The sequence below is a fragment of the Neoarius graeffei genome, chromosome 13, assembly GCF_027579695.1.
Source record: "Neoarius graeffei isolate fNeoGra1 chromosome 13, fNeoGra1.pri, whole genome shotgun sequence".
Taxonomy (NCBI): Eukaryota; Metazoa; Chordata; class Actinopteri; order Siluriformes; family Ariidae; genus Neoarius; species Neoarius graeffei.
The window spans coordinates 66,786,497-66,908,392 of record NC_083581.1 but is presented as its reverse complement, the minus strand read 5'-3'; the positions used below and the strand labels follow the sequence as shown (position 1 = coordinate 66,908,392).

The window sequence follows — 121,896 nt, the reverse complement described above, 5'->3', positions numbered from 1 at the left end:
ATTTGGAGGACACCATTCTGTCTTACGCGTTGTCTTAATCAAAGTCCTTCCCGTGCCAGGACCTGGTCTTCCCAGGCAGTCTCCCGACCTGGTACTAATGATCTCCACTTCTAAAGCCCTCAGCCTCTTGCCTATACATCAGAGGTTACAGTTGGGGGCTAGTCCTCTGGTAACCGCAAGGGTTCGACTCCCCACTCGCATCTGCATTGCAGCGTGCCTTGCCAGACAGCAGTAGGTACGATTTTTATGATGGTCTTTGGTACACTTTGTCTTAATTGGCATTAATAACAGGAAGCCATGACCTAATGGTTAAAGAAGCAGCTTTGGGGCCAAAAGGTTGCCAGTTTGATTACCTGGACCAGCAGGAATGGCTGAAGTGCCCTTGAGCAAGGCACCTAACCCCAAAATGCTCCCCAGGCTGCTCTGGGTATGTTGTATGTCGCTCTGGATAAGAGTGTCTGCTAAATCTATGCCTAATGCACCAAAATTTGGTTTAATGAACAATTTTAAAGAATTACTGTGCTTTAATCGGCCAAGTAAAATATTTCTCTCAATAACAAATCACAGTGCAAAGGATCCATCACAGGACCACTTCTGGCTAGATGTTTATTGATGGACCAGTCTCAGTGTAAATGTGATACCTGTAGGTGTTTGGATAAAGATCATAACTCACATTTCTCATGTCAACTATATATTAACATTGTGGAGCTACAGAGAATAAAAGTGTTTACACAAATTTTATCCACTTGCACTGGAGTCAATTATAAATCTGGCCTGGTTCTGCAACAAAATTCCCTTTTTTTCCCCTTTTCTTTTTCCTCAGGTGTTTCCAGTATTTCACGAGAACTCTGTTTTTAATATCTGAAATGATGTTATCTATGGCGGCACGGCACGGTGGTGTAGTGGTTAGCGCTGTCGCCTCACAGCAAGAAGGTCCGGGTTTGAGCCCCGTGGCCGGCGAGGGCCTTTCTGTGCGGAGTTTGCATGTTCTCCCCGTGTCCGCGTGGGTTTCCTCCGGGTGCTCCGGTTTCCCCCACAGTCCAAAGACATGCAGGTTAGGTTAACTGGTGACTCTAAATTGACCGTAGGTGTGAGTGTGAATGGTTGTCTGTGTCTATGTGTCAGCCCTGTGATGACCTGGCGACTTGTCCAGGGTGTACCCCGCCTTTCGCCCGTAGTCAGCTGGGATAGGCTCCAGCTTTCCTGCGACCCTGTAGAACAGGATAAACCGGCTACAGATAATGAGATGAGATGTTATCTATAATTCAGAGTTGCACAACTGGGGACGGAGTTTGAAAGAAGTTGTGCTGGAAGAAAGTGACCTGAGGAAGTCTTCAAACAGAACTGGACTTCCTTTTAAGCTCGCTTGAGCCAACTGAGGAGCTTTGGAAAAGTCATGTCCTCTGTATGAACTGCATGCCCTGTCCGCCTGAGCTGAGCCTGGATAATGTAACATACTATGCCCTGAATTTTAGTGTTCAAGTGCTTCTGTGTCAGGGACTTGGACGAGGACTGAGAGTTGAAGTAAAGGCTTGGCCTCAAAGTATTTGATGGTTTTTGGTCTTGATCGTTATTCATTCTCCCCATTATTCATTTGGATTAGATCTTGATTTGACCTTGATTAGTCTTGGTCTTGGACTTAAACAGTGGTGGTCTTGACTACAGTCCCACTATGAAGTGACCGAATATCGTTGGTGTTTCTCACAAAATGAACACTGAATGTAGCTACAGTAGAAGTCTAGCGAATAAATTAGTAACTCAGAGAAGATTTTTAGACACTTGGGGGAATCCATGGCCTTAAAGGGCATATTCTGGACCAATTTCGTTTTTTTTTTTTAATTTAAATATATGAAAGCATGTCCCTTTACACACTCATCCAGAAGGGTAATTTTGCACAAGGCCATCTGTCTCCAGCAAAAAAATAAAATAAAATAACAAAACGCGTCTGGAAAAATCCCAAGGGAGTCTGGAGCCAGATTCGTGACGTCACGTGCGGAAGCGCCAGCAGGCTGCGCGAGCTTTGCACGGTTTCAGTGCACAGCCTGTGTAGACCAAGCGCTCCCATTTCTCTCTCATTGTCCGGTCTTTTGGAAAACGATGAGTACTAATCCCATCAAGATTGGTGTTGCTACACCCTCCTACGATACATCTGTTAACCATTTTAATAATTACGTGATAACGTTGAAGAAATTTGCAGAAAACCACCAGGTTGTTTTCTCATAAATAAACCAGCACTGACGTAGGATTCAGAGGGAGGCGTCCCGCACGCGACGTCACGAAAATCAACGTTTGCCGGGAAATCCAAATGCCAAGTTTTTTCAGAGGCGGACCAATTCGCCTCAAATGGCTTGAGTTCAACTGAATTTTTCTGGTATTGCGCAAGGTAAAAAAAAAAATTGCACAAAATGCAAAATGTGACAGATATTTGACCAAAGTTTAATATAAAATAGGAGAATTACATTGATCTTGCTCCTGAATTTACCCGTGATATGCACTTTAAGGTCAGAGATGCAGCTTTGGGACCAAAAGATCACTGGTTTGATTCCCTGGACCAGCAGGAATGGCTGAAGTGCCCTTGAACAAGGAACCTAACCCCCAAGTGCTCCCTGGGTGCTGCAGCACAGTTGCTTGTTGCTGTGTGTGTGTGATGGGTTAAAGACAAAGAAAGATTTTCACTGTGCTCTAATGTACATGTGACAAATAAAGGCTTAAAATTTCCGAGTTAAAAAAAAATTCTACTTGCTCAGTTTTGCTGAGCACTTGGTTTATCGCCAGGGTATGTGTTGAAACATGATCATGACTAGAGTACGCATAAGATTAGCTCATGTTGAAAGCCTTTAATCTTCTGTAAAGCTGCTTTCCAACAATGTCTGTTATTAAAAGCACTGTAAAAATAAACTTGACTTTTCTGATTGTTTATAAGTATTTGAGACTACCGCATATTGCTCATCTTATCAATTGCTCTGGTGATTATTATTATTCATCTCATCTCATTATCTCTAGCCGCTTTATCCTGTTCTACAGGGTCGCAGGCAAGCTGGAGCCTATCCCAGCTGACTACGGGCGAAATGCGGTGTACACCCTGGACAAGTCACCAGGTTATTCATCCATCCGTCTATCCATTATCTGTAGCCGCTTATCCTGTTCTACAGGGTCGCAGGCAAGCTGGAGCCTATCCCAGCTGACTACGTGCGAGAGGCAGGGTACACCCTGGACAAGTCGCCAGATCATCGCAGGGCTGACACATAGACACAACCATTCACACACCTTCACATTCACACCTACGGTCAATTTGGAGCCACTAATTAACCTAACCTGCGGGTCTTTGGACTGTGGGGGAAACCGGAGCACCCGGAGGAAACCCACGCAGACACGGGAAGAACATACAAACTCCACACAGAAAGGCCCTCGTCGGCTGCTGGGCTTGAAACCGGACCTTCTTGCCAAGCCTGGGTTAGTAAACCATAATTTAAAGTAATACTTTAAATTGCTTAGTAAAATTATACCTAATGCTGATTGATTAAAAAAACTCCTTCAAATATCAAGAAATATAAGGGGTGAAGTAAGAATGTAATCCCAGGAACATGTGGATATCTCAAATAGCTCATATTTTGATAATATGACAGCATCGTTCATTAACACACTGAACTCAGGGACCGCACATCTCACTTTACCTCGCTCATTTGCACTATTCCGCACTACCTCATCTTAACAGCTGCTAGTTTGCTTATACTGCTTATTTCATGTTTCATGTTCACCTGCTATACCTCAAGTGCCCTTGACTGTTTGGTTATTTGAACCAGTTTGTGTGTGTGTATGTATATAATATATATAATGTGTGGGGTGGCACGGTGGTGTAGTGGTTAGCGCTGTCGCCTCACAGCAAGAAGGTCCTGGGTTCGAGCCCCGGGGCCGGCGAAGGCCTTTCTGTGGGGAGTTTGCATGCTCTCCCCGTGTCTGCGTGGGTTTCCTCCGGGTGCTCCGGTTTCCCCCACAGTCCAAAGACATGCAGGTTAGGTTAACCGGTGACTCTAAATTGACCGTAGGTGTGAATGTGAGTGTGAATGGTTGTCTGTGTCTATGTGTCAGCCCTGCGATGACCTGGCAACTTGTCCAGGGTGTACCCCGCCTTTCGCCCGTAGTCAGCTGGGATAGGCTCCAGCTTGCCTGCGACCCTGTAGAACAGGATAAAGCGGCTAGAGATAATGAGATGTGTGTGTGTGTGTGTGTGTGTGTATATATATATATATATATATATATATATATAATGTGTGTATATATGAGTGTTTAGTCTACGTCTAGTTCATATCTAGAGTGTTTATACTGTTTATATTGTCTGCTTGAGTGTGTGTAGTCTGTGTGTAGTTCTTATCTAGTGTTTATTTATACTGTTTCTATTGTTTGTCTGAGTGTTTAGTCTATGTCTCGTTCCTATCTAGAGTGTTTATACTGTTTATATTGTTGTTTGGGTTTTTTTTCAATTATTCTGTTTTTATTTATTGCATTGCCTGTTTGCACCGTGGGTCAGAGAGGACTGAAATTTCATCTGTGCTGTATGTCGAGCATGTATAGCAGGGGTCACCAAACTTTTTTCTCTGGGGGCCACATTGTCGTTCCTGACTGTGATGGGGGCCGGGGTCGGGTCAGCTATATCACATAGAATTGTATAACCCAGACAAATATGACCACCAGCAGGCCTCGTAGTAGAGGTTACTAGCCTGGCACGGCCATCCCCACTACTATATCCATACTACTATATCAACACTTGATTCCTGGCACATATTTGTTTATCTTTACTAGTGGTTTGCAAAAGTAGTAATCGAGTCTTCACACTTTGTTTTAATTTGAAATACCACAGATATTCCATTTATTTATTTTCTAATAAAAATAATATCAAAGCTGTCAAGGTAAGAAACATCTGCCTAGTTGAGGTGATTGACACTGGCAAAGGTGAGTGGAAAATTATAAATTGTAGGTAAGCCTGTTGATATCATTAATAATATTAATAATAATTGTATGCAGCACTTAATAAAGGTCAAATAAATAGGCCTATAAAATAAATACATTTTAAAAAACAGTGACATTATAATAATATGAGCAATAGATCAATAGATCACAGCAGTTGTGCTGTGTCCTGCACGTCATTGCTCTCATCCATGGCCAAAGCAAAAAACTCGAATTCTGACGCTCTCTCATTCAGCTGATCATACACGTTGTCCCCCAAATCTTCGGTTCGCCTGGTCATAGCAGGTGCGGAGAGACTCACCGCGTTGAGCGCATCCTTCTTGTCGGGACACACCTCCTCGGCCACAGCAAGCATGCATACTTTAACAAAGTCCCCATCAGTAAACGGCTTTCCATGGGTAGCTAGTAGGTGAGCTACCTTATAGCTAGCTCGGACAGCAGCCTGGTTGATCTGGGTTTGGCGAAGGAATACATTCTGTTGTGCAGCCAGTCCGCATTTCATCCTCCGAATCCTGTCTTCTCTTGTTTGCCCTCGCAAACTAGCATACTCTTTGTGGCATAGTTCGAATTACGTGGGAGCCAATGGGAGCTGAGCTCCCATTCCCTCAGGCTCCCATGAAAGAAGCAAACTTAATTTTCTGTGGAAGTCTCTCAAATACGTCATATAATCACCATAATAAGCTTGAATAGCCTATATCACCATATAAATAAAACTCATTTCATTTCCGATCACCATGCAGCCATAACTTTGTATTGAACGTGTTATTAAACCGCAACATGTACGGCTGTACTTCACCACCACACCACTATGCGCGCAAACTGAAATTTGCAGCCTGCGAAATCGAATGTGAAGGTAAGTCCGAAGAAGACTTGTCCTCTATCTCACAACGATCTTCCTTTGTTTAACAATATATCTATATCTATATATATATCTATATATATCTATCTATATATATATATATGCAACACCGTGTGCGTGTGTGCGTGCATGCGCGCGCCTGTGTGTGAAAGCTGTGCACTGCAGTGCGCAAAAGTGCGCTGGTCCAGGAGAGCGAGTATGCATTGCTTTTTTTTTTTTTTTAAATAGAGACCCCCATAGGGTCAACTTTATAATTCGAACCCTGCTTTGTGGCGGGTTTCATAGTGACGACGCAGATTATATTCTTTGAAAACCGGCACACTTTCTTTACATACAAGACAAACTGCACGGTCCTTACACTGAACGAAAAAATAATCGGTGGTCCACTGTTCTTTAAAAACTCTGCACTCTCTGTCAGCTTTTCGCTTACCGCTCGCCATTTTGCTGTCCTGAACACTGACAGTTCTCTGCGCGTGCGCTGCCTGTCACTGCTTGATCGCGAGCATATGACGAAAATTCGGAAAATATGAATAGTTCATTTTATAACTAAATATCAATTTTAATTGATAAAATCAACAAAATACAAGATGCAGACATGTTATTATTTGCCAAAAAGCAATTTAAAAAAATAGGCCATGACCACTTTTGGGGATTGCCTCATAGGGCCGGTTCAAGTGATGGGGGGCAGAGGGGCTGGGGGGCCGGTCAAAGGGGGGTGGCGGGCCGGATCTGGCCCGCGGGCCGTAGTTTGGTGACCCCTGATGTATAGCATATTTGACAATAAACTTGACTTGACTTGACAAATACATTGAGGATTTTTTGAGTATGGCAACCCAGCCCCGCCCCCTGCTTGGGTTTTAAGTGCAATCCATGCTCACATCCTCTCATTCAACACAGCCCTCTGAGCTGTACGGCTCCTTCACCTCCTCACAGAACCTCACCCTCAGCTCACAAGTAAGAGAATCATTTATCATTTACAAGCTTAAGACTTGATTTTATATTGTAAACTTTTGTTAGTTGCTCCTGTACATAGTCAGGTTTCTGTTATTTATTACATTTCTGCTGAATGGGACAGTTGAACATTTGTACTTTTTTTATTATTATTATTGCATATGTTTTACTATTTATGATTTATGCAAATCTTTTTTTTTTTTAAAGTATTCAGACCATCTTTTGGTCAGTTTTCTCAATCATGCTTTTGTTAACCTCGGATTCCATTCTGTAAAACCAAAACCAGTGTAAACATCTGTTGAGTTTGAGGTCCTTATTTTGTGACTCAACATAATGTTTTTTTTAAAGCTGCAGTGCTTTTCTTGAAAACAGACATGGATGTGCTCCAGCTGTTCCTGTGTTCTGTCCTATTCATCACCACAACATTACACACCACTGACGGAATAACAGAAGGATGTGAGGACTGGAAACTTTCTGGTCGAGATGAAGTCTGCTGTCTTAAATGCAACCCAGGTACTGTAGGTCTAATACTAATTACTGATACTAATTAACTATGAACCCTGTGGCTATTCATTATTTCTTTTTTGTTTGTTTGCTTTATTTCTATTATGAGCTAACGTACTGTATATAAAGATCCTAATAAAGTAATGAAGCCTGATTTTGGTATAAATTTCCAAAATGTAATAGCTCAAAATGCTGGCAGTATTTCTGTTAACCAGCACTGAATTAGAAATGTGACATAAAGGATCAGTTCTTTTTTTTTTTTTTTTCCTTCTTCAGTATGTGTCAGACTGTACTACAGATCAGATGTGCACTATATGACTGAGCATCTTGTGCGTGTGTGGTTTCAGGAAACCGCTTAGTGGAGCCATGTGGGCAAAATATCTTTAAACTCTGTACACCATGTGAACCTAATACTTACACAGATGTTCCATTACCGTGGTCCTGCAAGCCTTGCACTCGGTGTATAGGTATGGTGTTTTGCACATACAGTGTTCTGAGCAAAGGTCAAGATTCTTCAAAGAGCTTAGATATGACTATAGAGAGATTATTACCAAATTCTGTTTTACATCATAATAACACGGAACAGAAACAAAACGTATTTGTGTTTAACGTGAGCTTGTTGATGCCCCTTCTTACAGAGCCACAGGTTCAGCTGAAACCCTGCAGCGCCGACGCAGATACTGTGTGTGGATGCAAATCTGGGCTTCGCTGTGGAAATCAGCGCTGTGAATACTGCGTTCAGGAATGCCGAAAGGGTCAAGAGCCCACCGATAACAGTATGACTTTATTTAGTAATACTTTTGGACTCATCCTATTTGCATTATAGACACCACCCCCCTACACACACACACGATGGAATTTCCACAGTTTATATTACTGTTCTCTCTCTAAACCCACATATTTCAAACCTGGTCAAAAGACATTTCATTTTAATACGTGACAATATGTTGTGTATTCTTTTTTTTTTTTTTTTTTTTTTTTAAACAGGGACTTGTAGAGACTGCCCAGAGGGAACCTTTAATGATGAAATCCACAGCACTTGTAAACCATGGACCGAAAGGTAGATCTTCATTACAATATATTCACTCAGTTCTTTCCCCAAAATAAAATGGGATAAACATAACTTCTGTCCTCTGTTCCATCTAGTTGTCCTAAAGGAGAGTATATTATTGCCAGTGGGAATAAATTCCATGACATTCGGTGCAGCAGTATACCAGTGATCACGCCTTCAGCCTCACCTGGTAGGAGAAACAGTTCTGAATACTGAATCAGTGTATATTCATGTCTAAGTTATCCCACAGCGCTGTTGAATACTCAAATCTGATTGGTCGGAATTAAATGTTGATTAAATTTCTATCATGGCAGCTCGAACGATATTTTCAACTGCAAGGCAAAACTTGTTTTAACACGTTATCATTTCTATCGTAACAACTTTCACAGAGACTTGTATGCTAGACGCTTCACATAAGCAGATTCAAATCGTGCGATTGTTGATACGGTAAAGTTTTCAATCAGGAGACGTACGTTTTGTAAGGCGTCTCTAGTCAGAGCTAAAGCTGTAAATTTCCAGACATGAGAGAATGTTTCGGACAGATGGTATTAATAAAAAAAAAATAAAAAGAGACTTATAGCTGCTATAACACAAGCGACAACAGGGATTAACCTGTTTTGCAAACACGCTGCGACATTTTACGTAACTATAAAATGTATAGTGGGTAGTGAGTGTTGACAGATTGCTGTGGTATAAGAGTAATAAAACATTTTAAATGCTGTTTAAAACACCATCCTTTGTTGATTATGTTCCTATTACGGCATGTTTTGTTTTTTACCTGTTATATGGTCGCATTATATAATGTACACTACCGTTCAAAAGTTTGGGGTCACCCAGACAATTTTGTGTTTTCCATGAAAAGTCACACTTTTATTTCCCACCATAAGTTGTAAAATGAATAGAAAATATAGTCAAGACATTTTTCTGGCCATTTTGAGCATTTAATCGACCCCACAAATGGGATGCTCCAGAAACTCAATCTGCTCAAAGGAAGGTCAGTTTTATAGCTTCTCTAAAGAGCTCAACTGTTTTCAGCTGTGCTAACATGATTGTACAAGGGTTTTCTAATCATCCATTAGCCTTCTGAGGCAATGAGCAAACACATTGTACCATTAGAACACTGGAGTGAGAGTTGCTGGAAATGGGCCTCTATACACCTATGGAGATATTGCACCAAAAACCAGACATTTGCAGCTAGAATAGTCATTTACCACATTAGCAATGTATAGAGTGGATTTCTGATTAGTTTAAAGTGATCTTCATTGAAAAGAACAGTGCTTTTCTTTCAAAAATGAGGACATTTCAAAGTGACCCCAAACTTTTGAACGGTAGTGTATATTAGATAATAATAATGGTATTGAAATACTGGAAGTGCTGAATAATATATTATATTAGCTGTAGAAGGTTCAACTAATGCATGTGTGCCTATTGAGTGAATCCTACAATGTTTTTTATATATTGCAGAAATCGATATAGTGAAACCCCGAGATAGAACAGACAGTAAGAGCGAATTCTAAATAGAATTTTATATATATACCGTGTATATATATATATATATATATATATATATATATATATATATATACACACACACACACACACACACCATGGAGCCAAAAGTATGTGAACACATGACCATCATGGCCATATGTGGTTCTTCCCTAAACTGTTGCCACAACATTGCCCAGAATTGTCTTGAATGCCTTGGTGTGCTATAGCATTATAATTTCCCTTAACTGGAACTAAGAGGCCAAAACCAGTTAGAACCCAACAATGCGCCTGTGCACAAACCGAGGTCTATGAAGACAGTCTGCCAAGTTTGGGTGTTCTGCACGGAGCTCTGACCTCAACCCTTCTGAACAGGCTGAAAAACTGCAAAGATGACTGACTGCAACCCAGGCCTCCTCACTGAACGTCAATGCCTGACCTCAGTAAAGCTCTTGTGGCTGGATGAGCCAGAATCAAATGGAAAGCCTTCCCAGAAGGGTGGAGAAGGAGGTTATTGTTACATCCAAGGGGAACTAAATCTGGAATGGGATGTTCAATAGGCACATTCAGCATGTGTCCATATACTTTTGGCCATATGGTGTCTACACTAATACCTAGGAATTATTACTCTATTAAAAGTATGAAGCCTGATAATAGGAATACTAATGCTTTCTCTCCCCCCCCCCTTCCCAGATAAAGCTCTATATCTAGTAATTGGATGTCTTGGTGGAAGTTCTGCACTTGTGATAATTTTCATTTTATGGCTGTGGGTCATTCATAAAAGAACAAAAAACATCAGCAAGGACCCAGAACCAGATACGCCAACCCATGGTAAGATTCAGGTTCCTACAAGCAGCTTTTTGCAAAAACTATTGATCTACAGTGCTGTGCAAAAATCTTGAAACATTTTTTTGTGGTGAAAGTAACGCTTGGAAATATAAACCGTCTATGACAAAATTTGTACTAAAACCACAGGGTGCCGAAGACTTTTGCACTGTAATCTGTTGTGTTCAGTTTAAATGAAAAGACAAAGTAAGCAATAGTTTAAAATCTTTGACATACGTACAGTATCTGGCTACTTTGACACCTAGCTTTGATTTTGTAATGTATCTTGAATTGTCTTCTCATATTCTACTTTTAATTTTAAACTCCATAGAATTCTTTGTATTTGGCAGCCAACCAATAATTGTTTTTCCATTTGAAGCACGAGCGATACAGTTTTGTACTCCGCCATACTTCACACTGCTTACCCCTCAGCAAATAACCATGACATCACTTCCTTCTGTGTTTGAGCTGGCAGCGTTTGTTCATGTTTCGCCCCTCTGCTCTGGTTTCAGGCGAGCTCACGTTTATGATCGTGGAACATGAAGAAGCTTGCAGCTTCCATCAGCCTGAACAGGAACAAGGAGGCAGCTCAGAGTCTATCAACACGCAAGACTCAGAACAAAAACTCATACCGTAGTATGACTTCTGTGTATTACTTTGTGGAGTCTTTGCTCATGCTGAACTCGTGGGATATTAAACTTGGTGCTGCGCATGTTTTAGAACACTGAGATTCTCTCCTTGGTGCAGTATTGAGGTGGAGCTTTGGACAGAGAGAGAGACGCATGAATTTCTTGCTAGTTTACATACGGAAGGACAGGTCCAAACTCCAACCTACTTGTTGGCAGGAGTTAAAATGAGAGAGAGGGACTTGCTCACGTAGGAGTCTCGAGGTGAATGACACTTCTTATAGATGTGGGCGTCTCCTACAAGTGTGACGCGATAATCTGTAAGTCACCGCTTTCTTGAAATACCCCAGTGGGCTTCCCCCGGCTTCCTGCTTTAAATGGCAATATTTTAAATGTCTTCTTATGGATATTTGGACACGATTCAGGGGAAGATTACTGATTTTTTTTTTTTTTTTTAAACAGCAAAACTTCCTGGTACTCGCAAAAACCTTTTTATTTTTGGAGATTGATTTTGAAAGCACCTCTTATGAAATCCACAGCCCTAGAACACAGCCACGTGTAAAAACAATGCTGGTCTGAAAGCTGCAAATATCTTAAAATTGCACAATATACAAAGGGTATTTTGAAACTTTCTGGAACAAGGCCCAGGGAAACTCAAGTAAATGTGTTGTTGCATGCAGGGCTTCCCCTGGGAGGACTTATGTAGTGTAGATCAGCGAGAAACATGGGCGCAAAAGAGGATTTGTGAGAAATGTTGATATATCTCCTCCACATTCACTGGATATGAGCAATCGGACGCTCTGATTGGCTACTCAACAACTAGGCTATCAGCTCATATACCATGAGTAGAGGAAAAAACAAAATGGCAGAGCGGGTCACAGAACCAACCGAGGATGAAATAAAAACTATTTGAAAAACAACCCCCCCCCCCAAAAAAAAGCAAACAAAATAAGTAGTTGATAGTAAGAACATTTTTTTTTTTAAAATTATTTTTCAAGAATTATGACGACAGTATTGCTACGGTCATTTCGCTGGTTTACATTCTCAGCAGAAATGATTTTGGCAGACGTTTTGTACAAAGTTTAATCAATTTGCAAAACGTAAAAATGCTCCGTTTCTCAAAATCCAGTGAATATGGCTATAATAAAACCGTTACTCCACTCGTTCTTGTTCATTTCCTGGAATAACATGTCTGAAATCGTATTAGCTCCATCCCAACTCAAGAAAGAGAAACTGAACCAGATACCAAACCGTGATCGTAGTATTCAGTGGTTTTGTAATATTTAACTCTCTTCCTCCTGGTGACTCACAGGGCTATAAGACAAGTGACTCATATGCCATGATCGCGATCAATATTCAAACAGTCCATCTCTCACGCACTCGGATTCTACTACCCTTTTGCAAGTACGTGATTCACCAGAGTGTAAATCATTTCATGGACTTCCCTTTTTTTTTTGGCACCCTAGAATGATCTCAGTTCTCTTCAAGGTAGTTTCTTTTGGGAAAAGCCACCAACACCTGGCATTAGCAGAGCCGTGTTGTGTGCAAAAATAATATCAGATAACGACCAGCTAGGGTTTTAACTTCACCTGAGCTTATTTGTAGCACCAGTTAGGAATCTCCCAGTGAATGCTATGCTTAGAATGCTAACCTGAAAATGTTCTCTCAGCAAAGACACAACCTTGGAGAAGGGGTCATACTCTAACAAAAGTCATAAACTCATGTAACATGATCTTTGAACCAAACCCACACTTTTTTTTTTTTACTTATTGGACTTTTTAAACTGCTGATGATACTATTTATACAGTGTGCATTTAAGTGTTTCATACAGTTTGTTACTCTATTTGTGCAATATTATTTCTCTGTCAAATATACGTTTTGTAAAAATACAGTTTTCTTCGTAATGTTTAACTGCATTTGAATGCAAGGAGTGTATCCTGTTGACAGGAAAATATTCTCTGTTAATATTTTTTACATCCATTTATAGAACATTTACTGAACAAAACACTTTCCATACATTACTACACAAAATGGGAAAAAAAACATTAAGAAAATAAGTCTTTACTTTGTTCTGATGTAAATTAGGTTCATGAGGAGTAAATGGGAAATTCCAGCCATTGCTATTTAAAAGTAAAATGGACTTTACTTTACTGTACAGCTAAACTTGAACAATTTAAATAAAAAAAATGAAAAGCAGAACCAGTTCTTTACTTTTTTTTTTTTTTAAATACATCAGACTCAATAACTTCGAGGTCCAGGATTCACCAAACAGCTCCAGACAGTAACATGATTGGAAAAACAGGCGTGCGTACGCCATTTCTAAACTGAGAACTATTTTTGAAGAGTGTGTTTCCGACTGTATTTTGTTACCAGTGCACAATGAAAAGGCAACCTTGTCAAACAGTGTATAAACGGCACATAGCAGTTCTGTAAACGCAAGAAGAAAAATGTACAGTAAGCCATATTTTACAAATGGGGGGAAAACCCACAAGCTGCATTTACAGTGTAGATAAAGAGAGACAGGAAGCGATGCTACGGAGCCAGGATTGGATAAAAAGTGCTTTTAATCACTAGTGTATTTTAGTTAGTTAAACTGAGAACGTGTGTAATGGGAATTCAGAAAGTGTCTAGTTGACTGAAAAACAGACGACATGTTGGAGTCTGCTAATAACGGACATCCCCTTACAGATACCCCCTTACCCCTAGGGCCCATTTCAGTCCCCTGACCAGCTGCACAGTATGCCAAAACTGAAAAGATGCCCAACACAAAAGCACCACCAACCGCTCTGGAGACAAACCATAAATAGCTTTAGGTCTTTGTATAGTGTCCCATATGAATCACTGGGGCCTGTGTGCCATCCTGACAGCAGCATTATTTCAAGAGTAGACCAACCCCAAACCTTTCAAGAAAAGCAAAAGTAAAAGTAGGGAATTAAATTAATCACTGTATTATAACCCCTGCTTTTATCTGTTACTGGTATCGAAGTGTTCTGTAATAACACAAACAGCCCCAGGTTACTGGCACCCTCACTGCTGTTTACAGTTCTCTTTTGATTTCGCATTCTCCTTTTTCTCTTTGGACTTGGTGCGTCCTGGCTTGTCATTTTGCCGCTTAGTTGGTGCCACGAATGCAGGCTCCTTACATGATCCTGCCTGTGGTGGAGTTTGGATCTGGCAGGTGCCTGGAAATACATTGACTTGTTTACTACAAATCTTTCCATGAAATACAGTAATGAAAGATGAGAACAAAAGCGTTACCAGAAACACTCGGTCCTGCTTGCAAATTCTCTTTCTTTTGAAAGGTTGGATCCAGTTCCTCAGCGATATTCCTGAAAGGATGCTGCTGCCTATACAGACCCAACAAAAAAACCCTTTGTTTAGAATCATTAATGAATAATGCAGTTCAGAATGACAGGAAAACTGTGACTTACACTGCCAAAGTGTCTGGACTTGGGGGTTGGTGTTCAGGAGAGCACTCCCCACCGGGAGACACAAGGCCCTCAGAGTTTAGTCTCTCCCTGGGCATCTGGCAAGAAGAGTATATTACATCTCTTCAGTTCTCAATTAATCCTTAATATATGATCATTTTGTGGACCTTTTGCTTTCCATCGTCTCGCTTTCATAATTCAGAAACTATGACAGAAATGACTTTCCCATCCATTCAGTGGAGGAGATAAAACCTATGCCCTTGAACAACGTACTACTAAAATTTTCGTGACAGTAAACCAACAGATGTCTTATCACAATGCCCGCAAAACTCTGATTGGTTGATTTTTGGCATGTTTAGCAAAAAATCCTCCTCTTCCTTCAAAAACCAAACCATTTACTAACGAGAGTGTGTGTCAATGACTGTAGCTCACTCTGGCCCCGTCTAGTCCAGAAGAAACGATCTAAAGTTTTACAAGCTATATAAACTATATATAGAAGCAGTATCCACCCTAGGAATACCAACCTATTTGCCAGAAAGAATCCAAAACGCCGAGGAATTGACCAAGAAGAGATTTTTGTTGAACTGCTCACTCATTAAGGCTTGATTAGGCCATAACTTCATTAATAATTGTAATTGAGCAAATCTGGGTAGAAGTTATATGTACCCTAGGTACCCCTACCTTCATGCCAGAAAGAATCAAAATAGGTGAAGAATTGAGGGAGAAGCAGCAAAGTGTGGAAACTGCTCATTAGGGCTTAATTACTCCATATCTTCATTATTAATTGCAATTATGAAAATTTGTGTAGAAGCCATATGCACCCCAGGCAGACCTACCTTCCTGCCAAAAAGAATAAAAATTGGTGAAGAATTGAGAAAGAAGTAGTGATTTTCATGAAATGTGGACGACGAGACAACACGATGGCATAAACTCATTGCCTGCTGGACGGATGAGTGAATGATAAAGGTCTCCTGATTCTATACATGACTGCACTACATAGGGCGTTTGTAATAGTTTCTTCAACCTATATAGAGAACTGTATGTACAATATGTACTTCTCCGTGCTCTCGCAGAAGGCGGTTGCATTTTCTCTGCCTCTCCCTTCCCTCATCTTTCCTGCTTCTGCTGTCTCGTCTGTCTAGCGTCTATACTTTTGAGAGACTCTCTCCACACTGCTCTCCAAACTAAGAAACCATGGAATTGATAAACCGATCTCTTCACGTAATTGACACAATCTTCTCGACGAGAAGCCTGGGTTCGGGGGAACTAGCCTGTCCTGCCGGAACATTCGCAGCTGGCTACATGATGGATGTGTGGGAGCGGTGGCGGGTCGTGTGCCTGGCGGTTCTTTCTGTGGAGGACATTGAAGGCATCTACCTATTCGGAACCATGATTACAGGACTTTTGCTGATTGGATTAGGCATTGCCCTGGTTTATCGAGGAAATCAGGAAACTGTGACAGCTGTCCAAAGCCCCATAGAGCTGCCCAACATGATTGAAGCGGTGGGCAGAGCTGTCGGCACTCAGACTGTGGCTATTCAGAACTTGAACCGCAACATGGAGAACATCAGGGAGAAGCTTTCGGCTTTGCAGAGGAAAACGGATTCGGAGACCAGAATGGACAGAGTAGTCGTGTAAAGGAAGGCGTCTACTCGCCCCAAGACCAAACAATCCTAATCTTACCTGCTTTCGGCTCCCTCAGACAGCAGTGGCCTTGGCCAAGGCCATTGCAACAATTCCCCCCGGAGGTCGCTGCCGTTAGACTCTCTCGTATTCCTCCCCCCTCTTCCCGTGGTCGCCGCTACCCCCAGTGTGACAAGCGGGTGCGTGACCAGCGCCATCATGGCTGCAGGAACGGACGGCTGCTTGCGCTGGGTTACCTCTATCTCCCCCCCAGTCCTGAGTTTTCATGTTGTAAAGCATACTTGTGTTATTTTGTGCTTATGTGCTGAGGTGGTTTTTTTTTTTTTTTAAATGTTCCCACACTGTACTCCTCATAATAATAAGTTAAATTTATATAGCGCCTTTCAAGAAACCCAGGGACGCTTTACAATCATAGACAAAAAATAAATAAATAAATGAATAAAAAAAAAAAAAAAAAAAAAGTCAAAAGTCCACCAAGTAGGGGTCAAGATGTAGTTCCAGTGGGGTAGCAGCCACAGTCCCACCAAAAGGCGCATGAAAACGAGTCCCACATCTCCAGCACAGCCGCCGTCAGCCACATCGCTTGAACGCCACGCCGTGGAGCCACAAAGCGAGCAGAGAAGCTCTGCCACACAGAGTGCTGGTGTGTCCCAAACCGCCTGCACAGCCGCCGCGACGCCACCGAGCAACATCGCTCGGAACATCACGCCAAGCGTTAAAGCGCAGAGTGCTGGACAACCACGATGTAAAATGAGCAGCGAGCTCACTGCAGTCCACAGCTAGGAGCACAGGCATCGCCCACAGCGAACCAAGGCCTGGAGGGAACCAACACCCAAAACTGGGTCCGGAGCTACACCACCACTGGCGGACAACACACTCAAACAAACATCAAACTACACAAAAAAATAAAATGAAAATTGAAAAAGAAAGAAAAGAAAAATAAAATTAAAAAAAGCTCTGGTGAGAAGCGGCAGCCAGAATGCGCACGACGTACTCTCAACCGGAAACGAAAAAAAAAAAAAAAAAAGGAGCATAGTGTGGGGGTTGCTTTTGTTTCTCCTCCCCTCTCCTCATGTTACTCTATTTTTTTAAAATTTCTTTTCATCCCTGTCTTCCCGTCCTGTCTACTCCCCCTCTGTCAATTGTATGTGCGTATGTAAAGACAGGTGGATGGTCAATTCCGCTGGTACTTGTGACTAGTGATAAAGGGTTCATCATATGGCGTTATTCTGGGTTCAGCCCGTTCCTGAGGTCATCTCACCAACCAAATACAGAATATTCATATTAGCCCTGACTAACAGCCAACATAAGGAACGTTGTTTTCACACTCACTGCTAGACAACGTAAATATAAAATTTAACACCCTCTCTATCTTAGATCACGTAGTTATTAAAAACACTAAACCACATCAAATATTCTCCATTCTCAGTATTATTTATGGAGAGGTGTGAATTAGGTCATAGGAAAATGGAAAGCAACACGTAAATGAGAAATTCGTGCACAAGACAGACCAAAAGGCATTCAGACATCTGGGCACGTAGTCACAGTGCTGCACTGACATTTAGGCTAAACAAACAGCATTGCCTCCAGGATTAAAGCAGCCTGCTTTGACGCATTTTGTACTTCCCATCCGAGTTTTCAAGTTTTTTGGGTTTCTCCAACTTCCTAAAAATAGGTTTGTTTTGGACTGGCTAATCAAAAGTTGTGAAGGAGTATAAAAACATGTGTTCAAAGCACATGTGGGCCTGTAACAGACTGGAGCCCAAACCAGTATGTATGATTATCTGGTCCAGTAATTATGCATGGTCCAGCCTGAATAACTTGCAGCCCTGTTTCCAAAAAAAGTTGGGACACTAAAATGTAAATAAAAACAAACAATGCTATGATTTACAAAATCATGGAAACTCCATATTTAATTGGAAGAAGGGGGGGGGGGGGGGGGGGGCAAACAAAAAAAAGCTGGGGGGGAGGAAAAAAAAAAAAAAAAACAACCCACCACACACATGCACAATTTATTTTTTAAATTTAGTGCCAGCAACTAAATTCAAGTTTCAAAAAAAAAAAAGTCAGGAAGGGGCAAGGGAAGACTGGAAAAGTTGTGCAAATGTTTATTTAAAAAAAAAATAAAAATAAAACCCCAACCCTCATTAAGTTCAAAAGCAACAGGTCAGTAACCAGGCATCCCAGAGAGGCGGAGTCTCTCCGAAGTAAAGATGGGGACGGGTTCACCGCTCTGTGAAAGACTGCATGGGCAAACAGCGCAACAGTTTAAGAACAACGTTCCTCGATGTAAAATTGCAAATAATGTGGGCATCGCATCATCTACAGTGGCGGCACGGTGGTTAGCGCTGTCGCCTCACAGCAAGAAGGTCCGGGTTCGAGCCCCGTGGCCGGCGAGGGCCTTTCTGTGTGGAGTTTGCATGTTCTCCCCGTGTCCGCGTGGGTTTCCTCCGGGTGCTCCGGTTTCCCCCACAGTCCAAAAGACATGCAGGTTAGGTTAACTGGTGACTCTAATGGCCCTTTTCCACTACCCTTTTTCAGCTCACTTCAGCCCGACACGGCTTGTGTTTCGACTACCTCAGAACAGCACGACTCAGCTCGCTTCAGCCCTGCTCAGCCCCCAAAACTCGCACGGTTCTGGAGTGGGGCTGAAGCGAGCCAAACCGAGCTGAGTGGGGCTAGGGGCGTGAGGAGACACTCCCCTGTGCACTGATTGGTGAGGAGGAGTGTCCTCACATGCCCACACGCCCCGCGAGCACGCTGGGATCTGTAAACACCGTAAACCCGGAAGAAGAAGAATTACGAATTACGAGAATTTCTGAAGCCTTATGCGCCTTCGCCTCATCTATACGCTCTTGCCAGTATCTGTTGGCGTTGTCGGTGACAACAAGCCACAGCACCAAGACCAGCAACACTAACGACTCCATGTCCTCCATGTTTATTGTTTACTATCCGGGTCGTGAGACTACCGCTTAAAAGGTCACTGATGTCACTGTTTGCGCCGCCTAACGACATCACGTGACGTCCACCCACTTGCGCTACCTCCACCCAATTGTGTCCACCCACTTCCAGCCAGCACGGTACAGCGCGGTTGTAGTCGAAATGCAACTCCAACAGCCCCACTCAGCTCGACTCAGCCCAACTCAGCACGGCACGGCTCAGCCCAACTCAGCCGCGTTGGTAGTGGAAAAGCGGCATAAATTGACCGTAGGTGTGAATGTGAGTGTGAATGGTTGTCTGTGTCTATGTGTCAGCCCTGTGATGACCTGGCGACTTGTCCAGGGTGTACCCCGCCTTTCGCCCGTAGTCAGCTGGGATAGGCTCCAGCTTGCCTGCGACCCTGTAGAACAGGATAAAGCGGCTAGAGATAATGAGATGGAGATCATCTACGGTACATATCGTTAAAAGATTCAGAGAATCTGGAAAAATCTGTGTACGCAAGAGACAAAACTGACACCCAATACTGGATGCCTGTGATCTTCAGGCCCTCAGGAGACACTGCATTAAAAGCAGACACATGTCTGTAGTGGAAAACAGTGAATGGTTTCTGAACACAGTTCATCACTGTATCCACAAATGCAAGTTAAAACCACATAGAAAAACAAAAGACCCAGAAACGCTGTGGCCTTCTTTGGGTTAAAGAGGAGAGGGAACATCTGGCTCATCAGCGCACAGTTCAAAAGCCAGCATCTGTGATGTTTCGGGTGTACATTAGTGCACATGCTGAATTCCTGCTGAAATGATGCATGTAGGTTTTGGTGCATCATGCTGCCATCCAGATTACCTCTTTTTCAAGGAAAGGCTAGCTTATTTCAACAAGATGCTGCATTGTGCACGTATTCCGTAGTAAGAGAATCTGGGTGCTAAACTGGTCTGCCTGCATTCCAGACATCTCTAACCGAAAAAAAAATTTGGGGCATTACAAAGCACAAACAAAGGAAACCCCGAACTGTTGAGCAACTGAAAATGGATATCAGGAAAGAACGGGACAAGATTTCTCTTTCGAAACTAGAGCAACTGCTCTCCTTAATTCCCAAACATTTAGAGAGTGCTATTAAAAGTAGAGGTGATACAACAGTAGTAAACCTGTGCCTGTCCCAACATTTTTGAAACATGTTGCTGGCAACAAATTAAAAATGAGCATGCAGGTATATTTAAAATAAACATCCCATTTTCAACATTTGACATGCTGTCTTTGTACAGTTGTCAATAAAATATAGCATTTCCATGATTTGTAAGTCATGACATACTGGTTTTAGTTTACATTTTACACAGCATCTCAACTTCTTTGGAATTAAGGTTGTATTTGCTGGATTCAGGGCGGCACGGTGGTGTAGTGGTTAGCGCTGTCGTCTCACAGCAAGAAGGTCCGGGTTCGAGCCCCGTGGCCGGCGAGGGCCTTTCTGTGCGGAGTTTGCATGTTCTCCCCGTGTCAGCGTGGGTTTCCTCCGGGTGCTCCGGTTTCCCCCACAGTCCAAAGACATGCAGGTTAGGTTAACTGGTGACTCTAAATTGACCGTAGGTGTGAATGAGAGTGTGAATGGTTGTCTGTGTCTGTGGTGGGGTTTACATTAGACCGTATCAGCGGATCATCAGATTAACGTTTTTAAAACGATTAGCGTGCACACAGCAACACCAATACACGGATACGCTCGGCTCCGCAGGCATCCTGCGCTCCAAATCACTCCGCCCTGAACAGCGAGTGCCCTCTGGAGGGTGCGCACTCCAGCCCTGCGCAGCTCACAGAGCGCGCGAGTATAGCGCACGAGCAGTGATTCGGGACTGAGCCGCTGTGTGTGTGATCCCAGCGCACATCACTTACCACTTGCAAGTGGAAGGATGGCAAGCCTAAAGACAATCATAACTACACAATGGGCAGTATTTGCATCAGTATTTGCAGTATCTTCATACTTTTATACTCTTTAATGAAAGGTGATACAAGGCGGAAGTCCGCGCCGTTTTTCAGCAGTCACGTCACATGACCAACGCCAGCGAATCAGGAAGGTGGATGTCACAGTGACGTTGTCCAATGACGACGCCAGCTAGAGCTCAGCACAGCGTATCCTCAATGTTTACACAGCACCGGACCAGACACGATCTAGATTGAATACGTGGACCCTGGCGGATTCCCGTTTCCCGGCGTTTTAATGTAAACGGACAGTGCATCCGCGAAGAAAACGAGACAGATACGGTCTAATGTAAACTTGGCCTATGTGTCAGCCCTGTGATGACCTGGCGACTTGTCCAGGGTGTACCCCGCCTTTCGCCCGCAGTCAGCTGGGATAAGCTCCAGCTCGCCTGCGACCCTGTAGAACAGGATAAAGCGGCTAGAGATAATGAGATGAGATTTGCTAGATTTATTTTCTAATGAAATTCTGGATAGCTTTTTTTAGTGTCTTTAATTGACATCTTGGATTATTTTCACTGCAGTGAATGGTTCCCTACATTACCCACAATGGTGCTTGGCTACCTGTAGACAGTGGCAGCAGTTGGATTCATCCCTCTATATAAGATTCGCCTATTTGTTTTGCTGTCACATGGTATTTAGTACCCTCGGACAGACCCCCCCCCCCAAAAAAAAAAAAAAATTTTCATTCATTACAGCTAAGCACGCAACACAGACTAGATGTTGTATACAAGTGTCATCCATAGACTAAGTAAATCAGTTTGCAAGTTTTTAAAATCACATAAGCCATCTTTATTCATAAGGATCGTTTGTAAATTGTCAGCATTTGACAAAATTATGACCCATGAATGTGGACAAAAATCTGGAATAAGGGGGCGTCGTGGCTCAGGTGGATAAGGTGCCATACCATAAATCCGGGGACCCGGGTTCGATTCCGGCCCAAGGTCATTTCCCGATCCCTCCCCGTCTCTCTCTTCCGCTCATTTCCCATCTCTACACTGTCCTATCCAATAAAGGTTAAAAAAGCCCCCCCCCCAAAAAAATCTTTAAAAAAAAAAAAAAAAATCTGGAATAAAAGTGAAGAAAGTTAACAGTTATAAGGGTTAAAGGCAAATTCCTGACTGCCCTTATGGTGGGGGAAGCTGATAAGGTAGCCTTCTCACAATGTAAGCTTATAATGTAAAAGAAATTTGCCTGTTTCACCGTATGCCCAGGTCAGATGGCAGAAAGACGCATGCTGCGACCTGTGATCGGTCAGGTGGCCGCAGGCGTTTTGCGTCAAATCCTTCGTTGCAGTCAGACGTAGTCCAAGACGCAGAGTTTTTAAGCTGAATCTTGTCACGAGCCAGCCGGGAACATCTAGATCCTGATCTGATCTTCTACCCTTTTCCCGGTTTTTCCCCACGCTGCAGCCAGCACACCTGTCTCTCATCAGCTCATCCATGACTCTATATTATACCGCTCGGATATTCATTCGCCACGGGATTGTCTTCGACTCAGGATATGGTCCCCCCCCCGTTTTGTATTCTATAATTTTGTTACTTTGCTTTGCACTTTGGAGTATTTCACGCTTCTGTGGATTTCTTTTATTGGGACTGTGAGCGTGTCGTTTTCCCGACGCGGAAGCACTTTGACCTTTTGAACTTCATTCTTTGAACTGGGAGCTGTTTCCCGTTGCAGAGCTGCGTGTCTGGACTATGCTTTTTTTTTTTTTTCCCCCTTTTGCGCTCATTTGGCAGCTGATCTCTAATCTCCATTTTTTCCCTAATTATCCGTTCCTGCATTTCTCCTGTCAGCTCCTCCCCTCCCCTCCACCATCTGGATTAAGACCTGCCTTCTACATACGTCAACCTGCTATTTGCACTGATTGGAAGTGAATCACAGCTGAAATGCGAACAGATTGCGATCCACTTGTGTCAACTTGCCTCAACTATAGACCCTCTGCAACACACTGCCATTATCTGGGATAGATCAGGGATAAAATTAGCTCATGTTTTAAGTCGTTCAAATTCTGTAAAGCTGCTTTGTGACGACGTTTATTATTAAAAGTGCTATACAAAAACTTGACTTGATCTGCGTCATGCGCCCACCTGCGATTGTGTTATTGCAGGTAGACGCATGTAGTTGAAAACTAGTTGCAGCCTGTCGTCATACCTGGGCATTATATACACAACCAGTTCCATAAGTATTCAGACAGTGACATTTTTCATACTTTTGCCTCTGTACACTACCACAATGAAGATGCGATTGAAGCGTAGAACTTCAGCTTTACTTCAAGATGTTGATTATTTTTTAATCACATTAACCATTTAAGAATTAAAGCCATGAAGGAAGAAAAGGAAAAAAAGTCCCCCCCATCTTCACAAGCTCAAAACTAATTGGACAGATGAATGCAAGATCCACTTGCACCAGAATGATGGAAAAAGACAAGTACGGAGAAGGAAAGGAAGGGCGCATGCTCCAGAGCATCTCTCATTATCTGTCGAGCATGGTGGACATAGGCATGTGTATAGCTGCTGGGTCAAATGGTGTTTATTGAGGATGTGACTTCTGATAGAAGTAGCATGATGAATTTTGACATGCATACATACACTACCGTTCAAAAGTTTGGGGTCACCCAGACAATTTTGTGTTTTCCATGAAAAGTCACACTTTTATTTACCACCATAAGTTGTAAAATGAATAGAAAATATAGTCGAGACCTTTTTCTGGCCATTTTGAGCATTTAATCGACCCCACAAATGGGATGCTCCAGAAACTCAATCTGCTCAAAGGAAGGTCAGTTTTATAGCTTCTCTAAAGAGCTCAACTGTTTTCAGCTGTGCTAACATGATTGTACAAGGGTTTTCTAATCATCCATTAGCCTTCTGAGGCAATGAGCAAACACATTGTACCATTAGAACACTGGAGTGAGAGTTGCTGGAAATGGGCCTCTATACACCTATTGCACCAAAAACCAGACATTTGCAGCTAGAATAGTCATTTACCACATTAGCAATGTATGGAGTGGATTTCTGATTAGTTTAAAGTGATCTTCATTGAAAAGAACAGTGCTTTTCTTTCAAAAATAAGGACATTTCAAAGTGACCCCAAACTTTGGAACGGTAGCGTATATAGGACGTATACTTTCTGCTCAGATTCAGTCAAATGCTGCAAAACTGATAGAACAGCACTTCACAGTACAGGAGGTCAATGACCCTAAACATAGTGCAAAAGCAACCCAAAAGATTCTGAAGGCACAGAAATGAGCGGAATGTCAGTCAACCCAACTGAGTGTTTCACTTCCTGAAGATGCAACTGAAGGCAGAAAGACCCACAAATAAGCAGCAACTGAAGGTGGCTGCAGTAAAGGCCTAGCAAAGCATCTCAAAGGAAGAAACTCAGCATTTGGTTACGTCCATGTGTTCCAGACTTCAGGCAGTCACTGACTGCAAGTATGAAAGGGGAACTGAAGTCATTTTTAAAACTTGCTTCATTTCTTAATTAATATGTGTTATTCAATTCCGTTTTCGGTTTCAGTAACCTTATATCGTGACTCGCATTGGCAACTAACTGCAATTAAATATTATACTTATCAGCCTGTTCGGTTTTTAGCCATGCTGCATTTAGTTTGTTTGCTCCACGGCAGGCATCGCTTATCTGCATGATCTTCACAAGACTTGCGTGAGACTTCGAAACATGATGTGTCAGCCAGGTGTCAGTGCCGCCATTTTGAAAACTGTTTTCCAAACGAAACATTGCGCAAAAGGGCAGCACGGTGGTGTAGTGGATAGGCTCCAGCTTGCCTGCGACCCTGTAGAACAGGATAAAGCAGCTAGAGATAATGAGATATTGCACAAAAACGAGTTTTAATGACGATTACCGCCTACTTTCTTCAAACTTTCCTGATTGCTGTCAAAACAAAAAGCCTCCGGCTTGATTACATCAGCATTCGAAAGAGGGTGTGCGCGTCTTTTGACAACGTTGGCAGATGTGGTCACTTTGATTTCCGCTGTATGTTTTACTTCCGTCCTACGACGTCTCGCACAGGTCTCAGCGAATCTCGTTTACGGCCGTTGCTTTGACATATGGACTGAAATATGCCATGTAATATCTCAAAACTCATAACTTGCTATAGCAGTGACAAAATAGCTATCAAAAATGCATGCTGATATTTAATAAAATGAGAAATAGAATTGATTTATATTTTTAAAAAAAAATTGCTTTCAGTTCCCCTTTAAAAACAATGCTTATATTTATAACTCTGTTAGATTGTGCAATTACTTCCGAGCCTGCAAAACAATGTAAAAATGGCTGTAACTGCTAAAAGGTTACTGCAATACTTTTGTTAAATACCTCAAAGAGAAGCTAGAAGTCTACATTTCGATCACACCTTGTTGGCTTCGTTTCAAATCCATTGTGGTGGTGTACAGAGGCAAAATTATAAAAATTGCATCACCGTACAAATACTTATAAAGCTGGCTGCGTGTTTAAAAAAAAAAAAGTCTTTCATTCATTTTCATGTTTCCACCATAAGGGCAGTCCGAGACTTGCTTTTAACCCTTATAAAGGCTAAATATTCTTCACTATGGATAAGATTCTCTCAAGGCTAAGCCAAGGACTTCCGGAGGTTAACGTGTTCGAGCAAAGAAAACGCATTTTGCAGGAAACGCTGGATTACTTTAAATAAAAACGGAGAGATGACCAATCTTCCTGCACTGAGTAAAACCAAGTCTTCACTTCCCATTCTCACTTTTAATTCCACTAAACGTAAAGCATTGCTATAGTTACAGGTCATAAACAGAATAGCATGGCTTTCAGTAACCTTCTGGATAGACATGGGGAGGGACTATTCTTTTCAATGTCTAAAAATTGATTAATAAAACCCAAATACCATGTTAACACACGACTATGAAATTATGTAACTTCATTCACTCGAGTTTGTACTGAACTCCGTGACCTCCAGCTGCAGTAAAACGTTACACACACACACAGTAGGACGACAGCATTACCTGTCCATCATAGACCTCTCGGTTGTCATACACACGACTTCTTTCTCTGTATCCTTGCCCAGAGCTACAATCCTCCGACTCATGAGACCGCAGCTGAGCCTTTATCTCTTGCTTTTGCATGAAGTGCGCAATCTCCTGTAATATAAAAAAAGTCATAAATTAGTAACGATGATCAAATCCTCTAGAAAAGATACACGCGTCTTGAACTTGCCTACCTCATCCTGAGCAACCTGTGCTACTGTGAAGTCTCCTTTTGGGCAAGATCTCTCGAAAGGAGAGGCAGGGCCAAGATCCTTAACAAAAACAAAAACCTAAATCAGGGACAGCATCTTGTATCTTGGAGAATGTGGGTTAAATATAAACCAGACTGTGCTAGACAGGCCTAATACTTTCCAGTGAAGTCAAGTTCAGAGGAAGAGGGGGGAAGGGAAAAAAAAAAAAAAAGCAGTAAATGAATACATGATTAAAAGTTTCATTTCTAACCAAATAGCACTTAAATAAACAAATTCAATACTAAGCTAAACAATTGTTTGCTCAGTAATTGAATTATTGGGCTATGTGAATTTTGAATGAAACTTCGTGTTAATAGCACATAAAATACTGTACATATTTGCTGACAGATGTTACACTGTTCAACTATTCATCATTTTATACCATTTAAAAAAAGGCTAAAAGTCTTTAATAAGGGAGCTTCAGCTCGAAGGTCTTGCATGATCTTACTGTGTGCGTTTTCTCCAACCTCCCAAACACATGCTGCTAGGTACGGTAGCTGCTACTCGAAGATTAAGCTTTCATCGATATTTTCATTTTGGTGAATGGTTCCCTGCGTCGTCCACAATGCCACTCGACTACATCTCGATCGAGGCACCAGTGGGATTTAGGCCCTGCTTCATATCTAGCTAAAGTGAGCGATGCAGCAGCGCTTTAGTCCTTTGGTCTGTCCAGCTCTCAAACAGATCAGCATCGAAAGCTTAAATTTTCATGCAAATACCACCGTCCTCCATCAATGCCATCATGATTGTAGTCATCTTTAACTACTTAAGCCAAGGCTCGATCATAACCGCTATATGTAGCATTCCCTTACCATTTCAGTGCAGAAAATAAATACACCAAAAAAAAAAAAAAAAAAGCAAAGCAAAGCAAGCACCAACCATTAAGTATGTGTATTTCAATATAAAAATATTCCATGCGTTTCCTGGTGGAGGTTTCTGACCTTATCGAATGTAAAGGAGAACTGAAGTCAATTTTAAACTTGCTTTATTTCTTAACATGTTATTCAATTACGTTTGCGGTTTTAGTAACCTTATATCATGACTCGTACTGACAACTAATTGCAATCAAAATATTATACTTATCGGCCTATTAGTTTTTTAGCAGTGTTGAATTTAGTTCGTTTGGTCCACGGCAGGCGTCGCTTATCTGCGCGATCTTCACGAGACTTGTGCGAGACTTCGAAACGTGAAGGGTCAGCGCTGCCATTTTGAAAACTGTTTTCCCAAACGAAAATGTTGCACAAAAACGAGTTTAAATGACGATTACTGCCTACTTTTTTCCAAACTTTCCCGATTGCTATCAGAACAAACAAAACTTCTGGCTGGATTACGTTAGCATTAGAAAGGGGGCGCGTGTGTCTTTTGACAACGTTGGCAGATGGTCACTTTGATTTCCGCTGTACGTTTTACTTCCGTCCTACGATGTCTCGCACAGGTCTTGACAAATCTTGTTTACGGCCATTGCTTTGACATATGGACTGAAATATGCCATGTACTATATATCAAACACTCAACTTGCTATAGCAGTGACAAAATGGCCATCAAAAATGCATTCCTATATTTAATAAAATGAGAAATAGAATGGGCAGCATGGTGGTGTAGTGGTTAGCGCTGTCGCCTCACAGCAAGAAGGTCCGGGTTCGAGCCCCGTGGCCGGTGAGGGCCTTTCTGTGTGGAGTTTGCATGTTCTCCCCGTGTCCGCGTGGGTTTCCTCCGGGTGCTCCGGTTTCCCCCACAGTCCAAAGACATGCAGGTTAGGTTAACTGGTGACTCTAAATTGACCGTAGGTGTGAATGTGAATGGTTGTCTGTGTCTATGTGTCAGCCCTGTGATGACCTGGCGACTTGTCCAGGGTGTACCCCACCTTTCGCCCGTAGTCAGCTGGGATAGGCTCCAGCTTGCCTGCGACCCTGTAGAACAGGATAAAGCGGCTACAGATAATGAGAGAGAGAAATAGAATTTATGATTTGAAAAAAATTAAATTGCCTTCAGTTTTCCTTTAACCAACAGTCAAAGGGACACAATATACACTGACAGTCAATGAAAATGTCCAGGTGACATTTATGAAAATAATTTTATTCATAAGCTATGAAATCATGTACTAGAAGCTTACAGATCAATATACTGACATTTAACTCGAGATGAATAAACAAAAAACAAACAAAAAAAAAAATCACAATTGTTGTGAGCTTTGATAATGTACAGTCCGAACAAAATGGATATCCTGTAATTGGAAAGTTGCAGCTTCGGTACCGAGTATTGTCCCCACCAACAGCAATACAAGCCGTCAGTCTGCGACGCATACTGCGTATCAAACGGCAAATCCTGTCTTGTGGAATGGCCTGCCACTCCTCTTGAAGTCAGAAACGTCATGGGACGAGGAACACGGTTCTGGATCTGAACACCAAGGTGATCCCATAAATGCTCAATGGGATTGAGATCAGGTGAATACGCAGGCCATGGCAGGGTTTAGACATTCAATCGACGCCCAACTTCTGAAAAACTTAGGCCGGCTTGCACCATGCCGAGGGCCCGCCATCTGTCATCTGGATTTAACCGTGGCATCTTGGACATAAGGAATACAAAAGTCGGCTTTTTCATGGCCTTAATAAAGGCCATCCAACCCATCCTTTCAACCGTGTACAAATTTTTGTTTTTCTCCAAAACAGCACTTTGAGCTGATTCCTAAAGACCACTCCCTGAAGACTATTGAAAAATGTTTGGATTAAGGAGAACTCATTAATGACTTCTGTGCACGCTATTCAATAGAAACATCTCAAAACAAACATTTCCCCAACTCCGTATTGCATAATATGTTGAATTATTGACCTGGACTTTTTCATTGACTGCCAGTATATTTTATATATATATATATATATATATATATATATATATATATATATATATATATATATATATATATATATATATATATATATGGTGAGGTTCGGGTTTTCCTTTTTTTACCCCTCTGAGCAACTCTTCTTCCTCTGCCTGTAGCCTGCGGGCGAGTTCTTCATCCTGCAGGACCTGCCTGAGTTCACCCAAATCCAGAGAGGGTCTGTTTACTCTCTGCCCTGTGGGAGTAGAGTCATAGGCAGAAAGAATGGGTGAAAGGTGCAAAACTGAAACCTAGAAGCTTTTCCAGCCCACCACCTGCAGCATGTCAGATTAGGATGCACACAAAAGGCTGGGGGGGGGATTCTGCATGATGTCATACCAGTTCTAAGAATGAAGTAGGAGGCATTTCTTTTTTTTTTTTTTTCTCTCCCACAGGTCCAAATCATGACCTTAAATCAAAGATCACACAAAGTCCCCTCTTACAAGTAAACACAGGAGGATATGGCCTACCCAGACTGCAACAAAACCAACAAGTCTAAAGTAGGGAACTCCGAGATGCAAGCTGGAATGTGTAACGAAAAGAAAGGATCAAGCAAAAAAACAAACAAAACAGTCACCTATTAAATTAGAATGCAAATTAGTACAAGATCAAAGTCGAGGAATCCCCAAACCATGTAGGGGCCCAAGGGACGGGGTTGATCTTTGAGATGATCAAGAGAAATGAACAGGTAGAGAGAGAGAGAGAGAGAGAGAGAGCACGACGCAGACCTCAGGCGGGCAGAACTTGGTTACCTGCTCCAGAAGAGCGCCCTCTGCAAGATACACTGAGGCTGCGCTGGGGGTGCCTTGGTGTTCGAGTCTCCTCCCTTTCCCTGTCCACCTCTTCTTCAGTACTCGACCTGTCCTCCTGATAACCCGACCTGTCCTCCTGATAACCCTGCCATCGCTCACTCCTTATGCCTCTCCTGCTAGGTTCTCCATGGTACCATCTGCTGTCTCTTCCCTCCCACTCCTCCCTGATGGTACGTGCTCTTGGCCTGTGCTCTGCTCGTACCCTGCAGCTGCCTCCCTCCCACCTTCCTCTCTCTCTAAGCCTGCCAAGATCTTCCTCATTTACCTCCTGCGACAAGGAGTTCCTCACGCCATTAGCCTCATGTCTGCAAGTCCGGTTTACATCACCCAGTGATCTATCCACCTGAACATGACTTTGATAGGGTCTCGCAGTATAACCCCTTAGTTCCCTGTTTCTGCCATGATTTTCCTCGAATGCTCTTGGACAATCAATATAAACGTTATGGCGATTCTGGTCATCCTGAAAGTGTACACGTCTTTGTCCTTCTCCAGATCTACAGTCGCTACTGCTATAACGTCTCGCTAGCCTGCTCTCCGATCTCACACTTCTGTTGCCCTTGTAATCAGAGTGCCTATGTCTTTCCTTTCGGCCCCCTCGGTCTCCCTGCCACATCCGGCTGTTTCCTTCTCTCATACTGCTGTGGCGAGATGGTCTTGTCCCCTGCTCGCCGCACCGCTCCGATGCCGGCTGGCGCCGGCTCAGGATTCTCTCCAGTTTATAGACGGGTTCAAAGAGTTCGTCTTCAGAACTGTAACTGAGATAGCCCTGCTCACTCAGGTCGTTCTTTATGAGCTGGACAACATCGCCCCATCCTCCCAGAAGATGCCCAGTCGTGCTGCTCTGGCTGGCAAAGCTACTGCGGCTTTGTCCTGATCGTCTCCTGCGAGGCTGCTCACGCACAGGCTGATGTCTCTGCTCAACACTGTCTGCGTACTCCCTATTAAAAGACTTCCTGCGTTCACAGTGGTCCGCCTCATAGTCCGAGGAGGAAGGAGAGGGAGAGTGCGCCTGGCTATGCCAGGACAACTCTTCCTCTTCGCTGAAGAGAGGCCGAATAGGTTGAAGTGTATTTGGCGAGCCGATGGCGCTGCCATTCTCTTTGGTTGAGCCAAACATGCAAACACAAGTTAGGAGAGTGAGGGTGGAAGTGGTTAGTGATTAAGCAATTCAGGTCAAGAGTGCAAGCAAAAACATTTAAGTGCATCAAAATGGACATTTAACAAAACGCTAGCAAAATTCCCACACCCACACACCATCCATTACTTCACAGACAAACGGGCAGGTTTCCCCAAAAGCATCGTAGCACAAAGATCATCATTAAATGCTAGAGCGAGCATCACAATGAACACTCTCTCTCCTAGTTAAGATGCTCTGAATGCTAAGAGGCTTTTGGGAAACCCAACCCAGAGCTTTACTTTGGGCAGGACGATAAAAGGACAACTTGTCTTATGAAAGTCAGGAAATTTGGGCTGTGTTAAGGAAGAAAGCAGAAGAAAAATGTTCCAAAAGTGTTGGAATATTGGCACAGCATAAAATATTTTTCAAAACATGATTAAAAATATAAAGCGCTGAGAATTATTGTACCGGCGAGTGGCCTAGTGGTTAGCGTATCCGCCTCTAGATTGGGAGATAGCGAGTTCTACTCGAGGTCAGGTCATACCAAAAGACCATCATTTAAAAAAAAAAAAAAAAAGGGGGGGGGGGGGGGGTACCTTCTGCCATCTGGCAAGGCATGCTGCAATACAGATGTGAGTAGGGAGTCAAACTCTAGCAGTTACCAGAGGACTAGCCCCCCCACTGTAATCCTAGCTATGTAATATAGGCGAGAGGGGCCTGAGGGATATGAAACCGAGATCAGCGCCGCCAAATGAATCACTGAATGGTGCACGAAGGACTGACTTTTTTTAACCTTGAGACAACTGTGGGTGGTAGAAAAGGGCAACTGGACTTGCTTGAAGATTCTTGAAAACGTTTCACCTCTCGTCCGAAAGGCTTCCTCAGTTCTGTCTGACTAATAGGGAGTATCAGATATTTATCCTCTCCTGGATCAGAATCAGAATTCTGATGACCAGCTCATCTATGGCGTCATTGACCAGATGGCTGGGTGTACGCCAGGACCCAGCTGTTTTCGGTGACTCACAGGAGGACAGAGAGAGAGAGAGAGAGAGAGAGACAGCTTTCCACTGATCACCCTAACGAACAACCCCTTGATCACCCTAATGACTCGCCGTTCACACCCAGCCTCCAATGACCCACACCAACATGATGCCTCAATGACCCCTTAGATGAGCTGGTCATCAGAATTCTGATCCAGGAGAGGATAAATATCCGATACTCCCTATTAGTCGGACAGAACTGAGGAAGCCTTTCAGACGAGAGGTGAAACGTTTTCAAGAATCTTCAAGCAAGTCCAGTTGCCCTTTTCTACCACCCACTGACCTGGATGATTGAGAATCTTCACAGAAACCTTGAGACAATTATTACATCAAGACCTTGGAATTATAATACTGTCAATTCTGTTATTTTTAAAGTAGGCATATTAGGTGACGATTCAAATTCAATCCAATCCAAATTGCTTGAAACCACTCTAGCATTCAATTCGGAATCACAACATACTTTTTATAGAATTAAAATAAAGTTTCAGTTCTTGATATATTACAAATCAAAGATTGGGGGGGGGGGGGAGGCCCTTAATTTTTAGAAAACTGACGTAATATTCTGTATGAGGATCACATGGTCTAAAATGAGCCTCATTAACCAAATGAGATCAAATTTTTTTTTTTTTTAATAACTTCATTTTTCATGCTATTTACATGGAAGTTGTCAGGCATATAGATGGCTGTATACTGAATACAAAGTTTGAAAAATTAGTAGAAACCAATTATGCAAATTATCCTTTAATTAGTATTATGCTAATTAAGTAAAAACATAAAACCGGTACACAGTCTTCTTCAAAGTTTCACCAAATGGCTTTATTTGTGCAATATAAAGCTGATCTTAACTCATTTATACATCACAAAGCAGGAGAAATCAACGTTAATTATAAAATACGCATAAATAAGCATTGAATCTCATTCACATCTACTGTTCTCCAAAATAAAAAGGAATAAAAGATTTTTCTAATACCCTCTTTGTGCTCTGGAGAGCTTTGTATTTCTCAAAAGTCGGGCCTACAAGTGTTTATATGAAAGAATATAAATGATAACATTCACAGCTTTCAAGATGAACCTCAAGAAAACCGTGTGAGCCACATCCAATAAACAATTCCAGTTAAATGAATTCAAATCGACACGTTTCTGACTTCAGTTTAAAATATCATTCCGACCACCAAGATATCAATATTTTTCCATCAGAACTACAGTTCTATTCTAAAATACTTATTTACTTACATGAATCAGTTCAATTTGGGGGGGGGGGGGGGGGGGGGGGAGGTAAGTAAAGCTATGAAAATTCACTTCAAAGTCTCTCATGAAGCAAATCAAAACTAGCTGACGGAAAATTTTGCTGAATACTTTATCATCAGAAACAGCGAGAGCTGTTTTAGAAAACATGCCTATTGATATTCACGAGCAATCCAGTTGGAAACCGATCAGAAGAGAACGAGCCTGACTGCTTTCCTGTGACTCGGAAAGAAAAACACTGGCAGTTTCCCGACGTCCCGCGAGCAGAGACTGAACTCCGTTGAACCAACTTCAATCTGCCATTACTCCCAAAGTACTGAAAAAGATATTAACCACATACATTTCTTTGGAACGCAGAGATAAGCTTTTTAAAATGATCCTATTCATGATAGAAAATATTTAAGAAGTTTAGGAATGACAGGTCTGGAAATTCAGATGATCATCTGCATGCACAATTTTCACAGCACGACCAGCGATAGATAGAACCATATTGATCAATAAAATCAGAACATACAGTGGTGCTTGAAAGTCTGTGAACCCTTTAGAATTTTCTATATTTCTGCATATGACCTAAAACATCAGATTTTCACACGTCCTAAAAGTAGATAAAAGGAGAACCCAGTTAAACAAACGAGACAAAATTATTATACTTTGTCATTTATTTATTGAGGAAAATGATCCAATATTACACATCTGTGAGTGGCAAAAGTATGTGAACCTCTCGGATTAGCAGTTAATTTGAAGGTGAAAATAGAGTCAGGTGTTTCCAATCAATGGGATGACAATCAGGTGTGAGTGGGCACCCTGTTTTATTTAAAGAACAGGGATCTATCAAAGTCTGATCTTCACAACATGTTTGTGGAAGCGTATCATGGCACGGACAAAGGAGATTTCTGAGGACCTCAGAAAAAGTGTTGGTGATGCAGGACTGATCAACGGTTCCCGGTAACATTTAGTTGCAGTTATTTGCACCAGATACTGAAAGCAAGGGTTCACATACTTTTGCCCCTCACAGATATGTAATATTGGATCATTTTCCTCAATACATAAGTGACCAAGTATAATATTTGTGTCGCATTTGTTCAACTGGGTTCTCTTTATCTACTTTTAGGACTTGCGTGAAAATCCGATGTTTTAGGTCATATTTATGCAGAAATATAGACAATTCTAAAGGGTTCACAAACTTTCAAGCACCACTGTACATTTTTTTCCCCATTTACAATTTGTATTACTGAGGCCATTCATTCTATGAACACCATCTGTTCAAATAAGCGTGCTAGTACGTTTCATACATATGATTCTTTTAAGAATGATGAACTTTTTAAAATCTACATTTAAGCAGCATTTTGGTTTAATTCTCATTATATTAAAAATATATACATTTTGAGTGGTATTTCAATTAGGAGTATTATATATGTCCAAGGTCTTGAGATATGGAAGCGTTCCAAGTAATACGAGTGAACCGAAAGTAAGTGAGTGAGTGAGGAGGTGTCAACAAGTCACGTTTCATTAAGCAATGCTCATTGTTCACCAGGCATGAATGACGAAAAACCTGAATCACTACGTAGTTACAGTAAATGAAAGTTTAATAGCGAATACTGGGGTTCTTGAATTACCCATTAACAGGTTTTGGTCTGGTAGAGAACTACTGATTGGAAGTGAGGCAGAAAGGGAGTGGAGGAGGAGGAGGGGGTCATATGTAGGAGACCTAAGGAAACTCAGGCATTGTGTGGGTTCAGTTCATTCAGTATGATGCATACACACACACACAATCATAATTAAGGCTGTAAAAAAGCCACATCAAAAGTAATTGTTGCCCGCGTATGTAATTACAGGGCAGGCTGCCATGTCCCACAGACCTTTCTGAAATGGTGTCAAATGAATAATGGAGGTTTATCGAAGGCAGTACAGCCAACACAAAAGGAAATACAAAACTAGCAGTTACAGCATATACCTCCGCCATCTGTCCTTCGGCAGCTGTTCCTCTGTCTGACATACAGCTCTTCCTCTTCCTGTATTCGCTTTGCTATTTCCTGTAATAATAATAAAAAAGGGCTGGGGTGCATACATTATGAACATAGTGCATATCAGTGTATACTACTATCAACCAGCTTGATAAGATGTATGAACTACGTAAGAATCATAAGATGAGCATGTGTGATTTTGTTCTCTGACAGTGTCTAGCTTTATAGTAATTACCCAGCATCTCTTATCTAAAAAAAGAGACATTTACCACAGTACGTGACCTTAAAAAAAGCATCTGCTGCCTCTCAGAATAATCAGCTTAGTTAAATCAGCAGCCTTGTGGCTTTCTACTGTAAAAAAAAAAAAAAAAAAGATATATAGAAACACACGGCTCACCCACACACTACGTAACAGCCTACAGACGAGTTTGTAACGTGGCAACATCAGCAGTGGAATTTCCACGCTTAATCATGAAAGGGTCTAAAGCCTTTGCTAACCTTGCACTTCAAGCCCACCATGAAGCCTCCAGAAGCACAACACTATGCTGAACATCAGGTCATGTACCACCACAACGAACAGGGTGGTATATATGGGGGAGTTGATGTGAGACACAAAGTTAACAGTTAGGACTTCCCCATAAATTTCCATCAGACTTATTTTTACTGTTAAATTTTTTGCAAAAAAACAAAACACAAAAAGTGTTATTTCCCTGAAATGCAAATTAAATCAGTTTTGTAATGAAGGTGCTGTTGTGCACACACACACACACAATCAGATCTCTAGAGACCGTGTAGGCCAAAAACCTACAGAGAAATTTTCCACGAAGGTTTCTCGTCAATAATACTTCTACATAAATTGACGTTCTGTATTTGTAATGAACACCAGTCAAACCAATTATCATGTGAGTTTCAGTATGTACATATCCAGGACATCCGTACATAGTACATATGGCAAAACATTTTAAAAACTTCCATCTAAAGAGCACAAGGGTTTCAAATTCTGCTTTTCTAATACTTTGAGACTTTGTTTTTAATGATGATTTTTGCCACATGCTACAAATACCATGTAGAAAATCTCCGCTACAACAATATTCAATATACCCACAAGAGGTCAGTGTAGTATTTGGGGGAGACAGTTTAGCAAAGACTTTATATAACCCTTTTATGACTTAAGATTATGAAATGATAAAAGCCTTCGCCTCGAAATTGATCACCTGTAAATTCCCACCCTTCAGCCAGCTCTCCGATAACATACACCGATACCAACCTGGGAGGATGAATGCTAAAATTTGCTTCCCCAAACAAGTGTGAGGCAAAGCCAACCTGCATACTGAACACACTGTTAAGGAGTTTAAAAAAAATAAAAAATAAAATTTCATCTCAAAGGACAATTTATACCACAGTGCTGTTGAATTCTTGAATCTGATTGGTCTAAAGGGCCAATACAACTTTTGTATAACAGCTCGGACATTTTTATTTTTTTTAATAAAAAGTACACAATTTTTACATAATGCACAATTTAAAAATACAACCCCAATTCCAAAAAAGTTGGGACAAAGTACAAACTGTAAATAAAAACGGAATGCAATTATGTGGAAGTTTCAAAATTCCATATTTTATTCAGAATAGAACATAGATGACATATCAAATGTTTAAACTGAGAAAATGTATCATTTAAAGAGAAAAATTAGGTGATTTTAAATTTCATGACACCACATTTCAAAAAAGTTGAGACAAGGCCATGTTTACCACTGTGAGACATCCCCTTTTCTCTTTACAACAGTCTGTAAACGTCTGGGGACTGAGGAGACAAGTTGCTCAAGTTTAGGGATAGGAATGTTAACCCATTCTTGTCTAATGTAGGATTCTAGTTGCTCAACTGTCTTAGGTCTTTTTTGTCGTATCTTCCGTTTTATGATGCGCCAAATGTTTTCTATGGGTGAAAGATCTGGACTGCAGGCTGGCCAGTTCAGTACCCGGACCCTTCTTCTACACAGCCATGATGCTGTAATTGATGCAGTATGTGGTTTGGCATTGTCATGTTGGAAAATGCAAGGTCTTCCCTGAAAGACGTCATCTGGATGGGAGCATATGTTGCTCTAGAACGTGGATATACCTTTCAGCATTGATTGTGTCTTTCCAGATGTGTAAGCTGCCCATGCCACACATACTAATGGAACCCCATACCATCAGAGATGCAGGCTTCTGAACTGAGCGCTGAGAACAACTTGGGTCGTCCTTCTCCTCTTTAGTCCGAAATGACACGGCGTCCCTGATTTCCATAAAGAACTTCAAATTTTGATTCGTCTGACCACAAAAGAGTTTTCCACTTTGCCACAGTCCATTTTAAATGAGCCTTGGCCCAGAGAAGACATCTGCGCTTCTGGATCGTGTTTAGATACGGCTTCTTTGAACTATAGATTTTTAGCTGGCAACGGCGGATGGCACGGTGAATTGTGTTCACAGATAATGTTCTCTGGAAATATTCCTGAGCCCATTTTGTGATTTCCAATACAGAAGCATGCCTGTATGTGATGCAGTGCCGTCTAAGGGCCCGAAGATCACGGGCACCCAGTATGGTTTTCCGGCCTTGACCCTTACGCACAGAGATTCTTCCAGATTCTCTGAATCTTTTGATGATATTATGCACTGTAGATGATGATATGTTCAAACTCTTTGCAATTTTACACTGTCGAACTCCTTTCTGATATTGCTCCACTATTTGTCGGTGCAGAATTAGGGGGATTGGTGATCCTCTTCCCATCTTTACTTCTGAGAGCCGCTGCCACTCCAAGATGCTCTTTTTATACCCAGTCATGTTAATGACCTATTGCCAATTGACCTAATGAGTTGCAATTTGGTCCTCCAGCTGTTCCTTTTTTGTACCTTTAACTTTTCCAGCCTCTTATTGCCCCTGTCCCAACTTTGAGATGTGTTGCTGTCATGAAATTTCAAATGAGCCAATATTTGGCATGAAATTTCAAAATGTCTCACTTTCGACATTTGATATGTTGTCTATGTTCTATTGTGAAGACAATATCAGTTTGAGATTTGTAAATTATTGCATTCCGTTTTTATTTACAATTTGTACTTTGTCCCAACTTTTTTGGAATCTGGGTTGTATTACATGGTTTAAAACACTAACAAAGAAAAATGTGAAATCATTGATATGGTAGAGGTTTCTGTAAGGGAGAAAAAAAAAAAAAAAAAAACTTAACATACTGTACATATAGATCCACGGTGACTGACGAAGAGAACACATTTAGTGAAGATGATCATTTCAAGGGTGTCAGTGTTTTCTAACAGACATTAAGCAGTTTCTTTAAATATTCTGCTTTGGAAAAATTGATATTGCAAATGTTCCACAACATAAGTAGTATGATCTTCAGTACCAGTCAAATGTTTGGACACATCATCCAATTTAATGGTTTTTCTTTACTTTTATTAATTTAGAGACACTTGTACCTTATTATTCTATCCACATTCACTAGATATGAGCAATCTGCACTCTGATTGGCTACTCCACTACTAGGCTAAATCAGCTTGTATATCATGAGAAAAGAAAAAACAAAATGGCAGACCGTGTTGCTGAACCAACAGAGGATGAAAAACTCTACTTGAAAACAACCCCCCCCCCCAAAAAAAAAAAAAGTATTTGATTGTAAGGACCATCTCAAGACTTTTTATTTACATTCAAAGCAGAAAATGACTTTGTTGGATGTTTTGTACAAAAAAAAAAAAAATTTATTGAATTTGCAAAAAAATAAAAATGCTCCGTTTCTCAAAATCCAGTGAATGTCGACAGAATAACAGTTATTCCACTCAATCTTGTCGTACATGGCTCACAGCCAACACGGCGCTACGCGCCTCATCAGCTAATGTATGACTCGATTTCATGGAATAACGATCATTTGATCTCAGACAGATTAAGGCGGCGAGAAATTGCACTAATTAACTTTTGATGAGGCACACCTGTTAATTGAACAGCATTCCAGGTGACTACCTCATGAAGCTGGTTAAGATGCTAATAGTGTGTAAAGCGTCAAGGTAAATGCTGGCTACTTTGAAGAATCTAAAATATGAAACATCTTTTGTTTACCACAATGTTCCAGATGTTATTTCATAGTTTTGATGTCTTCAGTATTGTTTTACAATGTAGAAAAGAGCCAAAATACAGAAAAATCTATGAATGAGTCAGGGTGCACAAACTTGACTGGCACTGTTGGAATTTTTGTAGTAAATTAAAAAGTTCCAACAATAAAAATAGCTAGAATTGGCAAATTTGAGACATTATTTTACCGTAAAATAAACCGCTTTAGTGTAGTAACCATTACACGCTACACAAATCGGGGTTGTGTTTTTGCAGCCCTTTGCTAATAATTTTTTTTTTTAATCTTGTTTTTCACCTGGGCCTGGATGGAACCATCAAGAAAGATGAAGAGCAGCCCAATGCAAAAACATAGTTACACTGCAAAAGAGATTTTATTTTCCTTTTTTTAACCCCCAAACCAGGGACAGTTGTTGAACAAGCAAGACATGGTTCATAAGGTGGTCATAATAAGCCGGAAGACCTACCGTACACTGAGCCCTACTGGGGAAAAAAATGAAATAAAACAGCAACTGGATGGGTGTGCCATTTGCTCGTGGTTTAAGGGTCCGGACCCCGTAGACTAAGGTTCAAGGTCACAATGTCCCAGCCAGGTATGAACTACAATCAATACCATGACCACCAGACGAAACAAATGTGAACCCCCCCCCCAAAAAAAATATACACGTGTTTTAAAACCCCTGATCCATAAGGTATGTATATACTTTTGTTTAACAGCACACCTTGTTGCATTTTACTCCTTACTTAGATCTTGGTTTACAAAGTGACTTGAGTATCCTCATGAAAGCTTACACATTCCAAAATAGACGTTTCAGGTACTCTCCAAAATTTGCCATTAGTATTCCGTATGTATTTTGGAAAGGTTGGAATTCTTCTGCATGGTAAAAATCACACACGCTACAGACATAGTAGATAGATTTAGAGATTCAAAAACACTGGTGTACTCCTTTAAGACATGCAGGAGGTCTCTCGGTAAAAACCGAGCAGCAGGGAAGTGGGAAGAAATGGCTGTGCTGTTATGCCACCGTGTTGTTTGGAGCACAGTCTGGGCCGACGCTATGGAAAACTGGAGGAGGAGAACGAGCTGCGAGCTGGCCAAGCCCTCTCGTTATAATGAGCTCTACTGGAGGAGCGGTTTTCCTTTCAGGATGTGCTGCTATGTGGCCATCCATATAGTAAAAGAAAGTGCTGCACAGTAAACAGAAACAGACTCAAAGTCTTCAATATCCACTGGCGCGCTTTCCAACAGTGGTGGACAGGCAGAGTCGAGACTCAAAGGATCTGACTCACAGCAGAATACCAAGCCGATCTCCACAGAGAAACATTTAAAAAAAAAAAAAAAAAAAAAAAAACGCACACGCCGCCAGGTGTGGTGTGCGCGTTATGCGCTGAAACAGCAAAATTCCCCTGTACTCATGACTCAGCCTGTTAAAGGCAGCAGGCACATGAGCAGCATGGTGTTTAGATGACACATCCAGTTGGAATGGGAGCTCTAATTAACACAAACACAGCAGGGTATAAATAGCTATCATTGACGCATCAGAATGACACTACCTACCATATGCTGACTCATCAAGAACAATAATCTTCAATAAATCATCCTGAATAAGCAGCCGTATAAAATAAACCTCAGCGAAGAGACGCAAGCAGCATAAAATTCTTTCAGCTAGTGTGGACATGCCAGAGTTAAATACAGACTTATTACAAACAGTGGAATTTCAGATCATACGAGTCAGTACAGGACAGAAACCAACCAGGAGAAGGAAAAAAAAAAAAAAAAAACCCACACAACCCTACCAAATCTTATTTCAAAAATAAACTACAAAATCTCAGTACCAAAGCAGTCAAAGCATTTGTTTACTAACCATAATTATTCCATACAGGTTTGTTACCCAGGGTTAAAGTGGCCTACACCCAAATCGCCACAACTACAACCACAGACGGTCTCTGGCTTCGGAAGCTGTTTTTCCACAGACACTTAAGGCATCATGATTTAAAGAAGAAATGCATTTTTCTTGGCAGTCCCTGGACTGGACGGGGGGGGGAAAAAAAAAAAAAAAAAAATCATGGAATATCCATGCAACACAAGCATAAAATGTGGCAAAAGTATTATGGAGGAAATGCAAGCAAACACTCGTTCATGGGAAAAATTAATTGGATCCCACTTGAAGTAGATGAAAGTGACAATAACCCATTACATCCAAACAGAAACTGAAGAAGGCATCAGGAGACAGAAAATGCACTATTTTAGTGAATTTAAAAAAAAAAAATTCCAGACAAAAAAAAAAAGTTGTACTTATTGCAAGTAATTTTTCCTTTAAATGATCCCACGTCAGGGCGGCACGGTGGTGTAGTGGTTAGCGCTGTCGCCTCACAGCAAGAAGGTCCGGGTCCGAGCCCCGTGGCCGGCGAGGACCTTTCTGTGCGGAGTTTGCATGTTCTCCCCGTGTCCGCATGGGTTTCCTCCGGGTGCTCCGGTTTCCCCCACAGTCCAAAGACATGCAGGTTAGGTTAACTGGTGACTCCAAATCGACCGTAGGTGTGAGTGTGAATGGTTGTCTATGTGTCAGCCCTGCCTGCGACCCTGTAGAACAGGATAAAGCGGCTAGAGATAATGAGATCCCACGTCAGTGAAATCTTGCCACTTCTGGGTGTCATGGTGGCGTAGTGGTTAGCACGGTCACCTCGCAGCAAGAAGGTTCTTGGTTCAAGCCCAGCAGCTGACAGGGGCCTTTCTGTGTGGAGTGTGCATGCTGCATGAAACCCCTGTATCTGTGTGGGTTTTCTTTGGGTGCTCTGGTTTCCCCCACAGTTCAAAGACATGCAGATTAGGTTAACATGGGGCAGCCTTGGTCTGAAGGAGACCCTGAGCAAGGCACCTAACCCACAACTGCTCCCTGGGCACTGTGCGTGCTTAAGTGTGCGTGTGACAAATAAAAGGTTGTTTCTTCTTCTAACTTGGGCATAATGTCACTTCATTTCAGCAGTCTAACCAATAAACCCTGGTTCAGAAATCTTGTACATACAAAGGTTTTAGACATCTTTAGGTGGACAATGTTTTTAGTCACCACATTCCTTAAACTGGTTCCTTATACAACAGGATCTTTGAAGGAAGATAGCCTAGATAAGATTATAGCGACAAGAAGTCCCACCACGAGCATTTTATGAAGACCTCTCAACACTTACGCCCTTATAAGCCCATTGTTTTAATATTGACTTATGTCGTAAGTGCTATGACCTCTTCATAAAACGCTAGCCAGCTTTTTGCAGCAAAGTTTCATTGATGTAGCTTATATAGCTTCTGAGAAAACTTGTCCAGATTGAGCCGGCTTGTACAAAAGTTCAAGGACAAAAATCAATGGCCATATCTCTGAAAACAAGACGAGAGTCACCTATATCCCCCGCCCTATATACCAAGTTTCAAGATATTTGTAGTCACATTTTTCAAGTTCCGCTGCAGGAAACCAACCCTACCTCTTCACACTGACCTCAGCAGCCCATGGCATAAACCCACCGAACCTTTGGTCCAGGTGAGCTAAAAATTACAACTTCTCATACCGTATTTCTTAATATCAAAAGGCACATATGCATTACTTAAAGTCAAAACATGTATACCAACTTCTAAGACCATACCACTCAGTTTTCAAGTTCTGCTCCAGAAACAAAGCCTACCCCTAAGACTAACCTGAGAGACCAAATCTGAAATTTTTTCCCATGGAAACATGAAAAATTTAAATTTCTCAAATTTCTTAGTATGAAAAGGCACATCTGTGTTACCTTGTTAACATGTATACCAAGTTTCAAATCCATATCATGCGTTTTGGATATGCGCTCCGGAAACGAACACCGCTTTTAGAAACCAAGTCAAAATATGTAAAATCAGTGTTTCCCACAGACCAGGTAACAATTTGTGGTGCTCCACTGTGCCGATGAGGGAACCGTGCGCGGTGGTGTCGGGTCACTGGGGTGTATGCAAAGTGTTTACAGCAGGCGGTGTTCAAACACAGTATTTTTCTTCAGAGTCACCTGCTGGGACTATTTTAAAGCTACAAGAAGCATTTGAGATTATTCAGTTCAATCTAAATTCTTTTAAGTTCTTTAAGAGAAGACAGCTAAAACAATTTTTACCAGAACCCTGCCTGGTTTCATTCCTCAACCCAACTTTACATTACAGGGCAGGCCATTAGTTTGCTGGGCTTGATGTTGGTGGAAAACCTGTCTTTTAAATTTATGAAAAATTACTCACCAAAATTGAAGTTTAGTTTTTTGCCTTTTTGGTGGCAATCTTTCAATCATTCTTTAGTTGACATTCAAGGAATAAATTGCAAAAAACAAGCTGGAGGTTTTTATTTTAAATATTGAACTCAACACTTACCTCAACCAATACTAAAATGAAATAAATAGTATAATGTAACAAAATAATAATAAAGTAAAATATAATTAGATGTAAGAAACCACTTAAGGCAACACCAAGGCAACTAACAATAATGAAAAAGCATTACCCTAATTGGTGCAAAGCCTGCATGCCCTATCAGAACATTTAATTCTGCATGGCTTCCTGAAAAGGGGGAAAAAAAAAAAAAAAAAAAAAGTGCCCTATTGTAAGGGAAGTCATTGGGTTCGGGACCATTTATGGAGATTCGTAAGCAGGCTGCCAGGTGTTCCCCTTGGAGCCTATTCCTGAGGTCTGTTTTAATCTATGGACAAAGTACATTTTCTTCATCAAGCACTAAATTTCCATTACATCAAAAAAAAAAAATAAAAGGAATACTGAATTTCTATGTGCTTACCCTATTCATCACTGAGAAATCCAGTGCAGTGATGGTTTAGCTACTTCGCCAATAAAGCTAATAAAGAGGTTTGTTAAAATATTCAGATTTTATGCTTCAGATAGCATTAACTAGGCATCCCTGCGAGTATAACATTTTATTTAGGCTAGTGGGAAATCCTTATTTATTGTGAATGTCAAGCCATTATTAATAAACTTGCATGAATGCTGAAGCGGGATAAACGGGATAATGCAATAAGGCCGGTTCCTCGCGTCAAGCTGCTACTGTATGCATCAAAATTGGTTTATAGCCTGACTCAGGGATGTCCGTTTCCTGTAAGCCAAGAAGGCTATGATAAAGCTCATCACGAGCACGACGTAGGCTACCTTTTAAAATAAGGGGTCGGAAGGCGAATTGGGAAGGCTGCGTTATTCAGGGATGAGAATGAATATTAAAAGTCTGAAAAAAGCCAGGGGTTTGGGGGCTGCAGGCACCCAGTGGGGCCCAGGGGCAGGGAGCTAATGATTTTTGGCTTTTTTTTTTTTTTAACCCCAAAACCATTAATTTTATCAGCAAAAAGTTGCAATGTATTTGGAAATAAATTCCCCTTCTTGGTGGACTACCAGGTGAAAATGATTAACATGGTACAAGAGACTTGTTTTTAATCAATTCACATTTGATGATTTCAAAAAAAAAAAAAATCAATGCACCTTTTAATATAAACGAGCTCTATAGTATTATTTCTGCATTTTTGCTATTCGTGTCTTTGAATACTCTAATCCTTTTAAATGAAGTGCAAACCAGAAAAAAGTTCTATCATATAATTCTCTTAAGCTTTCTTCTGATGTTATCATGGTAGCAGGAGGTCTTGCATATTAAGCAGGCAACATTCAACATCACTTCCCTTTCAACTGTTGTGTGAACTAACGAGGTTTTATCTGGACAGGATGTTGTGTAATGTAATACAGATACCATATGGTCAATTTGAAGATCAAGATGGTGATTTTGAATTAAAGAACAGGCATGTACAATGGGCATTACATAGTGGAATTTTTTTTTTTTTTTTTTAAATCAAAAACTAGAAGTTCATCTCAGCCTAAAGTTTGGGCAGACACTCCCGCGCGGCACATGCCAGCAATTCCGTCCCCCTATGAAACGAGCAATAAGTAGGAGAGTTATACACTGTCATACCTAAAATTTTATCAGAAATATAGATACAATACTATGATTCTCCCCAACATCAACATGCTACATTAGATAAGCTAACCCCATTTATAAAAAAGATACACACTTTATATGACGTGTATTTGATTTTTTATATATATATATATATATATATATATATATATATATATATATATATATATATATATATATATATATATATATAAAAATAACTTTACGGAAACCTTCAGTAAGTTTGGTCTTTTCATGACAGCCTGTTGTTGACCTAAATATAATGCACATGAAATGACACTCCTCACCTCAACATGTCCTTTACGATCATTTAAGCCACCATGGGCAATGCTGAAACCACTGCTGCAAACAGTACATTGTGCGAAACTGTCATTATTGTTGACCCTTATTAGACAGGGAGATTCTTTTGTGTAATCTGAGGTCAAGTGCATTTTGTATTTTGTTTTTTTGGGGCACGCTCTCTCTCTCTCTCTGCCATGCCGATCCTGTAGGCTGCAATGACTCAACTGAAAGCTTCGGTCCTCGAGAAAAGAGAAGCCCGCCCACACTGAAAGCTGATTGGCTTATTTTGCTGAGTAACCCAATCAGGATGCTCTTTGTCTAGCATGTGCTCTCTCTCGCACACTCAGTCATATGCGCGATGCAGACATTAATGTTTCATGTGCACGCGCTTGCTCACTTGCTCTAGATTCCGGGAGATATTCTCCAATTTGCAGGCATCAGGGAGCCGCTATCAATATGCAGGAGACTCCTGGAACTTCCGGGACACTTGGAATGTCTGCGTTATAAGGTGACCACAGATCGTTAACCATACCCCCCCCCCCGAGAACTTCTCAATGGGTTTATATCAATCTCAAAAACGATCATTTTGGCCTGAAAAAGTCGGAAATCCACCGATTGGCAGAAAATTCTCATCCCTGGTTATTTTTAATTAGCACGCCTCTCCGTCTGTGCGTGCGCGCACGAACGAGAAGAAAGAGCACTATGAATGAACAGAACGATACGCAACGGAATTTATTTATTTTTTTCCAAAATCGATTTTTCAAAATCGATTTTTCAAAGTCTGAATGTGTGGCGCTAGGAATCCATTGTGTGGCACTGCACCACACAATGGTCTATGTATGGGAAACCCTGAAAAAAAAAAAAAAATTTTCCAAAATAGCAGAAAGGCACCAGTTCACATGTTGCTTGATATGTATACAAAGTTTCATGGAGAGATCTTCAGTAGTTTTAAAAAGATTTGGCCCGGAAATGAAAACGTGACAGGACAGACGGACAGAACCCATTTCTATATCACAGATAATAATAATTTCTCATAAATAATTTTCAAACTCAACTTAGATCATCATGAATAGTAATGAGTACGCAGCGTTTCAATGATGTAGCTTATGAAGTTTCTAAGAAAACTGTCCAGATTGAAATGGACAGACACTGTTCCTATATCCCCCTGCACGCTTCGTGGCGGGGGATAAAAATAAAACCGGGGAAGCCATAGCTTAAAGTGCATATTCCGGACCAATTTCTTTTTTTTTTAATATGAAAGCATGTCCCTTTACACACTCATCCAGAAGGGTAATTTTGCAGAAGGCCATCTGTTTCCAGCAGAAAAAAAAAAAAAAAAACGCATCTAGAAAAATCCCAAGGGAGTCTGGAGCCAGATTCGTGACATCACGTGCGGAAGCGCCAGCACGAGCTTTGCACGGTTTCAGTGCACAGCCTGTGTAGACCAAGCGCTCCCATTTCTCTCTCATTGTCCGGTCTTTTGGGAAACGAGGAGTACTAATCCCATCAAGATTGGTGTTGCTACACCCTCCTACGATACATCTGTTAACCATTTTAATAATTACGCGATAACGTTGAAGAAATTTGCAGAAAACCACCAGGACGTTTTCTCATAAACAAACCAGCGCTGACGTAGGATTCAGAAGGAGGCGTCCCGCACGCGACGTCACGAAAATCAATGTTTGCCGGGAAATCCAAATGGCAAGTTTTTTCAGAGGCGGACCAATTCGCCTCAAATGGCTTGATTTCAACCGAATTTCTGGTATTGCGCAAGGTAAAAAAAAAATTGTGCAAAATGTGACAGATATTTGACCAAAGTTTAATATAAAATAGGAGAATTACACTGATCTTGCTCCTGAATTTACCCATGATATGCACTTCAAAAGGTTAGAGTAGCAGTTTTGGGACTGAAAGTTCACTGGTTCAAGTCCCTGGACCAGCAGGAATGACTGAAGTGCCTTTGAGCAAGGCACCCCAAACTGTTCTGGGTATACTGTACATCGCTCTGGATAAGAGCGTCTGCTAAATGCCATTAATGTATCTAGGCAGAAAAACCCCCATTTTAGCCAAAACCCTGGTGTTACCCTCTCCTTTCCTCTGCCTTTATTGTAAATCAAGATTTAAATTTCATGAGTAACTTATTTAGAGGCAGTGCTTGTTGTCCCAGATGACCTTTAATTCTATGGTACTGCTGTTTCAGTGAAACAGCGTACAAATTAATTATGGACCTTGTTTGGTTATGTTCATTCAGTTTTGTGCACATTACACCACTTTCAAAATCTCAGACCTGCTCACACGATAAGACTTATCAGATCTTTGGTGGACATCGGGGTGTGCGCATTAGATAAACGCTTGCAGATGATGCCCACACACTCACCACACTGCCATTTCAGCTTGAGAGCTAGCTCCCCACAGAAGATCCCCAAATCCTGTTTTGTCATGAAACTAAACATGAGAGCGATCCATCATGTGAGACTGTGGCTCTAACCATTTTGCCTCAAAACATGACCCAAAAAAAAAAAAGGAGAAACAAGATAAAAATGCTGAGGAAATATCAGTTGAGGAGAAGCGGGCAGAGAGGATTCTGTTCTGTAAAGAGGAATAGAGGTCGAAAGAGCAGAGATACCTGAGGGTGGGGAGAGTCCCTGGACGAGTCAATGATTGGGAAATTGGGGATAAAATCATGTAAAATGTGCCCGAGGTTGAAACGAAATGGCATGTGAAATCAGCCCGATAAATAAGAAAAGCAATCAACCACAGAAACAGAAATGTAGGTTTTCCATACCTCATCTTTTTCTTCCCTCTTCCTCTCTTCTTCAGCGGCACACCGGAGCTCCTCTTGAATCCTGCGGGCGTACTCAGAGTCCTGCTCTTCCCTGAACAGTCGAAGCAAAGATTTTAACACAATTCATTAAGAGCTTTTCCCTTAAGAGACCATTTGTTTACGAACGGTGCTTAGCAATCCTTGACTACATTACACTACTACACATCTTCAGCCAGTGACTTTCAGATTTTTAGAAGTCCGAGAACGATCTAGTAAGCAGGATTCAATCCGGTAGCGATGTCTGATTCACACCCGCCAGGTTTTTCCTGGCACTGCACTACACATCTAAACGCACTGCTGAAGCATTCTGGGTTAAACATTTCGTGTTGTCTATAGAGGATTACAAGAGCAATGAACTAACAAAAACACCTAGCATTCAATATCCTTATGATTGATTCTTTTCTTTAATATCCATATTCTCACATCAAGAACTCTAACTTGGTCCAGACGCATTTCTTAAGTGTTAAAAGGTCAAGGAACTTAACCCCCCACAGCCGAACCCTAAAAACAAGAGATCCGTATTCATGCAAGGGTTGTTTTACAATCAGGGTACGCAAGCTAAAAATCACATTTAACACTTATCTTCAATATCAAAAGGCTTGACTAAATAAACTTGGTGTTTATTGTAGCCCTGTGATAGCTCTATTTACCATGCAAAAAAATAAAATAAAATTGGCGATGACGTTATTTTTGGTGAATGTATGGCAATGTGTGTCATATTTAGCAAAATTACTCGCGTCATTTAGAAAAAGTGCTTTTTTGACCACAGGTAGCTCCAAAAGGGATGCACTTACATCATTCTTTATACCATAAAACACATATTTGGTTCCATATCATTGGAAACATAGTTAAGTTTTAATGTTGAATGCCAGTAAGTTTTCAGACTATTTTGATCAAATTAGTATGCAATTGTGTCAAAAAAAAAAAAAAAAAAAAAAAAAGTCCTCTCCAAGACAGCTAATTTTTCAATATAAAATAACATATCTAAAATGATCATTTTCATCCTAAAATGTGGTCAAGATATTGGGACATAAATATTAGAGACAACTAACACAAAGCTTGCAGCCTTATATTTAAAAGCACTATGGAAGTCGTGGATTCTGAATTGTCCAAAAAAAAAAAAAAAAGTCCTCTCTGAGAATCACTTCATTTGTTTCTCCCAGCCCTGCTTAAAGCTACACGTAATCATCTTTATCTTATAGCAGATTACACAAAACTACCATACACATGCATGTCAAAAAATTACCTGAAATCTGTTCTTTAACTTGTCCTTCACTTAAAAACTGGTACAAGAACCAGTTTGAATCAATTTGAATTTTGGACCCCTGTGACACAAACTTTGTACCCTGATTGTAAAACAACCTGTAATCCAACAGCAAAGAATATGAATAAATTCCCCATATCCATTCATTACCAGTCAAAAGTCTGGCCATGCTTTCTAATTAATTGTTTTTCATTAAAAAAAAAAAAAAAAAAAAAAAAAAAAAAAAAAGGGTTACTTCGTGTCTTAAAAGTAACGATGGATGTTGTTTCTCTTTACTTAGTTGAGCGGTTCTTGACAACACACGGATTACTACAGTTGTGGAATAGGGTTATTTACTGCGTTTTTATTATTTACTACTTAATCTCAAACACATTAAAAAAAAAGGCAAGAAATTGCACTCCTTAACTTTGACGAGGCACCCGTTATTGAAAAGCGTTCCAGGTGACTCTCTCATGAAACCGGTTAAGGTAGTCACAATATAGTGTGCAAAGCGTCAAGGTAAACGCTGGCTGAATATAAAATACGAAACATCTTTGTTTACCACATAATTCCTTATGTTATTTCATAGTTTTGATGCCTTCAGTATTTCAGTAATGGAGAGAAAGTCAAAGTACAGAAAAGCCTGTGAATGAGTAGGTGTGCACAAACTTTTGATATAGGTACTGTAGATAAAACGCATATAAAGAGATAGAGGATTATGTAAAGCCTAACACTTAGGAAGTTCATTTGTTCCCAGTTCAACAACCTTCAAGAACTTGCACTTTGCCCTCACTATATTTACTGCTTGTAGTTTTTTTTTTTTTAAATATTCCTCTAACCTTCAAGCACTAGATATAGCAGTCCAAATTAAGTCATAGCAGTGAGGGACAGATCAAAACAAAGTGCCTGATTATGACTATTACAAAAGGACATTACATCCAGTACTTGCGTGCACACACAGACATTAAAACACATTAAAATCTTCCGTCTTCTTCCGGAACATCTCCATATTACATGAGATGAAGTAGCATGAAATAACTTGACTTTAGTTTATTGTGGAGATGGGGTGCGTGTGTGCGCGCTCACAGTTGACGAGTGGCTTGCTCATGATTCACTTGAGCTCTTTGTTGCTCCTCATCTTGCAGCCTCTTGGCTACACGGATGTCTTTCTGAACCAGTTGGTTCCTCTGTACGTTGGAACTGTAGTACTGTTCAACTGAAACACACACACACACACACACACACACACACACACGTCACTTTTACCACATACTGTACTACCAATCAAAACTACACAATTTAGCAACAGCACACTTTAGTTCCCGCATAACCAATTCTTTATTTTTATATACGAGTGATTCCACGCTTATGGGTACTGAAATGGGGACATGAACTTATTCACCTAAAACCATTTCTTTTTTTACCATCAGGTCACAAAACATGTAATCTTTAATGAATGATATGTTAAAAGATAACTTTAATTTTCTGAGATGTAATAAAAACATTTATATGCCAAAGTCAAGCCTATGAGTTCCAAAATGATGTCCGTTACATTACTTCTGTTACGATTGTCCATCTCGCGTCTGTTACAAATTAATTACAATCTAGCTATATACCATGTTAATCTTATTGAAAGAATGTGTATGTTTATTCTACTACACATGTTTATTAATTATATTTGCTAAAACATCACCTTCCTATGTTTCAAAAAGTAATTCTACATTGCTAAAATTGAGAATATATATGTCCACAACACTTCTGTTACGTTCTGACTTTGGCATATAAAATGTTTTTATTACATCTCAGAAAATTAAAGTTATCTTTTAACATATCATTCATTAAAGATTACATGTTTTGTGACCTGATGGTTAAAAAAAAAAAAAAAAAAAAAAAAAAAAAAAAATGGTTTTAGGTGAATTTTTAGAAATAAGTTCATCTCCCCATTTCAGTACCCATAAGCACAGGCGGGCATGCATACATATTTTTTATATATAAAAATTTCTTAACAAGACCGCCGGCCTCATCTAGTCCAGAAGGAACGATCGAAACTGGGTCACCTTGCGCAATAAATGTTGCAAGCTAGATACATTACATACAGAAGCTATTTACACCCTAGGAATACTGACCCATTTGCCAGAAAGAATCCAAAACGGCAAGGAATTGACCAAGTAGTGGTGATTTTTGTTGAACTTAAATTATTAAATTAAGGCTTTGTCAGTCCATAACTTCATTAACAACTAATTAAGCAAATCTGGGTAGAAGTAGTTATATGCACCCTAGGTACCCCTACCTTCATGCCAGAAAGAATCAAAATAGGTGAAGAATTGAGGGAGAAGAAGCGATGTGTGTGGAAACTGCTCGTTAGGGCTTAATTACTTCATTATTAATTGCAATTATGCAAACTTGGGTAGAAGCTACAGTATATGCACTCCAGGCAGACCTACTTTCCTGCCAAAAAGAATAAAAATCGGTGAAGAATTGAGGGAGAAGCAGCGATTTTCGCGAAACGTAGATGACGCCGGACAACATGATGGCATAAGCTCATCCTGTCGGCCGGACGAGCTAACAACGGTTTATTTTTATTGCTATTTGTGGCAGCGCGGGTGTGGTCGAGCAACTGCTGTGAATGGTGAGGAGGCAGGTTGAACCAGGAGGTAACGTGATGAGTTGCACCCGTGTCTAATTAACGTGTCTTTCAGATGGCCAGTAACACCCCCCCCCAAAAAAAAAAGCTAAAATAAAACGAACCTTGATCTGTCACGCCTGTCTCAGAGTTCCTCATTGCCCCAACAAAAGAAATTGTTACACTAATATAAAAAGCCATCGTTAATTTGTTTTAACAAATTTTCATGAAGGAGCATAATTACTTAACTACAATACAGCTCAACCAATATAAAACCAAAACATTCAGATCACGTTTTCACAGCTCCCAAAAACACCCAACCCAGCAATCAAGAACTTTAAGTTCACCGTGTGCGCACGCTGCCATCCCAAACTCATCTCTAGCCGCTTTATCCTGTTCTACAGGGTCGCAGGCAAGCTGGAGCCTATCCCAGCTGACTACGGGCGAAAGGCGGGGTACACCCTGGACAAGTCGCCAGGTCATCACAGGGCTGACACAGACACAGACAACCATTCACACTCACATTCACACCTACGGTCAATTTAGAGTCACCAGTTAACCTAACCTGCATGTCTTTGGACTGTGGGGGAAACCGGAGCACCCGGAGGAAACCCACGCGGACACGGGGAGAACATGCAAACTCCACACAGAAAGGCCCTCGCCGGCCACGGGGCTCGAACCCGTACCTTCTTGCTGTGAGGCGACAGCGCTAACCACTACACCACCGTGCCGCCTGCCATCCCAAACTGTACATTATAATACTAAATTATACCAGACATACAAAAATACACTAAAAACCATTACAGGAGGAGTTTTAAGAAACGATGGCTAAGATCTACCGAGCAGCACAAAGTCGTTATGTAGTCCGAGCAGAATCATGGAAACTGCCTGGACAGTGAGCTTTAACAGACTGCGAACCCTGAAATGGCACAGGAAATGAAAGGGCTGGAATCCTAACAAAAACACTGCTATTGTAAATGGTGTGAAAATAAAAGCAATTTATGTACTCCATTTATCTGCACAGATCAACGTGTTTGTGGAACTCTCCTAATGTTCCATTTCTACAACTTTCCATCTGTTTTCCATCTGCGATACTCTTAAGCTTCAAGAACCTTCACAGGGTGTGAGAAGCAGTTTGGAAATAAGTACATGCCTTACGCAGCAACCTCTAATTTCTTCCTCCATAAGGATAAAAATGGTGAAAAATATTCGAGAGCCGGTGCAAACATTACGCAATTCTATAAGAATAACTAAATAAGGCATGATGTCAGACGCTGACTTTTGCATTGTGACCGTGCTATTCTGAAGTGAGCGAGTTGTTATTGGACTGTCAAAAGCTAAAGCTGCAGAATGTGAAGTAAACAAAGTGTGTGTGAGCACTCGGTGAACGTGTGAGGAGAAGCTGAGTCACAGGTCTTACTTTCCTGCTCCTGTAAGTTATACGCCAACGCTCCGTCCTCCAGCACTGAGAAATACTGGGACACTGTAGGAACACAAACACACACATCAGAAGAAGAAAAAAACAACAACAACACGTGTGAAGTTAAAGTAAAAACAGCTGAGCTTAAACAGATCGCTCCCATTTGTTCCTCACACTTAAGTGTGTTATTTGGACTGTCCCTCAACCAAATAGCCCCTTTTACGGTACACAGCCTGTTCAAGGAGAGAGTCTTACACCTTTATTCCACCTCACGCTCTGTATAAAATGTCCGAATGCGGACCAGGGGGTCTGTGTCGCTCCGCCTCGGAGCCAGAATGAGCCGTAGACCCAGAGTCGACGTCTGGGTAAAAGGGACAGCCGGCACAGCGGGACAGGGCTGTGAAGTTTTTGACCTTGACATTCTTCTTTCTGAGAAGAAAGCAAATTCAAAACATCTTCATCTACAGCGTCTAAGGTCCTTGCACCTTTCTGCCTCAAATCCCTTTGGACTTCTCTTCAATTTCAACATATATCCGATCGCACAAACATTTTTCTTGCACGAGTCTCTCCATTCCGCGTTAACTTTCAACCTGATTCCTCTCGCTCGCTGCCGCTCACTTTTTTTCCCCCCCTGGAAAAAGGACACATTATACATCTTGAGGCTGTTACTTCCCTTAAACATGAATTATTTTGGGGCGTCATGGCTCCGGTAGCTAAGGCGCCATACCATAAATCCGGGGACCCGGGTTCGATTCCGGCCTGAGGTCATTTCCCGATCCCTCCCCGTCTCTCTCTCCCGCTCATTTCCTGTCCTGTCTCTACACTGTCCTATCCAATAAAGGTGAAAAAAGCCCAAAAAAAATCTTTAAAAAAAAACAAAAAAAAAAACAAACATGAATTATTTAACAGAAGCGATTACATGTTGCATACAATGCTCAGTAACTTTGCTTGTGTTTGAAGAGTTGTATAAATGTGCATGCTAACAAAGCACCTCACTCAGTTCACGTGCCGATTTTAAAACCATGCCGGTATGCTCAGGGTAGTCATGTTTCTGACGCATAGATACAAATCACCCTAGACCAGACCTGGGCATTTTACGGCCCGCGGGCCGCATCCGGCCCTTTGGTTCATTTTGACCGGCCCGCGTAAGGTTAATTAGAAATTACAAAATAAACGTATTTTCTAATTTTACCTCATGCATGGACTGAATGTGCATTGCTTTTATTTTGAAAGTTGTGTTCAACAAAAACGCAATGCACGCGACATGAAATTCCACGAAACCTAATCCCGCGATAACTACTTCTGTAATTTGTCCAGATCAACCACAAACTTGTACGTCATCCTTCAAACGATCCAGCCAATCACATAGCGTGACGTCACCAGCAGGCGCCCGAGCCGATCTGTAGATCTGATACCTACACCCGAATGGACGTTTTCAGTGATGAAGTTTAACAAATCCAGGTATAGATCCTCTCTCACCGATAATCATCTGTCAGCTGTGCTTCGCATCTCCACCTCAGACATTCAACCTGACTTTGACGCACTCGTTAAAGACCAACAGAGACTAGATTTCTCTCACTGATCAAATAAAAAACTGAAAAACACCAAATGAGGTGATTAGACTACAAATGTGGGCATCGTTATTATAATATGATGTATCTTGCTTAATATTTGGAGTAGAAAGACAATACTGTGATGTCTTTATTGTGTTTTGGGGTGAATGTGACCAAAAAAAAAAAAAAAAAAAAAAAAAAAAAAAAAAGTACAAACGTTCACGCTTTGTTAACCATTGTTTTGGGAAATTTGATTGAATAAATGACATTTTTTGTAAGGCAACCTCTTTTTCCATACTCTTACCAGTTTGTAAAAACAATACATGTTATTTACTGCTTTATATAAAGAAATACAATTAATATTATGCAGAATTTAGTTCAGCCTTTTGGTCCGGCCCTCCACAAAATCCTGTTTCTCATGCGGCCCCATGGAAAAAAATAATTGCCCACCCCTGCCCTAGACAGACACTGTTGCGACGTCACTCCTCCGGCTCGCAACAAAAGCACACACTGGCGTGGCTTCATGCCAGCTTTATTTGGTTCAGTATAAATCCCTAAAGCTGGAATATTCAAGTTAAAGTCAAGCTCATTTGTATAGCGCTTTTAACAATATACATTGTCGCAAAGCAGCTTTACAGAATTTGAACGACTTAAAATGTAAGCTAAATTTTATCCCTAATCTATCCCCAATGAGCAAGCCTGTGGCAATGATGGCAAGGAAAAACTCCAAGACGGCATGAGGAAGAAACCTCAAGAGGAACCAGACTCAAAAGGGAACACATCCTCATTTGGGCAACAACAGACATGACTAACATTAATAGTCCTAACAAAGCTGGAATGTTGAGGCGCTTCATTACGCCAACACAAACTGCATAAAAGCACATCAAAATGTAGCCGTAAGCAGCAATGAGGGGGCCAAGGATGAAAGAGTCACTTAAAAAAAAAAAAAAACCTTGAGCTGATCATGTTAAAAAGTATGGCTATAAGCACTGACGTGATGCGTCAATGGACCAGAGTGAAAAATGGAGAGGGGAGAAATTTGTCACATGCACACGTCAAGCACAGAGATTCATCCTCTGCATTTAACCCATTTGAAGCAGTGAAAGCACACACACCGCCAGGGGGAAGGTTAGAACAATTCTAGGGGCCCAGCACTGCCATGGGGCCCTTTAAGGGGCTGATAATATGCTTTTAATGATTTTAATAAGAGGGCGGCACAGTGGTGTAGTGGTTAGCGCTGTCGCCTCACAATAAGAAGGTCCGGGTTCGAGCCCCGTGGCCGGCGAGGGCCTCTCTGTGTGGAGTTTTCATGTTCTCCCCGTGTCCGCGTGGGTTTCCTCCGGGTGCTCCGGTTTCCCCCACAGTCCAAAGACATGCAGGTTAGGTTAACTGGTGACTCTAAATTGACCGTAGGTGTGAATGTGAGTGTGAATGGTTGTCTGTGTCTATGTGTCAGCCCTGTGATGACCTGGCGACTTGTCCAGGGTGTACCCCGCCTTTCGCCCGTAGTCAGCTGGGATAGGCTCCAGCTTGCCTGCGACCCTGTAGAAGGATAAAGTGGCTAGAGATAATGAGATGAGATTTTAATAAGACTTTTGAAATAACAATGCAATATTACATCTGGTAAAATGAGCTAATTGAACAAGGTTGTCTATTTCTTGAGTTCTTGAACATATAGTCATTTAACCCTCCCCCTTTTGCGAAATGGTACGGTCCAGTTCTGGTAGAAGCGCGATGCGTTAAATCTGTGTGCTGATCAGTGCAACGCTACTTGCTGCTGTGTCGCGGTGCAGCAGCCAGCCAGCCAGCAGTGGAGTGCGTACAGTCTATGATCACTAAATATGAAGAGTGACTGTCAAAAACGTAAAGAAAGGCAGCTGAAAGCTGAGAGGGACCGGAGAGGCAGGCAACTGGTCACTCAGTTTTTCCCAAAGAAAGGTAGCTATCGCTCACGTGTTCAAAATATTAGCGAATGGTAAATGAACAGTATGAACGTGGTTGGATTAGCCTATCAAGAGAACACTTTTACAGTTTGTACAGTGAGATTTTTTCCATTTTAATAACTGAACTGACGTGTGATAAACAAGATGAAATATTACATTATGCTGTGCTAATAACCAGTTTCATAACTAATGGGGTGCCCTAAATATGCACAGATTCAGCCTCGGGGGACCTCCGCCCTACCAAACCACTGAACCCCCCTTTGGAGAAGGAGGTAAGCAGCAATACAACCCATAAATGCTTTAGGATTGAAGTTTTTAATGAGCAAGCGCCATATACAGTTTGCTAGATTAAAGTGTTGCTAATAACGGACACCAGTCAAGTGTTTGACATGGTTACGTGTGTGGAATCTTCACGCGTTCTAAACCATTGGTTTCAAACTGAGGAGCTGGAGAAAGCGCAGCACACATAAGAGGGATAGAGGTTACAACATATGAAGAAATACATACGTAATTGATCAAATTGAAATGTCACTCCGTGTCACTTTGAAATAAATTTATAATAAGATGTTCCCGGTCTTTTATGGGTAACATTTGTAAGGCTACCGAGTATGGAGTTCATTTAAATGCGTCAAACTTTTTCATGCATTAACTAACTTGCAAGCATTGCTGATAACAGAGCCCACACAGCTTTCTACCCAACACATAATCCATGGGATTCCCATAGGTATTTTGATGCTGGGTAGAAAACTTATGATTTATTAGCAGTCACATCACACATTTCACTACCAATTGTCCTAGCACAAGAAGGCATGTGGCAACATCTTGAATTTTCATTTGTGATTGTAAATGCACCAGAATTAGTCACTGACCAGTTTTCATCTAGTCCCTGGTAGGTTAATACATAAAATATGTAAAGTCACAAACTCAAGGTCCATGGGCTATCAAAAGTCAAATAAATGACAATAGTGCAATTGTGACGAGGGTGGGCAAAGTTGGGGGGCCCAAAATTCTAATCTTTCATGGGGCCCAAAATTTCTGGCGGCACCCCTGCACACACAGCAGTGGGCAGCCACACTACAGCACCCAGGGAGCAGTTAGGGGTCAAGTACCTTGCTCATGGGCACTTCAGCCCAAGGTCACCCCACATTAACCTAAATGCATGTCTTTGGACTGTGTCTGTGTGTGTGTGTGGGGGGGGGGGGGGGGGGGGGGGGGACGACACCTGGAGGAAACCCACACAGACACGAGGAGGAGAACATGCAAACTCCACACAGAAAGGCCCCCGCCAGCCGCTGGGCTTGAACACAGAACCTTCTTGCTGTAAGGCGACAGTGCTCACCACTACGCCATGCCGCCCATATTATTACACACAAAAATTTGTGAATCTTGGTCCAAAGATCATCTCTGCCAAATTTAATGAATATTGGACAAACTGTATGGCCTGTGAAAATTCCCTTAATTTTTCCACTTAAAATAAAAACAACAAAATTCATTCAATTGTCAAGACAATGTCAGGTTTCATCTTTGGAACCTCCCCATATATATATATATATATATATATATATATATATATATATATATATATATATATATATATATATATATATATATATATATACACACATATATTGGAACCTCCCCATATATATATATATATATATATATATATATATATATATATATATATATATATATATATATATATATATATATATATATAAAAAATGTGTGTGTGTGTGTGTGTGTGTGTGTGTGTGTGTGTGTATATATATATATATATAAAAAATGTGTGTGTGTATATATATATATATATATACACACACTTTATATATATATATATATATATATATATATATACACACACACGAACTCAATTATTAGCCCCCCTTGTGGAATTGAACATAATTCTTGATTTCGCCATGAAAATGACCATTGACAACAAATGTTTTTATTCTTGAAATAAATGCACTATGAAGACATTGTCCAACAAGTTTCATTACGATATCTTATCACACTGAGTTTCAACCAAAAACAGCAAAAGTGAGATGTTCAAAATTATTAGCCCCCTGACCATTAGTAGTCAATTGTGTACCCTTTTTGACCCACAACTGACAACCTCTTGGAATAGTTTTTCACTAGGTTGGCACAGGTCTCCTGAGGAATTTTGGCCCATTCCTCCATTGCAAACTGTTCCAACTGGCCCAAATTGGATGGTTTTCGTGCATGGACGTTCTTTTTCAGCACTTGCCACAGGTTTTCTATTGGATTGAGATCTGGGCTCTGTGCAGGCCACTGTATGACGTTGGTCTTGGTATACTTGAAGTATTGCTGGACTATTTTAGATGTATGCTTTGGGTCGTTATCTTGCTGGAAGACCCAACGACGACCTAAGCGCAAAGTGAGAGCAGACTTCTGCATGTTTTCCTTCAGTATTTTTAGGTAATCTTCCTTTTTCATGGTGCCATGCACCCGAACCAGACTGCCTGTACCTGAGGCTGCAAAACAGCCCCACAGCATGATGCTGCCACCACCATGTTTAACTGTGGGAACTGTGTTCACAGGGTTGAAGGCCTCTCCCTTTCTTCGCCATACATAGGCAATGTCCATATGCCCAAACAGCTCCAATTTCGTCTCATCTGACCAAAGCACAGACTTCCAAAACTCATCTTTCTTCTTCAAGTACTCATGGGCAAACTTTAGTCGGGCTTTGATGTGACGATGTTTTAGTAAGGGGGTTCTTCTGGGACGATAGCCCCGAAGCCCATTCCGATGAAGAGCCCTCACAACAGTGTGCCTTGACACACAAACTCCAGAAGAGGCCAGGTCAGCAACAATTTCCTTTGCAGATGTATGGGGCTCTTTACAGACATCTCTGACAATTTTTCTTTCCAGAGTTCTTGAGATCTTACACTCGCGTCCACGACCAGGTTTGTTCTTGACCGAATTTGTCTCCTTGTACTTGGCAATGATGCACCGAACTGCAGTTCTGGAGACTGTAAACCTCTTCGAAATGGCAGTGTAGCCTTGGCCCTTGTCATGAGCCTCCACAATCTTTTGTCGGAGTTCAAGACTTATTTCTTTAGTCTTCGGCATTGTGACAAATAGTAATCCTCCTCATTCATTCAAATGCCCTGTTCCTTGGAGTCCTTTTAAACTGTTGAATGGAGCCAATTGACTACAGGTGTTGCTAGGAAGCCAATTGATTGCACAGGTGTTGTTTAAAAGCTGATTGGTTAATTAACTGTGTTTTAAAAGCAAGAATCCACATGGGGGCTAATATTTTTGACCAACTCATTTTTACCATATTTCATATAAAGACAGCCTAAAACTAATTTCATATTCCAAAATGCACCACAAACATCTGAATAGTACTGGTGATTGTTTGTGTATATCAATTTTTATCAATGCTTTAAACATTTGGAGGATATTTGGGAAAATGTTTGGGCTAATAATTTTGAGTTCAACTTTATATATATATATATATATATATATATATATATATATATATATATATATATATATATATATATATATATATATATATAAAAAGAGGGAAATACCAAACACTTACAAGGCAAAATGATGTTTTTGTTTATTGCAGCGCCCCCCTAGTGGTCAAATGACCAAAATAATTTTGCACGTGATCAGAAAGATGCCTCTAGTCCACATACTAATTTGTGTCAACAGGTCAAAGTGTTAAAAATATGCCCTTACATCCTGTTTGGTGGGCGGCACGGTGGTGTAGTGCTTAGCGCGGTCGCCTCACAACAAGAAGGTCCGGGTTTGAGCCCCGTGGCCAGCAAGGGCCTTTCTGTGCAGAGTTTGCATGTTCTCCCAGTGTCCGCGTGGGTTTCCTCCGGGTGCTCCGGTTTCCCCCACAGTCCAAAGACATGCAGGTTAGGTTAACTGGTGACTCTAAATTGACCGTAGGTGTGAATGTGAGTGTGAATGGTTGTCTGTGTCTATGTGTCAGCCCTGTGATGACCTGGCGACTTGTCCAGGGTGTACCCCGCCTTTCACCCATAGTCAGCTGGGATAGGCTCCAGCTTGCCTGCGACCCTGTAGAACAGGATAAAGCGGCTACAGATAATGAGATGAGATCCTGTTTGGTGGCACTAGCACCGAATTCGATTGGCTGTCATGGACAAACCATTTCAAAGACGGGGGGGGGGGGGGGGGGGGGATTTCATACACTAACTTGATAGTCTGAAGATCACCTGTAACAATTTTTGTGAAAATGGACAGCTTTTTTTAAATAATAAACAAACCCAGCCTTTCATAAAATCCAATATGGCAGCCACATCAAATACATTAACTTTCCCTAATCAGGGTGTCAAATTTCAAAACTTTTTACCATACGGTCCTATGGGTTGCCACAGACACCATAGCCAGAAGAAGAAACACAATGGGTGCCTACGCAGCTTGGTTGCTTGCCCCCCCCAAGTAAAATAAGTGCCAAGTTTAAACAGTTGAGGTTTTGGTCCAACTGCTGAGGTATTTGTCTCCTTCATGGTCTTAACCACAACTACACAGACAAACACCAACAGAAAGACACTTTAGGACAACATGGAAAAATTCTTAAAATCAGTGATCACGAGGTCCAAAAAAAAAAAAAAGCCCCAGAAATGCTGCAAAGGCAGACAAAGAGTGCTTTGTCAACATCCAGGTGTCTCTTTCCCAAAATAAAACTCCCAATTTCATTAGAACACATTTGTGGGGGGCATCGTGACTCAGGTGGATAAGGCACCATGCCATAAATCCAGGGACCTGGGTTCGATTCCAAACCCGAGGTCATTTCCCAATCCCTCCTTGTCTCACTCTCTCCCGCTCATTTCCTGTCTCTACACTGTCCTATCCAATAAAGGTGAAAAAAGCCCCCCCCCCCCCAAAAAAAAACAAAAACCCACACACATTTGTGAAGCATTAGTTACCTAAACAAAAGTACAATCGAGCAGTCAGGAGAGCATCATCACTGCTAAAGACAGACCAACTACCTTTATATAAAAAACACACCAACTTATTTTACACATCTTGAGGGTTTCTATTTTAGAGACATTTCTGGTTTCCTTTAGTTAAGAGACTGAGGAACCGGCACTCTCATTTTTGGTTCATGGTGCATTTTTATTATTCCTGTGAGAAGTGGGCCTTTGTCTGCCGAACCGATGTTGCAATACTCGGGCAGTAACAATGGTCTTTAATTGGAATAAAGAAAAGGAGTACAGGTCAGGTTTCAATGTTGGCTCTGAAAAACTTCAGAGCTTTAATTATTTAGTGTTCTCATACTCCTACCTTTTACCTGCTTCTCATTAATAAGTATTGCTAATGGAAATTGGGAAGCCATGGCCTAAAGGTTAGAGAAGCTGCTTTACGACCAAAAGGTTGTCGGTTCAAGTCCCTGGACCAGCAGGAATGGCTGAAGTGCCCTTGAGCAAGGCTCCTAACCCCCAACTGCTCCCCAGGCTGCTCTGGGTACGTTGTACGTCGCTTTGATAAAAGCGTCTGCTAAATGCCTGTAATGTAAACACAAAGCGTTTCTTTTCTCACTCACCAATTTCCATCATCTTAAAAAGAAATCAGCTGCACCGAGTTACAACAGAGACTCAGCTTAGCTAGTTGGTGATGTAAGAGATGAATGCAATAGCTTTGGAGGTGGTATTAGCATGAAATTAAGTTTTGGAAGCTTATCAATTTAAGCAGAATGTTCAGATGAAGAGCAAAGAGACTTGGAAAAGCACGCAAGTGCTCCTGCACCCACTATCAGCAGGCGATCAGATGGCATTGTGAGTAATGTAGAAAACCATTAAAAGGAAGAAAAGAAAACAACCCCAACATGTTTTGGGGGGGGGGGGGGGATAAATAAATTACGCTACACATCTGGCCAAGTTAACTAGCGTTTAAATCGGTTTGTGATGGAATGCGTGTCCTTGCTGTCTGACAAAATAAACTGATTTCAGGACAACACGACAGGTCATCAAGCTAATCGTAACTCGTTATGTCTGAGTTAAGCAGCGGTCTATTCCTGATAACAGGCCACACAACACACTCCTTTCACAAGCGTCTCGGCCTGTCCCTCTGAGTTACATGTCGATCCTGGGACCGAGATGCTGAGCTCTTCTGCTCCTCGGACCTGCCTGATCCATCCTGATGCCCTACGTCTGGCTGGAGTCTCATCACGTCGCTCCTGTAGAGGACGGCCCCATACGGACAGTCGAAAGTCACGCTTGGAGGACGCTCTGGACACTTACAGTAATACGCTTATGGCTGAGGACTACAGCTGACTTGCTAACTTTAAGACTGCAGTTGTCGAACAATTTTGCACTCAAGTTTCCATCAATGAACAGTTTATAACATCAACGAAACTATCTTCATGTTAAAACTATATGTTTCCTGGTTTCGCAGTTGTACTTTGACTGTATAGGACACAGTTACAGAAGAGAGTCATTTATAAAAATCACACTTATCACCCAAATGAGGATGGGTTCCCCTTTGAGTCTGGTTCCTCTTGAGGGTTCTTCATGTCAGCTGAGGGAATTTTCCCCTCGCCACAGACTTGCTCATCAGGGATAAAATTAGCGCAAGTGTTTAAATTTCTGTAAGGTGGCTTTGCAACAAATGTCTGTTGTTAAAAGCGCCATTTTAAAAAAAAAAAAAAAAAAAAAAGTGTACTTGATCTATTACATGGAAATTTCTCAAAATCCATATGTAGGGATTCTGCATCCAGTATAGAAACTCGTCACTCAGTTGGAATAATCAAATCAATCATCGCAACCAAGTAAAGAATCTCAAACAAAAATATTCATAACCAAAGCTTACACATCACTTGCGCTGTTGTGAAACGAACTGCTGAACTGTTTGCAATCCTGATGCAACACAGGCATGTTGTGTTGGAGGAGGAAGAGGAGGAGAAGAATTGAACCATACGATGATAACCTTACACAGATCTATTCTCAGATGCAGACTTGTAAACAGCTTCTCCGCCGTCCCACAAGCCAGCCGCAAATTAAACTCCCCAACTTCCTACTCTGGCCTTCTAAAAGCAGCTCGTTAGAAGAAACTCTGATTTAGCACATGGCCCATGCACGCGTGCACGCACACCCTGTAATTGAGAGAACAGCTAAAGCCTCAGTCTTAAATAAACTTGGGTGCTCCAGCGCTGGCAGTCTGTAATTGGACAGTGGCAATTTTTGGCATTTTGAATCTGCACTCTGGCACGCTGGATTTACAAAAAGGTTGTCACTTGTTTAGCAGGTTATAGTACAGTAAGTAGAACAAGAGTGCTCTGACAGCACAATATCCCCTGCTGGCAACTATGCCATAACTCTGGTAAAATGCGACTGAACTGAACGAAATTGCAATATGCGTATTACTGACATGTAACAAAGAATCCTGCCAAGTTTCATGAAATTCCTCCAAAATTTGTGACAGGAATTGATTTCAGAACGTGAGCACCCTTCCCGGGACGGACAGACATCACCACAACATAATCGCCTTTCGGGCAGCGGGGGGATATTTATTTAAAAAAAAAAAAACCCACCACCCTTGATCTTTAAATTTACACACACAAGAACCAAAACCACACCTCTAAAATAAAACAAATTGTGAGGGAAGTTGATTTCAGAAAGCAAGCACACCTTGCTGAAATTGCCAAAGTACAAGTTTGTTAATAATCAAGGGCATAACTCTGGGAAAATATGCCCAAATTAAATGAAATTTCAATATAATCCCAGTGTGTTTAAAAAATGTGAGTAAAGCTCAAAATCCTTATGATGATCTCATCTCATTATCTCTAGCCGCTTTATCCTTCTACAGGGTCGCAGGCAAGCTGGAGCCTATCCCAGCTGACTACGGGCGAAAGGCGGGGTACACCCTGGACAAGTCGCCAGGTCATCACAGGGCTGACACAGACAACCATTCACACTCACACCTACGCTCAATTTAGAGTCACCAGTTAACCTAACCTGCATGTCTTTGGACTGTGGGGGAAACCGGAGCACCCAGAGGAAACCCACGCGGACACGGGGAGAACATGCAAACTCCGCACAGAAAGGCCCTTATGATGATAATAAATATATTATTTCCATGTATTGGGAACACTGCACATTATATTCTACATCAAAACATGAAAAGTGAATATTGGGCTGTTCCCAAAAAAAAAAAAAAAAAGTCTGCATTTTTCATTACAAACTCAAATATTTACTGCATAAACTGAAAAAAAAAAATCTTTAGGATTTAGCATTCCTGTGAATCACTAAACTAATATTTAGCTGTATAACTACGGTTTCTGAGAACTGCTTCACATCTGTGTTGCATGGAGTCAACCAACTTCTGGCACCTGTGAACAGGTATAGAGGGCTGCTGCGTGACGTCACCGTACCACGTGACTTTGTTAGGGTGCCATATTGGAAGACCAAGTACATACATACTCACAATACAAAAACTACGAGCGAGAGTGAAGTGATATTACAGCTGTTGTGAAGTGACACGATGGCTGATAATTCTGGTTATGCGAGTACATTACCAGCTGCAGAAAGGGCACGGTATGTGGAGAAACTGGCTGTGATTGACAGGTTTGACCCATATAAGACTGGAGGCAAGGGAGAATGGAAACATAAGGAGGACCTGACACCAATTCTGCCATCTGTTTGCTACCCAGACATTGTAAACTATTGCAATCTGTATTCATGCCGTTATGGATTTTTTTATTTCATAATTTACTACTTCTGTTTTTATTTATATATCTTTGAATTATTTGGACATGGGGAAAAACTATATTTAAAATCCAAAGAGGGATGGAGGGAGGAAAATTAAAACAAAAGAAAAATGAAATGTAACAAATGATAAAATTAAGGATGTTTTTATTCAGTAAACATTAAAAAAAAAAAATGTTCTACAACACTCTAGCCTAGTGACTTACCAGTAACAAAATGGTCTGAACATATTCTGTACTGTTGTAGACTTGAAGTATTCAGATCCGCTCTGCATAAAGCAGCTAAATACTCTCTCTGTCTCCTGGCAGAAAGCTCCTTGGTTTGCTCCCCTTGTGTCTCAAATCACAGCTGGTATTCTGAAGAAAGACTTCTTTTCACCTTTCTTAGAACACCCTAACACAGCACAAAAGTCTACCATTGTAGGTTTTTGATGAACCAAGTGCCTTGTGGGTTCACATACCGTGCGCTGCCGTTATTTCCCCCTAATCACGAGTTTGTTGGTCTTCCTATATGGCGCAGGGTTTGTTTACTTCCGGTTTCGGGTGACGTCAGTGCAAAGGGTCTATTCCAGCCCAGGATGATTTGACAACATTCCACAATTCCTCTGCATTTCTTTTGTTTTTGCCTTAGAAACATCATTTTTGAGGTCACCCCACAAGTTTATCGGATTAAGGTCCGAGGATTGGGCTGGCCACTCCATAACTTTAATTTTGTTGGTCTGGAACCAAGATGCTGCTCACTTACTGGTGTGTTTGGGGTTGTTATCTTGTTGAAACACCCATTTCAAGGGTATTTCCTCTTCAGCATAAGGCAACATGACCACTTCAAGTATTTTGATATATGCAAACTGATCCATGATCCCTGGTATGCGATAAATAGACCCGACGCCATAGTAAGAGAAACGTCCCCATATGATGCTTACACCACCATGCTTCACTGTCTTCGCTTGAATTCAGTGTTTGGGGGTCGTCTGACAAACTGTCTGGACCCAAAAAGAACAATCTTACTTTCATCAGTCCACAAAACGTTTCTCCATTTCTGTTTAGGCCAATCAATGTGTTCTTTGGCAAACTGTATCCTCTTCAGCACAGGTCTTTTAACAGTGGGACTTTGCGGGGGCTTCTTGCCAATAGATTAGCTTCACACAGGCATCTAATTGTCACAGTACTCACAGGTAACTTCAGACCGTCTTGGATCACCCTGGAGCTGATCATTGGCTGAGTCTTTGCCATTCTGGCTATTCTTCGATCCATTTCAATGGTAGTCTTCCATTTTCTTCCACACGTCTCTGGTTTTGCTGTCCATTTTAAAGCATTGGAGAACACTTTAGCCGAGCAGCCCATCATTTTCTGCACTTCTTTATACGTTTTCCCCTGTCCAATCAACGTTTTAATCAAAGCACGCTGTTCTTCTGAACAATGTCTGGAACAACCCATTTTTCTCAGGTTTTCAGAGAGAAATGCATGTACAACATGTGCTGGCTTCATCCTTAAGTTAGGGCCACCTGATTGACCTCACTAATTGAACTCCACACTGCTATTACTTTGAGCACACCCCTTTCAATTAATTATTCAATTACACAGACTCAGGAGCATGCACATGAATGTTGGGTCTGTTGGTTTTCTAGGACTACTACACCTACTGGTAAATCATTTGCCATGTAGTAATAATTTCTAGCAAAAACAGTGATTGATCTGATTAGTCATGCTGGACTGCCATTATTTTGAACAACTGCAAGTACAACTGTCCTAACAAAGCCTTCTGCCAAGTTTGGTGAAATTCCTCTGCAAATCATGAGTTGATTTCAGAAGGAAAAAAAAAACCCACAAAAAACACAACATGACATTGTCAAAGTATAATTTTGTTAAATCAAGGGTTGTAACTCTGGTAAAATGTGACCAAATTTAATGAAGTTACAATATGTGCATTACCGACTTACAACAAAGAATCCTGCCAAGTTTCATGAAATTCCTCCAAAAATTGAGAGAGGAGTTGATTTCAGAAGGTGAGCACCCTTCCCAGGATGGACATCGCCATGACATAATCCCCCTTCAAGCCTTTCAGTCAGTGGGGGATAAAAACCAAATGTTAAATGGATTACTTGTAGTCCATCATCTAATGAAACACCTACAAAAAAGAGGTTGACGTTTGGAGACGAAAAGTTTAGTGAAGTTGGATTCCATCACAAGACTGTGTAGGAAAATGTTATAAAGTTGCAAGAAGAACTGGGCGCTTCAGAGGAGTCATTTCTTCAGAAATGTAGATGGAGAAAATTCAAGTTGGTGTGACCAAGTTGGTGCCTTAAGTACCGTAAGGCATGATACGTTATTGTGAAAAATGGCAAGCGGTGGTAATTACATTTTTCACAGAGCGCCGCCACTACATCTCATACATGTATTCGCCTACACTCAGATACTCTTTCATGCGCCAACAAACGCGCGCACACACATACGCATGTGGCAAGCACATACGCAAGCACTCATTCAGCATTCGGGGTAAGTTACTTTTTATCGCGGCCAGCGCGAAATGACAACCACACACAATATCATGTATATTCGGTTGGAACATTCGTTTATTTACCATCTTAGCGAGCAGCGTGGTACCCGTTGTCTCAGCTCCATAATCTATATGCACTCCAACTTCACGCGACAAACAAGCATTTCACTCGTCTCACTTTCTGTGCGTCAGCCATCGGGTCCGGGGGGAAACCAGAGCCTCTTGGAACCCAAGTTCTTATACACTGATCTGGGGCAGTGGAGAGAACGTTTCCACACGGAAGTGTAGGGTTTTGGGGAAATTATATTGTGTAGCTTTATTTCCAACATGTAAGTCTGTCAGTGTTCTGTGTCATTTCTTTTTTTCATGTGGGTTGGGGAGTATGGTGGTATTTTGTATTGGACTTTAAATGTGTGTTTTAATACTTTTTGTAACAATTTTTCCTATTGGTTGATTACAGGACCAATCAGCAGTGATGTGGAGTCTGTGAACCCTTTAAAAAGGGCCGGTCTTTTTCATTTTGGGAAGAGAGGGGTGGGTGAGCACACGCTTGCTGTGAGGCGGTGTTGCGATAAGTGCTAAGAAGTGTGTATTTAGAAAATATTGTGTTGTAGTTTGTGATTTTATTTGCCTGATTGAGGCTGGTTTTGTTTTGCGTTTATTCAGTTTTTGGTTTCCTATGTTATATACTCACTTCTGCACTGTAAATAAATCCGCACCCGTATTCACTATATATTTTTAGTTGCCTAGTTTCGTCTTTCTTCATTTTGTTATTGGTGAGGGCCAGTCCTGACGTGAGTTGGGGGTGGAGAAGCCCCTATCTCACAGTTATAAAATATGCATGTATACATGCTGGAGACAAATCTGTTCTTCTGTAGCCTCTGACCTGTGCAGTTGGTGGAAACCCCATCTTTAGCACAAAGGCCCAGAAGTCCAGATGTCTAATCCAGTGTCCCAGTGAGCCCCAATAATTTAATCCGTCTGTACAGTGCCCCCAGCACTAACGGATATCTTCATTTCTACAAACCTGTCCAATAAGATAAATGTGCTTTGGACCTTATCGCACCTGTTACTATACAAGGGAACACTTCATATACACTTACACAATCTCTGCCCCATACACACACAGTAAATGAGTAAAAGGTTTACAGATGTTCCCACTTCTGTCAAAGACTGAATTTAGGCAGCGGAGGAAAGTGAAGGATTTTCTCTTCAGCTGATTATAACCTCAGGACTGCAAGAGCCAAGAACAATTTACACTCAAATCTTCATCACTGAACAGTTAATAACCTCAGTTTAATCGAATAGCCTTCAGTTTAAAACTATATCAAATTCAGAAATGACCCTGATGTTCATAATCAAGTTGCTGTGAACACAATTAGCACCATTTGACTATACAAGAAATTAAAAAAAAAAAACAAAAAAAAACCCCACACCCCGTGTCCGAGATCACCATGTAGTGGAGTCGCCATTTTGTAGCGCTGTCCAAATGTATAGCAAGGATTATTTACACCCAATAGTGCACTTGTAGTGTCCCACAATGCATCATCAAAAGTAGTGTACAACCAATGTCACTAACCAAGCAATACACTACCGTTCAAAAGTTTGGGGTCACTTTGAAATGTCCTTATTTTTGAAAGAAAAGCACTGTTCTTTTCAATGAAGATCACTTTAAACTAATCAGAAATCCACTCTATACATTGCTAATGTGGTAAATGACTATTCTAGCTGCAAATGTCTGGTTTTTGGTGCAATAGGTGTATAGAGGCCCATTTCCAGCAACTCTCACTCCAGTGTTCTAATGGTACAATGTGTTTGCTCATTGCCTCAGAAGGCTAATGGATGATTAGAAAACCCTCGTACAATCATGTTAGCACAGCTGAAAACAGTTGAGCTCTTTAGAGAAGCTATAAAACTGACCTTCCTTTGAGCAGATTGAGTTTCTGGAGCATCACGTTTGTGGGGTCGATTAAATGCTCAAAATGGCCAGAAAAACGTCTTGACTATATTTTCTATTCATTTTACAACTTATGGTGGGAAATAAAAGTGTGACTTTTCATGGAAAAAACAAAATTGTCTGGGTGACCCCAAACTTTTGAACGGTAGTGTATATCCCATAATGCATTGCGGTTGCGTTGAAAGAAATCAAAAGCCTCAAATCTGCGTTAATAAAAAGGCAGAGGCAAAGAAGGAAGTATTCAGCCTTGATTTAAAAAGAACTGAAAGATGCAGCAGAAAGTACTTTGTAGCGATTAATGTGGGAAATGCCTTCAGTTTATTTTTTTGTGGCCCGGTTTCCATCAAATCCTGCGCTCCGATTGGCTGGCGAGTGGGTCCGCATCCTACGATACGGACCCCGGTTACGGACCTCTGGCGACTCGCTCGTTCACAACAAACGTAGTAGCAATTTGTCAACATTTATTTTCGCATCTCAGCATAATAGCATTAATTTTACAGCATGGATAGTGATAACGACAGTGTTCACAGCGAAAGCAAGTTTTACTACCCTGAGGAAGAAGAAATAAAAGAAAACATTCCAGGAGAAAGTTAAAAACCTGTAACTTGCTAACACCAAGCAAAAACATGGCTGAATCCTGAATGACTCAATTTTGTATAAATAGGGGACTACATAGGAGGCAAAATGTAATTTTGTTTCCTGCCATGGAAGTGCACTTGTATACCGAGGAGGAAGTCATTTGCATTACAGCCTTGAATGAGGATTCAAAATGGCGGCTCGCCTTGGCTCGGTTTTCCCTTTCGGGCGCTCTCGTTTTCTGTTAGAATTTGGTAAAGAAAAAAAAAAAAAAAAAAACCATTTACTAGCTTAAGGTCAGTCCATATGGTGAAATACTGTGACCTCGGCCAGTACTTTCAAGACCTCGGTCATGGTACTTCACGATATGGACCTCCCATCTAGTACACACTTTGTATTTTACCAGTGAGCTCACTATATAGTCCTATATATAGAATTCACTAGATAGTGAGTAGTGAATGGTTTCAGACACCGTGCCTCTCTGGGTTACACAGATGAGGTTCCCTTTCAAGTCTGGATCCCCTTAGGGTTTACTCCTCATCACTGTTGCCTCTAGCTTGCTTATTGGGATACATTTAAAATTTATAGATTTCTCAAGCTACTTTGTGAAAATGTCTGTTATTAAAAGTGTGATACAAATTATACAATTAAATCGAATTGAACCTTGTTCATGCAAGTTGTTCTACCATATACAGCAAAAAAAAAAAAAAAAAAGATTTAATTAAAAAAATTGATTGTTATTATTTGGGGATGGAAGAGTGGCGAGTGAAATCTCACTGAAACACTTATTTCACCCAGTTTTAATTAAAACTAGATAGAACTCGACGCCAACGGTGTCCATGGGGATGCCTCCGCCCGGTACACTACACGCCTTAAGTTGTGATTTGGGGATGGACATTTGACCTCTCAGTAATCTTGACCTGGTGAAGTTACTTGTATTAGCCTTGGAGATAGTGTTCACAAGGTTTTCGGACAGACATTTGACCTCACAGTAACCTTGACCTTAGATTTTCAGATCAAAGGGTCCAAGGTCAAGGTCACATGTCTGTCTGAGAACCTTGTGAATGCAATCTCTCCAAGGCAGATGAAAGGAATTTCACCAAACATTCACCATTTGGGGACAAAGATAAACTGATTAGACCCTTTGATCTGAAAATCTAATCAGTTTATCTTTGTCCCCAAATGGTGAATGTTTGGTGAAATTCCTTTCATCTGCCTTGGAGATATTGCGTTCACAAGGTTTTGGGACACACGCATGGACAACCTGAAAACATAATGCCTCCTGCACCTTACGGTGGCGGAGGCATTAATTTAAAAAAAATAATAATAAATAAATAAAAAAAAAAACAAAAAAAAAAAAAAAAAAAACACAACACCTTTTTGCTGTCTGTTTTAAATCATAAACTGCTAGACGTTTCAACAAAACTGAGCACAGAAGCACTTGTATATTACAAATCAAACCAAGATTACAAAATCCCTAACACCAAATCCACCACGTTTTCCTGGCAATCTGATGTTCCATGGACTGCATTTGCATATTCAAACATTACTGGTTCTTTTATTTTCTGATGAACACACTTCCCCAACATCCACCATCTCTTGCTATTTCTTAAAAATCAGCAAACTTTGAGTATTGTCTCTACACTATCACTCATCCAGACTTGGTGAACATTAGTCTCATCAGATGGACAATTCCAGTGTTCTGGATGCTACATTTGCACTCGAGTTGGCTACAAAACGTCTCACAGCAGAGCCTTAGGGTTACTTGCTTTAGAGGTGGCCAAATCATCCTTTCATGCAGCAGAACACCTGAATTACGAAGGAGTCGAAGGCGTACAAGGGCACCGCTGGCAGCCACCATACTACTCCTATCTAACCATGGAAGACAGCGCAGATGTTCACACCTACAGATAATTTACAGTAAACCTACTGCATGGCTTTGGACTGTGGGGGAAACCGGAGCACCTGAAGGAAACCCACACCGAACCAGGAAGAACACACACACTCCACACAGAAAGGTCAACCGCTGAGCTCAAACCCAGAACCTTCTTGTCATGAGATGACCGTGCACCACCATGTCATTCCCAGGATCAAGGAGTTAATTTGCATATCAACTCATTTAACCTCTCAAGGATAACGCAGACATCTTTTAAAATGACTGCGAGTTGGCCTAGTGGTTAGCATGTCTGCCTCTCGATTGGGAGTTCTACTCACAGTCAGTCAGGTCATACCAAAGACCATCATAAAAATGGTACCTACTGCCATCTGGCAAGGCACGCTGCATTACAGATGTGAGTGGGGAGTCAAACTCTCATGGTTGCCAGTGGACTAGCCCCCACCACTGTAACTCTAGCTACGCAATAAGCCGAGGGCTACGGAAACGGAGATCGGCGCTGCCCTATGGCGCGGGAAGGCCTTTGATTTGATCTTTTAAAATCCTGTACTGATTTACAAAAAAGTAGTGACAAACATAAACCTTTGTGGGAGATGACAGTTTTAAAAGACCATCACAGCAGTTGTTACATTAACGGCATTTAGCAGACACGCTTATCCAGAGCAACATACAACATACCCAGAGCAGCCTGGGGAGCAGTTGGGGTTAAGGTGCCTTGCTCAAGGGCACTTCAGCCATTCCTGCTGGTCCAGGGAATCAAACTGGCAACCTTTAGGTCCCAAACCTACTTCTCCAACCATGGCTCCCCCCCCCCCATCATCATGAGTTCCATACTATAGATTTGAAAATATTTCTTGAGGTTAAATGCAGTGAATCAAAGAATGAAATATGAATTTTGCATGGAATTTCATGGAAAGGTTTTTTTTTTTTATATAAACCATGACTGTCTCAGCTAAACGCACCTGTTCGGACTTGTTCACGCTTTATGACAGAGCCTTGAACCACTTCATCAGTCTCCACCACTGCTTACGGTCTAGACTTTTGTTTTTGTAAAAGAAAGGACACAATAATCCCTTTGCAGTTAGTGTTCTCCAAAACATGACAAAATCAGCAGGACTTAGACAAAACCTCGCTGTGATTAGACAGATATCAGGGTCAGTGATTGCTTCAGACACTTCGCCCCCAGCTCCTGAGACGACAACAGGGTTTATCTGGTTGTAAAACAGCATGTGAACATCTTGACGAGACACTCAATGCAGTCAGCTCTGTCTGGTTTCATACTGTAAATTAGATACATGTAAATGTATTTCACCTTCACTTCAAAACACAGGGAAGGGGTTAATGGGTGAGCAAAACTCACAGAGAAGCACATGTCAATTTGCATAGTTGAACATCAACTGATCAGTTGAGGAAGGATGTGTATCTGATAGTGTTGAGACAATACTGGACTCGATACTTTCACGACTGTTGGCAGGAACTATTTTTATTATGCATTAACTCATTTGAACAGAGACCGTCGAGAATCAGTAATAAGAATAAAGGAAACGACTAAACGCTAGCACAACACACCACCATATGCTGTCAAGTCTATATACGCAAGTGAACAGGTTAGCCCAAGACTTTCTGCCTTTCTGCTGCAGGCTTCACCATGATGCTTCACCACCAGAAGAGAGGGCTACGGATCTGTAAAGGGATTCGAGCACTCCTTTATTTTCTATCGTCTTTATTAAACGCAATTATCTCGTCACATGTCAGCACACGGACCTAAATGCCCCAAATTAACAGAATCTTGCTTACTGATTTCCCTCCCGTTAACAGAACATAAGCCTCCTTAACTTGATCAGCAACCTGCTGGTCTGGAGAACAGAGACCCCGACGCCTTTTCTTGCTTTCGAATCAGCTCGGATCTGTTCAGCCTGCAAGATCAGCTCATTTTTGGAAGGAGTCATGCAGGTATCTGCAGTGCATGGTGTGGATTAGCAGAAACAGGGTGTGGCTTATGAGTGGGCCAACTAGTTTTTATAGGCGTCCAGCCCATAAAGACTCACATTACACTGAGGCGAGTCAGGCCTTTTGTACATTCCAGCAACGCAGAAATGTACACCCCAACACAAGCGACAAGAAAGACCTGTGTGCAAGTCACGTCGGATGAAAGCATCAGACAAATAAACAAATGTAAAAGTGAAAGACTGATAGATTTTAGACACAGATAAAAACAAACCAACCAACCCACACACAAGTCGTCATGAGCGATGAGCAAAGCTATGCGAATTTACAAAAAAACCAGTCAGTGCTGTTTGGGAAGAAGAATGCCAAACTATCAGCTGGCCATGCAGACAGGAACGGCCATATTCGGACATGATGAAGTGATTAATTCCACCAGGTGCTACACGATGATTTAAGGCCTATCCACATTGGTTCAAATCCGTTTTTTGTTTTAACCCCCCTCACCCTCTTCCCCTGATCAAATTAAAATGACCTGCATCTTAAGGAACTGCCCAGCTTTAAGATTTTATTTATTTATAATTTTATATTATATATATTAAAAAAAAAAAACGTTAACATTATTAGGCTGCTTTGTGACAATGCCCATTGTTAAACGCCCTAAACAAATAAAATAAAACTGAATTGAATCATATACTGCTGCATGAAGGGACACCTCGGATTTCAAGCAGGCATTTCCTCTCGTACTAGGGTTAAGCCAAGACAGATGAGACTACTGGTCTCGACAGTAGTGAGACCAGCTGTGATGTATGGATTGGAGACCATACCCTTAAGAGACAGGAGGCAAAAGTTGGAGGAAGCGGAGTTGAGGATGTTAAGGTTTGCGATGGGAGTGACGAGGTTGGAAAGGATAAGGAACGAGTATGTGTGGAGAGCTTGGGAATTAAGCTAAGAGATGAGATGGTATGGGCACATCCTGAGAAGAGAGATGCAGAGCATGTTGAGGATGGAGCTGCCAGGCACACGAAAACGAGGAAGGCCAAAGAGGAGATACATGGATGTGGTGAGAGAGGACATGAAAGTGGCAAGTGTGGCAGAGAAGGATGCGGAAGACAGGAAGCAATGGAGACGAAAGATCCGCTGTGGCGACCCCTAATCGGGAGCAGCCAAAAGATGATTTCTTCTCGTACTGGGGGACAAAACGGTTATTGACTACTAATGGTCACTGTACTTAGTCTCCTACACACATCTCCATACTTAACACTTCCAATATTAAGAATTCAGAAAAACCATTGCAGACCAATTAAAGGGGTGAGCGATTATATTCAATAAAAACTCATTGTTGTCAGCTTCTTAATCATCTAAAGTTGATGTCGCCCAATAAATCAAGATACAATCATAAAACATTTAAATAATATTGGCTGGTGTTGAGTGGTCCATCATATTCCATTCAGCTAGCATTATGTTGAATGAGTCGAAGACAAGTAGATGAATGGAATACAGTATATCGGATATACCATGAAAAAAAGCTAGCCGATATTAATAATAAATACACTCCATATCAGCATTCTTGAACACTAGCTTACCTGTGACTCTGTGCTGTTAGCGCAGCAGTCCAGTTACCTTCGCTAGTGTAGTGTTGGCGCAGGCTAATGCTAGCACAGTCAAGCCAAACATTATTTTCCCTGTGTAACTTAGTTACTTTTAAAATCAACATCGACAGCTACACACAACAGCACAAACTGGCAGCCAAAATGCTCTCAAAGTCTTCCGCTTTTAATGAAAAACCTCATGGCCATGTTTATTTGTTTACAAACCGTCACAATCACTCACTAGCGCAGAAGTTGTTTTACATCTCCGATGTGTCCCTTTTCCAGTTTTTCGATGTCTGTTGGTATGTTTTTCCTTTCATAAACATGCATGAAGACTACATAATGAAGTTTTGGTAGCCTTTCGGGTGTTCAGCGCATCTTTAGTTTCAGTTTATTTATTTAGTGCTTAAACCTAGCACTAGATTAGCCTCGTCTTCTCTCTTTCCCGGCTGACAAAGAAACGATTCTGCACCTGTGCAGCAGAAAAGCTGTCAGTGGATCTTTGCATGAGCGAAGACATGTGACATGTTTATAATATTATATGTTGTCAAGACAACATTGCATGCTCATTCTCCATTGGGGAGATTGGCGTAATACATGGAAGATAAGCAACATATTGCATGCCTTCAATAAACCCACTAGAAGGGAACAGAATACATGTTTTTATTCCATGGAAAAAGTGGCCCGTATACACTACCGTTCAAAAGTTTGGGGTCACTTTGAAATGTCCTTATTTTTGAAAGAAAAGCACTGTTCTTTTCAATGAAGATCACTTTAAACTAATCAGAAATCCACTCTATACATTGCTAATGTGGTAAATGACTATTCTAGCTGCAAATGTCTGGTTTTTGGTGCAATAGGTGTATAGAGGCCCATTTCCAGCAACTCTCACTCCAGTGTTCTAATGGTACAATGTGTTTGCTCATTGCCTCAGAAGGCTAATGGATGATTAGAAAACCCTTGTACAATCATGTTAGCACAGCTGAAAACAGTTGAGCTCTTTAGAGAACCTATAAAACTGACCTTCCTTTGAGCAGATTGAGTTTCTGGAGCATCACATTTGTGGGGTCGATTAAATGCTCAGAATGGCCAGAAAAATGTCTTGACTATATTTTCTATTCATTTTACAACTTATGGTGGTAAATAAAAAAGTGTGACTTTTCATGGAAAACACAATTGTCTGGGTGACCCCAAACTTTTGAACGGGAGTGTATATAAATATTTAAATAATATTGGCTGGCATTGAGTGGTATATCAGATATATTCCATGCAGCTAGCATGATACTGAACAAGTTGAAAAGGAGTTCAATTATCATGCTACCTGAATGGAATATATCTAAATATACCATGAAAAAAAAAGCCAGCCAATATTATTATTATTATACATACACACTCCTTTCAACGCATCTCTTTCAAAATCTTCCGCATTTAATGAAGCAAACGTAGCAGCCACGTTTGTTTACAAATTATCACAGTTTCTCACTAGTGTGGGAGTTTTACGTCTCCAATGTGTGGCGTCATGTTGTCTTGAGAACCATGCGATATCAAACCAAATTCAATGCTCATTCTCCATTGGGTAAAGTGATGCTTATCCAACGTATATTACAACACGCTCACAATCTTGCATGCTACCAAACCAAATGAATGAATGAAACCCGCTAGAAGGGAATAGAACACGTTTTTATTCCATCAAAAAAAGTGCCCTGTATGTATAATAATTTTTCAATGTACTCAAACCAACAAATGTATACAGAATAAGATATGACCATATGTGCTTACAACAATAACTTTGTTGAAACTTGCTTGTGCTGCATTAAATTAATTTCTGTCTGGTTTATATCTCAAAATGTTATCACGAATGCCACTTAATGAAAGTAATTCTGTCCGGATGAGGCCAAATACCATCCTGGATATGTTGAGTTGGCCGGTGCATGACCTCCCAGACCGGAAATCTGCTTGCTCTGGGATAAGACATTGTTCTATGATTGGGCCCGATGGCACAGCAGGGTGATCTGGCTCTAGCTTTTTGTTTTGCTGGGGTCTTTTCCTGGCATGAATATAGCAATTACTGTACACGAGCCTTGCGCCATATTCCGGGTAGCTGGGAGAGGGTCATACAGTTCTTGAACAGCAAGAGTAGCCAATCTGGAGTAGTCTAGCATGCATAACATGAATACATGGGGCTATAGAGATCCAGGAGACACTGACTGGGATTGTGGAACAGCTGTGCAAAATGTGCCCCACCTATTAAGATGTCCAGCGCTGCCCAGAAGAGCTGATAGCAGTAAATGAAAAAGCTCTTTACTGTGCAAGAGCCCGGCCAAACCTACGACTGAGCAAAGATAATGGACATGAAATCGAGTGAGGCTGGCTCATGCCAGAATTTGTTTAAGCTTTCAATTTGCATGAGCTTTCCCATTCGTTTCTGGCTTCACAGAGGTTCAGGTAAAGCTGAACTCAACATCAAAATAATATTTCGATTATTATTCCTGGATTTGTAACAGACAAGATTTTCGCCAAGTCTTCCTGCGGTGCGAATAAAAAGGAAAGCCCGTTTATTGTAAACTTAAAAAGGGTAAAAGGAGCCGTGTGTGTTGTTTCATCAATCCTAAGACTGCTGTCTTTGAACTTGAACAGCTGCACAACACAACAGACAATTTAACAACCACCTTTAGACTTCCTTTAAAAAGTCGGTTTGGAGTAAAGCGTTTGTTCTTTTCCCTGTTCAGATGTTTTTCCGTAAAAATCACGTTTCAGATGAAGATTTCAACCCGTTTCTCCCACGCCCTAAGAAAGGCCCGACAGCTCGATTTTTTATCCTGACACTTAAACAGTGACAATAGTTCAGAGTGGCTGATGGATTAAAGAGAGAAGACGCAGAGGAGTGAAAGTAAAGGAGCTTCTGTTTGAAACTAAATCTCCGTTTCCCCACAGACTCCTCAACCTCCTCCACCCAGCTTTAGCTTGGTTCGCCCCAGCAGGAGGATACAAATACATGTCTGGCGATAGGCTTCTGAATGGACAGAGGATAAGGATGAGTGACGGGGGAGAGGTCAGAGGTCAGAAGGAAGAGAGCTGCTTTTCCTTTGAGGCCTAAAATCACCCAGTCATGTCATTCTATATCAGGACAGCTGCCAGACCAGGACTAACACAACAAGTGAGGAACCAAGAGTGGAAAATACAGAGAGATAACTGAAGAATGGGGAAGAGAGAGAGAGGCACCTAGATGAGAATACAGGAGCCATACATCAGGAAATCATAGAAATAGGACGCAAATGCCAAGCCAATTATGAGCACGCTCTTACAGTGGTGCCTGAAAGTTTGTGAACCCTTTAACATTTTCTATATTCCTGCATAAATATGACCTAAAACATAATCAGATTTTCAGACAAGTCCTAAAAGTAGATGAAGAGCACCCAGTTAAACAAATGAGACAAAAATATTAGATTTCGTCATTTATTTATTGAGGAAAATGATCCAAAATTACATATCTGTGAGTGGTAAAAGTATGTGAACCTTTGCTTTCAGTATCTGGTGTGACCCCCTTGTGCAGCAATAACTGCAACTAAACATTTCCGGTAACTGTTGATCAGTCCTGCACACCGGCTTGGAGGAATTTTAGCCCATTCCTCCGTACAGAACAGCTTCAACTCTGGGATGTTGGTGGGTTTCCTCTCATGAACTGCTCGCTTCAGGTCCTTCCACAACATTTCGATTGGATTAAGGTCAGGACTTTGACTTGGCCATTCCAAAACATTAACTTTATTCTTCTTTAACCATTCTTTGGTAGAACGACTTGTGTGCTTAAGGTCGTTGTCTTGCTGCATGACCCACCTTCTCTTGAGATTGAGTTCATGGACAGATGTCCTGACATTTTCCTTTAGAATTCACTGGTATAATTCAGAATTCGTTGTTCCATCAATGATGGCAAGCCATCCTGGCCCAGATGCAGCAAAACAGGCCCAAACCATGATACTACCACCACCACCATGTTTCACAGAAGGGATAAGGTTCTTATGCTGGAATGCAGTGTTTTCCTTTCTCCAAACATAACGCTTCTCATTTAAACCAAAAAGTTCTATTTTGGTCTCATCCTTCCACAAAATATTTTTCCAATAGCCTTCTGGCTTGTCCATGTGATCTTTAGCAAACTGCAGACAAGCAGCAATGTTCTTTTTGGAGAACAGTGGCTTTCTCCTTGAAACTCTGCCATGCACACCATTGTTGTTCAGTGTTTTCCTGATGGTGGACTCATGAACATTAGCCAATGTGAGAGAGGCCTTCAGTTGCTTAGAAGTTAACCTGGGGTCCTTTGTGACCTCGCCGACTATTACACGCCTTGCTCTTGGAGTGATCTTTGTCGGTCGACCACTCCTGGGGAGGGTAATATTGGTCTTGAATTTCCTCTATTTGTACACAATCTGTCTGACTGTGGATTGGTGGAGTCCAAACGCTTTAGAGATGGTTTTGTAACCTTTTCCAGCCTGATTAGTATCATCAACACTTTCTGAGGTCCTCAGAAATCTCCTTTGTTTGTGCCATGATACACTTCCACAAACGTGCTGTGAAGATCAGACTTTGGTAGATCCCTGTTCTTTAAATAAAACAGGGTGCCCACTCACACCTGATTGTCATCCCATTGATTGGAAACACCTGACTCTAATTTCACCTTCAAATTAACTGTTAATACTTAAGGTTCACATACTTTTGCCACTCACAGATATGCAATATTGGATCATTTTCCTCAATAAATAAATGACCAAGTATAATATTTTTGTCTCATTTGTTTAACTGGGTTCTCTTTACCTACTTTTAGGACTTGTGTGAACATCTGATGTTGTTTTAGGTCATATTTATGCAGAAATATAGAAAATTCTAAAGGGTTCGCAAACTTTCAAGCACCACTGTATGTGGGAGTGTTTGTTGTCCAAAACATATGTAAAGGGAGATGAAAAACAGTCACAAAAGGGTAAGGAAGGAGATGTGCACATCAACATGGATGTAAACGTATAGTAATGCACGCTGGCCTCACGGGGGCTTCATTTTCCCAGTTGGTGCTTGTTTAACTGTAAAAATGCAAACCGCACACAATCAGGGGTTTGTCTGTCGAAGAGGAGCAGAATCCACATTTTTTCCAAAAGAACCATAATAACGCACCAACACCAAGTTGAAAACACTTAAGAGCAGATTACTCTCTGAAGAAAACCCAGGACTTGGCATGCTTTAATTTAAAGCAAGTCAACATGACTGCACCTGGAATGGCCATCAGATTCCTCATCTTTATCAGTCCTGTTCACATGACGCCGTTTTACTGCTATGACTGTCGAGTGAGACATCTAGAAAGTAAAAAAAATCACCCTGTGTAGCAGAAGAGGAACTTTGCTACTCACTCAACCTTATCGGCGACAGCGAGAGGGTTATAAAACAGGCACTGCATTAATCTTACCCTCCTGAACCCGCGGCAGGTTAGACTGATCCACCTCCAGCTCCGCCATGATTCCTCATGGCCACAGAGACACGGCCTGCCCAAAGCCTAGGTGGAGAAGGAGACTCGCTGTAAAGCACTCCACAGGGTCAAACTCTGAAGACGACATACAACATGGACAAGTCACAAAACAATCTTTACAGGAAGATTAACCCAAATCAAGTTCTATTGAGAAAATGAGTTTATTTATGAGGGGACACCATTTCTACAAAACCTTGATTGTTTAAAAAAAAAAAAAAAAAAAAAAAAAAAAACAATTTACACCCATATTTAGTTCCAAATGCAAAGGTTTGCATCCATGATATAGTTTGTAGGTGGAAAAAAAAAAAAAAGGAAGACAGACCTCTATTTTTACAAGTTATCTACAAAAAAAATAGAAGGAAATGCAGGTGTATCCTATAGCAACCCGACAAGCCAAAACATAAGCCAAAACAATGGGGGGGAAAGGAATGTTTACAACGAACCAAAACAAAAAGACGTTAATGTTTTGTCTTGGCCAGATTGAAAGTCCAAGATAAAACATTAACATCTTTCCGACTTTTGAAAGTATTTTTCTGTTAAAAGTACAAAATGTTATACAAATAAGACAATCAGTTGCGGGTATAGAATGAAGAATTAGCAAAGAAGTTTGAAACAGAATTAGAACCAGGGCTTTGAACCGGTTCAAGGAACGAAAACCGGGAACTTTTTCTATTTCACATGGAACAGAAACGAAACCAGAAACTTTATTATTTTTTTATGTTCCGGAACAGAAACGCTTATTAAAAATAATGATAACCGGTTAATACCGGTTTTTATTTCGTTCCTCAAAGTTTCCGTAGCCTACAAATAAAAAAGTCATTCTTCTCCTGCGCAAGTTTCTATGACCCTCTGGGGTTCACTTCCTGTGTGACGTTCGCTGACTGAATGGAGAGAGCGGGAGGGTGGACTACTATCACGTCTCCACATCTTAAATAAGAGGTAAATATTGCAGTCTATCGTTATTCAAAAATGTCAATTTCAAACACGATATCAATACATTTGCCCATGTTAATGAGAGGCTGGCGAACATTAAATGGCGTTAACCTCTGTTAGCCTATCAATGCATAGGGCCTGACTAGCCTTTGGCAACACACTAAACGAATTATCTTTCATTTTTGGCACTTTTTCTGTTTGTGTAGATGGAAAGACATACTGAGAATCCAAATCGCCAACATTTGAGAAAATTGTTTTGAATTATTTCTTGTCTTATTTAATGAAGGTTGTAATAGAATTAGCCTACATTTGGCTTAAGCTGGATGAGACAGGCATAATTTTATAGCCATTTGTTAAACAGCTGACAGGGAACGTAATTAACCGTTCCGGGAACATCTATTTAATGGTGGAACCCAAAACCGGAAACGTTAAAATTCCGTTTCTGTTCGGAACGAACCAATAGGAAAAAAATTCTGGTTCAAAGCCCTGGTTAGAACGATACTTAAAAAAAAACTAAATAAAAAAAAAGACACAATAGCTGAGAGGATCCAGATGTCTAGACTGTCTAGCACATGAGATTTTGGAAGTCAAGTTACTGGAGAATATTTATACCACATTCAAAAAGGGAAATGCGAAGAACTGAAGCCATTTAGTACCGGTTTAATTATTAAATCTATTAGCATGAAGAATCTGATCCTTTTTGCCCTACACAACAAATTAACGCTACGTTCACACTGCAAGGCTTAATGCTCAATTCCGATTTATTTGTGAAATCCGATTTTTTTGTGAGGTCATTCACATTAACAAATATATGCGACTTGTATGTGATCCTCAGTATGAACGAAAAGCGACCTAAAAGTGTTCCGCATGCGCATTGCAGGATACGACGACGTCACACGCAGTGAGCATGGCCAGTGTTTACGGAAGTAAAACCGCCCGGTTGCGGTATGACCCATCCAATCTAGCTTGAATAGCTGCATCCCCCCAAATGGAAATCAGCTCCCTAACCTCTGCGTCCTTCCATTGAGAAGATTCAGAACCTTCACAGCCCGAAGCGTCCCTCGCATTGATGTCATGCGCAGGGGCGCAGATACGTTTTTTGAACTGGGAGGGACAAAGCTGCCAGCAAACCAACCCCAACCCCGATATGCCTGTCAAACTTCTTGTTAGTAACCATAGCAACCAAGCTCGAGCTCGCAACCTGTGCAGTCTGCGCAGCTCAACCAACCAAATATCAGTCTTTGTTTTATGTGAGTTGTTGCAACTGTATACACTGCTGTGCACCTCAATAAACCGAATGGTAATTAGTCTTTTGATTTTTCCGTGAGGTTATGCAAAGAAAGACAGCATAGACGTTTTTTCCTCCCTATAAGTGGGGGGGACCGAACGAGGTGAATTTAAATCTGGGTGGGACGAGTCCCACCCTCTATCTGTGCCCGTGATTATGCGCCACGTTGTTGTAACTTTTTTGAGAGACCCGCTGCCTACTTCAGCGCAAAATAGTGACGTTTGTGGCTTGTTGATGACGTGTAAGTCGGATGAATGCGACCTGGCGGTTCAGACTGAAGTCGCATATGAAATGAGCGGATAGGAATCGGAATTAGGACCACATATCCAAACGGCCTGGGTCGGATTTGAAAAAATCGGATCTGTCGTTCATATTGTCAATAAAAGATCGGATACAGGTCACATATGGGCGAAAAGATCGGATTTGAGTCACTTCAGCCTGCAGTGTGAACGTAGCCTAAATGTCTCTGCTCCTTCTTCAAGGATGTCCCAAGTTCTGCACTCAACTATGAGTCCACTTTAATAGGAACCCTCATACCTGTTATTTATGCAGCTCAACAGACTTCCTCGGACTCGAGATCACGTGATCTGATGAACCAGGTAAACACAAATCCAAAATGGTGGTCACTAATAGCTCTACTAGCACAGCCAGTGATATAATCTGGACAGAAAAAGGAAAAACAAACAAAAACAAAACCCCTCAATGAAATGTCCACCATTACTATTGCAAATCATCTTTCAAAGTGTGGTAAACGAAGGTTTCAATGCAACACACAACACACACACAACTACCAATGTGAATTCGTTTGTAAATTTAATAATTTATTTCCTGAGGTAGGGGCGTCACGGTGGTGTAGTGGTTAGCGCTGTCGCCTCACAGCAAGAAGGTCCGGGTTCGAGCCCCGGGGCCGGCAAGGGCCTTTCTGTGCGGAGTTTGCATGTTCTCCCCGTGTCCGTGTGGGTTTCCTCCGGGTGCTCCGGTTTCCCCCACAGTCCAAAGACATGCAGGTTAGGTTAACTGGTGACTCTAAATTGACCGTAGGTGTGAATGTGAGTGTGAATGGTTGTCTGTGTCTATGCATCAGCCCTGTGATGACCTGGCGACTTGTCCAGGGTGTACCCCGCCTTTCACCCATAGTCAGCTGGGATAGGCTCCAGCTTGCCTGCGACCCTGTAGAACAGGATAAAGCAGCTAGAGATAATGAGATGAGATTTCCTAAAAAGTCTTATCACTCGGAAAAGAACGAAATGGCAGACTACTATCAGTTGAATTGTTATTGCAGCCATAAGCTACACAATAATATACTATTTGGAGCTATATTTCAGACTTCATAGTTCATGAATACAGATAATCCATACAAAAATGCCTATGCGTTTGTTTGCCCATTTCAAACCACATGACCACAGCACTCTAATGGAGCCCAAGAGGTCTATGATGTGGAAAAACAAATCATTGGGACAGTTTCAGTAAGTCTGTGCACATGACAGCTTCAGAAAGAAAGCACAACTATATTCATAACACACTTGTGAAATTCCTCTCTGCATTTAACTCATCTGAAGCAGTGAACACGTGAGCAATGAGCACACGCACACACAGCAGTGGGCAGCCATGCTAACAGCACCCGGGGAGCAGTTGGGAGCTAGGTGCGTCGCTCAAGGGCGCCTCAGCCCAAGGCCGTCCCATATCAACCTAACCGCATGTCTTTGGACTGTGGGGGAAACCGGTGCACCCGGAGAACATGCAAACTCCACACAGAAAGGCCCCCGCTGGCTGCTGGGCTCGAACCCAGAACCTTCTTGCTGTGAGGGGACCGTGCTAACCACTTACACCACCGTGCTGTTCTTTGGTTGACAGGAGTTCAACACAATGGTCTTCTGCTATTGTAGCTCATTCACCTCAAACTTTGATCGGTCATGTGTTCGGAAATGCTTTTCTGTTCACCATGGTTGGAAAGAGTGACTATTTATATTTCCTATCAACTCAAACTAGTCTGGTCGTTCTCCTCTGATCTCAAGGTTTTTCAGCCAGCATACCCGCCACCTTGCGGAACGTTTGTTGTTTTTTGCACCATTTAGTGTCAACTCTAGATATTGTTGGGAATCCAGGAGATCAGCAGTTTCTGAAACACTCAGATGAGCAAGTCTGCTACCGACATCCATGGAATGGTTATTCATAGGGATCACGGTTTTTTTTTTCCCCCCTTCATTCTGATGTTTGATGTGAATATTAACTGAGGCTCTTGGTTTGTATTTGCATGATTTTATGGATTATGCTGCTGTCAAGGGATTGGCTGATTAGATGACGTCATCAAGGAGCAGGTGAACAGGTGTTCCTAATAAAGTAGACAATGGATGTATATGATGATTTTTTTTCACATCACACCTGTAATCACATCTGTAATTTTGTGGTTAGTACAACTTGACAAGACACCAATAGTGTGTCCCAGTGTCCCTTATTAAAGAACACAGTGTGTATATTATGAAAACATTCACAGATTCCTAAATTGACAAGCTGAAAGACAGCATCATTAATTTGTCACCAAACGTACGGTTTGACAGCAAAAGAAGAAGTCGTCGACAAACTCATTCTGAGAAAACAGACTGATAAACACACAGTAAGAGTGAGACACGAACACAAAGCTGAGGCTGTGTGGGCAAAACTCGCTGCTTCATCTAAACACACAGAGAGAGAGAGAGAGAGAGAGGGGTGAATTCCGGATTCCCATTAATGCCCGTTTATTTCCTCCGCCAGTTCTCTCTCTCTCTCTCTCTCTCTCTCTCTCGGCTGTTGTTCTGTGACTCGCCGGGACTTTCTAAACCGCATCACACACTGAAGCCGCACAGAAACAGAAGGGAATAAAACAGCTTACCTGCCGGAGCCGCGCTGAGTGACTGCGGGGATCACAGCGTAAACACAGAGAGAGTCCCAGCTGCTCCTGGAGCCGCTTCCCTGTTTATAGCGCACTGAAGTCGAGCTGCCTGAGGGACGGAAAGCCAACGAGGACAAACTGCAGCCGGATCACAGCACACACACACCATGCAAACCACACACACACACTGTCTCTCTGCTACTACACACACACTCTGTTAGTACACACACACTGTCTCTCTCTCTGTTAATATGCACACACACACTGTCTCTCTCTGTTAATATACACACACACACTGTCTCTCTCTCTGTTAATATACACATACACACACTGTCTCTCTCTGTTAATATACACACACAAACACTGTCTCTCTCTGTTAATATACACACACACACACACTGTCTCTCTCTGTTAATATACACACACACACACACTGTCTCTCTCTGTTAATATACACACACACTGTCCCTCTCTGTTAGTATACACACACTCTCTCTCTGTTAGTATACACACACTGTCCCTCTCTCTGTTAGTATACACACACACTCTCTCTCTCTCTCTCTGTTAATATACACACACACTGTCTCTCTCTGTTAATATATACACACACACACACTGTCTCTCTCTGTTAGTATACACACACACTGTCTCTCTCTGTTAATATACACACACACTGTCTCTCTCTGTTAATATACACACACACACACACTGTCTCTCTCTGTTAATATACACACACACACACTGTCTCTCTCTGTTAATATACACACACACACACACTGTCTCTCTCTGTTAGTATACACACACTCTCTCTCTGTTAGTATACACACACACTCTCTCTCTCTCTCTGTTAATATACACACACACTGTCTCTCTCTGTTAATATACACACACACACACACTGTCTCTCTCTGTTAGTATACACACACTCTCTCTCTGTTAGTATACACACACTCTCTCTCTGTTAGTATACACACACACTCTCTCTCTCTCTCTGTTAATATACACACACACTGTCTCTCTCTGTTAATATATACACACACACACACACTGTCTCTCTCTGTTAGTATACACACACACACTCTCTCTCTCTCTCTCTGTTAATATACACACACACACTCTCTCTCTCTCTGTTAATATACACACACACTGTCTCTCTCTCTGTTAATATACACACACACTGCCTCTCTCTGTTAGTATACACACACTGCCTCTCTCTCTGTTAATATACACACACACTGTCCCTCTCTCTGTTAGTATACACACACACTGCCTCTCTCTGTTAGTATACACACACACTGCCTCTCTCTCTGTTAAAATACACACACACTGTCCCTCTCTCTGTTAGTATACACACACACACACACTCTCTCTCTCTGTTAATATACACACACACACACTGCCTCTCTCTGTTAGTATACACACACACTGCCTCTCTCTCTGTTAGTATACACACACACTGCCTCTCTCTGTTAGTATACACACACACACACACTCTCTCTCTCTCTGTTAGTATACACACACTCTCTCTATCTGTTAGTATACACACACACACACTCTCTCTCTCTGTTAGTATACACACACACTGCCTCTCTCTCTGTTAATATACACACACACTGCCTCTCTCTCTGTTAATATACACACACACTGCCTCTCTCTCTGTTAATATACACACACAATGCCTCTCTCTCTGTTAATATACACACACACTGTCCCTCTCTCTGTTAGTATACACACACACTGCCTCTCTCTGTTAGTATACAGACACACTGCCTCTCTCTCTGTTAATATACACACACAATGCCTCTCTCTCTGTTAATATACACACACACTGTCCCTCTCTCTGTTAGTATACACACACACTGCCTCTCTCTGTTAGTATACACACACACTGCCTCTCTCTGTTAGTATACACACACTGTCCCTCTCTCTGTTAGTATACACACACACTGCCTCTCTCTGTTAGTATACACACACACTGCCTCTCTCTGTTAGTATACACACACACTGCCTCTCTCTGTTAGTATACACACACACACACTCTCTCTCTCTCTGTTAATATACACACACACTGTCCCTCTCTCTGTTAGTATACACACACACTGCCTCTCTCTGTTAGTATACACACACACTGCCTCTCTCTGTTAGTATACACACACACACACTCTCTCTCTCTCTGTTAATATACACACACACTGTCCCTCTCTCTGTTAGTATACACACACACACACACTCTCTCTCTCTCTCTCTGTTAGTATACACACACACACTCTCTCTCTCTGTTAGTATACACACACACACTCTCTCTCTCTCTGTTAGTATACACACACACTGCCTCTCTCTGTTAGTATACACACACTGTCCCTCTCTCTGTTAGTATACACACACTGTCCCTCTCTCTGTTAGTATACACACACTGTCCCTCTCTGTTAGTATACACACACTGTCTCTCTCTCTGTTAGTATACACACACTGTCCCTCTCTCTGTTAGTATACACACACTGTCTCTCTCTCTGTTAGTATACACACACTGTCCCTCTCTCTGTTAGTATACACACACTGTCTCTCTCTCTGTTAGTATACACACACTGTCTCTCTCTCTGTTAGTATACACACACTGTCCCTCTCTCTGTTAGTATACACACACTGTCTCTCTCTCTGTTAGTATACACACACACACTGTCCCTCTCTCTGTTAGTATACACACACTGCCTCTCTCTGTTAGTATACACACACTGCCTCTCTCTGTTAGTATACACACACTGTCCCTCTCTCTGTTAGTATACACACACCGTCTCTCTCTCTCTCTCTCTCTCTCTCTGTTAGTATACACACACCGTCCCTCTCTCTGTTAGTATACACACACCGTCCCTCTCTCTGTTAGTATACACACACCGTCCCTCTCTCTGTTAGTATACACACACCGTCCCTCTCTCTGTTAGTATACACACACCGTCCCTCTCTCTGTCAGTATACACACACACTGCCTCTCTCTGTTAGTATACACACACACACACACTCTCTCTCTCTCTGTTAGTATACACACACACACACACTCTCTCTCTCTCTCTGTTAGTATACACACACACTGCCTCTCTCTGTTAGTATACACACACTGTCCCTCTCTCTGTTAGTATACACACTGTCTCTCTCTCTGTTAGTATACACACACTGTCTCTCTCTCTGTTAGTATACACACACTGTCTCTCTCTCTGTTAGTATACACACACTGTCCCTCTCTCTGTTAGTATACACACACTGTCCCTCTCTCTGTTAGTATACACACACTGTCTCTCTCTCTGTTAGTATACACACACACTGCCTCTCTCTGTTAGTATACACACACTGTCTCTCTCTCTGTTAGTATACACACACTGTCTCTCTCTCTGTTAGTATACACACACTGTCTCTCTCTCTGTTAGTATACACACACACTGCCTCTCTCTGTTAGTATACACACACTGTCTCTCTCTCTGTTAGTATACACACACTGTCCCTCTCTCTGTTAGTATACACACACTGTCTCTCTCTCTGTTAGTATACACACACTGTCCCTCTCTCTGTTAGTATACACACACTGTCCCTCTCTCTGTTAGTATACACACACACTGTCCCTCTCTCTGTTAGTATACACACACACTGCCTCTCTCTGTTAGTATACACACACTGTCCCTCTCTCTGTTAGTATACACACTGTCTCTCTCTCTGTTAGTATACACACTGCCTCTCTCTGTTAGTATACACACACTGTCCCTCTCTCTGTTAGTATACACACTGTCTCTCTCTCTCTGTTAGTATACACACTGCCTCTCTCTGTTAGTATACACACACTGTCCCTCTCTCTGTTAGTATACACACACTGTCCCTCTCTCTGTTAGTATACACACACACTGTCCCTCTCTCTGTTAGTATACACACACACTGCCTCTCTCTGTTAGTATACACACACTGTCCCTCTCTCTGTTAGTATACACACTGTCTCTCTCTCTGTTAGTATACACACACACTGCCTCTCTCTGTTAGTATACACACACACACACTCTCTCTCTCTCTGTTAATATACACACACACTGTCCCTCTCTCTGTTAGTATACACACACACTGCCTCTCCCTGTTAGTATACACACACACACACTCTCTCTCTCTCTGTTAGTATACACACACACACACACACACTCTCTCTCTCTCTGTTAGTATACACACACACTGCCTCTCTCTGTTAGTATACACACACTGTCCCTCTCTCTGTTAGTATACACACACTGTCCCTCTCTCTGTTAGTATACACACTGTCTCTCTCTCTGTTAGTATACACACACTGTCTCTCTCTCTGTTAGTATACACACACTGTCTCTCTCTCTGTTAGTATACACACACTGTCTCTCTCTCTGTTAGTATACACACACTGTCTCTCTCTCTGTTAGTATACACACACTGTCCCTCTCTCTGTTAGTATACACACACTGTCTCTCTCTCTGTTAGTATACACACACATTGCCTCTCTCTGTTAGTATACACACACTGTCCCTCTCTCTGTTAGTATACACACACTGTCTCTCTCTCTGTTAGTATACACACACTGTCCCTCTCTCTGTTAGTATACATAACACTGTCTCTCTATCTGTTAGTATACACACACTGTCTCTCTCTCTGTTAGTATACACACACTGTCTCTCTCTCTGTTAGTATACACACACACTGCCTCTCTCTGTTAGTATACACACACTGTCCCACTCTCTGTTAGTATACACACACTGTCTCTCTCTGTTAGTATACACACTGTCTCTCTCTCTGTTAGTATACACACTGTCTCTCTCTCTGTTAGTATACACACACACTGTCTCTCTCTCTGTTAGTATACACACACACTGTCTCTCTCTCTGTTAGTATACACACACTGTCTCTCTCTCTCTGTTAGTATACACACACACACTGTCCCTCTCTCTGTTAGTATACACACACTGCCTCTCTCTGTTAGTATACACACACTGTCCCTCTCTCTGTTAGTATACACACACCGTCCCTCTCTCTGTTAGTATACACACACCGTCCCTCTCTCTGTTAGTATACACACACCGTCCCTCTCTCTGTTAGTATACACACACCGTCCCTCTCTCTGTTAGTATACACACACTGTCCCTCTCTCTGTTAGTATACACACACCGTCCCTCTCTCTGTTAGTATACACACACCGTCCCTCTCTCTGTTAGTATACACACACACTGCCTCTCTCTGTTAGTATACACACACTGTCCCTCTCTCTGTTAGTATACACACACTGTCCCTCTCTCTGTTAGTATACACACTGTCTCTCTCTCTGTTAGTATACACACACTGTCTCTCTCTCTGTTAGTATACACACACTGTCTCTCTCTCTGTTAGTATACACACACTGTCCCTCTCTCTGTTAGTATACACACACTGTCTCTCTCTCTGTTAGTATACACACACTGTCCCTCTCTCTGTTAGTATACACACACTGTCTCTCTCTCTGTTAGTATACACACACACTGCCTCTCTCTGTTAGTATACACACACTGTCTGTCTCTCTGTTAGTATACACACACTGTCTCTCTCTCTGTTAGTATACACACACTGTCCCTCTCTCTGTTAGTATACACACACTGTCTCTCTCTCTGTTAGTATACACACACTGTCCCTCTCTCTGTTAGTATACACACACTGTCCCTCTCTCTGTTAGTATACACACACACTGTCCCTCTCTCTGTTAGTATACACACTGTCTCTCTCTCTGTTAGTATACACACTGTCTCTCTCTCTGTTAGTATACACACACTGTCTCTCTCTCTGTTAGTATACACACACACTGCCTCTCTCTGTTAGTATACACACACACACACTCTCTCTCTCTCTGTTAATATACACACACACTGTCCCTCTCTCTGTTAGTATACACACACACTGCCTCTCTCTGTTAGTATACACACACTGTCCCTCTCTCTGTTAGTATACACACTGTCTCTCTCTCTGTTAGTATACACACTGCCTCTCTCTGTTAGTATACACACACTGTCCCTCTCTCTGTTAGTATACACACTGTCTCTCTCTCTCTGTTAGTATACACACTGCCTCTCTCTGTTAGTATACACACACTGTCCCTCTCTCTGTTAGTATACACACACTGTCCCTCTCTCTGTTAGTATACACACACACTGTCCCTCTCTCTGTTAGTATACACACACACTGCCTCTCTCTGTTAGTATACACACACTGTCCCTCTCTCTGTTAGTATACACACTGTCTCTCTCTCTGTTAGTATACACACACACTGCCTCTCTCTGTTAGTATACACACACACACACTCTCTCTCTCTCTGTTAATATACACACACACTGTCCCTCTCTCTGTTAGTATACACACACACTGCCTCTCCCTGTTAGTATACACACACACACACACTCTCTCTCTCTGTTAGTATACACACACACACACTCTCTCTCTCTCTGTTAGTATACACACACACTGCCTCTCTCTGTTAGTATACACACACTGTCCCTCTCTCTGTTAGTATACACACACTGTCCCTCTCTCTGTTAGTATACACACTGTCTCTCTCTCTGTTAGTATACACACACTGTCTCTCTCTCTGTTAGTATACACACACTGTCTCTCTCTCTGTTAGTATACACACACTGTCCCTCTCTCTGTTAGTATACACACACTGTCTCTCTCTCTGTTAGTATACACACACTGTCCCTCTCTCTGTTAGTATACACACACTGTCTCTCTCTCTGTTAGTATACACACACATTGCCTCTCTCTGTTAGTATACACACACTGTCCCTCTCTCTGTTAGTATACACACACTGTCTCTCTCTCTGTTAGTATACACACACTGTCCCTCTCTCTGTTAGTATACATAACACTGTCTCTCTATCTGTTAGTATACACACACTGTCTCTCTCTCTGTTAGTATACACACACTGTCTCTCTCTCTGTTAGTATACACACACACTGCCTCTCTCTGTTAGTATACACACACTGTCCCACTCTCTGTTAGTATACACACACTGTCTCTCTCTGTTAGTATACACACTGTCTCTCTCTCTGTTAGTATACACACTGTCTCTCTCTCTGTTAGTATACACACACACTGTCTCTCTCTCTGTTAGTATACACACACACTGTCTCTCTCTCTGTTAGTATACACACACTGTCTCTCTCTCTCTGTTAGTATACACACACACACTGTCCCTCTCTCTGTTAGTATACACACACTGCCTCTCTCTGTTAGTATACACACACTGTCCCTCTCTCTGTTAGTATACACACACCGTCCCTCTCTCTGTTAGTATACACACACCGTCCCTCTCTCTGTTAGTATACACACACCGTCCCTCTCTCTGTTAGTATACACACACCGTCCCTCTCTCTGTTAGTATACACACACACTGCCTCTCTCTGTTAGTATACACACACTGTCCCTCTCTCTGTTAGTATACACACACTGTCCCTCTCTCTGTTAGTATACACACTGTCTCTCTCTCTGTTAGTATACACACACTGTCTCTCTCTCTGTTAGTATACACACACTGTCTCTCTCTCTGTTAGTATACACACACTGTCCCTCTCTCTGTTAGTATACACACACTGTCTCTCTCTCTGTTAGTATACACACACTGTCCCTCTCTCTGTTAGTATACACACACTGTCTCTCTCTCTGTTAGTATACACACACACTGCCTCTCTCTGTTAGTATACACACACTGTCTCTCTCTCTGTTAGTATACACACACTGTCTCTCTCTCTGTTAGTATACACACACTGTCCCTCTCTCTGTTAGTATACACACACTGTCTCTCTCTCTGTTAGTATACACACACTGTCCCTCTCTCTGTTAGTATACACACACTGTCCCTCTCTCTGTTAGTATACACACACACTGTCCCTCTCTCTGTTAGTATACACACTGTCTCTCTCTCTGTTAGTATACACACTGTCTCTCTCTCTGTTAGTATACACACACTGTCTCTCTCTCTGTTAGTATACACACACACTGCCTCTCTCTGTTAGTATACACACACTGTCCCTCTCTCTGTTAGTATACACACACTGTCTCTCTCTGTTAGTATACACACTGTCTCTCTCTCTGTTAGTATACACACTGTCTCTCTCTCTGTTAGTATACACACACACTGTCTCTCTCTCTGTTAGTATACACACACACTGTCTCTCTCTCTGTTAGTATACACACACACTGTCTCTCTCTCTCTGTTAGTATACACACACACACTGTCCCTCTCTCTGTTAGTATACACACACTGCCTCTCTCTGTTAGTATACACACACTGTCCCTCTCTCTGTTAGTATACACACACCGTCTCTCTCTCTCTCTCTCTGTTAGTATACACACACCGTCCCTCTCTCTGTTAGTATACACACACCGTCCCTCTCTCTGTTAGTATACACACACACTGCCTCTCTCTGTTAGTATACACACACTGTCCCTCTCTCTGTTAGTATACACACACTGTCCCTCTCTCTGTTAGTATACACACTGTCTCTCTCTCTGTTAGTATACACACACTGTCTCTCTCTCTGTTAGTATACACACACTGTCTCTCTCTCTGTTAGTATACACACACTGTCCCTCTCTCTGTTAGTATACACACACTGTCTCTCTCTCTGTTAGTATACACACACTGTCCCTCTCTCTGTTAGTATACACACACTGTCTCTCTCTCTGTTAGTATACACACACACTGCCTCTCTCTGTTAGTATACACACACTGTCTCTCTCTCTGTTAGTATACACACACTGTCTCTCTCTCTGTTAGTATACACACACTGTCCCTCTCTCTGTTAGTATACACACACCGTCCCTCTCTCTGTTAGTATACACACACCGTCCCTCTCTCTGTTAGTATACACACACTGTCCCTCTCTCTGTTAGTATACACACACCGTCCCTCTCTCTGTTAGTATACACACACCGTCCCTCTCTCTGTTAGTATACACACACCGTCCCTCTCTCTGTTAGTATACACACACTGTCCCTCTCTCTGTTAGTATACACACACCGTCCCTCTCTCTGTTAGTATACACACACTGTCTCTCTCTCTGTTAGTATACACACTGTCTCTCTATCTATGTTAGTATACACACACACTGTCCCTTTCTCTGTTAGTATACACACACTGTCTCTCTCTCTCTGTTAGTATACACACAATGTCTCTCTCTCTGTTAGTATACACACACACACTGTCTCTCTCTCTGTTAGTATACACACACACACTCTCTCTCTCTCTCTCTCTCTGTTAGTATACACACACTGTCTATCTCTCTGTTAGTATACACACTGTCCCTCTCTCTGTTAGTATACACACACTGTCTCTCTCTCTGTTAGTATACACACACTGTCCCTCTCTCTGTTAGTATACACACACTGTCTCTCTCTCTGTTAGTATACACACACTGTCCCTCTCTCTGTTAGTATACACACACTGTCTCTCTCTCTGTTAGTATACACACACACTGCCTCTCTCTGTTAGTATACACACACTGTCTCTCTCTCTGTTAGTATACACACACTGTCTCTCTCTCTGTTAGTATACACACACTGTCCCTCTCTCTGTTAGTATACACACACTGTCTCTCTCTCTGTTAGTATACACACACTGTCCCTCTCTCTGTTAGTATACACACACTGTCCCTCTCTCTGTTAGTATACACACACACTGTCCCTCTCTCTGTTAGTATACACACACACTGCCTCTCTCTGTTAGTATACACACACTGTCCCTCTCTCTGTTAGTATACACACTGTCTCTCTCTCTGTTAGTATACACACACTGTCCCTCTCTCTGTTAGTATACACACTGTCTCTCTCTCTGTTAGTATACACACACACTGCCTCTCTCTGTTAGTATACACACACACACACTCTCTCTCTCTCTGTTAATATACACACACACTGTCCCTCTCTCTGTTAGTATACACACACACTGCCTCTCTCTGTTAGTATACACACACACACACTCTCTCTCTCTCTGTTAGTATACACACACACACACACACACTCTCTCTCTCTGTTAGTATACACACACACTGCCTCTCTCTGTTAGTATACACACACTGTCCCTCTCTCTGTTAGTATACACACACTGTCCCTCTCTCTGTTAGTATACACACTGTCTCTCTCTCTGTTAGTATACACACACTGTCTCTCTCTCTGTTAGTATACACACACTGTCTCTCTCTCTGTTAGTATACACACACTGTCCCTCTCTCTGTTAGTATACACACACTGTCTCTCTCTCTGTTAGTATACACACACTGTCCCTCTCTCTGTTAGTATACACACACTGTCTCTCTCTCTGTTAGTATACACACACATTGCCTCTCTCTGTTAGTATACACACACTGTCTCTCTCTCTGTTAGTATACACACACTGTCTCTCTCTCTGTTAGTATACACACACTGTCCCTCTCTCTGTTAGTATACACACACTGTCTCTCTCTCTGTTAGTATACACACACTGTCCCTCTCTCTGTTAGTATACACACACTGTCCCTCTCTCTGTTAGTATACACACACACTGTCCCTCTCTCTGTTACTATACACACTGTCTCTCTCTCTGTTAGTATACACACACTGTCCCTCTCTCTGTTAGTATACACACTGTCTCTCTCTCTGTTAGTATACACACACTGTCTCTCTCTCTGTTAGTATACACACACTGTCTCTCTCTCTGTTAGTATACACACACACTGCCTCTCTCTGTTAGTATACACACACTGTCCCTCTCTCTGTTAGTATACACACACTGTCTCTCTCTGTTAGTATACACACTGTCTCTCTCTCTGTTAGTATACACACTGTCTCTCTCTCTGTTAGTATACACACACACTGTCTCTCTCTCTGTTAGTATACACACACACTGTCTCTCTCTCTGTTAGTATACACACACTGTCTCTCTCTCTCTGTTAGTATACACACACACTGTCCCTCTCTCTGTTAGTATACACACACTGCCTCTCTCTGTTAGTATACACACACTTCCCTCTCTCTGTTAGTATACACACACCGTCCCTCTCTCTGTTAGTATACACACACCGTCCCTCTCTCTGTTAGTATACACACACCGTCCCTCTCTCTGTTAGTATACACACACCGTCCCTCTCTCTGTTAGTATACACACACCGTCCCTCTCTCTGTTAGTATACACACACACTGCCTCTCTCTGTTAGTATACACACACTGTCCCTCTCTCTGTTAGTATACACACACTGTCCCTCTCTCTGTTAGTATACACACTGTCTCTCTCTCTGTTAGTATACACACACTGTCTCTCTCTCTGTTAGTATACACACACTGTCTCTCTCTCTGTTAGTATACACACACTGTCCCTCTCTCTGTTAGTATACACACACTGTCTCTCTCTCTGTTAGTATACACACACTGTCCCTCTCTCTGTTAGTATACACACACTGTCTCTCTCTCTGTTAGTATACACACACACTGCCTCTCTCTGTTAGTATACACACACTGTCTCTCTCTCTGTTAGTATACACACACTGTCTCTCTCTCTGTTAGTATACACACACTGTCCCTCTCTCTGTTAGTATACACACACTGTCTCTCTCTCTGTTAGTATACACACACTGTCCCTCTCTCTGTTAGTATACACACACTGTCCCTCTCTCTGTTAGTATACACACACTGTCCCTCTCTCTGTTAGTATACACACACTGTCCCTCTCTCTGTTAGTATACACACACTGCCTCTCTCTGTTAGTATACACACACTGCCTCTCTCTGTTAGTATACACACACTTCCCTCTCTCTGTTAGTATACACACACCGTCCCTCTCTCTGTTAGTATACACACACCGTCCCTCTCTCTGTTAGTATACACACACCGTCCCTCTCTCTGTTAGTATACACACACCGTCCCTCTCTCTGTTAGTATACACACACACTGCCTCTCTCTGTTAGTATACACACACTGTCCCTCTCTCTGTTAGTATACACACACTGTCCCTCTCTCTGTTAGTATACACACTGTCTCTCTCTCTGTTAGTATACACACACTGTCTCTCTCTCTGTTAGTATACACACACTGTCTCTCTCTCTGTTAGTATACACACACTGTCCCTCTCTCTGTTAGTATACACACACTGTCTCTCTCTCTGTTAGTATACACACACTGTCCCTCTCTCTGTTAGTATACACACACTGTCTCTCTCTCTGTTAGTATACACACACACTGCCTCTCTCTGTTAGTATACACACACTGTCTCTCTCTCTGTTAGTATACACACACTGTCTCTCTCTCTGTTAGTATACACACACTGTCCCTCTCTCTGTTAGTATACACACACTGTCTCTCTCTCTGTTAGTATACACACACTGTCCCTCTCTCTGTTAGTATACACACACTGTCCCTCTCTCTGTTAGTATACACACACACTGTCCCTCTCTCTGTTAGTATACACACTGTCTCTCTCTCTGTTAGTATACACACTGTCTCTCTCTCTGTTAGTATACACACACTGTCTCTCTCTCTCTGTTAGTATACAGTGGCATGCAAAAGTTTGGGCACCCTTGCTGAAAATGTCTGTTACTGTGAATAGTTAAGTGAGCAGAAGATGAACTGATCACCAAAAAGGCATAAAGGTAAAGACGACACATTTCTTTTCAGCGTTTTCTGCGAGATTTGTGTATTATTTTTGTTCTGTACAATTAGAGAGTGAAAAAAGAAAAGGAACACCATGTGAAAGTTTGGGCACCCCAATACATTTGAGTTCTCAGGTAACTTTTACCAAGGTTCCAGACCTTAATTAGCTTGTTGAGCTGTGGCTTGTTCAAATTCTTCGTTAGGAAAGGTCAGATGATGCAGATTTCAAAGCTGTATAAATTCTCTGACTCCTCAAACTTGTCCCTAAAATCAACAGCCATGGGCTCCTCTAAGCAACTCCCTCGCATCCTGAATAATAAAATAATTGATGCTCACAAAGCAGGAGAAGGCTACAAGAACGTAGCAAAGTGTTTTCAGGTAGCCGTTTCCTCAGATTGTAATGTTATTAAGAAATGGCAGTTAACAGAAACAGTGGAGATCAAGGTGAGGTCTGGAAGATGAAGAAAACTTTTGAGAAGACCTGCTCGTTGGATTGCTAGAAAGGCAAATAAAACCCCCTGTTTGACTGCAAAAGACGTCCAGAAAGATTTAGCAGACCCTGGAGTGGTGGTGCACTGTTCTACTATGCAGCGACACCTGAACAAATATGACCTTCATGGGAGAGTCATCAGAAGAAAACCGTTCCTGCGTCCTAGCCACAAAATTCAGCGTCTGAAGTTTGCAAATGAACATCTAAATAAGCCTGATGCATTTTGAAAACAAGTCCTGTGGACTGATGAAATCAAAATAGAACTTTTTGGCCACAATGTGCAAAGGTATGTTTGGAGAAAAAAGGGTGCCAAATTCCAGGAAAAGAACACCTCTCCAACTCTGAAGCATGGGTGTGGATCGATCATGCTTTGGGGTTGTGTTGCAGCCAGTGGCACAGGGCACATTTCATTGGTCGAGGGAAGCATGGATTCGAATAAATACCAGCAAACTCTGGAAGCAAACATCACACCATCTGTAAAAAAGTTGAAGTTAAAAAGAGGATGGGTCCTACAATAAGACGATGATCCAAAACACACCTCAAAATCTACAATGGAATACCTCAAGAGGCCCAAGCTGAAGGTTTTGCCCTGGCCCTCACAGTCCCCTGACCTAAACATCATTGAAAATCCGTGGATAGATCTCAAAAGAGCAGTGCATGCAAGACAGCCCAAGAAACTTGCAGCACTGGAAGCCTTTTGCAAGCACGAATGTGTGAAAATCCCTCAGGTAAGAACTGAAAGATTATTAGCTGGCTACAAAAAGTGTTTACAAGCTGTGATACTTGCCAAAGGGGGTGTTACTAAGTACTGACCATGTCAGGTGCCCAAACTTTTGCTTCAGGTCCTTTTCATTTTTTGGTATTTTATGCCTGTAAATGATGGAAATAAAAATGTAATCTTGTGGAAGATATTAAAGAAATGTGCCGTCTTTACCTTTATGCCTTTTGGTGATCAGTTCATCTTCTGCTCACTTAACTATTCACAGTAACAGACATTTTCAGCAAGGGTGCCCAAACTTTTGCATGCCACTGTACACACACACTGCCTCTCTCTGTTAGTATACACACACTGTCCCTCTCTCTGTTAGTATACACACACTGTCTCTCTCTGTTAGTATACACACTGTCTCTCTCTCTGTTAGTATACACACTGTCTCTCTCTCTGTTAGTATACACACTGTCTCTCTCTCTGTTAGTATACACACACACTGTCTCTCTCTCTGTTAGTATACACACACACTGTCTCTCTCTCTGTTAGTATACACACACTGTCTCTCTCTCTCTGTTAGTATACACACACACACTGTCCCTCTCTCTGTTAGTATACACACACTGCCTCTCTCTGTTAGTATACACACACTGTCCCTCTCTCTGTTAGTATACACACACCGTCTCTCTCTCTCTCTCTCTGTTAGTATACACACACCGTCCCTCTCTCTGTTAGTATACACACACCGTCCCTCTCTCTGTTAGTATACACACACCGTCCCTCTCTCTGTTAGTATACACACACCGTCCCTCTCTCTGTTAGTATACACACACTGTCCCTCTCTCTGTTAGTATACACACACCGTCCCTCTCTCTGTTAGTATACACACACTGTCTCTCTCTCTGTTAGTATACACACTGTCTCTCTATCTATGTTAGTATACACACACACTGTCCCTTTCTCTGTTAGTATACACACACTGTCTCTCTCTCTCTGTTAGTATACACACAATGTCTCTCTCTCTGTTAGTATACACACACACACTGTCTCTCTCTCTGTTAGTATACACACACACACTCTCTCTCTCTCTCTCTCTCTCTCTCTGTTAGTATACACACACTGTCTATCTCTCTGTTAGTATACACACTGTCCCTCTCTCTGTTAGTATACACACACTGTCTCTCTCTCTGTTAGTATACACACACTGTCCCTCTCTCTGTTAGTACACACACACTGTCTCTCTCTCTGTTAGTATACACACACTGTCCCTCTCTCTGTTAGTATACACACACTGTCTCTCTCTCTGTTAGTATACACACACACTGCCTCTCTCTGTTAGTATACACACACTGTCTCTCTCTCTGTTAGTATACACACACTGTCTCTCTCTCTGTTAGTATACACACACTGTCCCTCTCTCTGTTAGTATACACACACTGTCTCTCTCTCTGTTAGTATACACACACTGTCCCTCTCTCTGTTAGTATACACACACTGTCCCTCTCTCTGTTAGTATACACACACACTGTCCCTCTCTCTGTTAGTATACACACACACTGCCTCTCTCTGTTAGTATACACACACTGTCCCTCTCTCTGTTAGTATACACACTGTCTCTCTCTCTGTTAGTATACACACACTGTCCCTCTCTCTGTTAGTATACACACTGTCTCTCTCTCTGTTAGTATACACACACACTGCCTCTCTCTGTTAGTATACACACACACACACTCTCTCTCTCTCTGTTAATATACACACACACTGTCCCTCTCTCTGTTAGTATACACACACACTGCCTCTCTCTGTTAGTATACACACACACACACTCTCTCTCTCTCTGTTAGTATACACACACACACACACTCTCTCTCTCTGTTAGTATACACACACACTGCCTCTCTCTGTTAGTATACACACACTGTCCCTCTCTCTGTTAGTATACACACACTGTCCCTCTCTCTGTTAGTATACACACTGTCTCTCTCTCTGTTAGTATACACACACTGTCTCTCTCTCTGTTAGTATACACACACTGTCTCTCTCTCTGTTAGTATACACACACTGTCTCTCTCTCTGTTAGTATACACACACTGTCCCTCTCTCTGTTAGTATACACACACTGTCTCTCTCTCTGTTAGTATACACACACTGTCCCTCTCTCTGTTAGTATACACACACTGTCTCTCTCTCTGTTAGTATACACACACATTGCCTCTCTCTGTTAGTATACACACACTGTCTCTCTCTCTGTTAGTATACACACACTGTCTCTCTCTCTGTTAGTATACACACACTGTCCCTCTCTCTGTTAGTATACACACACTGTCTCTCTCTCTGTTAGTATACACACACTGTCCCTCTCTCTGTTAGTATACACACACTGTCCCTCTCTCTGTTAGTATACACACACACTGTCCCTCTCTCTGTTAGTATACACACTGTCTCTCTCTCTGTTAGTATACACACACTGTCCCTCTCTCTGTTAGTATACACACTGTCTCTCTCTCTGTTAGTATACACACACTGTCTCTCTCTCTGTTAGTATACACACACTGTCTCTCTCTCTGTTAGTATACACACACACTGCCTCTCTCTGTTAGTATACACACACTGTCCCTCTCTCTGTTAGTATACACACACTGTCTCTCTCTGTTAGTGTACACACTGTCTCTCTCTCTGTTAGTATACACACTGTCTCTCTCTCTGTTAGTATACACACACACTGTCTCTCTCTCTGTTAGTATACACACACACTGTCTCTCTCTCTGTTAGTATACACACACTGTCTCTCTCTCTCTGTTAGTATACACACACACACTGTCCCTCTCTCTGTTAGTATACACACACTGCCTCTCTCTGTTAGTATACACACACTGTCCCTCTCTCTGTTAGTATACACACACCGTCCCTCTCTCTGTTAGTATACACACACCGTCCCTCTCTCTGTTAGTATACACACACCGTCCCTCTCTCTGTTAGTATACACACACCGTCCCTCTCTCTGTTAGTATACACACACCGTCCCTCTCTCTGTTAGTATACACACACACTGCCTCTCTCTGTTAGTATACACACACTGTCCCTCTCTCTGTTAGTATACACACACTGTCCCTCTCTCTGTTAGTATACACACTGTCTCTCTCTCTGTTAGTATACACACACTGTCTCTCTCTCTGTTAGTATACACACACTGTCTCTCTCTCTGTTAGTATACACACACTGTCCCTCTCTCTGTTAGTATACACACACTGTCTCTCTCTCTGTTAGTATACACACACTGTCCCTCTCTCTGTTAGTATACACACACTGTCTCTCTCTCTGTTAGTATACACACACACTGCCTCTCTCTGTTAGTATACACACACTGTCTCTCTCTCTGTTAGTATACACACACTGTCTCTCTCTCTGTTAGTATACACACACTGTCCCTCTCTCTGTTAGTATACACACACTGTCTCTCTCTCTGTTAGTATACACACACTGTCCCTCTCTCTGTTAGTATACACACACTGTCCCTCTCTCTGTTAGTATACACACTGTCTCTCTCTCTGTTAGTATACACACTGTCTCTCTCTCTGTTAGTATACACACACTGTCTCTCTCTCTGTTAGTATACACACACACTGCCTCTCTCTGTTAGTATACACACACTGTCCCTCTCTCTGTTAGTATACACACACTGTCTCTCTCTGTTAGTATACACACACTGTCCCTCTCTCTGTTAGTATACACACACACTGTCCCTCTCTCTGTTAGTATACACACTGTCTCTCTCTCTGTTAGTATACACACACTGTCTCTCTCTCTGTTAGTATACACACACACTGCCTCTCTCTGTTAGTATACACACACTGTCCCTCTCTCTGTTAGTATACACACACTGTCCCTCTCTCTGTTAGTATACACACACACTGTCCCTCTCTCTGTTAGTATACACACTGTCTCTCTCTCTGTTAGTATACACACTGTCTCTCTCTCTGTTAGTATACACACACTGTCTCTCTCTCTGTTAGTATACACACACACTGCCTCTCTCTGTTAGTATACACACACTGTCCCTCTCTCTGTTAGTATACACACACTGTCTCTCTCTGTTAGTATACACACTGTCTCTCTCTCTGTTAGTATACACACTGTCTCTCTCTCTGTTAGTATACACACACACTGTCTCTCTCTCTGTTAGTATACACACACTGTCTCTCTCTCTCTGTTAGTATACACACACACACTGTCCCTCTCTCTGTTAGTATACACACACTGTCCCTCTCTCTGTTAGTATACACACACCGTCTCTCTCTCTCTCTCTCTGTTAGTATACACACACCGTCCCTCTCTCTGTTAGTATACACACACCGTCCCTCTCTCTGTTAGTATACACACACCGTCCCTCTCTCTGTTAGTATACACACACCGTCCCTCTCTCTGTTAGTATACACACACCGTCCCTCTCTCTGTTAGTATACACACACCGTCCCTCTCTCTGTTAGTATACACACACCGTCCCTCTCTCTGTTAGTATACACACACTGTCCCTCTCTCTGTTAGTATACACACACCGTCCCTCTCTCTGTTAGTATACACACACTGTCTCTCTCTCTGTTAGTATACACACTGTCTCTCTATCTATGTTAGTATACACACACACTGTCCCTTTCTCTGTTAGTATACACACACTGTCTCTCTCTCTCTGTTAGTATACACACAATGTCTCTCTCTCTGTTAGTATACACACACACACTGTCTCTCTCTCTGTTAGTATACACACACACACTCTCTCTCTCTCTCTCTCTCTCTCTCTCTGTTAGTATACACACACTGTCTATCTCTCTGTTAGTATACACACTGTCCCTCTCTCTGTTAGTATACACACACTGTCTCTCTCTCTCTCTGTTAGTATACACACTGTCTCTCTCTCTCTGTTAGTATACACACAATGTCTCTCTCTCTCTGTTAGTATACACACACACACTGTCCCTCTCTCTGTTAGTATACACACACACACTCTCTCTCTCTCTCTCTCTGTTAGTATACACACACTGTCTATCTCTCTGTTAGTATACACACTGTCCCTCTCTCTGTTAGTATACACACACTGTCTCTCTCTCTCTGTTAGTATACACACTGTCTCTCTCTCTCTGTTAGTATACACACTGTCTCTCTCTCTCTGTTAGTATACACACACTGTCCCTTTCTCTGTTAGTATACACACACACTGCCTCTCTCTCTGTTAATATACACACACACTGTCCCTCTCTCTGTTAGTATACACACACACTGCCTCTCTCTGTTAGTATACACACACACACACTCTCTCTCTCTGTTAATATACACACACACTGCCTCTCTCTGTTAGTATACACACACACTGCCTCTCTCTCTGTTAATATACACACACACTGTCCCTCTCTCTGTTAGTATACACACACACACACTCTCTCTCTCTGTTAATATACACACACACACACACTGCCTCTCTCTGTTAGTATACACACACACTGCCTCTCTCTCTGTTAATATACACACACACTGTCCCTCTCTCTGTTAGTATACACACACACTGCCTCTCTCTGTTAGTATACACACACACACTCTCTCTCTCTCTGTTAGTATACACACACTCTCTCTCTCTCTGTTAGTATACACACACACACACTCTCTCTCTCTGTTAGTATACACACACACTGCCTCTCTCTCTGTTAATATACACACACACTGCCTCTCTCTCTGTTAATATACACACACACTGCCTCTCTCTCTGTTAATATACACACACACTGTCCCTCTCTCTGTTAGTATACACACACACTGCCTCTCTCTGTTAGTATACACACACACACACTCTCTCTCTCTGTTAATATACACACACACTGTCCCTCTCTCTGTTAGTATACACACACACTGCCTCTCTCTGTTAGTATACACACACACACACTCTCTCTCTCTCTGTTAGTATACACACACACACACTCTCTCTCTCTGTTAGTATACACACACACTGCCTCTCTCTGTTAGTATACACACACTGTCCCTCTCTCTGTTAGTATACACACACTGTCTCTCTCTCTGTTAGTATACACACTGTCTCTCTCTCTGTTAGTATACACACACTGTCTCTCTCTCTGTTAGTATACACACACTGTCTCTCTCTCTGTTAGTATACACACACTGTCTCTCTCTCTGTTAGTATACACACACTGTCTCTCTCTCTGTTAGTATACACACTGTCTCTCTCTCTGTTAGTATACACACACTGTCTCTCTCTCTGTTAGTATACACACACTGTCTCTCTCTCTGTTAGTATACACACACCGTCTCTCTCTCTGTTAGTATACACACAATGTCTCTCTCTCTGTTAGTATACACACACTGTCTCTCTCTCTGTTAGTATACACACACTGTCCCTCTCTCTGTTAGTATACACACTGTCTCTCTCTCTGTTAGTATACACACTGTCTCTCTCTCTGTTAGTATACACACACTGTCCCTCTCTCTGTTAGTATACACACTGTCTCTCTCTCTGTTAGTATACACACACTGTCTCTCTCTCTGTTAGTATACACACACTGTCTCTCTCTCTGTTAGTATACACACACTGTCCCTCTCTCTGTTAGTATACACACACTGTCTCTCTCTCTGTTAGTATACACACACTGTCCCTCTCTCTGTTAGTATACACACTGTCTCTCTCTCTGTTAGTATACACACACTGTCTCTCTCTCTGTTAGTATACACACACTGTCTCTCTCTCTCTGTTAGTATACACACACTGTCCCTCTCTCTGTTAGTATACACACACTGTCTCTCTCTCTGTTAGTATACACACACTGTCCCTCTCTCTGTTAGTATACACACACTGTCTCTCTCTCTGTTAGTATACACACACACTGCCTCTCTCTGTTAGTATACACACACTGTCTCTCTCTCTGTTAGTATACACACACTGTCTCTCTCTCTGTTAGTATACACACACTGTCCCTCTCTCTGTTAGTATACACACACTGTCTCTCTCTCTGTTAGTATACACACACTGTCCCTCTCTCTGTTAGTATACACACACTGTCCCTCTCTCTGTTAGTATACACACACACTGTCCCTCTCTCTGTTAGTATACACACTGTCTCTCTCTCTGTTAGTATACACACACTGTCTCTCTCTCTGTTAGTATACACACACTGTCCCTCTCTCTGTTAGTATACACACACTGTCTCTCTCTGTTAGTATACACACTGTCTCTCTCTCTGTTAGTATACACACTGTCTCTCTCTCTGTTAGTATACACACACACTGTCTCTCTCTCTGTTAGTATACACACACACTGTCTCTCTCTCTGTTAGTATACACACACTGTCTCTCTCTCTCTGTTAGTATACACACACACACTGTCCCTCTCTCTGTTAGTATACACACACTGCCTCTCTCTGTTAGTATACACACACTGTCCCTCTCTCTGTTAGTATACACACACCGTCTCTCTCTCTGTTAGTATACATACACTGTCCCTCTCTCTGTTAGTATACACACTGTCTCTCTCTCTGTTAGTATACACACACTGTCTCTCTCTCTCTGTTAGTATACACACACACACTGTCCCTCTCTCTGTTAGTATACACACACTGTCTCTCTCTCTGTTAGTATACACACACTGTCCCTCTCTCTGTTAGTATACACACACTGTCCCTCTCTCTGTTAGTATACACACACTGTCCCTCTCTCTGTTAGTATACACACACACTGTCCCTCTCTCTGTTAGTATACACACACTGTCTCTCTCTCTCTGTTAGTATACACACACACACTGTCCCTCTCTCTGTTAGTATACACACACTGTCTCTCTCTCTGTTAGTATACACACACTGTCTCTCTCTCTGTTAGTATACACACACTGTCTCTCTCTCTGTTAATATACACACACTGTCTCTCTCTCTGTTAGTATACACACACTGTCCCTCTCTCTGTTAGTATACACACACTGTCCCTCTCTCTGTTAGTATACACACACTGTCCCTCTCTCTGTTAGTGTACACACACTGTCCCTTTCTCTGTTAGTATACACACACCGTCCCTCTCTGTTAGTATACACACAACGTCCCTCTCTGTTAGTATACACACACTGTCCCTCTCTCTGTTAGTATACACACACACTGCCTCTCTCTGTTTGTATACAGACACACACTGTCTCTCTCTCTCTGTTAGAATACACACACACTCTCTCTGTTAGCATACACACACACTCTCTCTCTCTCTCTCTCTCTCTCTCTCTCTGTTAGTGTACACACACACACACACACACACTCTATCTCTCTCTCTGTTAGTATACACACACACACACTGTCTCTCTCTGTTAGCATACACACGCACACACTGTCTCTCTCTCGCTGTCTCTCTCTCTCTCTCTCTGTTAGTATACAAACACCGTTCACACAACTAACAGGGTTTGTTGTTACTTGAAAAATTTTTTTTTTCTTCTGGAGGTTTGTATTTTTCTCCAGGAATATTCTGGGAACGTTTACATTTGGTTCATTAAACGTACTGGAACAACTGGTCCTTGTTACCAGAGTATTCTGGGAACATTTGTTGTGTTTTATTTTTTGATAGCTGAAATCTTGTTTGTTTGTTTTTGGTTACTGAATCATTTGGGAACGTTTGTTTTTGGTTCACCGAATGTTCTGGAAATGTTTGTTTTTGGTTCCTGAATCATTTGGGAGCGTTTGCTTTTGGTTCCTAGAATGTTCTGGAAACGTTTGTTTTTGGTTCCTGAATCATTTGGGAACTTTTATTTTTGGTTCCCAGAATGTTCCGGAAATGTTTGTTTTTGGTTACTGAATTGTTTGGGAACATTTGCTTTTGGTTCCCAGAATGTTCTGGAAACATTTGTTTTTGGTTCCTGAATCATTTAGGAACGTTTGTTTTTGGTTCCAAGAATGTTCTGGAAATGTTTGGTTTTGGTTCCTGAATCATTCGGGAAAGTTTCTTTTTGGTTCCCCGAATGTTCTGGAAATGTTTGTTTTTGGTTCCTGAATCATTTGGGAACGTTTGCTTTTGGTTCCTAGAATGTTCTGGAAATGTTTGTTTTTGGTTCCTGAATCATTTTCGTAACATTGTTTTTGGTTCCCTGAATGTTCTAGAAATGTTTGCTTTTGGTTCCGGAATCATTTTGGAAATGTTTGTTTTTGGTTCCCAATATGTTCTGGGAACATTTCTTTTTGGTTCCTGAATCATTTTCGGAACGCTGTTTTTGTTTCCCAGAATGCTCTAGAAATGTTTGCTTTTGGTTACGGAATCATTTTGGAAATGTTTGTTTTCGGCTCCCAAAATGTTCTGGGAACGTTTGTTTTTGGTTCATAGAACATTCTGAGAACAGATCTTTTTTTTTTTTTTAGTTCGTATTTGGTTTTACAGGAAATGTCATGATTATTCTATGTTGTGCATTATTGTTCAGAGATCATTCGCCTAAGTTTCCCATACATTTTAAATTATCCTTCAAGTAATGGTTTGGCAAATCTTCCCTTAATGTTTGGTTAACATTTAAATAATTTGAACTCTCAGGAACCTTGCAATAACCTGCAATGGTTTGGAAAAATTTCCCTTAACGTATCCTTATGTGAATGTATACTGATATAGTTATTATTATTATTATTATTATTATTATTATTATTATTATTAATAGCACACATTTTGTGTTACTTTTCGTTACAGATCGCTACACATGGCAGCTATGAATCACAATAGTTGGCATAAAAGCACATACACTGACCAGAGAATTTCATGTGCTATGTAAATAGAAAAAAAAAAACCCACGATTAAGATTCATGTATATACAGTATATGCTAATACATTTTCATGAAAATTTTGAAGATAAGCTTAAATCTCTGGTTACTATATACTATACTACTAGATTGTGCCACTAGATGGCAGAATAGCTGCACTTTTAAATAAATAACTACAGTACACTAATCAGCCATAATAAAAACCACTTGTCTGATGGTGTATAGGTCCACACAATAGCCATCACAATTTGGTTACAAATTTGCCCAGCCATCACAAGTTGGGCATTGTGAAAGTTGTTTACAACCCCGATTCCAAAAAAGTTGGGACAAAGTACAAATTGTAAACAAAAACGGAATGCAATAATTTACAAATCTCAAAAACTGATATTGTATTCACAATAGAACATAGACAACATATCAAATGTCAAAAGTGAGACATTTTGAAATTTCATGCCAAATATTGGCTCATTTGAAATTTCATGACAGCAACACATCTCAAAAAAGTTGGGACAGGGGCAATAAGAGGCTGGAAAAGTTAAAGGTACAAAAAAGGAACAGCTGGAGGACCAAATTGCAACTCATTAGGTCAATTGGCAATAGGTCATTAACATGACTGGGTATAAAAAGAGCATATTGGAGTGGCAGCGGCTCTCAGAAGTAAAGATGGGAAGAGGATCACCAATCCCCCTAATTCTGCGCCCACAAATAGTGGAGCAATATCAGAAAGGAGTTCGACAGTGTAAAATTGCAGAGAGTTTGAACATATCATCATCTACAGTGCATAATATCATCAAAAGATTCAGAGAATCTGGAAGAATTTCTGTGTGTAAGGGTCAAGGCCGGAAAACCATACTGGGTGCCCGTGATCTTCGGGCCCTTAGACGGCACTGCATCACATACAGGCATGCTTCTGTATTGGAAATCACAAAATGAGCTCAGGAATATTTCCAGAGAACATTATCTGTGAACACAATTCACCGTGTCATCCGCCGTTGCCAGCTAAAACTCTATAGTTCAAAGAAGAAGCCATATCTAAACATGATCCAGAAGCGCAGACGTCTTCTCTGGGCCAAGGCTCATTTAAAATGGACTGTGGCAAAGTGGAAAACTGTTCTGTGGTCAGACGAATCAAAATTTGAAGTTCTTTATGGAAATCAGGGACGCCATGTCATTCGGACTGAAGAGGAGAAGGACGACCCAAGTTGTTATCAGCGCTCAGTTCAGAAGCCTGCATCTCTGATGGTATGGGGTTGCATTAGTGCGTGTGGCATGGGCAGCTTACACATCTGGAAAGACACCATCAATGCTGAAAGGTATATCCAGGTTCTAGAGCAACATATGCTCCCATCCAGACGACGTCTCTTTCAGGGAAGACCTTGCATTTTCCAACATGACAATGCCAAACCACATACTGCATCAATTACAGCATCATGGCTGCGTAGAAGAAGGGTCCGGGTACTGAACTGGCCAGCCTGCAGTCCAGATCTTTCACCCATAGAAAACATTTGGCGCATCATAAAACGGAAGATATGATAAAAAAGACCTAAGACAGTTGAGCAACTAGAATCCTACATTAGACAAGAATGGGTTAACATTCCTGTCCCTAAACTTGAGCTACTTGTCTCCTCAGTCCCCAGACGTTTACAGACTGTTGTAAAGAGAAAAGGGGATGTCTCACAGTGGTAAACATGGCCTTGTCCCAACTTTTTTGAGATGTGTTGTTGTCATGAAATTTAAAATCACCCAATTTTTCTCTTTAAATGATACATTTTCTCAGTTTAAACATTTGATATGTCATCTATGTTCTATTCTGAATAAAATATGGAATTTTGAAACTTCCACATCATTGCATTCCGTTTTTATTTACAATTTGTACTTTGTTCCAACTTTTTTGGAATCGGGGTTGTAGATCCTTACCCATTTTTCCTGCTTCCAAAACATCAACTTCAAGAACTTACTGCTTAATTACTGCGTCATATATTGACAAGATAAACTTTGATCATCTCATACTTATCCTGTTATTTAATGTTATTCACTTCACCTGTCAGTGGATTTAATGTTATGGCTGATCAATTTATATCCATAACTATATATACATTACAGCGTTAGTTGGGGTGGTGTAGTGGTTAGCACGGTCGCCTCACAGCAAGAAGGTTCCGGGTTCGAACCCAGTGCCTGGCGAGGGCCTTTCTGTGTGGAGTTTGCATGTTCTCCCCGTGTCTGCGTGGGTTTCCTCCGGGTGCTCCGATTTCCCCCACAGTCCAAAGACATGCAGTTAGGTTAACATGGGGTGGCCTTGGGCTGAAGTGTCCTTGAGCAAGGTATCTAACCCCTGACTGCTCCCCGGGCGCTCTAGTATGGCTGCCCACTGCTCTGGGAGTGTGTACGTGTGTTCACTGCTTCAGATGGGTTAAATGCAGAGGATGAATTTCACTGTGCTTGAAGTGTGCATATGATAAATAAAGGTTTATTCTTCTAAAGTAACAGAGGAATGGAATGAGCAGTACATTTGTTGTAAAGTACAAAATGTCTGATTTTACTCAGAAATGATCATCATGTCTTGAAAAATGAACTATTCAGACAATTTCGTTCACCCTCAGACTCACCAATTATTTTGGTGATATAAAGAAACAGAGTAGGTAAGACAAGATAGTAAATAATGTTTTTTTTAAAGTATAACTTTTCTATAATACATTTGAACTTTAATAAATACTCAAACGCCCCCTGAATGTATCTACGTGTGAATGTGATCAATGTGTTCAGAGATGAGAAATAACAAAGCGCTGTACTGTTGTCCTTAATTTTTTATTTGTAAGCTAACTTTTCTTTCACCCAAAAGCCTACTCAAGGCTTTTACTTCCTACGTTTCTTTTGAAAGATCTCTACTTCCTCCTCACTACATTTTCATACATGCCATCATTACAGTTCTATAATCATATATTTTTTACAGTCATAAAGTGACCTTTTAGCATCAGACAGCTTCAGTTCTTAACAAATCTAAACTTTAACAGATCTGACAGTGAGGAGTAGACCTAATACCCATCACTATAATCTGTCTGTTGCTATGTTGACTTTGTATTTATCAATGAAGCTTGTATTGATGACAGCTATTAGCATTTACCCCAGGGTTATGATCATGCTCGCTAACAAACATTAGGAATAAAGTTGTTGTTAGTTAGCCTTAGCTAATTTCGTTTACAAGTTCCTTTGTGGGCGGCACGGTGGTGTAGTGGTTAGCGCTGTCGCCTCACAGCAAGAAGGTCCTGGGTTCGAGCCCCGGGGCCGGCAAGGGCCTTTCTGTGTGGAGTTTGCATGTTCTCCCCGTGTCCGCGTGGGTTTCCCCCGGGTGCTCCGGTTTCCCCCACAGTCCAAAGACATGCAGGTTAGGTTAACTGGTGACTCTAAATTGACCGTAGGTGTGAATGTGAGTGTGAATGGTTGTCTGTGTCTATGTGTCAGCCCTGTGATGACCTGGCGACTTGTCCAGGGTGTACCCTGCCTTTCACCCGTAGTCAGCTGGGATAGGCTCCAGCTTGCCTGCGACCCTGTAGAACAGGATAAAGCGGCTACAGATAATGAGATGAGATGAGTTCCTTTGTTCCTTGGTGAAAGAGGCAAAAATGTACCATTAGTAACTAAAATCAGTGTGATTTGAGACAGATATCTTTTTCTTTCTTGTACTTTTACTTTCATTTCTTCAAGCAAAAACAAGAATTTATGCTATTCTACTTTAAGTGAAAAATATGAAGCTGTACTTCAACCTTTACCAAAGGATTTATAGAGATTAATAAAATGTACTTTTTACATTTTTCATTGCTCTACTTCTGCTAGGAATTGATAGAAAAACTACACACTCTCTACTCAAGACTAGCTTGCTTCTCTTGCTTTTATTGAGTGTATACATATATATCTCATCTCATCTCATTATCTCTAGCCGCTTTATCCTTCTACAGGGTCGCAGGCAAGCTGGAGCCCATCCCAGCTGACTACGGGCGAAAGGCGGGGTACACCCTGGACAAGTCGCCAGGTCATCACAGGGCTGACACATAGACACAGACAACCATTCACACTCACATTCACACCTACGGTCAATTTAGAGTCACCAGTTAACTTAACCTGCATGTCTTTGGACTGTGGGGGAAACCGGAGCACCCGGAGGAAACCCACACGGACACGGGGAGAACATGCAAACTCCACACAGAAAGGCCCTCGCCGGCCCCGGGGCTCGAACCCAGGACCTTCTTGCTGTGAGGCGACAGCGCTAACCACTACACCACCGTGCCACCCACATATATATAAATGTATTTATTATAAGAAAAGGGGAAACGTAATGACAGTAGCAGGTAGGAAAAGACCTGATACTCCAACCCCAAGTCCAAAAAAGTTAGGATGTTGTGTAAACTGTGCATAAAAACAGAATGTGATGATTTACAAATCATGGAAACCCTATATATTTCATTGAAAATAGTACAAAGACAACATATCAAATGTTGAAACTGAGAAATGTTATTTGTTTTTTGAAGAATATATGCTCATTTTGAATTTGATATCAGCAACACGTTAGAAAAAAGTTGGGACAGGGGCATGTTTACCACTGTGTTGCATCACATCTACTTTTAACAACACTCTGTAAACGTTTGGGAACTGAGGAGACCGATTGCTGCAGTTTTGAAAGAGAAATCTTGCCCCATTTTTGCCTGATATACAATTTCAGTTGTTCAACAGTTCGGGGTCTCCTTTGTCATATTTTGTGCTTCATAATGTGCCAAATGTTTAAAATGGGAGGCAGGTCTGGACTGCAGGCAGGCCAGTTTAGCACCTGGACTTTTTTACTGTGGAGCCATGCAGTTTTAATATGTGCGGAAAGCAGTTTGGCATTGTCTTGCTGAAAGAAGGAAGGCCTTCCCTGAAAAAGATTTTGTCTGGATGACAGCATATTGCTCTGAAATGTGTACATATCATTCAGCATTAATGATGCTTTCCCAGATGTACAAGTTACCCATGCCATGTGCACTAATGCACCCTCATACCATCACCACTGCTGGCTTTTGAACTGTGCACTGATGATAAGCCGGATGGTCCCTCTCCTCTTTAGCCTGGAGGGCGTGGTGTCCATGATTTCTAAAAAGAATTTCTACTTTTGATTCGTCAGACCTCGGGACAGTTTTCCACCCCGCCTCAGTCCATCATAAAAGAGCTCGGGCCCAGAGAAAGTGGTCGTGTTTCTGGATATTGTTTATATCTGGATTTAACTTGCATTTGTGGATGCGGTAATGAACTGTTTTCACAGACGATGGTTTTCTGAATTGTTCCTGAGCCAATACAGTGATTTCCATTACAGACACGTGTCTACTTTTAATGCAGTGTCTCCTGAGGGCCTGAAGATCACAGGCATCCAATGTCAGTTTTCAGCCTTGTCTCTTGCATACAGAGATTTCTCCAGATTCTCTGAATCTTTTAATGATATAATGTACCATAGATGATGTGATCCCCAAATTCTTTGCAGTTTTACACTGAGGAACATTATTCTTAAAGTGTTGCACTGTTTGCCCACGCAGTCTCACAGAGTAGTGAACCTCTCCCCATCTTTATTCCTGAGAGACTCCGCCTCACTGGGATGCTCTTTTATACCCAGTCATGTTACTGACCTGTTGCCAATTAACCAAATTAGGTTTTTTGTTTGTTTTTTTAGCATTACACAACTTTTTCAGTCTTTTGTTGCCCCTGTCTCAACTTTTCTGAAACGTGTTGCTGACATCAAATTCAAAATGAGCCTATATTTAAAAAAAATAAATAAAATTTCACTTTCAACATTTGATATGTTATCTTTACTATTTTCAATGGAATATAAGGTTTCCATGATTTGCAGATCTTCCCATTCTGTTTTTATTTATGTATTACACAGCATCCGAACTTTTGTGGAATTGGGGTTGTAAACTACAACAATAAACATGAAATGGCCTGCCCAGTCAGGATTTTTATAAGAACTAATATTCACGTCACCAGCATAACCACAAAATAAATAAATAATTCAATCTATTATTGGAGAAAATATTCTAATAAAAATTATAGTGTGTGATCAAGACAATATAAAAGGCTTTTTTGGCTACAGCATGCAACTGACAGCTATTATAAACTTCTCCATAGACAGCCTGGTCTTTTTTTTTTTGATTAAGTGAAAGGGTTGATAGAGGGACATTTGGACACCTGTGTCCCTCATTTTATGCATCTATTAAAAAAAGAAACTATAAACAGTGCCAGGCCTGACACATAGGACACAAAACCTATCTTGATTTTACTGCCACGTCCATTGACGCAGGTACGCCATCTGACTGACTGGACTCTGATTCAAAATGCAAAAAGGCTTAATAAAACACCGGTGATATACATGTTCAACATGACGCTTTTGAGACGGGGGAAGTATATAAGCTCAAGGTCCATCTTATTTGCTGCATTTCCACCGTTTTTACTCGGCTCTGTGAGACAGCACAGTTTTCGGAGAAAAACAGCGGTGCAGTAGAGATGGTCTATAACTTGATCTTGTCCTGGACTCTTCTCCTGCTTTCCATCGGCCCACTGCTGGCACATCCTGTCTCAGAAACAGTAGACATGTCTTACCCTGGACCTGGTGAGTGCGTGTTTTACAAATATGATCCTATCTAAGCAGGAATGTGAAAAAGTGCTCTTTTTTATGTATAAAATTTGAAATACTCCAATACAGCTGAGTTAATAGCACGTACGATTAATGTTTAGCTTTTCAGCCTTGAGTTATGTTCTATACTCAGATGCACAACTTCAAAAGTTAAAAACTAGTAGGCTGCTGCAATATTACTACTGAATGTCGATATTTTAGGCTCAGCTGAGGAGGCAGGAGCAGTCGGTCCCGAGGACCTGGATTTGAGCAGCATTCTCCAGAGGACGACAGGCCTCAGTTACTCCCCGCTACTCCCCAAAGATGGTAAGACTGCTAGTTGTGAATGCGTTTTCTTTCTCTCATACACCATACCTTTTAATTTGGCTTCAGTGTCATCTCCAACATTTAATATAACTTTTTTTAAGGTCTCAGAGTGTCAGGGCTGCTCCCTCAAGAAGCTCTAAAAGAGGTGAGATTAATAGTTTCAGTTGTGTGAATGTATTTTCCAAACATCAGTCAGTTTTGCATTTGAATGCATGACCAGATTTGTAAAACGTGCTGATAAACGCATCTCCTGCAGGTTCTGCTGGAGAAACCAGGCCATCTAAGCTCTCTCAGTCACATACTTGGTATTAAGAGGCCATACAGAAAGAGGGGCAACGGACCTGACTGCTTCTGGAAGTACTGTGTTTAATACTGGCATGGGAAATCACATGTATGACTGAGAGATTGGGCTTGTTTTCAGATACCAACATAAATGTGCACACACACAGATGCAGTCCAGATGAACACCCATAAAATACATTTGTGCTCTTAAATATCTGTTGTTCACAGATTATTTATTAAGACATACCATCATGAGCTAAAAGTGAAACCACTTGTATTGGGGTTGTTTATATTTTTGCACACCGGCATTTCTGTGATGTTCTGTGAACCTTTTAAAATGTTGCTTGAAATTGATATTTGACATTGGATCATTTCCCTTTTCATTGAATGCTGTAATATGTTGACCATTAATAAACTGGTTACATTTAGAAAAGCTTTCTTGGTGGCCATTTGCTTTATTTCCTTTCTGGCACGGAATAAATAACAGTGGGACATGTATTATACGTACGGTATGTAATACAAAAGGCAGTGATCCTTACATCCAATCCTCAGCAGGACTATTTCAGATCAACAGGATAACATGCTTGAGCATTGCAGGGAGGTGTTGCATAATACTGTACGTAACTGAGGTTTAACTGAGATTTGGAGAACTGTCAGATCCAGTGAATCTTGGAGAACACACAACAATCACAGACACTTCTCAACTGTGGACCTTCTTCTTCTTCTTCTTCTTCTTCTGTTCCTGTTAGGGCTCACCACAGCGGATGATGTCCCTCCATCTTCTCCTGTTCTCTGTACCTTTTTCTATCATGCCAACCGTCCTCATGTCCTCCTTCACCACATCCATAAATCTTGTCTTTGGTCTTCCTCTTTTCCTTCTACCTGGCAACTCCGTCTCCAGCATTCTAGATAAGAAATGTATTAGATAAGAAAAACAAACTGAGAAAAGGTCAGATGTGTGATTTTTCCTGTCCACTCTCAAAAAAACCCAACAACTAGCAAACACTATTTTTAATCCTCACCTGACTTCGTATTCAGCGGACTTCATTTGGTTCTCAACTGACTACTATTCAAGTGCAGTATAATTTTATGCTCCAACCTCAATCCTATTGAATCTCTGTTTCATCTGTTCAGAATTACAAAAAGCCTTTATTTGAGAGGAGTCAATAAAAGAGGCTCAACTTGACACTTTTAACACTTGAGCTCTGATAAAGGGCTAGAGAATGATTAACATGCACGAGAAAAGAAGAGCTTAAGTATTTAGTGCACGCCTACAAGGTAAAGCAAAAAAGGTGCGTCTTAAAAAAATTGCCAGAAAGCATACACACACTATTTGCAATCACAAATATGCTGTCCCACCTGATACACTCATGCCAGTCTGTCTGTCTGTCTCTCTCTCTATCTCTCTCTTACACACACACTACCATGTCAGTTTTAAAATGGATTGATTTTGAGACAAACAGAAAAATTCACAAGTGTTTGCTAGTATTTAAACGCCTTCATAATTTAGTTCCTAAATATATGGGTGATTATTTCACTAGGAACTCAAGTATTCATAGTTATAACACTCGATGTAAATCTGACCTGCATTTAGCAAAACCTAAGCTTATGCTACTGTAGGTAAACCAACTTTTAGATATTCAAGTTCAATACTTTTTAATTCATTACCAGCAAATATTAAAATCAACTACGTTTCTAAACCAATTTAAAATGCTCATTAGGTAATAATTTTCATAGTTTTATTTATATTATATAATTATGATTTTTTTTTGTTAGTTTCATCTCATCTCATCTCATTATCTCTAGCAGCTTTATCCTGTTCTACAGGGTCGCAGGCAAGCTGGAGCCTATCCCAGCTGACTACGGGCGAAAGGCGGGGTACACCCTGGACAAGTCGCCAGGTCATCACAGGGCTGACACATAGACACAGACAACCATTCACACCTACGGTCAATTTAGAGTCACCAGTTAACCTAACCTGCATGTCTTTGGAGGAAACCGGAGCACCCGGAGGAAACCCACGGGGAGAACATGCAAACTCCACACAGAAAGGCTCTTGTCGGCCACGGGGCTCGAACCCGGACCTTCTTGCTGTGAGGCGACAGCGCTAACCACTACACCACCATGCTGCCCTGTTAGTTTCATATAATTTTTTTTCTTAAAATTTTCATTGTATTTTTTTCCTCTTAAGACCATAATGGTAGCTGAAATTAAAATTTTAGATTAATTATATTAATACGATTAAAAAAAAATATTATTGTAACATATTTTTGAAATTGCAAATTAGTATAGTTTTATATTGTATTTTTGAAATTGTAAATTAGTATAGTTTTTGCAGGGCCCCTATGGATACCAGCTGTGCTGAATGGGCCACCCTGTTGAAATAAAGTCTGTCTGTCTGTCTGTCTATGTTCCTGCTGAATTGTTAATAATCCACCACCAAATAGGCTCCTGTATTATCTGGTCCTTTTCCACTGATGGACAGGGCGGAGAATCGACATTTTCTGACAGCTCACCCTGAAGCATAGGGTTAGAAATGATATAAACCTCAACTTTGCTTTGCAACCATAATCAGTGCCATAGCTGTGCTGTTATAGAAAATTACAGTGGTGCTTGAAAGTTTGTGAACCCTTTAGAATTTTCTATATATTTGTGCATAAATATGACCTAAAACATTATCAGATTTTCACAAGTCCTAAAAGTAGATAAAGAGAACCCAGTTAAACAAATGAGACAAAAATATTATACTTGGTCATTTATTTATTGAGGAAAATGATCCAATATTACATATCTGTGAGTGGAAAAAGTATGTGAACCTTTGCTTTCAGTATCTGGTGTGACCCCCTTGTGCAGCAATAACTGCAACTAAACGTTTGCGGTAACTGTTGATCAGTCCTGCACACCGGCTTGGAGGAATTTTAGCCCATTCCTCCGTACAGAACAGCTTCAACTCTGGGATGTTGGTGTGTTTCCTCACATGAACTGCTTGCTTCAGGTCCTTCCACAACATTTCGATTGGATTAAGGTCAGGACTTTGACTTGGCCATTCCAAAACATTAACTTTATTCTTCTTTAACCATTCTTTGGTAGAACGACTTGTGTTCTTAGGGTCGTTGTCTTGCTGCATGACCCGCCTTCTCTTGAGATTCAGTTCATAGACAGATGTCCTGACATTTTCCTTTAGAATTCACTGGTATAATTCAGAATTCATTTTTCCGTCAATGATGGCAAGCCGTCCTGGCCCAGATGCAGCAAAACAGGCCCAAACCATGATACTACCACTGTCATGTTTCACAGATGGGATAAGGTTCTTATGCTGGAATGCAGTGTTTTCCTTTCTCCAAACATAACGCTTCTCATTTAAACCAAAAAGTTCTATTTTGGTCTCATCCATCCACAAAACATTTTTCCAATAGCCTTCTGGCTTGTCCATGTGATCTTTAGCAAACTGCAGATGAACAGCAATGTTCTTTTTGGAGAGCAGTGGCTTTCTCCTTGCAACCCTGCCATGCACACCATTGTTGTTCAGTGTTCTCCTGATGGTGGACTCATGAACATTAGCCAATGTGAGAGTGGCCTTCAGTTACTTAGAAATTACCCTGGGGTCCTTTGTGACCTCGCCGACTGTTACACGCCTTGCTCTTGGAGTGATCTTTGTTGGTCAACCACTCCTGGGGAGGGTAATATTGGTCTTGAATTTCCTCCATTTGTACACAATCTGTCTGACTGTGGATTGGTGGAGTCCAAAGTCTTTAGAGA

General features: G+C 41.5%; 3 protein-coding genes across 10 annotated transcripts; 2 read left to right on the top strand and 1 right to left on the bottom strand.

Moving 5' to 3' along the window:
- The first annotated feature begins 6,590 nt into the window (after positions 1-6,590).
- Positions 6,591-12,196, top strand: tnfrsf9a (tumor necrosis factor receptor superfamily, member 9a). Of its 3 annotated transcripts, none has more exons than XM_060938373.1 (9): positions 6,592-6,778; positions 7,148-7,288; positions 7,627-7,746; positions 7,918-8,055; positions 8,267-8,339; positions 8,426-8,520; positions 9,795-9,830; positions 10,512-10,649; positions 11,156-12,196. In XM_060938373.1, exons 2-9 carry the CDS (start codon positions 7,150-7,152, stop codon positions 11,278-11,280), a joined length of 864 nt encoding a protein of 287 aa, XP_060794356.1. In that variant the 5' UTR covers positions 6,592-6,778; positions 7,148-7,149; the 3' UTR covers positions 11,281-12,196. The 3 variants fall into 3 exon arrangements, with proteins under 3 accessions (XP_060794357.1, XP_060794356.1, XP_060794355.1); XM_060938372.1 differs by having other exon boundaries at positions 6,593-6,778; positions 7,124-7,288; XM_060938374.1 differs by lacking the exon at positions 9,795-9,830 and having other exon boundaries at positions 6,591-6,778; positions 7,124-7,288.
- A 1,619-nt stretch (positions 12,197-13,815) lies between these two features.
- Positions 13,816-87,471, bottom strand: ccdc187 (coiled-coil domain containing 187). Of its 6 annotated transcripts, none has more exons than XM_060938366.1 (14): positions 87,295-87,471; positions 84,963-85,085; positions 82,145-82,279; positions 54,036-54,098; positions 51,079-51,208; positions 48,711-48,801; positions 35,560-35,638; positions 30,144-31,301; positions 29,478-29,587; positions 26,454-26,531; positions 26,239-26,373; positions 14,701-14,795; positions 14,528-14,616; positions 13,816-14,451 (listed from the first exon to the last, which is right to left on the bottom strand). In XM_060938366.1, exons 3-14 carry the CDS (start codon positions 82,191-82,193, stop codon positions 14,297-14,299), a joined length of 2,232 nt encoding a protein of 743 aa, XP_060794349.1. In that variant the 5' UTR covers positions 82,194-82,279; positions 84,963-85,085; positions 87,295-87,471; the 3' UTR covers positions 13,816-14,296. The 6 variants fall into 6 exon arrangements, with proteins under 6 accessions (XP_060794349.1, XP_060794350.1, XP_060794351.1 ...); XM_060938367.1 differs by having other exon boundaries at positions 82,145-82,231; XM_060938368.1 differs by lacking the exon at positions 84,963-85,085.
- Positions 87,472-116,771: 29,300 nt separating this feature from the next.
- uts2a (urotensin 2, alpha) lies at positions 116,772-118,499 on the top strand. Its single transcript, XM_060936985.1, has 4 exons — positions 116,772-117,525; positions 117,751-117,855; positions 117,957-118,000; positions 118,112-118,499. Exons 1-4 carry the CDS (start codon positions 117,420-117,422, stop codon positions 118,223-118,225), a joined length of 369 nt encoding a protein of 122 aa, XP_060792968.1. The 5' UTR covers positions 116,772-117,419; the 3' UTR covers positions 118,226-118,499.
- Positions 118,500-121,896: the final 3,397 nt, after the last annotated feature.

Excerpts from the sequence above, each read along its gene's own strand:
- ccdc187 (XM_060938366.1), bottom strand. The coding sequence starts at position 82,193 with ATGGCGGAGCTGGAGGTGGATCAGTCTAACCTGCCGCGGGTTCAGGAG. Across the intron at positions 54,099-82,144 it reads CCTGCCGCGGGTTCAGGAGG|TGTCCCAGTATTTCTCAGTG; the intron begins GTAAGATTAATG and ends GTGTTCCTACAG. Across the intron at positions 26,374-26,453 it reads CACAGGTTGCTCAGGATGAG|GAGATTGCGCACTTCATGCA; the intron begins GTAGGCAAGTTC and ends TTTATATTACAG.
- uts2a (XM_060936985.1), top strand. The coding sequence starts at position 117,420 with ATGGTCTATAACTTGATCTTGTCCTGGACTCTTCTCCTGCTTTCCATC. Across the intron at positions 117,526-117,750 it reads CATGTCTTACCCTGGACCTG|GCTCAGCTGAGGAGGCAGGA; the intron begins GTGAGTGCGTGT and ends TCGATATTTTAG. Across the intron at positions 118,001-118,111 it reads CTCAAGAAGCTCTAAAAGAG|GTTCTGCTGGAGAAACCAGG; the intron begins GTGAGATTAATA and ends CATCTCCTGCAG.
- tnfrsf9a (XM_060938373.1), top strand. The coding sequence starts at position 7,150 with ATGGATGTGCTCCAGCTGTTCCTGTGTTCTGTCCTATTCATCACCACA. Across the intron at positions 7,289-7,626 it reads CTGTCTTAAATGCAACCCAG|GAAACCGCTTAGTGGAGCCA; the intron begins GTACTGTAGGTC and ends GTGTGGTTTCAG. Across the intron at positions 10,650-11,155 it reads ACCAGATACGCCAACCCATG|GCGAGCTCACGTTTATGATC; the intron begins GTAAGATTCAGG and ends CTCTGGTTTCAG.